This window comes from Chiloscyllium punctatum, chromosome 26, assembly GCF_047496795.1.
Source record: "Chiloscyllium punctatum isolate Juve2018m chromosome 26, sChiPun1.3, whole genome shotgun sequence".
NCBI lineage: Eukaryota > Metazoa > Chordata > Chondrichthyes > Orectolobiformes > Hemiscylliidae > Chiloscyllium > Chiloscyllium punctatum.
Genome location: NC_092764.1, coordinates 30,371,442 through 30,515,620, shown reverse-complemented (window position 1 = coordinate 30,515,620; position 144,179 = coordinate 30,371,442). Strand labels below are relative to the sequence as shown.

Sequence of the window (144,179 nt, the reverse complement as noted above, 5' to 3'; positions counted from 1 at the left end):
TGTGCATTGCACAGTTTTGCAATCCATGAAGTACTCACCCTTGACCCAGGAGAGAAAACAGCATAGCAAATGAACAAAATAAATGAACATCACTTGGAGCCTGATGCAGATATGCCTCTTGAGAATGTGGGGCAGATCAAGAATCTGTCACTGCCAGGGAAGCAAAGGATCACCTGGTTATGACCATTTTTGTTCGTTAAATCTATCAGACTGTTGTATCTCCCACCCTCCCAGAAAGATAAGGAAAGTTGATAAATATATAAGCAAATTACTATTATTTACAAAAAGAACAGTTTTCACAGGTTATAGTGTGATCTTTTGATGAATTTGAAGTGTTTATTTGTAATTATTTGATGGTATTGTAGCTGAATAAAAATATTTATTAGACTGTAGCAAATAATGACATATCTTTGTACTAACATTTCAATTGTCATGACGTAAAGAAAGCGCTGCAAAATTATTTTAAACCAACAGCAGATAACGTATAAAAGCAAACGGAAGTGATGTGACACAGTGCAGAGCAAGATTTTGAAGTATTCCTTAATAACTAGTGCCTTCAAGAAAGTGAACAATGGAACTAAAAATTACTGCACTGTATGTGCAGTGAAAGATGCATTTCAACATCAAAGACAATATGAAAATAAGTACAATATCCCCCATGTAACAATAACTATGCAGGGGATCTGTTGCAGGAGGATTATGATGGGGGAATGTTATTACTGATATGGCTCCTCATTCCTTCCTTGTCTTCCCCTTCTTTGTGAGGAGCTGTCCTCAACCTTGAATGCAAGCTTGGCACCAGACATCCCTGCTCTGTGCTGCAGCTGGTCAATGACTGCAAGAGGTTGTTCTGACCAACTGCTGCAATCCCAGCAGGAATCTATTTCTGGACTTAGTACAAAAGCTGCCTCGGAAGTGCAGTTTTGCTCCACAAACTGGCTCAGAAACTGATACTGCTGCCTATTACTTTGTTCAAATAATCCTGCCAGAATTTGGATGGACTGCATCAGATCCATTCACATCATTAACAAATTTCAGAAATGAGGCTGAAAGGTCCACAGCTTTTTCCACATTCTATAAGTGTGACACATGAGGAATTAGAATTCCTACAGTGTGGAAACAGGCCCTTTATCCCACACTGCCCCTCCAAAGAGTATCCCACCTTAAGCCATTACCCCACATTTTCCCTGACTAATGCACCTAACCTAGACATCACTGAATACTGTGGACAATTTAGCATGACCAATTCACCCAACCTGTGCGTCTTTGGACTGTGGGAGGAAACTGGAACACCTGGAGGAAGCCCATGCAGACACAAGGAGAATGTGCAAACTTCACATGGACAGTCACCCGAAGCTAGAATTGAACCCAGATCCCTGGCGCTATGAGGCAGCAGTGCTAACCACTGAGTCACTGTGCCACCCATCCTATGCTGCATCATCCTGAAGACCCTCATTATTGGCTCTCGCGGAGATGTTGACATTGTGCTGCCTAGTGTCATAAAAATCGATGTTTCGGACAAAAGCCCTTGATAAGGAATCCTGAAACGTCGATTTTCCTGCTCCTCGGATGCTGCCTGATCTGCTGTGCTTTTCCAGCACCACTCTAATCCAGAATCTGGTTTTCAGCATCTGCAGTCATTGTTTTTACCTGCCTAGTGTCATAGACAGTCTCGTCTCCCTGATTCAAGAGGATCTTCCATTGCAGCAATTTCAGCATCACATGCTGCACAGTCCTGAAGAAATCAATGTCTGTACCATTGTCAGAGGCAGGTCTACTGGCCTCTGAGCACTCCTCCCTCTTGCACTGCAGGCAGAACATCATTTTGCTGTGATGTGCTCACCTCTGACTTGGCCATGCACTTCCAGATCATTCAGAAACTGTAGGCAATGCAGATACATTATCAGTTGAGGTTCCTGTTCAGAGATGTTATTATACACCTCTAGTGCAGGTGGGACTTATAGAGTCATAGAGACGTATAGCACAGAAACAGACCCTTCGGTCCAATTCATCTATGCCAAGCAAATATCCTTAAGTAATCTAGTCCCATTGCCAGCATTTGGCCCATATTCCTCTAAATCATTCCTATTCATATACCCTTCCAAATGGGTATATTGTTATTGTAACATAACTTCCACTGGCCGATCATTCTATATACGCACCACACTCTGCTTGGAGATGTTGCCCCTCAGGTTCCTTTTAAATCTTTCTCCTCTCACCTTAAACCTGGACTCCCCAACCCAGGGAAAGACCTTGGCTGTTCACCTTGTCTTTGCGCCTCATGATTTTATAAACCTCGAAAAGGTCACCTCTCAGCCTCTGGTGCTCCAAGGAAAATAGCCTTTTTGTTTAGCATAAACCCTCCAACCCTGGCAACATCCTTGTAAATCTTTTCTGAACCCTTTTAAGTTTCACAACATCCTTCCGATAACAGTGACACCAGAATTGCATGCAGTATTCCAATCCTCCCAATCCAGGACTAGGGACACTCCCATTAACTTTCCTTGTTGATCTGGAATTTAGGCTCCCAAAATTGTATTTTACTTTAATTCTACCTGGCTAAAAATAAATAAACTTTGGCAAAGACTTTGTATTATGATCTCTTGTCCTGTATATCTTCCATATTCTGCAATGGAAGATGTGTCGTGAACTTTTTCACCAGATCATTATTTTCTTTTAAATGCATGCAAAGAACAAATTAAATTAGAAGATAATCATTTAAAAACCTTACCCTTTACAAATTAATGTGAAGAGCCAATTAAGTTAGCAATAATATTGTGACATTTGTCTTTAATTATTATGATATGCATACCTTGTCATTAAAATCACTAAGCTCAAAAAAGTGACATTTAATAGTTGAACTTTAACTATTCTCAGATTAGTTATATTTAATCTTTGGAATGAATATTTAAGGTAAACTATCTTCTTACCTCAGTATCTCTGTCATTCAAATCAGATTATTTACCTAGAGTAGAAATGCTGCCCTCATCTTCCAATGACATCATTTGTTGCTAGTGTCTTCTGTTTGTAGGCTACGAGAGAAAACCTGAGATGTCACGCAATAAAAGTCCTAGGGACCAGAAGAAATGTTCTGCAGGTAAGTTCATAATTTTTTTAAATCATTCACCTGCTTCTGATGTCACATCAGAAAAGTTGGGGCAAAATGCTTCATTTTCAAATTTTCTGAGAGAGTTGCTAAATTGAAAACTTTGAAGAAATTGATTTTCAAAAAATTCAGAAGTGCATTCTATTAGAATGACAACACCCTTTCAAGGATAATAATCCCTCATTATCTCACCATTTTAAAATATTCTGTATTTTTGTTTTTCCCACCAAAGTAGATAATCTCACATTTTGTTGTTATACACTATCTGCCAAAGTTTTGCCTGTTCACTTAATTCATGTTGTTCTGGAGAGATTATGTTTGTAGCCTCCTTAAAAACTCACACTCCTACTAAGTTTTGTCTCATCTTCAAACTTGGAAATATCACATTTAATCCCCACATCAAAGTTATTGATACAAATAATGAAAAGCAGGGATGCCCATGCACCAATCCCTACAGTACTCCAGTTTACACTCAGAATAGGAACAAATGGATTCTTTTCAATCTTCTGCAAGCAATCAGCTCTCAATCCATACTGGCATATTAACACTAATGCAAGTGCTGCAGTTATGTTTGCTAACCTTGTATGTGAATTCTCATCAAAATCTAAGCACTTTATAACACATTCATTGACTTTCCCCCTTATCTATTCAGCTAGTTCCATCCCCAACAATTCCCAACAGATTTGTTTAGTATGATTTCACTTTCCATAACTCCATGTTGATAATTTCCAATTTTAACATTATTTTCTAAGAATTCTATTGCATCCTTTATTATTAAGTTTAGCATTTTTCCAATGGCTGTCATCCAGTTAAAAGCTCTGCAGCTCCCCATGTACTTTTGTCCTCCCTTCTTATGAACTGTTTACACTTGCCACTTTCTAATAAGACCATAAGAGCAGAAATTAGGTGGGTCTGCTCCGCCATTCAGTCATGGCTGATTAATTTCTCAACCTCATTCTCCAACTTTCTCCCCATAACGCTTGATACTCAAGAATCTATCTGCAAGAAACGCTCCAAAGTCTATGGAATTTTGAAAGATGACCACTAATCAGCACCAAGCATACACATGACCACTGGATGCTTCCCCTTTTCAGAGAGTCTAGAACCAGAAGGCATAGTTTCAGAATAAAGGGATTCCATTTTAAGATGAGATGAGAAAGAATTTCTCCTCTGAGGATTAAGAATCTTTGGAACACCTTGCCACTGAGAGCAAAATCCTTGTGTATATTTACAGCTGAGAGATTTTTAATCAAGAATTATGGGGAAAATGCAGGAAATGGGATGTTGGATTAGCCAGAATCCCTACACTGTGGAAACAGGCCACTTAGCCCATCAAGTCTGCACCAACCTTCTGAAGGGTACCCCCACCCAGAAGCTCACCCTATCACCATAACCCCACATTTCCCATGGCTAATCCACCTCACCTATACATCCCTGCACACTATTGAGCAATTTAGCGTGGCCAATCCACCTAACCTGCACACCATGGACTGTGGAAGAAAACCAGAGCAGCCTGCAGATAACCCAGCAGATATGAAGAATGTGCAAACTCCACACAGACTGTCACCCAAGGCTGGAATCAAACCCAGGTCCCTGGTGCTGTCAGGTAGCTGTGCTATCAACAAGCTGTTTGTTTGTTTCACATCGCCAGTATCCGCAGTTCTTTATTGTATTTCAGAATTCCAATACATTCCTGACTTGTGCCTTGTAGATTGTGGAAAGGCATTGAGAAAATAGAAGGTGAGTAACCTGCTACAAAATTCCGAGTCTCTGACTGCTGTCGTAGCTATAGTATTTGTATGACTGATCTAGTTCAGTGTCTGGTCAATGGTAACCTGCAAGATGTTAACTGCAGGAGATGCAGTGATGGTACAGCTATTATATGCCAAATGGGAATCATTAATTCTCATGTTGAAAATGGTCATTGCCTGACTCTTGTGTGGCATGAATGCTACTTGTCATTTATCACTCCAAGCTGGATATTGTCCATCTTGCTGTTTTTGTTATCTCCCTTAGCTCTTGCCCAGGCATCTGTTTCTCCCCTTTAGAATTTTTTCTGTGATACAAGTTCTGTTTAAATCCAATTTGTTGCTCGTAGAAGCATCAATAAGTTTTATCTTGCAAGTGCTACTTCAAGCATTTAACTGCTTCATAATTGCAATTCATAGAAGATTTAAAGGAATAATGCTTAAGGTATCAGACAAAATGTCCAGATTGAAAACAGCAGTATGACATGCAAAGAAACAAAAAGTCATTTTCTGCAAATTTTTGATTACTCATAATTACTTGTGAATTGTAAGCCAAAAGGAATTGGTATACTCTGAATTCTGAGTGCATACATTGTAGAAACGCTGGTGCCAAGTGACTACTACACCATCATAAATCAAGAACACAATTTGCCCATTGTGTGGGTAGATATGATTCAGCAAGTACATGTGACTGGGTGTGTACAGAGATGTGGGAAAAGCGAGTGAATAATTAGTATTCAAAATGTAAATAGCTTAACATATTCAAATACCTCATGAGCCTGCTCCAGTTAGATCTGAAGCAATTTGACAAATACAGTATAGCCAATAGAAAGGATAATGTCAAGATTTCTGTTGCTGTTCAATTTTGATAGTCAACAAGGATGATGGATATGAAAAACAGAAGTAATACTGTAAAGGCATTGGTGTGGTATAAGATTTTCTTCCAAAAATAGATTAAACCTCATTTTTGGACAAAGTAGAGAAAGATTTAATTTCATTGTGTTGTGCCAATATGAGAGTCTATTCAATTCCCATTGGCTGCCCAAGCTCTTCCTGATGAAGAGCATATGTTCTAAACAGCAATTCTCCTGCTCCTTGAATGCTGCCTGACCGGCTATCCTTTTCCAGCACACACTCTTCGACTCTTCTCTCCAGCATCTGTTATCCTCACTTTCTCCCAGTTGATTATAACTTGACTGTGAAGTCTCTTCCAAGGATTTCTACCTTGAAGAGGTTCAACTCCTCTCTCTACAAGGATCTCAGTGAATCTTTCTCTCAGTGCATCACCACCAGCACCACCACCAGCAGCACCACCAACAATCCCTTTGTAGTATCCATACTGTTTCAGGTTTCTTGCCTGGAACCAGCCAGATTAACAAATTCAACTCCATGTCAGGCAAAGAATCTGCCCACTTTATCATCCCAAACTCACATATTTTCCTGCTACTGAGTGGAAATTGTAAAATGGGGCTTATAGCAGGTGTTGGGGCAGAGTTGGAGGGTCAATGGTCATGTGGCCGGGTCAGTAAATTTTTGAGTGGGTCAAATAATACAGTGGAGGGTCAATCACAGGAAAGAAACCAAGTTAGCTTCAGGACTAGTTAAGGAAACGTATTGCTGCTCCCACTAATCCACAAGCAGTGATGGAAAAGCACTTACCTCTCGACACAATCAATCATTCTCATCTTCATTTGATGCCAGGTATCCCGTTGTATTTAAAATGAAGTTACAATGTGAGACACATAGCCTTATGAAAGCAGATTGGTCATCTGAACCTGCCCCAGCTCCACTACAATCAGGATTGAATGGATTAAAGTTGAGGCTATAATTGAAGTTTGAAACCTTACTTTTTATAATCCCACTAGCATTGGGATGTTAAGAAAAATCAATGTTTCAGTGTCATATCTGAGGAAAAGGTAAAAAGAAGCAAATGGAGACAAAGGATTGATAGGAATTGTACTGCAATCCAAAATATCTGCAGTTCTGCCCACTTCTGCAGTTCCTCAAGTGATCTTTTTATCAATCCACCTAATCATAAATTGGGTCAGAAGAATCAATTTTCACGACAGTGGTCTCATGGTTATCACTTCAGGAGTGAACTCTGAGCAGTGCACCTCCTATTTCTGGGGATTTTATAGGGTTACAGTCGATCATAGGTAATGAAAATAGATTGCTGGGACACATCATGGATTGTGGACACATCGGGGATTGAAGCCAGGATTGCATCAGCACCCTTTGTAAAGAGCCATAGAAGTAATTTCAGTTTTCTTTGGGGTGGGTACAACTCTTCTCCAACCACCACCACCTCTGCTCCCCACCACGCCCCCAACTCACTCTCATGTACACCTCTTCCCCATCTTGAACCCTTTTCTTAGAATTTTTAACCACTTATGGAAGGTGAAGAGCATGAAAGATTTGTTGAGCACACCACTAACTCAAACTCCACTAACCTCACAAGTCTTGCTAAACACAGGGGTGGACATTGAAGGCAGGTACATCTCCACCCAGGTAATAGGAAATGTCATCCTGTCGATTCCCATGCCTTGTAAAGTCAAATTTATGTCAGCAGCAAATTATCACAGTAAGCCAAATTTTAAGGAGTAGCTTAAAGGAAAGATAAGGATGAGAGAGGCGTACAGAAGTCTTTCTGAATCTTCGGACTTTTTCGATAGCTGAAGACATGATCACCGATGATAGAACAACTGAAGTTGGGGATGCTTAAGAGAACAGAATTAAATGAGTACAGATATTTTGGAGGATTATGATGGTGGGGGAGATTACAGAGGTGGGGAGCAGCAAAGCCATGTAATGTCTACATCCCTTGTAGGAGCAAAGAAAAGCCAATATAGATCTGCAAATATAGGGGTAATAGATGAATGTTAAGAACTAGGCAGCAGAGTTTTGGTTTATCACAAGTTTACAGGGGGTAAAAATACCAACCAAAAGTGTGCTCAAAAGTCATGTTCTCATGATAATAAAGACAAAACAGTTTCAGCAACATATGAGCTGAGGTTGGATGAATTCAAGTAATGTTATGGAGTCGAAAACAGACAATCTTAAGCTCATCCCAGGGTTAAATGGTCTGTTGCCAAGGAAAGATAGGGCTGGTAGTTGTGGAATGGAGTTTGGACTGTTGGCAAAACAACTATAGCTTCAGCCTTTCCAAACCATAGCTGGAAAAAAAAATTATCCTATTGGGCACTGGATCAATAGTCTGACAATTTAGAGGGAGTGAAGGAATTGTGAGAGATGATGGTGAGGTAGAGCTGAGTGCTGTCAGTGTACGTGTGAAAACTAACATCATGCTTTTGAATGAGTTTGCTGAGGCACAGCATATAAATGCAAACATACAGGTCCTTGTGGCTCGGTGGGGGGGGTGGGGGGGGGGGGGGGGGGGGGGAGGTAACAGTGAAATTACAAGTGATTAACTGGCAAATCATAGATAAGAATGGAACTAGGTGAGTGGACTCCCACTTTGTTGGATGACAGAAGAGAGAATTGTAACATTGTACGGTCAACCATTTGAAACCCTACAGATTGAGAAAGACAAGAGGGAAAGTCTTCTTTTGTCATTTGTGACTGAGAGTCATTTAATACTGAGAAATGGGATGATTGGAGTGACTCAAGCATGAAGCCTGATGAAAGATGACAAAAAATTTCAGTGATCACAAAGGTTCTGGAGGGGAATGGGAGATAGAAGGTGGGATGATAGTTGCCAAGGTTGGGTGAGTTCAAGGAATTTGTTTGAGGAGGCTGTGATAATGGTTGATTTAAATGCGATACCATGTTCAAATTACAGCTCAAATTGAGAAACTATGCAGTATTTCTAGATCCTCCTCCTAATTACAAATGCTTCAATATCATAAAACTACCCTCAAAGCTGATGCTTCATTGTGCCTGATATTAACAGAACTATCCTCTTTTTTAAACAAAAGCTCGCGTTTGCGAAGCCCCGCACTGCAACACCGACCTGACAGAGCTAGAACCTGTCTCATTGACTTTACAGTGAATAAAAACACAGTAAAGGGGTTAAAAACCCCAAAAAATTGATTCACCTTTGTGCTTGCAGCTGGAAAATGCTGAGAAAAGGAGGAAGCTCACCCGGGGCCAGGGCCACGATCAAACCTACTGAGACAGCGGGCTGAGGAGCTGGCCAAATCTCACGAGGTCCTGGGGAAGCAGATCGAGGAAAAAAAATCGAAGAGAAACTGGCTCCTGTATGTGCTACGCTGCAAGACCTTGGAAAAAGGACTGATGAGCTTGAGCACTGGGGTGCAGGGGTAGATGCAGAGACTGATTCCTCCAAGGACTGGATTGAAGCCCTGGAAACACAGAGCCGTGGTCTATTGGAACTGGTAGACAATCTCTGGCAGAAGAAAGAACTGCACATTGTTGGCATACCGGAAGGGATGGAAGGTGAGTAGCCAGTGGAGTTCTTCGAAATTGTCAACTTCCTTAATTTGGAGGTTGAGAAGGGAAGGATAACTGTTGAAAGAGCCCACCAGATCGTGACACAAAAGCCAGATGCAGATCAGCGCCCACGCCCTGTCCTGGTGAGATTTCATCATTATAAAGACAAGCAGAAAGTCATGGAAGCCTTCAGATCCTAAGGGACGGATCAGAGGTATGTGGTAGCTCCACGGTCATGTTTTTTCAAGACTTCTCAGCGGCAGTGGTCCAGAAAAGGAAGTCCTACGATGGCATCAAGAGGATATTGAGAGAGCTTGGGATCCAGTATTCTCTAAGATACCCAGCGGTGCTTTGGATCAATCATAATGGATCCATGCATTTGTTTGACTCATCAGTGCAAGCAAAAAAACTTTGTGGACATGTTGACTTAAGTCGAACAGCCAAATAGGTGGAGAGGACAGAGCTGTTCAGGTTTGTTTTTCTTAAAAAGCACATGGTGCGGTCTCCTTTCTGGTAATAAGTTACGTGAAATGATGTCCGGGTGGGTAGAGTTTTTTTGTCATAGATTCATAGAGTCATAGAGATGTACGGCAGGGAAACAGACCCTTCAGTCCAACCCGTCCATGCGGACCAGATATCCCAACCCAATCTAGTTACACTTGCCAGCACTCAGCCCATATCCCTCCATTTGTCTTTAATCTTTAAGTTATGTTAAGGGATGGGTGACATACTTATTTTTAGATTACTTGTCTATAGTACTGACCTTGCTGTTGGTGATTTTTTTTCTGTACTGGGTGGTTGGTGTATGTGGCATGAACCTGACTGGTAGGAGTTGAGAGGGCGGTTGGGATGGTTAGTAGGGTTGTGGGATGTGTAGGTACTCTCTGTGAATGGGGGCGGTGGGAGGGGGTAAATTCCTCCAATCAGTGCCTTTGGTGGTTTTTTGTTTTTCTGTTTTTGCTATATATAGTTTTTGTAGGTTTTGTAGATTTGTTGTAGTTTTGACTCTATGACTCTATGACTCAGCAATCTGTAGTTTGGGTTCTTCCTGTTGGGAGTCTGAATGGTGCTATAGAAGGTCATGGCTAAGGATGCGTTTAAGTGGTGCACCTGGAATATTAAGGGGAATCATTTGCCTGTCAAGAGGAAGAAGGTACTTTCCAGCCTTAAAAAGGAGAGGGTGGAGCTTGCCTTATTACAAGAAACACGCTTGGATGATGCAGAGTATTTGAAGCTGCAACAGAATGGGAATGACCAGGTTTACTTTTCACCATTCAATACAAGGAGTAGAGGAATGGACATTTTAGTTAGAAAGACTCTCCCATTTAAGTTATTAGAGTGCACGAAAGACACACACAGGAGATTTGTTATTCTTAAAGCTTTGATACATGGGGAAGAATATAGGATCTTAATTGTTTACTGTCCCCTGGCCCATCCCCTTAAATTCTTGACAGATGCACTTTCTAGACTGATTAGTCTTGCATCTCCACATATTATCGTAGGAGGGGATTTCAGTTGTCTCATAGACCCTACAGTACACAGTTTGTCCAAAGGATATCTTCTGTGCAATCTAAATAGTTAACTGATGTGTGTGCTGGATTGAGGTTGGTGGATGTTTGGAGGCACCTTCACCCTACTGGCAGAGACTTCACGTTCTTTTTGAACTCACATAAATGCCATACCAGCGTTGATCTTTTACTGATCCCCGCAGCACATCTGGGCTCGGTGGTGTCACGTACAATTGGCGATATCACTATTTCCAATATGTTTAATGGTTAAGAGTAAGGATACTATGGTAGGCTCGAGGCACTGGTGATTGGAACCCTTCATCCTCAAGAATAGCAAGTTTATTGAATTCTTTTCTACTGAGTTCAGGCCCTTATTAGATATTAATTCTGGCTCAGCCAGTAGCCCATCCATTCTCTGGGAAACAGATAAATCCTATGCTAGGGGATTGGTTACCTCCTATTCAGCCAATAAGAAGTGGCAGACAGGTGAGCAGCAACGCTTGCTCGAGATGATCTGAAAGTAGTGGAAAAGGCAATCTTTGACAGGCCCTTGCTGGTTAAACTGCAGAGGATCACAGCACTTTGGTCTACGCTGAACTCCATGCTCACACGGACAGCCATGAGGGGGCTTACATTTGCAAGTCAAAAGCTGTTGAGCTTGAGGATAAGCTGGACAAATATCTTGTGTACCTTGCAAGGAGAAGAAGTGCCCCCAAGCCACTACCTCGATCAAAGAAGACACTGGAAATTTAATCTACAATCCTAAAAGAATTAATGCAGCATTCTGGAAATTTTACTCTGAATTATATCAATCTGAAAGCTGTGAGAGTGGACGGGTTAGGATGGAGTCTATTTTTAAGAATTTGGACCTTCCAGGAGTGACTCCTGAACAAGAGCCTCTTCTCAATGCCCCCATTGTCAGAGCAAGAGGTGCAGGAGATTGTGAGGCAGCTCCAGAGTGGAAAGGTGCCTGGTCCTGACTGGCTCCCCAATGAGTTCTATAAGAATTTATAAGTATATTGTCAGGGCCAGTGCTTAGTATGTTTATTGACTCACATAGTCGTGGCGTCCTTCCACCATCTCTAAGAGAGGCGAACATCTCTCTCGTTCTTAAAAAAAGGGAAGACCTCGGGAGGACTGTGCTTCCTTTAGGTCCATTTCACTCCTGAATGCTGACTTCGAAATCCTATCTAAGATTCTGGCATTAAGGTTAGAAATTGTACTGCACCCCATCATTAAGGAGGACCAGATGTGGTTCATAAAAGGTCACAGGTCGACGGATAATGTCAGGAGATTACTTAACATGATCCAAATATGTCAACAGAAATTGGTACAGGGATTGGTGATCTCCTGGGATGCAGAAAAGGCATTTGACAGGGTCACGTGGCAATATCTTTTTCATACCTTGAAGTGGTTTGGCCTGGGAGAGACCTTCATCAGGTAGGTGGAGGTTTTCTATAATGATCCTCTTTCCGCAATCCTCGCCAATGGTGTACGGTCAAGTAATTTTAATATTTGTCGGGGCAGTCAACCGGGCAGTCTCTTCTCACCATTGCTTTTCATTTGTTGATTGAACCACTGGCAGAGGCAATTCGCAGGGATCCCAATATAACCACTCCTGAAGTGGGAACGAAGTCACATAAGATCGTACTATAAGCAGATGACATTCTTATCTTCTTATCAACCCCAGCAGTCTCAGTGCCACTCCTGATACAATGCATCCATTTATTTGGTGGCTTCTCGGGTTATAGGATCAATTTTGCAAAGTCAGAGGTCTCCTGAGAGTGCCTGGTCCTGAAGGTGGATCTCAGTTTCCCTTTAGTTGGTCACAGGAGGGCTTTCTCTATTTAGGAATATTTATTACTCCCATTTTTGATTGGCTATTTAAAGCCAATTTTGCCCATTTATTCAACAAAATGAAGTAGGACCTTTGTAGATGGGATGTGCTTCCAACCTCTTGGTTAGGTTGGATAGCTCTCATTAAAATGAGCATCCTACCCCACCTGTTGTATCCTATGCAAATGCTTCCTCTGCTTTTTACTAAGCAAATATTTAAACAACTGAACAACTGATTTAGTTCTTTTATCTGGTATCGCAAGTGACTCCTAATTAAATTGACTTATTTGCAGTTCCCTTACAGACTGGGAGGAGTGGGCCTCCCAGATAACAAAAAATATCAGTTAAACTCGTTGCTATCCTACATGAATGATTGGGCCCAGGGTGATCCTCACTCACTTTGGTTGGACATCGGAGCATCTCAGGCAGGATGCCTCCTTATTAACCTGCTGTTCTTGGACAAAATGAGAACAGTTAAGGATTATTGCGATAGCCCAACAGTCATCAATACTGTCAAGGTATGGAGGGCAATGTGTCAGGGTGAGGGCAATATTGCCAAAATATCATTTCTGACACCCATAATTGGGTTGCCAGGCTTTCAGCCAGGATGATGGACTCTGGGTTTAAACTATAGGCAGCTAGGGACGTGTCATGCCTGGGTGATTTATTCGAAGAGGACATATTGATGTCCTTTGACCAGTTGGCTCGGAAATATAAACTGCCCAGTAGGGAGCTGTTTCGTTTCTTTCAAATTAGAATTTCATACAAAAAGAAATTACACTTCTAACTGATCCTTATAGGTCTGACATGGAGAAGAGGGTGTTGAGTGCTGAGGGTACATTATGTTAGCAATGCTTATTATCCATTTGAAAAGGGTCCGTCAGACAAGACTAAACAGCTTTGTAAGATATGGGAGAGGGAGTTGGATGTTGAGATCTCTTCTGAAACATGGGAGGATATCTGGGAAAATGCAAGAAGGATCTCGATGTGCAACAGGACCCACGTCTTGCAACTGAAGATTCTCCATAGGATCCATTTGGCTGCAGACCACCTTGCTAAATTTAAAGTGGGAGCATTTCCGATGTTCCCTAAATGTAAAGTGAGCATGGGCATGCTTATTCATTGTCTTTCATCCTGCCACAGACGCAGATATACTGGAGCGTTGTGGTAGACAAAATAGAGAAGTCTTTGGGGACGGAGATTGTGATGGACCCGGTATCTCTTCTTCTTGGCTTTGTTAATTCACTTTCATTAGAAGCACACACAAAAAAAGGCTTTTCAGTATCCTCACTTCTTGTGCAAGAACGAACATTCTGTATGGGTAGGTATCGGAAAATCGCCCAGGGCTGGCGGGCTGGCATAAGCTAGTCATGGAGCACATCCCCATGGACTTTCCTATGAGTATGGTGCACATAAAACTGAGAATTTCTTTAAGGCATGGTGGCCCTTTTTAGCCTTCCTGGGTACAGATGTGTGTCCTCCATACTAATAAGAGCCATGGCAATTCTATGTAATGGATTTGGTATCCAGAGGGGAGGAACTACAAACATATGAATATGTATAAACTTCTGCACTTGATGATCAAGGGCTATTGCTTTGTTTCGCTGAGCTGTGTTATGGTTATTATTATTATTATTATTGTTAGTTTATTAAGATTTTCCTTTTTTAGTTTAGTTATTAGTTATTATTTATTTATGTAATTAGTGGGTTTGTTTTTTAACATTGTATTGAATTGTTTGGTTTTGTATTTGTTGAAATATTTAAAAGAAAAGAATTTCCTTTCTTTAATAAAAATATTTTCTTTAAAATAATGGATTGATTGTGAAAAACGTTGTAAGGCATCAATGCCAGATATTTATTTAGAACTGTATTTAATTTTCATCCTTTACCTTCCTAATGACAAAGGAAAACAACAAAATGACATTGAAATATACCAAGGAGGTAGGTCACTACTATTTTGAAATATGACAGAAGGGTGTGGTGGTGAATGTATATGATCAGGAACATTGGGATGGCCTCAGGAACCAGTAACACAAGGAAACAATACTGTGAGTAGTGTGCTATCACTCAGAAGTACTGTTTGGGGGGGAGAAAACATGTCTGGCAGAACTGGAGGTAGAATGTGATTCACTGGTAGATTTCTGGAAATTGTCAGCTGAGAAGAAATGGAAGGTGGTTGAAGTCTTGATAATTTGAGGAAGTTAGTCCTTGATCTGGCATCCCTCACTAGTGAATTTCTAAATGATGATGAACTTATGCTCGAAACATTGACTGTCCTGCTCTTCGGATGCTGCCTGACCGGCTGTGCTTTTCCGGTGTCACACCTTTTGACTATGATTGCATCATGTACTGTTTCTATTGCATGCTTATCACTGCATTTCTCTAGTTGGGCAGCAATCAGGAATTTGCACTGCAGGAGGTAATGTTTTAAGAGTTTCCTGATGATGTGTGTATTGCAATGAATTGCACATGCTCATCAAAAAACATCAAAGGGAACATTATTTATTATCACTCACCACATTAGAGTCCAAAATTTTTGAAAATGATATCAGGGATAGTATTTGAAAAAGGTCTTTTTGAATGATATACTATGAATTTTTCTTTCTTCAGTCATGAAATGTCACTAGTTTTGCCAGCATTTATTGGCCACGCCTAATTGCCCTTGATATGATCGGCTTACTAGGCCATTCAGGGGAATTTTACTAGTGTGGAGTTCAAAAAGCACATTGGATTTTCAAGATGCCATGATAAGTGATCTCACACAAAACCCGACATTGTAAAATGTAATTCAAAATATCTGCTTTAGTCACATAGTTGCCGCTAAAAACTGAAAACAACAGCTTTTTTGCAGATATGCTTTCTTGAGTAAAGATGAGCACTGAGGTTACCAATATATAACAAGAGGTAGGATAGTGAAAACAGTCTGCTATTCCATCTTGATGTGTTCTTATCCTTAGTAATACCATAGTTCTCCAATGCCTCTCCTTTGATATTGAGGTTAACAAAACTGCTTTACTTAATTCCATTCTTACCAACTGATTTTTGGAATTGCATTTTGATTTCTAGGAACTCCTTTTTTTGTAGTCCACATACAATATGTTTAATGGAAAATGTAGAGAGGAACACCTTTTTATAGTGTCATTACTTCAATCATTAGGTGATGCAGCCACTTAGTAACAATACCTTCTGTATTTGTGCCTTAAATGGAGCATTTCCATTCACATGGAAACAATTAAAACAATCCTCATCAATGATCAATGCTCCATTAAATTTAAAGCTAACACTTACAAGGAAGGCATTACTTTCTTGTGCACAATAGTTTTTAAATAGGCACACAACAGAAAAGGCTGAAGGTACTGGATACTGCATAGGCTCTGGACACCGACAACTTTCTGGCAATACTGAAGAGTTGTGCTCAGGAATTAGCCATGCTCCTAGCCAACACTGGGACTGCAAATCTGGCATTTAACTGAGTAGGTGGAAAATTGCCTCAGGTGGGTCCTGTGCACAAAAGTCAGGACAATTCAACCCAGCCAATTACTGCTTTGTCAGCCTTTTCGCAATCATTAACACAGGTATGGAAGGGGTTGATGACAGTGCCATACCCTGCTCACTAATGTTCAGTTTGGGCACTGCCAGAGAAATTTAGTTCCTGACTTCATTATCATCTTGGTCCAAACATGGAAGAAAAGAGTTGAATTCCAGAGGAGGTGAAAGGGACTGCCCTTGACATTGAGTTAGCATTTGACCAAGTGTGGTGTCACCATAGTCTTACTGGATCATCAGGGCTGCTCTCTTGTTAGAGAGAAGCAATTGGTGGTGATCTAACCTAAGGGCCACCAGACCTCAGACAAGGGAAGAAGTTGAGAAGGAGAGTCCTTCATGGTGATCTCAAACCGGTGATGGGAATTTGAGCCCAAGCTGTTGGTATCACATTGCTCTGCAAACCAACTGAGCTAATCCAATTTGACTAAGTATAGCATTAAGGAGCTTCAGCAAAACTGGATTGAATGGGATTCTGAGTAAATTTGCTGCTTGGAGTCAAATGTGGCATGAAGATAGATAGTTGTGGTCATTGGAGGTTAATCATCTCAGTCTTAGCACATCACTTCATGAGCTCCTTGGGCTAGTATCCTCAATCCAATCATCTTCAGTTACTTCATCAAAGTCAGTCCCTCAATCGTGAGGCCAGATGTATTGATGTTTGTGTAATGTCCCTCATCATTCATGATTCCTCAAATACTGTCCACATGCAATAATCCTGGACAACATACAGGCTTGGACTAAGAAGTGGCAAGTGTGATAAAGTGTATAATTTAGATATACTGATAGCATTTTTAGAGCTTGGATTTCAAAATAGTGGTAATTTGGTGTTGTTTACTTTTGCAAAGAGTTTTCTTAAAACAAAACAAGTTCAGGGAATCTCATCAGAACAGTGATCTAATCCAGTGTTTATCAGAGAGCAAGTGACTGTAAATCCTAGTGGTGTTAATGGAAATATGTTTTACTGTTGAGATTGTCATTGAATAAACAAATAAGGCCATTATCTTTGTTGTCAGTTGAGAAGAATCTAGGATGAGCAAGCTTTTGAAAAAAGGTCCATTCAAAGGTAAGCTTTTCAGTTTGTTTCAGAAAATACCATGGTTGACTTTACAAGTCAGCTTAATTGTCCACCTATTAATAGTTCAAGCGGTTCAGGGCCAGTTACCTCTATATAAGCATTTAGTGTGTGAAATTTCAAAACTACAAGAGTTTTTGGATCAAAACCTGTTGGTTATTAGAACTGAGAAAGTTTAACCATTCATGTTGGCAGATTTGGAAAGGGCTTGTTGAATTGTCTCCAAAGTCCATAGCCAGAAATAGAACTCTAAAGAGTTGAGATCGAAGTGTAACTTCTTTGGACCTGATTATATCTCTGTAATAGATAGTGTTGGGAAACAGGCAGAAATATTGTTTCATTCTGTGGTTTACAGAAGCAGAAGAATGCCAAAGGAATAAAGTAGAAAGGCTAGAACCAAATATCAAAGTAAAGAAAAATAACCTGTCCATTGTAATATGATTGGGCATACCAAACTAATGGTTGGAAGCTAAATGGGAGGCCAATTTCAATACAGGTAGTAGGAACTTCGAAGGAATCATTAGGAAACAAGTATCATGAAAGAAAAAAAAGCACTAACACTGTAAAGGTAGTACAAAGGAATATGTTTTCTTAAAATTTACTAAAAAGGGAGAGATAACTCAGGACAGATCAAGAAAATTCTTCTTGATGACTATTGGAATGCTTGGGTATTTTATCTCAAAAGGAGAGATATTTCATTATGTTTCAAATCAAGATGTAAACCAAGAAAAGTATTGAAAGACACCAGAGCAAGTTAGTCACTGATGCTGGCTAATTAAACCAGTTGTTTGCCACAAATGTTAATAAAGGAGAAAATATTAACCAGAGGTAAGCAAGGAAGTAGCAGAGTTGGATTAAAGAGTGATTTACTAAATGGAGAGGTTCTGTTGGAGTTGTGAAAAAATGTCTCTGTAGAGGAACTTGATTTTAACTTGGAAGTATCTGGCTGGTTCAAAATATTGTCCACTTTGAATGTGTGGAACAACAATTGCAGTAAACTGAGATGCTACAGGAGGAACATTATGATTGTGAATCCTGACCCTGTTGTGACTAGATCTAAGGCCCACCGAATTTGAATGAAAAGAAGAAATGTATGAAAAAATGACATAGAAATTCAGTCTTCAGGTACAATGATTGAAAATGTAAATAAAAATTATAGGATTAAAGAGAATGTGGCTAACGAGATTATTCCATCTTTAATAGTAATCCACAGGTGAATTCTGAATTGAGAGAACTATATCAAACAGCCCACTCAGAAATTGAGTCAGAACTGATACCTGAAGTATATTATTTGAAAGACACTGCTTGGTGCACCACAGTGAAGCAATCTGGGAATACTGTCCTGCAGTCAGTGAAGCCATCTGAGAAGAGCGTTCTGCAGTCCAAGATGAGTGTCCTACAGTCAGTATTGTGGTGAAGTAATCTGGAAAGAATGTCCTGTAGTCAGCATCACAGTATAGCAGACTGGAAAGAGTGTCTTTCAGTCAGTTCTTGTTGAATAAAAGCAAGAAGGACTTCACAGTAAGTCTATAAATTCATTTATTGGTATGAAACTGCTATTGGGCACTAACTGTAAGTTGCTTTAAATTAGAAAAATATATTATTAAGCAGCAGAAATAAGTGAACATTTGGAATAATATAATAAAATAATATAAGTAAGCTAAAGTATGGTAAGGGAAGGAGAGTATAGTTAACATAAGGTAAGTAATTTTAAGACTAAGACTGACTGTGACAGAGGAGCTCAGTCCCATGTGTTGCTTAGCTGTAGCATGTGGGAAATATTAAACATTCCTGGTGACCTGGATGATTACATCTACAGAGTGTAGTTGGACCGTTCCGTATCACCTGTCCTTCGTGGAGAAATTTATGAGGAAAAACACCTTTGACCACAAGTCCATCAGGAAGTGGTCAGCACGTAGCGTCCTTGAGACCCTTCGGGAAAAGGAGAGGGCGGATCCTGTCGAGCGGTTCCCTGAGCAGACTGTCAAAGCCATTTGGCAGAATGCCTCATCGCCAGAACTTTCCAACAAGCGCCAAGACGTGGCTTGGCTGGTGGTGAGAAGGGCTCTGCCTGTGAGATCCTTTATGCACGCCCGGACTCTCTGCCGCACCGCACGCTGCCCTCGAAGTGGCTGCGGGGGGGACGAGACTGTCACACACCTCCTTCTGGAATGTGCCTATGCAGAGGAAGTCTGGAGAGGAATGCAGTGGTGCTTGTCGAGGTTCATCCCGAGCAGCGCCGTGACGCGGGACTCCGTGCTCTACGGCCTGTTCCCCGGGACTCACACCGAGACGAACATTAACTGCGCCTGGAGGATCATCAACTCGGTGAAGAACGCTCTCTGGGCGGTCCGAAACCTGTTGATCTTCCAGCTGAAGGAGTTGACCCCGACCGAGTGTTGCAGACTGGCACATTCCAAGGTCCAAGACTACGTGCTGAGGGATGCGCTGAAGCTTGGGGCAGCTGCCGCCAAGGCGCGGTGGGGAAAGACCACCGTGTAAAATCGGCCTGCCTAAAGAAGAACAGGGGGCCCATGCGGACGTTTTTTTGGCTCTGCTGATGCCTCAGCCAAATATATGTATATGTACAAGATTGAAAAATGCACAGGATTGTAAACGCGAATGACAAGGATAAATGCGAATCTGTGTTTGTAAATATGGACATATGTATGGCATGATCAAATGTACAGACCATCAAATCATTCTATGAATAAAGTATATTTTTGAAATAAAAAAAATCTACAGAGTGTGACACCAGCTTGAGCATCAGGCTTTGCAATTTGAGCATCGGCTGAAAGCACAACAGTACATCCACAAAGCTGACAGCTACCTGGATAGCACAGTTTTAGATATGGTCACCCCACAGTTGAGGGAACCACAGTAGAGAGAGAAAGGGTAACCATCACTCAAAGGAAGGGAAGCAGGCAGATACTCAGGAAAGAGTGCATCTCACTCAAGAACAGATTTTTGTGTTGGAAAACAGTGAAGGTGACGGTTCCTGTGGGAGGTGCAGCCTGGCTGCATAATAGAGGGAACAGAAAGAGAGGGAGTGACATAATGGTGGGAACCTTAATTTGGGTACAAGATCTTAAGAAGCTAGATAGCAGATTGAAAAGCAGGGGCTCAAATGTTGCAACCTCTGGATGACTCACTGTGCCACATGTTAGGGAATATGGGAATAGGCAGCTAGAACTGATTAATGCATGGCTGAAGAGTTTGAACAGGTGAGAGGGCTTTACATTCCTTGAGCTTGGTTGCAATCTGGGGAAGCTGGGACCTATGTAAATCTCACAAGTTGCACACGAACCAGAGTAATTTCAACATCCTTGTGGGAAGATGTCCTCATGTGGTTGATGGGTGTTTAAACTAATTTAGCAGGGATTTGAGACACAGAGTGGAGATACAGTTGGGATAAGGCATAGGCAAGTATAGAAGAATCACCAAGTCAGTCTCGAGGCAGTGCAAATACAATCACCTTAAGGTACAAGGGATCATTTGAGGATGTTGCTTAACACATGAGAATATGATATCGTTGCTATTACAGACATGATTGAAGGAGGGGCAGAACTGGCAGCTCAACATTCCAAAATACCGAATCTTTCCATGAAATCGGGGGAGGTGTAAAAGAGATCATGGTGATGGAGACTCAGGATGGCAGTTATCTAACAGGTCTGCCTTACTGAGCTCTGCACCATAGCCCATGCAAAGTGGTGCTTTTACCCTCCACATCTCAGTTGTTTTGGAAAAAATTGATAGTTTTAAGCTACTAGAATCATTACATATCCTTTTCTGCGATCAGGGAAGATGACTAAAGGCAAAGGGCCGTGTGGATCACAACGAGCAGGGCATTCCCTTGCAGCAATGGACACACCTGTGGCTGCAGCGCGACCTCTGTGGAAATCCCATTGGACTTACCTGCATGAAACTCCAAGAAACGTTCGAGGCAGCAATGGAAGAGACCCACACCAGGCTGGAAATGGAATCAATCTCAATCAAGCTGCACAGGTATGAGCAGGAGATGCAGAGTCTCAGGAAGCACATGGAGGAGGTCAAGCGGTAGACTGTGGCATCAGAGACCAGGGCTGAATCCTTGGATAGGCAGAGCTAGGCCCTGAAGAAGCAGATGGATCAGGTCGATGACCTCAAAAGTCAAGGTCGAAGAGAAAAACATCTGTGTGATTGGGTTTCCGGAGCGAGAAGAAAGTGAACAGCCGGCCAGTTCTTTTGAACAATGGCTGCTGCACTTTCTGGGCTTGGAGGCCGGGGTGGGCCGGGTATGGATCAAGAGAGTTCGTCAGGTTGCGGTGTGCAGGTCCGGTTCAGACCAGCACCCCAGCCCAGTCCTAGTGTGATTCCAGTCCTATAGGGACAAAGAAAAGGTAATTAGAAGCTTCCACATCATTGATTTAAAAGGGATCCAAGATTATGCTTTTTCAAGACTTTTCTGCAGCCATGATCTGCAAGAAGAAGACCTTCGATGAGGTAAAGAAGAGATTAAGGGACATTCAATATTCTTTATGGTACCCGGCGATGCTCCGTTCTAGCCATGAAGGATCCATGCATGTATTTGACTCAGTGGAAAAAGCAAAGACCTTTTGAATACTTTAAAATAGACTGGTTCAAGTAACATGGACAATAACGGCTCTCATTTCTCTCATTTTGTCTCTTTTATAATTTTTGTCCCATCTTTTTTCCTTATTTCTCTTTATAATTATATTCTGGAAAGTGTTGTCAGAATTTCTTTGTTCTAATGTTAATTAAGGTCAATGCATGGATGGGACAGGTAGAATGCACACTTTGAATTCCTTTGTTTCTAATATTTATGTGCCTTTTATTCTTCAGCTAGTAGGAGCCATGGAGGTGTATGTGGGTAGTGTAAGTGCCCTTTCTGAGCAGGGGAGAAAATCTCCCATGATGTGTCTTTTGTACTGGTTTATTGAGGTGTAGTTTTTAAAAAATTTGTTTTGGTAGTTTTAGCATATGTTTTTTTTAGGCTCTATGAGTCTTTAATTTCTTGCACTCTGCATGTTGTAAGAAGGGTTTCCCTCTCGGGGAGTTCAAGGGCTGTTTTCGACAAGCTTGGCTAAATGTTCATTTAAATGGTGCACCTGGAATATTAAGGGGAGTCATTCACCGTTTAAGAAAAAAAAAGTAATTTCGAAAGTAGAGGGTTGATATCGCTCTGTTGCAAGAAGCTCCCCTTGATGATAAGGAGTATCTAAAGCTACAGTGGGGTTGGGGTGGTGGGGGAATGTTTAACCAGGTGTTCTTTTCATCTTTTAACACCAAAAGTAAGGGAGTCGCTATCTCGTTCAAAAGAATCTCCCATTCAAGTTATTAGATCAAATTAGGGATGAGTATGGGCGATTTGTGATCCTTATGGCTTTAATACATGGTGAGGAGTATGGCATTCTAAATGTTTAGTGCCTCCCTGGCATATTCCCTCAAATTCCTGACTGATGCGTTTTCTAGATTGATTACCCTTGGAACACGACACACTATTATAGGAGGAGATTTTAATCGCCTCATGGATCCCACAGTGGATAGGATGCCCAAGGGTCCCCCAGGAATCTCTCTTCAATCTAAAAAGTTAGTGGACTTATGCATGGAATTAGGACTGGTGGACATTTGCCAATTTTTTTTTCACCCAGCGGCTAGGGACATCACCTTTTTCTCTAATCCACACGAGTGTTATACAAGGATTGACATTTCTAGCTCCATCGGCTTTTTTGAATTCGGTGCTGTGCTGTAAAATTGTAAATATAGCCATTTCTGATCATGCAGCAGTGTATTTGGAGGTTAAGATTACGGGCAATGGAATAGGTTCGTGGCAATGGTGAATGGATTCTTTTATTCTCAAAAATAGCAAATTTATCGAGTTCTTTTTGAGTCAATTTAAAGCGTTTTTTGGCTATCAATTCGGGCACAGCCAGTAACCCATCTGTACTTTGGGAGACTGCTAGGGCCTATGTAAGGAGGATAATTATCTCTTATTCGGCCAGTCAGAAACGACAGAAGGGAGAGCAGTAGCGTCTGCTCAAGGCCTGGTTGAAGGCAGCCGAGATGGCATACTTTGATAGGCCACCAGTGATTAAACTACAGCAGATCACAGCTCTCCGGGCTGCTCTGAATTCTGTGCTCAGACAGACAGTGAAGAAAGAACTCTCTTTCACGAAACAAAGGCTTTTTGAGTATGGTGATAGGCCAGGTCAATGCCTGGCATACTTGGCGAGGAAAAAGAGCGCATCCCCCCCTTCCTACCCCCACCCAATCCGTCACATCAATCAGAGAGGACACTAGGATTCTTACTTGCGACTCCAAAAAGATTAATATGGCATTTTAGAAATTTTATTCTGAGTTGTATTTGTCAGAAAGCTGTGAGGACAGGTCAGTTAAGATGGAGTCCTTTTTTAAGAAGCTAGACTATCCAGGTGTGACTTTGGAACAGACATCTCTTTTGAATGTCCCCTTGACAGTGCAGGAGATGTAGGAGGTGGTAAGACAGCTCCAAAGTGGTAAGGCACCTAGCCCTGATGGTCTCCCGAGTGAATTTTATGATGAATTTGTGAATAGATTATCTGGGCCAATTTTGGACATGTACAATTGTTCGCACGGTCAGGACTGCCTCCCGCCCTCTCTGAGAGAGGCTAATATCTCCCTCATTTTTAAGAAAGGGAAGGACTGTGCCTTCAATAGGCCCATTTCGCTGTTAAATTTGAACTTTAAAATTTTATCCAAGAACCTCGCATTGAGTTTGAAGATGTGTGGCCCTTTATCATAAGGGTGGAACTGAGAGGTTTTATAAAGGGCCAAAGGTCTCTAATAATGTTAGAAGATTATTGAATATGGTCCAGGTGTGTCAGCTGAGATCGGTTCCAGGCTTGGTGATCTCCCTAGACGCACAGAAGGTATTTGACTGGGTGGAGTGACCATATCCTTTTTTATACTTTGGAGTGGTATGGTTTGGGTGAGGTCCCTACTAGATGGTTCTTTATAGCGATCCCACTGCAGCAGTTCTTATCAATGGTATATGGTATAGTAATTTTAGTATCAGAGGGGACAGTCAACAAGGTTGTCCCCTTTCACTGCTATTGTTTACGCTCAGTGATTGAGTCACCGGTGGACGCTATCTGAAGGGACCCCAACATGGTTGCCCTGGAGGTGGGGGCTAAGGCGCATACGAATACATTATACGCAGATGATGTTCTCGTCTTTTTATCAAATTCGGCAGTTTCTGTGCCCCATTTAATACAATGCATTCACTTATTTGGCTCTTTCTCAGGATATAAGATCAATTTTATAAAGTCAGAGGCTATGCCTGTGGGGGGATCTTGAGGGAATACCTGATATTGAAGGAGATATCTGATTTCCCTTCAAGTGGTCGCAGGAAGGTTTTCTTTACCGAGGTATTTTTGTCACTCCCACCTTTGACCAGTTATATAAAGCTAATTTTGCGCACTTGCTTCGAGTCATAGAGACGTACAGCATGGAAACAGACCCTTCGGTCCAACCCAACCATGCTGACCAGATATCCCAACCCAATCTAGTCCCACCTGCCAGCACCCGGCCCTTATCCCTCCAAACCCTTCCTATCCATATACCCATCCAGATGCATCTTAAACGTTGCAATTGTATTAGCCTCCATCACTTCCTCTGGCAGCTCATTCCATACACGTTACCATCCTCTGCGTGAAAAAGTTGCCCCTTATGTCTCTTTTATATCTTTCCTCTCTAACCTTAAACCTATGCCCTCTAGTTCTGGACTCCCCCACCCCAGGGAAAAGACCTTGTCTATTTACCCTATCCATGCTCCTCATGATTTTGTAAACCTCTAAGGTCACCCCTCAGCCTCCGACGTTCCAGGGAAAACATACCCAGCCTGTTCAGCCTCTCCCTGTAGCTCAGATCCTCCAACTCTGACAACATCCTTGTAAATCTTTTCTGAACCCTTTCAAGTTTCACAACATCTTTCCAATAGGAAGGAGACCAGAATTTCATGCAATATTCCAACAGTGGCCTACCCAATGTCCTGTACAGCCGGAACATGACCTCCCAACTCCTGTACTCAATACTCTGACCAATAAAGGAAAGCATACCAAACTCCATCTTCACTATCCTATCTACCTGTGACTCCACTTTCAAGGAGCTATGAACCTGCATTCCAAGGTCTCTTTGTTCAGCAACACTCCCTAGGACCTTACCATTAAGTGTATAAGTCCTGCTAAGATTTGCTTTCCCAAAATGTAGCACATCACATTTATCTGAATTAAACTCCATCTGCCACTTCTCAGCCCATTGGCCCATCTGGTCCAGATCCTGTTGTAATCTGAGGTAACCTTTTTTGCTGTCCACTACACCTCCAATTTTGGTGTCTTCTGCAAACTTTTTAACTGTACCTCTTATGCTCGCATCCAAATCATTTGTGTAAATGACAACAAGTAATGGACCCAGCACCGATCCTTGTGGCACTCCACTGGTCACAGGCCTCCAGTCTGAAAAACAATCCTCCACCACCACCCTCTGTCTTCTACCTTTGAGCCAGTTCTGTATCCAAATGGCTAGTTCTCCCTGTATTCCATGAGATCTAATCTTGCTAATCAGTCTCCCATGGGGCGCCTTACTGATATAGATCACATCTACTGCTCTGCCCTCAATCCTCTTTGTTACTTGCTCAAAAAACTGAATCAAGTTTGTGAGACATGATTTCCCACGCACAAAGCCATGTTGACTATCCATAAACAGTCCTTGCCTTTCCAAATACATGTATATCCTGCCCCTCAGGATTTCCTCCAACAACTTGCCCACCACCAACGTCAGGCTCACTGGTCTATAGTTCCCTGGCTTGTCCTTAGCACCCTTCTTAAACAGGGGCACCACATTAGCCAACCTTCAGTCTTCCGGCACCTCACCTGTGACTATTGATGATAAAAATATCTCAGCAAGAGACCCAGCAATCACTTCTCTAGCTTCCCACAGAGTCACCTGATCAGGTCCTGGGGATTTATCCACCTTTATGCATTTCAAGACATCCAGCACTTCCTCCTCTGTAATATAGACATTTTGCAAGATGTCACCATCTATTTCCCTACAGTCTATATCTTCCATATCCTTTTCCACAGTAAATACTGACGCAAAATACTCATTTAGTATCTCCCCCATTTTTTGCAGCTCCACACAAAGGCTGCCTTGCTGATCTTTGAGAGGCCCTGTTCTCTCCCTAGTTACCCTTTTGTCCTTAATGTGTTTGTAAAAACCCTTTGGATTTTCCTTAACCCTATTTGCCAACGCTATCTCATGTCCCCTTTTTGCCCTCCTGATTTCCCTCTTAAGTATACTCCTACTTCTTTTATACTTTTCTAAGGATTCACTTGATCTGTCCTGTCTATACCTTACATATGCTTCCTTCTTTTTCTTAACCAAACCCACAATTTCTTTAGTCATCCTGCATTCCCCATACCTAGCAGCACTTCCTTTCAGCCTAACAGAAATATACTTTCTCTGGATTCTCGTTAACCCATTTCTGAAGATGCCCTCAGCACAGCTGTAATGTTACCCCTTATCAAAAACACCACTCCCCCTCCTCTCTTGCCTCCCTTTCTATCCTTCCTGTAGCATTTGTATTCTGGAATATTAAGCTGCCAGTCCTGCCCATCTCTGAGCCATGTTTCCATAATAGCTATGATGTCCCAGTCCCATGTTCCTAACCATGCCCTGAGTTCATCTGCCTTCCCTGTTAGGCCCATTGCATTGAAATAAATGCAGTTTAATTTATTAGTCCTACCTTGTCCCTGCCTGCCCTGACTGTTTGACTCGCTTCTGTTCTCTACTGTACCAGTCTCAGATTGATCTCTTTCCTCACTTGTTTCCCTGGGCCTCACCCCCCCACCCCCCCCCCCACCTTACTAGTTTAAATCCTCCCGAACAGCTCTTGCAAATCTCCCTGCCAGTATATTAGTCCCCTTCCAATTCAGGTGCAATCCGTCCTTCTTGTACAGGTCACTTCTCCCTCAAAAGAGATTCCAACGATCCAGTAAAGTGGATCCTTCTCCCATACACCAGCTCATCAGCCATGCATTCATCTGCTCTATCCTCCTATTCCTTCCCTCACTAGCTCATAGCACTGGGAGTAATCCAGATATTACTACTCTCAAGGACCTCCTTTTCAAATTCCTGCCTAACCCTCTGTAATCTCCTTTCAGAATCTCAACCTTTTCCTCCCTATATCATTGGTTCCAATGTGGACAATGACCTCTTTCTGGCCCTTCTCCCCCTTGAGAACATTCTGCACCCTCTCTGAGACATACTTGATCCTGGCACCAGGGAAGCAACACCATTCTGATTTATCACTGCTGGCCACAGAAATGTCTGTCTATACCTCAGACTAGAGAATCCCCCAACACAATTGATCACTTGGAACCCGACGTACCCCTCGTTGCATTAGAGCCAGTCTCAATACCAGAAACTTGGCTGTTCGTGCTATGTTTCCCTGAGAATCCATCACCCCCTACATTTTCCAAAACAGCATACTTGTTTGAAATGGGTATAGCCACAGAAGACTCCTGTACTAGCTGCCTACCTCTCTTACTTTTCCTGGAGTTAACCCATCTATGTGACTGTATCTGAGACATTCCCCCCTTCCTATAAGTGCCATCCATCACATACTGTTACTACTGCAAATTCCTCATTGCTTCTGTCTCTCCAAACGATCCATTCGATCTGATAAGAGTCGCAACCAACAGCATTTATTGCAGATATAATCCTTAGTAACCCTTAAACTCTCTTTAAACTCCCACATCTGACAAGAAGAACATATCACTCTATTAAAGCCCATTTTTGCTCCTACACAATCTACAGACCCAGAAAATAACACCGTCTTATTCCTCTACAAAACACTGCCCCAGATTAAATTAATAGTTATGGTTTATATTTTAAGTTTAATCAAGAGACATATCTCAAAGAAACATATAATCAGGAAAGAACCACTCTACTCACTACTACAGACTTTCTGTAGGCCACACTTAAACTGTTCACTTATTTACTTCTGTGCTATGACCTCTCCCAGATCAGTTGTGGATTTCACTTTTTGTTAATTGTCCCAAATGCACTCCAATGTCCAGTGATACATGAATTCAAACAGCAAAGGCAGTGACTGTGCAGGCTCACTTTCTCACTCATTGTGCGAGGAAGAACATTTTGATGACTTGGGTGTCGGAGAGCCCCTCTGGCCTGCCAAAGTTGCGTAGATTAGTTATGGAACACATCCCTGTTGATTTCCTTACAAGTATGGACTTCCAGAAAGCAGAGGTTTTCTGTAAGACGCGGCAGCCCTTTCTGAACTATTGAGAAGCAGATTAGCCAGCCATATCAATTAGGACTTTTGTTTAGCCACGATGATTAGGTCTGACGAGCCGTGTGCCCCGAGAGGAAGAATTTAAATAAATACAGGTCGAAATACTAGTGTTCCCGAGGATGGGGAGCTTTGGGGTTGCACTGAGAGGTGTAATTTATTTAATTATTTATTGAGTTGTAGTAAATGTAGATTTGATTTGTTTTGTAGAGTAGATTAGTAGTTTATTGTAATTGTTGTTATACTCTCAGATTGTTATATATTGTGTAATTTTATAATTTTGTGAAGGAAAATAATTTTTTTCAATATTAATAGCTATTAAAAAAAGTGATGGTATTACAATATTGATCAAGGAGACAATTACTGCAGCAAGGAGGGATGACACTTTAGAAGGTTCCCCAAAAATGGGGCAATTACTGTACTTTGGGGGTGTATAGAGACCTCTAAATAAACAGAAGAGATAGAAACATGGATATCTTAGGCAATTCTCAGTAGTGAAAAAATAACAGTGATAATTGTATGATATTGCCTATATTAACTGGGATAGACAAAATGTGAAAAGCTTAGATTGAAATTCTTAACATATGACCAGGAGAGGTTTTCAAGCCAACATCTAGAAATTCCAACAAGAGAGGGGGCAGTCCTGAACCTAATTTTAGCCAACAAAGCTGGCCAAGTGGTAGATGTGGCAGTCGGGAAGCATTTGGTGATAGTGACTATAATTCAATTCATTAGGAAATAAGGTAATTATTAATAAAGATGGACCAAAAATAAAGGTTCTGGTGGTTTGGAGGATGGCCACATTTTATTAAATAAGACAGGATCTGGCCAAAGTGAATTGGGAGCAGTTACTTGCAAAGTCCACATCAGAATAGTGAGAGACATTCCAAACTGTAATAGTGAGAGTGCAAAGCTAACGTATTCCTGTAAAGCTGAAGGGTGGGCCAACCTTTGAATAGCTAGGGATGTACAGGACTGAACAAGAAAATGAAGGAAGCTTATGATAGCTGATAAAAGCACAAAACAGATGCCCTAGAGGAATATAGAAACTGCAGACAGTGTTCTTAAACAAATTAGAAGAGCAAAGAATGAACGTGCAAAAACACTGGTGGATAACAGTTAAGAAAATTCAAAGGTGATTTGTAAGTATATTAGGACAAGAGAATAACCAAAAAGAGATTAGGCCCATTAAAGACCAAAATGGTAAATTGTGTAAGGGGCCATAAAAACATAGTGAAGTTTTAAATGAGTATGTTGCATTTATATTCACTGTAGAGAAGGATGATGTAGATACATAAATCAGGGGAGGGGGCTGTGCTTTACTTGAATAAATTAGTATGTGAGGGAGGAGGTATTAGTGGTTTTAACAGGCTTGCAAGTGGATAAATCCCCAGGCCCAGATGAGAGGTATCCAAGGATGTTACTGGAGACAAAGGAGGAGATAGCAGGGGCTCTATTAATTTTCAGATCCTCTGTGGCCACATGAGGCATGTCAGAGGACTAGAGAACAGCTAATCTGAAGCCAGTATTCAAGAAGAGAGATAGATATGAAGCAGGAAACTACAGGCCAATGAGTCTAACATCTCTGGTAAGGGAACTAATGGAAAAATTTCTGAGGGACAGAATTAATTTCTATTTGGAAAGACAAAGATTAATCAAGGTTAGAGTTGAGAGTGTGGTGCTGGAAATGCAAAGCAGGTCAGACAGCATCTGAGAAGCAGAAGAATTGACATTTCAGGCATAAGCCCTTCATCTAGTATCTCCCTTCCCTTCCTGATGAAGGGCTTATGCCCCAAACGTCAATTCTCCTGATTCCCAGATGCTGCCTGACCTGCTGTGCTTTTACAGCATCATACTCTCAACTCTGATCTCCAGCATCTGCAGTCTTCACTTTCTCCTTATTAATCAAGGATAGTTCAGCATGGGGGAAGTCATGTCTAACAAATTTGATTGAATTATTGACTGATTGTGTAGGTGAGGGTAGACCATTTTATGTAGTCTTTGACATGTCCAAGGTATTTGACATGTCCAGGGTAATTTGGCAAATTAGATCCAAAATTAACTTAGTGCTAAGAAGCAGAGCATGATCTCTGAAGGGTGTTTTTATGACTGAAAGCTGCGTCCAGTGGAGTTCTTTGCCGTTTGTTGTGTATATTTGTGATCAAGACATGAATGTAGGAGGATCACTAAACTCACACATGACAAAAATTGGTGGTGGAGGAGAAAAGCCTTAGCCTATAGAACAATATAGATGAGCTGGTTAGATGGGCTAAACAGTGACAAATGGAATTTAATCCTGAAAAGTGTGATGTGATGTGATTTAAGAAGATCCACAAAGCAAGGAGGTACACATTGAATGGTAGGACCATTCGTGTGTGTCCATAGATTCCTGAAGACAGCAGGACAAGTGGATAAGATGGTTCAGAAGGCATATGGATTACTTGCTTTTATTAGTCAAGGCAATGAATACAAGAGGAGGAGATTATGATGCAGATGCATATAATACTAAACCACAGCCGGAGTACTGTGTGCAGTTCTGGTCACCACCCCACAGGAAGGATATGATTGCACGAGACAGGATGCAGAAGAGATTCATCAGGATGTTGCCTGTGCTGGAGCATTTCAGCCATGAAGAGAGACTAAATAGGCTGGGGTTGTTTTCCTTAAAGCAAAGAAGGCTGAGAGAGGAATCAGATTAAGATACAAAAAGCTCTGAGGGGCTTAGACTGGGGCAGATAGAGAGATGTTATCATTTATTAGTGGGTTAATATCCAGTGCACACAGTTTCAAGGCAAGAAGCAGGAGGTCTAGAGGAGATTTGAGGGAAAAATGTTTTCTCCCAGAGAATTGGGAGTATCTCGAATCGCTGCCTGAAAGAATTGTAAAAGCTTGAACCCTGAAGACAACTTAGATGAGCACTTGAAATGCCATAGGCTTCGGGCTAGGCTCAAAACTGGGATTAGAATAGATGCCTCTTTCCATGCTATGAAAATTCTACAACTCTGCGGACTATTAAGAAAGGAAAACCACATCAAATAGATTGTAATCCCATCTAGGTATTGTAACAAAATGTATTAGTGACCCACAGAATCCCAACGGTAGGTCACTAGATGTTAAGAAAACATAAGCTAAAATACTAATATATTTTTATTAGCCAGGATTACACAAAGATGTAATCAACTGTCACCATGAATGCCAGGAAATCCCATTCAACAATTAAACCTGTGCCCTTAACCCTGATAGCAGCTCTCAAAGAACCATTTAACAGCGTCTTCATTAGGTTGCATTGGGCTCCTGCCAGGAATAGGAGGAGGAATTGGCAATTCAGCCCTTCCCGGCCTGCTCCGCCACTCATAATGATCAGGACTCATCAACTCAATACCTTGTTTCTACTTTCTCTTCATATCCTTTAATTCCTTTAGCTCTAAGGACTATATCTACCTTCTTCTTGAAAACATCCAGTATTTTATCCTTTGCAGAGAATTCCACAGGACCAATGCTCTCTGAATGAAAAAAATTCTCCTCCTCCTACTCCCTATCCTCAGGCTGTCATCCCCTGGTTCAGGAGTCCCTGGTCAAAAGCAACATTTTTTCCTGCCATTACCATGCTTGATCCTGTTAGAATTTTCTGAGTTTCTTTGAGCTCCCCTCTCATTCTTCTAAACTCCAGTGAATATAATCCTAACTAATCTAGTTTCTCTTCATTTGTCAGTCCTGCCATCCCAGCAATCAGTCTGGTAAACCTTTGTTGCACTCCTTCCTTGGCAGAACATCCTTTTTCAGATAAGGAGATCAAAACTGCACACAGTACTTTAGGTATGGTTTCACCAAGGTCCTGTACAATTGCAGCAAAACATCCCTGCTCCTGTACTCAAATCCTTTCACTGTGAAGGCCAACATACCATTTTCTTTCTTCACCACCTGCTACACGTACATGCTTGCTTTCAGTGACTCGTGTATAAGAACACCCAAGTCTCAGTGCACCTCCCCCTTTTCCAATCTATCACTGTTCGGTTATGTTTACTTCCTAATTTTGCTACAAAATTGGATAACCGCACAGTTATCCACATTATTGTTCATTTGTCACACATTTGTCCATCCACTCAACTTGTCCGAAGCACTCTGAAGCATCTGTGCATCATCCTCAGATTAACCCTACCACCCAGCTTTGAATAGTATGCAGATTTGGAGTTATTACATTTAGTTCCCTCATCTGAATCATTAACATACACATTGCCATTATCTGGTATCCTAGCACTGATCTCTGCAGTATCCCACTAATCATTGGCAGCCACTTGGAAAATAACACATTTATTCCTACTCTGTCTCCTGCCTGCCAGCCAGTTCTCTCTCTATGTCAATACCCTACTCCAATCCTATGCCCTCTAACTTTACATGCTAATATTTTATGTCAGGCATTTTACAAAACCTTCTGGAATTTGAAGTAAACCACATTCACTGGCTCCACCTTATCAACTCCACTCATTACATCGTCGCACAATCCAATAGATTTGTCAAGTATGATAGCGTCTTCTAAACCCACAATCACTTCCAACTAGAAGGTCAAGGACAGTAGTTCATGGGAACACCACCACCATCTGCAAGTTCTCTCCAAGCCAGCCTGACTTGGAAGCATATCATCATTTTTTCACTGTCAACATTGTGGGGCTACCTACAGCACAGCGGTTCAAGAAGGTAGCTCACCACCTTTTCAAAATGCTGAATAAATGCTGGCCAGCCAAAAACACCCACATCCCACAAGTGAATGAAAAAAAAAATCCATGCTGACCCTGCCCAATCCTGTCAATGTTTTTCAAGTGCTCAACTGTTAAATCTTTCATAATGGAATCTATATTGGTCCCCACTACTAAAGTCACGTTAACCGGTCTACAATTCCGCATTTTCTCTCAACTTCCTTTTTTAAATAGTGGGGTTACATTAGCTACCCTTCGGTCTATATGAACTGTTTCACAGTCTAAAGAATCTTGGAGATGACCACTGATGATGCATTCACTATTTTTTGGTTCACTTCCTTTAGTATTCTGAAGTGTAGATTGTAGGGCTCTCGGTTTAATCCCACCAATTTCCCTAACACCACTTATTGATTTCCTTCTTTTCCTCCCTGTCACTAAACCTTATGTTCTCCAAAACATTTTGGGCGTTACTTGTCTTCTCCTTTTGTGAAGATAGTTAAGATATATATTTAGTTGTTCTGCTATCTCTTTGTTTCCCATCATAACTTGTCCTGTTTTTGATTGTAAGGGACTTGCATTTGTCTTCACTAGTCATTTATCTCTTCACATACCTGTAGAAGTTTTTAACAATCAGTTTGTGTGCTTCCTGCAAACTTACACTTGTACTCTGTTTCTCCCCTCTTAATTAATCCCTTTGTCCTCCTCTGCTGAATCCACACTGCTCCCAAGGTCAGGTTACTGTTGTTTTTAGCCGATTTGTATGCTTCTCCCTTGAATCTAATACTTTCCATAACTTCCTTTGTTAGCCATCGTCAGGTGGTTTCCCATTTTATCTTTGTGCCAGACAGAAATGAACCATGCACACTTTGAAAGTTTGCCATTGCCTATCTTGTAAATCATTAAATCCAGGAATCAATATTTTTTTCGTAATTATTAATGTTTCCCTATGCCTGAAGCAACACCTTTGAGGAAATTCCTTGCAAGTACAGTCGGAGAAAAATTATATCAACTTTTACTGGCATGATTTTTTTTTAAAGTACCGTTAATTCTGGGTTCAAATTTTATGTCTTAAATATTCATGGAAATGATTACTAGTTTGGGCAGAAAAAAAACTTGCATCTTCTGCTTAGATCCACAATCGCAAGGTGCATTAGAAAGATAGCATAAAGCTTTAAAGATTAAAACTGACTGTCATAAATGTCCTAAAGATTGTGTTAAAGGAATTTCCAGATATGAAGTGAGAGGTTTATACAAATTGATTGATAAGAAATTTATAAATCAATGCTCAGAGACTATGCTTTCTATCTGTGTTTTGCATTTGAGAGAAACTAATCAAGGTATGCAAATTGGCCAAAAAGCATTTGAACCTTGCTCAACAAACAATGAAAACTATGATAGATAAAAAGGTCAAGGTTTCAAATATCATTGTTACCTGTCTCTGGGGAACCATGAAAAGCAAGGTTCATTGGACCGTACAAATTAAAAAGAAATTCAACTATGCTAATTCTGTACTGAGTATTCCAGAGGAACAATCAGTGAGATTAAAGAGTTATTACCGTCGGGAGGAAAACCAGCAGAAAATTTTACTTACAGTAGTAAAAGAAATAGGGCGTGGAACATGAATAATTGAAGAAAGAATCAGAATTTGAAAATTCAGAAGCGGATCCTTCAGCCATCATTTTGGATAACACAGAAGAAGTCTTGGCTCCTTGAGGAACTCCAGCTCAGAATTGATGATCTGGAGTCTGAGCTTTGTGTATTGCAACACAACAGGAAGGAGAGAGTTACCAGGATGTATCAGGATGCAGACACACCCCCTTAGATTATCTACTTTGAATTTGGTCAGTGATCAGGAACAGAAGAGTGTATCTATAGCCAGGCAAGTACAGGGATCCAGAAAAATGGCACTGAAGCAGCCTTAGCCCTTGTACTTATCTAACAGGTTTGAGATTCTTGCTCCCTTTGTGGGCTATAGGGAGAATGAGCTGAAAATGTGTTGCTGGAAAAGCGCAGCAGGTCAGGCAGCATCCAAGGAACAGGAGAATCGACGTTTCGGGCATAAGCCCTTCTTCAGGAAGGACTTATGCCCGAAACGTCGATTCTCCTGTTCCTTGGATGCTGCCTGACCTGCTGCACTTTTCCAGCAACACATTTTCAGCTCTGATCTCCAGCATCTGCAGTCCTCACTTTCTCCTATAGGGAGAATGAGCAAACTGACCATAGCAGCATGGTACAGCAAACTATTCAAAAGTGAGGAGAAAACAGAAATGCAGTTGTAATCAGGGATAGTATAATTAACAGAATAAAAACTGTTCTCTGTGGTCAGGATTGACAGTCCCAAAGACTGTGTTACCTACCTGGTGCCCAGGTTCAGAATATCTGGGGAACTTGATTAGATTAGATTCCCTACAGTGTGAAAACAGGCCCTTCGGCCCAACAAGTCCACAGTGACCCTCCGAAGAGTAACCCACACAGACCTATTTCCCTCTGACTAATGCACCTAACACTATGGACAATTTAGTAGGGTCAATTAACCTGATCTGCACATCGTGGACTCTGGGAGGAAACCCACGCAGACATGGGGAGAACGTGCAAACTCCACACAGACAGTTGTCCAAGGCTGGAATCGAACCCGGGTCCCTGGCACTGTGAGGCAGCAGTGCTAACCACTGAGCCACCATACCGCCCCAAATTTGGAGTGGGAGGGGAAAGATCCAGTTTTTGTAGGTACCAGTGATACAGTTAGAAAGAGGAAAGAGGTTCTGTTGATGGAATATGAACAGCTAGGGGCTAAATTAAAAAATAGAACCACAAAGGCAATGATCTCTGGATTACTACCTGAGCATATGGTAACTGGCACAGGGTCAATCAGATTAAAGAGGTAAGTGCATGTCCCAAAGATTGGTGTGAGTCAAACAGGTTTGAATTATTGGGACATTGGCACCAGTACTGGGGAAGAAGAGAGCTGCTTCAATGGGACAAGCTCCACCTAAATCATGCTGGGATCAGAGTTCTGGTGATTCACATGACTAGGGCTGGATAAGACCATAAGACATAGGAGCGGAAGTAAGGCCATTCGGCTGGATAAGACCATAAGACATAGGAGCGGAAGTAAGGCCATTCGGCCCATCGAGTCCACTCCGCCATTCAATCATGGCTGATGGGCATTTAAACCCCACTTACCCGCATTCTCCCCGTAGCCCTTAATTCCTTGTGACTTCAAGAAATTATCAATTTCTGCCTTGAAGACATTTAGCGTCCCAGCCTCCACTGCACTCTGCGGCAATGAATTCCACAGGCCCACCACTCTCTGGTTGAAGAAATGTCTCCGCATTTCTGTTCTGAATTTACCCCCTCTAATTCTAAAGCTGTGTCCACGGGTCCTAGTTTCCTCACCTAACGGAAACAATTTCCTAGCGTCCACCCACTCCAAGCCATGTGTTGATGGATATTGAGTTTTAAACAAAATAATGGGGGATAGGTTCAACTATATGGAAAATAAGAAAATCAATGATAATAGAAGATAGGATAGCAGGTTAGTGATGGAGCTGATTGTAACCAAAATGTAAAAAGGGACAGAATATGTGAATGTCATATTTTACCAAGGAAGCATAAAAGAGTGGGAAAATTCAATAATAGAACAACAGTCATATTTAAATGCATAAATCATTCCAAAAAATTTAGACAAACTAATAGTGCAAATTGAGATAAATTGGAATTGCAAGGTGGTAAAGTATTTAGCACTCACAGCACCAGGGACTTGGGTTTGATTCTAGCCTTGGGTGATTGTGGAATTTGCATGTTTTCCCCGTGTTTGCATGGGTTTCCTCCCACAGTCCAAAAATGTGCAGATTTGGTGGGTTAATATGGTAAGTGTGGAGTTATGGGGTTAGGGTGAGATACTCTTTTTAGAAGGTTGGTACAGAGTCAATGAACCTAATAGCCTCTATCTGCGTTGTAGAAATTCCATGATCAGTGAAATCAAAATGCTGTCAAGCTATTATGGAAACATGGTCACAAGGAGGTATGACTCTAAAACATTCAAGGATATTTAACTTTTCAGAAAAATAAAAGAGATGGAAAAGGTGATGAGCTAACAATGTCAGTAAGAAATGAAATGATGACAGTTGTGAAAGACAATCTCGGCTCAAATGATGTAGAGTCCATTTGAGCACAGGTTAAAAAAAACAAGGAAATTAAGACATGGTAAGAGTAATGTTCAGAACCCAAACATCAACCTTTCTGTTGGAAAAGCTATCAATCAATAAATAGTAAGAACGCATTAAAAAGAAAACACAATAATTGACAGCGACTTTACTCTTCATGTTGATTGGGTTAATAAAATTGGAAAGAACATAAGAACATAAGAAATAGGAATGAGAGTAGGCCATCTAGCCTGTCAAGCCTGCTCCCCTATTCAATAAGATCATGGCTGACCTTTTTGTGGACTCAGCTACACTTACCTGCCTGCTCACCATAACTCTTAATTCCTTTACTGTTCAGAGGGTAGCTACAACAACAAATTCATACAGTGCATCCAGGATTGTTTCCTCGAGCAGTATGTCATGGAGGCAACCAGGGAACAAGCTACCTTGGATCTCATTATTGGTAATGAGGCAGGTTTAATAAAAGACGTCTGGGTAAAAGGTCCCTAGAGAGTCGTGATCATAACCTTGATAAAAATTAACATTCAGTTCAAGAGTGATGTGGATAATGAATTGGCTAATGAGTAGGAATCATCAAGTGGGGGATAAAGGGTTCTTTTTCAGGTTGACAACCTGGCACCAGTAGGGTTCCACAGGGATCAGTGCTGGGACCATGACTGTTTACAATATATATTGCGGATCAAGGAAGTGAATATATTGTAGCCAAATCTGCAGATGACACAAAAATATGTGGAAAGGCAAATTGTGAGAGGAATACAAATAGTTCACAGAGAAATATTGAGAAATTAAATAAGTTGAAAAAATGTTGTCAAATTAACTACAGTATGGGAAAACGTGAAAGGGAGAACAAAAAAAAATCTGAATTATTTAAATAGAGAGAAACTGCACAAGGCTGCCACACAAAGGTTTGGTGGTGGGGGGTGGGGGGGGGGGGGGCGGGGGGGTGGGTGGTGGGAGTGGGATAGGTACTTGTGCTCAAGACACAGAAAGCCAGCACACAAGTACAGCAGATAATCAGGAAGGCTAACGGAATGTTAGCTCTTATTTCAAAGGGGTATAGCATATGAATCGGGAAGGTGCTGGTGAGATCACAACTGGAGTACTGTGAGCAGTTTTGGTGCCCTTTTAAAAAATATCTTTTGTTTCATTGGAGGCAAATAAGAGAAGGTTCACAAGAATGATCCCTGGTATGGAGGGATTGTCAAAATAGGTAAGGACTCATCACTGAATCTAGAAAAAATGAGAGGTGATTTCATTGAACATACAGGACTCTTAGGGGGCTTGACAGGGTAAATGCTGAAAGATTGCATCCCCTTTTCAGAGAGTCTAGAACCAGAAGGCATAGTTTCAGAATAAAGGGATTCCATTTTAAGATGAGATGAGAAAGAATTTCTCTTCTGAGGATTAAGAATCTTTGGAACACCTTGCCACTGAGAGCAAAGTCCTTGTGTATATTTACAGCTGAGAGATTTTTAATCAAGAATTATGGGGAAAATGCAGGAAAAGGGATGTTGGATTAGCCAGAATCCCTACACTGTGGAAACAGGCCACTTAGCCCATCAAGTCTGCACCAACCTTCTGAAGGGTACCCCCACCCAGAAGCTCACCCTATCACCATAACCCCACATTTCCCATGGCTAATCCACCTCACCTATACATCCCTGCACACTATTGAGCAATTTAGCGTGGCCAATCCACCTAACCTGCACACCATGGACTGTGGAAGAAAACCAGAGCAGCCTGCAGATAACCCAGCAGATATGAAGAATGTGCAAACTCCACACAGACTGTCACCCAAGGCTGGAATCAAACCCAGGTCCCTGGTGCTGTCAGGTAGCCGTGCTATCAACAAGCTGTTTGTTTGTTTCAGATCTCCAGCATTCTTTACTTTATTTCAGAATTCTAATACATTCCTGACTTGTGCCTTGTAGGTTGTGGAAAGGCATTAAGAAGATAGAAGGTGAGTAACCTGCTACAAAATTCTGAGTTTCTGACTGCTGTCGTAGCTATAGTATTTGTATGACTGATCTAGTTCAGTGTCTGGTCAATGGTAACCTGCAAGATGTTAACTGCGGGAGATGCAGTGATGGTACAGCTATTATATGCCAAATGGGAATCGTTAATTCTCATGTTGAAAATGGTCATTGCCTGACTCTTGTGTGGCATGAATGCTACTTGTCATTTATCACTCCAAGCTGGATATTGTCCATCTTGCTGTTTTTGTTATCTCCCTTAGCTCTTGCCCAGGCATCTGTTTCTCCCCTTTAGAATTTTTTCTGTGATACAAGTTCTGTTTAAATCCAATTTGTTGCTAGTAGAAGCATCAATAAGTTTTATCTTGCAAGTGCTACTTCAAGCATTTAACTGCTTCATAATTGCAATTCATAGAAGATTTAAAGGAATAATGCTTAAGGTATCAGACAAAATGTCCAGATTGAAAACAGCAGTATGACATGCAAAGAGACAAAAAACTCATTTTCCCCATATTTTTAATAACTCATAATTACTTGTTAATTGTAAGCCAAAAAGAATTGGTATACTCTGAATTCTGAGTGCAAACATTGTAGAAACGCTGGTGCCAAGTGACTACAATACCATCATAAATCAAGAACACAACAATTTGCCCATTATGTGGGTGTATATGCTTCAGCAAGTACATGTGACTGGCTGTGTACAGAGATGTGGGAAAACCCAGTGAACAATTAGTGTTCAATGTAAATAGCTTAACAAATTAAATTCTCTCATGAACCTGCACCAATTAGATCTGAAGCAATTTGACTAGTACAGTTTAGCCAATGGAAAGGATAATATCAAGATTTCTGTTGCTATTCAATTTTGATAGTCAACAAGAATGATGGGTATGAAAAACAGAAATAACACTATAATCTATTGTTCTTCCAAAAATAGATTAACGCTCATTTTTGGACAAAGTAGAGAAAGATTTACTTTGATTGCGCTGTGTCAATATGAGAGTTTATTCAATTTCCATTGGCTATCCAAGGTAGAAATATGACCTGTTGTTCTGAGCTTGGTGCCTTATTGTGGTTACATTAAAAAGAATAATCAAACAATAAAGGTTTTTCTTCTGAATTGTTGCCAGTTGTCTTGTAATGCTTCTGATGTTTCTGCACACACTTTACTTGAAAATAAAACCCTTTATAACTGTAAAGTTTAAAGTAAAATATATAACTAACTGACATTTTTCAGTTGGATGTACACAATGGGAAAGCACTGGTGCATTTCTCACAATGTTCTGCCCATTCATTTTATGCATAAAATATTCTGGTGAATGTTCCACTGATTTCCACGTGTCCGCTTTTGCCAGAAATACAGTTTATCTCATTATCTAGAACAATCCATGCAACACCAATGGGATCGTCTTTCTTCTTTACTTCCTGGCCCCTATCACCCAAAATTAAAATGAATAATTTGTCCTCATTAAACTAAAATAAAACATATTAAAAAGAATTTATCACAGATGCACTGACCTTCCAGGAATTAAATAGTCCCACTGCAAAATTAACTGCTAAGTATGGCATTAATTACATCTTTTAATGTACATATCTTCTAACTTAGTGCTAAATATGAAACCAATTTAATTTATCACAAAAGATAAAATATCATGGAAAGATCTGGCATATTTTTGATGCCAGTGGCAATGTTGCAATGACAGCTCAAAAGTTTTTGTGTAAAGATTCAGCAATCCTTGTGCACTTCATACAAGATTCAGAAGGGTGTTTTAAATCAAAGACAGCAGACATTCACAATATAAAGTAAGTTCTTTGATGTCCAAAAATCATCCATGATTTAAGATGGGTCTTCAGCAGAACTCAACCAGCTGAATTTGTATTCTCTCAGTGGTAAGACAAGATCCAGAGATGATAGTTTCTGTTCACGTTCAGACTGGACTAATCGATATCCAAGAATATTCATGGCTCCCTGACAGATATCCTGTACTTTTAAAACCTTTTCAAATGGCACCTCAGTCCTCCATGCCTGTGATATGCTTTTAGCATTCCGAGATGTTATTTTGAATGCTGATCCAGCTCCTTCTCCATGTGTGATGTTATATATCCAAGATCTAAGTTTTGGAGTAAAAGTTAAACCCGTAAATTTATACATTGTTGATATCTCATTTAGTGGATCTCTTACTAGATCTTCATACCTCACCATCATGTAGCGTTGTTTTAGAAAGTCTGGAGCTTGCTTGGTTGCTGCCTCATGAATCTGTATGTGACTTCTGCAAACTTCTTTCATGACTTCATAATTTGATGCTTCAGCTTTGTCTTTTTCAATGGGTTTACCATTAGCACCCATAACAATTCCATTGTCTCGCATTAGTGCAGGTAATGATTTACCACGAGATTTCATGACAGCCCTAGGGTCTCTAACAAGGTGGATGATTTTGAGGTTCAGTGAGGGATCGGCGAGAAGAGGAAACAGTGGCATTAACTCAAAAAATCTCACTTCTTTGACAACAATATAATTGTACGTTTTGCATGCTTCTTCCATTTTAAAAAATTTGGACATATTGCAATGTTTCTTACATGTTTCATCATTGCTGAGATCTGTTCTTTTATAATAGTCACATGTAGGGGGTGAGCAGAGAGCTCTGCTGACTTCCCACTGGAACAAATCAGACACGCGTCTGTTTTCACCCATGTAGGCATTAAATACTGACATATCACACAAGAATGTAGATCGTATAAGGTCTCGAACAGCCATTTGCAAGACCTTTGCATTATTTTGATACATATTTACCCACACGTGCCAGGCAGGCTCCATTAAGTAAAAAACATCAGGGTGCTGACTAAATACTTGCCCCACAAAGGAAGAACCTGACCTCCAGGAAGAAAGAATGAGAATGTGAACCTTGTTATTCTGGTTATCAGACACAGATATTTGAACTTTTTGTCTGGAGTAGATGACGATTAAAGCAAATGTCTGAATAGCCACAAATACAGCAATGCTTGTAGTTACAAACGTTAGCCTCACCATAGCGATGGTTGCTAATGTGGTACTGATCTGTAAAATAGAAGAACATATTTAAGGTTTCATAAAACCTATACAATCACAAATCCACGCAATTATAAAATGATTGATAAGATAGGAAAGCAAGGTTCACAAAGTACGAAGATCAAAACGCCATCTTCAGAGTTTTATTTCCTTGGTTGAGGCAATACTTATTGGATTTAATCCCACAGGACATTCAAATAGGGGAACCATGTGGAGGCTGCACTTAAGCAGAAATGACAAGATCAAGATTTTCCATCTATTAATGTTCCAACATTTGCAGCAGGTATGAGGTTTCTTACAGGTAATAGCACCTACAAAACAATTATTATTGATTACAGATGTGGTTTTTGCAGGTGCTGAATTTACAGACCAGATTGGAATTGGTGAGGGATGGGAATTGTGAAATTTAACTCTGCAATATCCATACCGTTTCAGGTTTCTTGCCTGGAACCAGCCAGATTAACAAATCCAACTCCCTGTCAGGCAAAGAATCCCCACTTTATCATCCCAACCTCACATATTTTCCTACAACTGAGTGGAAATTGTAAAATGGGGCTTGTAGCGAGTGTCAGGGGCAGAGTTGGAGGGTCAGTAAATTTTTGAGCGGAGGGTGGAGTGGAGGGTGTCAATCACAGGAAAAAAAACCAAGTTAGCTTCAGGACTAGTTAAGGAAACATATTGCTGCTCCCACTGATCCATAAGCAGTGATGGAAAAGCACTTACCCCTCAACACAATCAATCATTCTCATCTCCATTTGATGCTAGGTATCCCGTTGTATTTAAAGTGAAGTTACAATATATGAGGCACACAGCCTTATGAAAGCAGATTGGTCATCTGAACCTGTCCCAGCACCAATAAAATCAGGATTGAATGGATTAAAGTTGAGGCTATAATTGAAGTTTGAAACTTTATTTTTTTATATCCCACAAACTTTGGGATGTTAAGAAAAGTCAGTGTTTCAGTGTCATAGCTGAGGGAAAGGTAAAAAAAAAGCAAATGGAGACAAAGGTTTGATAGGAATTGTCCTGCAGTCCAAAATATCTGCAGTTCTGCCCACTTTTGCAGTTTCTCAAGTGATCTTTTTATCAATTCACCTAATCATAAATTGGGTCAGAAGAATCAATTTTCACGTCAGTGGTCTCATGGTTATCACTTCTGGAGTGAACTCTAGGGTTACAGTCTATCATAGGTAATGAAAATAGATTGCTCAGACACATCATGGATTGTGGACACATCGGGGATTGAAGCCAGGATTGCATCAGCACCCTTAAAAAAAAGCCATGGAAGCAAGTTCAATTTTCTTTAGGGTGGGTACAACTCTTCTCCAACCTCTTCCCTACCCTGAAGCTTTCTCTTAGAATTTTTATCCACTTATGGAAGGTGAAGAGCATGAAAGATTTGTTGAGTACACCACTAACACAAACTCCACTGACCTCACAAGTCTTGCTAAACACAGGGGTGAACATTGAAGGCAGATACATCTCCACCCAGGTAATAGGAAATGTCATCCTGTCGATCCTCATGCTGTAAGAACTTATAGCCTTGAAGAAGCTAGTTTACTTCAGCAGCAAAATATCACAGTAGGCAACATTTTTCTGAAGATTCTTGCCATCACCTTGCATGCAGGGAATTTTTTTATTCACTCGTGAGACATGGGCATCACTGGCTAGCCTGCATTTATTCCCATCCTTACTTGCTCATGAGAAGGTGATGGTGAGCTGCCTTCTTGAACCACTTTAAAAATCACATGACACCAGGTAATAGTCCAACAGGTTTATTTGGAAGCACTAAGGTTTTGGAGCGCTGTTCCTTTGTCAGGTAAGACTGGAATACATAGAGACTCTGACCTCACACCTTTAATGCACTGTTTGAGCTGAGATGTCATCTTTCTAAAATAAAGCCTTACATTATCTTAGGAATGTGACTTCAAAGAAGTTCTGGGATTTACATATTAATGAATTAAAAAACTAAAGCCCATTCTAAAAGATGGAAAACTTAACAGCAACTGAGGTTTGTTCAATATATCGCATCAATGTATGACACTATGATCTTTTGCTGTAAATTCTGTGTCCTATAGTCATACTCCATTAACTACCTGATAAAGGAGCAGCACTCTGAAAGCTAATAAACCTGTTGAACTATAACCTGGTGTCATGTGAATTTTAACAAATCCTCTTGCAAGGATGCCTGCCTTGAAGAAGTTTTCCTCCTCTCTCTACAAGGAGGAAAACTTCTTCAAGGCAGGCATCCTTGCAAGAGGAATCTCAGGGAGTCCCTCTCCCACTGCAACTCCCAGGTCATTTCCTCTGCTCTGAAGCTCTTCACCCATTGTACTCTATGCTACTCTCTCCCCACCCCCACCCTCCTCTAGCTTATCTTTCCATGCTTCAGGCTCACTGCCTTTATTCCTGATGAAGTGCTTTTGCTCGAAACGTTGATTTTGCTGCTCGTTGGATGCTGCCTGAACTGCTGTGCTCTTCCAGCACCACTAATCCAGTATTTGATTTTCAGCATCTGCAGTCATTGTTTTTATCTTGTTGATTTTAACCCTACTGCGAATCCTCTTGCAAGGATGCCTGCCTTGAAGAAGTTTTCCTCCTCTCTCTACAAGAATCTCAGGGAGTCCCTCTCCCACTGCAACTCCCAGGTCATTTCCTCTGCTCTGAAGCTCTTCACCCATTGTACTCTATGCTACTCTCTCCCCACCCCCACCCTCCTCTAGCTTATCTTTCCATGCTTCAGGCTCACTGCCTTTATTCCTGATGAAGGGCTTTTGCCCGAAACGTTGATTTCGCTGCTCGTTGGATGCTGCCTGAACTGCTGTGCTCTTCCAGCACCACTAATCCAGTATATGTCCACCCCAGTCAAACACTGGCACCTCCACTTCTTGAACCATTGCAGTCCATATACTTTTGTAGAGAATTCCAGGATTTTGACCCAGCGACACTAAAAAGGTATGGCAATAATTCTAAGTCACAATTGTGTGTGTCATGGAGAACTTTTAGTTAGTGGTATTCCTGTGTATCTGTTGCCCTTGTCCTTCTGGATGGAAGTGATTGTGGGTTTGGAAGATGCTGCCTAAGAATCTTTGTGAATTTTTGCAATGCATCTTGTAGACAGTACACACTGTTGCATAAGACTTGTGCCTTGTAGATGATGGATAGTCTTTGAGGAGTCTGGAGGTGAGTTACTCACCACCGTATTCCTTGCCTGTGATCTGCTTTCATAGCCACTTTATTTATATGATGAGTCCAGTTTGGTTTCTGGTCAATGGTAACCCCCAGGATGTTGACAGTGGGGGATTCAGTGATGGTATTTTTAATGAATGTCAAGGGGCAATGATTAGATCTCTTATTGGAGATGGTCATTGCCTGGCATTTGTGTGGCATGAATGTTACTTGCCACTTGTCATCCCAAACCTGGATAATATCCATGTCTTATTGTTTTTGGACATGGACAATTTCAGGATCCGAGGAGTCACAAATAGTGCTGAACTTTGTGCAATATTGTGTTCTTCACTCAGAAACAGTGTAAACTACTGTTAATGACTTTCTATCCTTTAATATTAATGAATGAAAATTTATAGGAAGTGCCTCCACTATTGGCAAACTAGCCATTCATAGTTCAATCAATAGGGATTGGTTTCAGGAACATTTTGTTAATTTCACATATAGTAATGATTCAGTTCTTGTAAATATGTACACCTGCCCATTCATCATAGAGTTATAGAGTCATACAGATGTACAGCATAGAAACAGACCCTTCAGTCGAACCCGTCCATGCCAACCAGATATCCCAACCCAATCTAGTCACACCTGCCAGCACCCAGCCCATATCCCTCCACACCCATCCTATTCATATACCCATCCAAATGCCTCTTAAATGTTGCAATTGTACCAGCCCGCACCATTTCCTCTGGCAGCACATTCCATACACGTACTACCCTCTGCGTGAAAATGTTGCCCCTTAGGTATCTTTTATATCTTTCCCCTCTCACCCTAAACCTATGCCCCCTAGTTCTGGACTCCCCAATCTCAGGGAAAAGACTTTGTCTATTTATCATACCCATGCCCCTCATAATTTTGTAAACCTCTATAAGGTCACCCCTCAACCTCCGACACTCCAGGGAAAACAGCCCCAGCCTGTTCAGCCTCTCCCTGTAGCTCAGATCCTCCAACTCTGACAACATCCTTGTAAATCTTTTCTGAACCCTTTCAAGTTTCACAACATCTTTCCGATAGGAAGGAGACCAGAATTGCATGCAATATTCCAACAGTGGCCTAACCAGTCTCCTGTACAGCCACAACATGACCTCCCAACTCCTGTACTCAATACTCTGACCAATAAAGGAAAGCATATCAAACGCTACCTTCACTATCCTATCTACCTGCGACTCCACTTTCAAGGAGCTCTGAACCTGCACTCCAAGGTCTCTTTGTTCAGCAACACTCCCTAGGACCTGACCATTAAGTGCATAAGTCCTGCAAAGATTTGCTTTCCCAAAATGCAGCACCTCGCATTTATCTGAATTAAACTCCATCTGACACTTTTCAGCCCATTGAGCCATCTGGTCCAGATCCTGTTGTAATCTGAGGTAACCCTCTTCGCTGTCCACTACACCTCCAATTTTGGTGTCATCTGCAAACTTACTAACTATACCTCTTATGCTCGCATCCAAATCATTTATGTAAATGACAAAAAGTAGAGGACCCAGCACCGATCCTTGTGGCACTCCACTGGTCACAGGCCTCCAGTCTGAAAAACAACCCTCCACCACCACCCTCTGTCTTCTACCTTTGAGCCAGTTCTGTATCCAAATGGCTAGTTCTCCCTGTATTCCATGAGATCTAACCTTGCTAATCAGTCTCCCATGGGGAACCTTGTCGAACGCCTTACTGAAGTCCATGTAGATCACATCTACTGCTCTGCCCTCTTCAATCTTCTTTGTTACTTCTTCAAAAAACTCAATCAAGTTTGTGAGACATGATTTCCTGCGCACAAAGCCATGTTGACTATCCTGAATCAGTCCTTGCCTTTCCAAATACATGTGCATCCTGTCCCTCAGGATTCCCTCCAACAACTTGCCCACCACCGAGGTCAGGCTCATTGGTCTATAGTTTCCTGGCTTGTCTTTACTGCCTTTCTTAAACAGTGGCACCACGTTTGCCAACCTCCAGTCTTCCGGCACCTCACCTGCGACTATCAATGATACAAATATCTCAGCACGAGGCCCAGCAATCACTTCTCTCGCTTCCCACAGAATTCTTGGGTACACATTCTCCCCGTGTCTGTGTGGGTTTCCTGCGGGTGCTCCGGTTTCCTCTCACACTCCAAAGATGTGCAGGTCAGGTGAATTGGCCATGCTAAATTGCCCGTAGTGTTAGGTAAGAGGTAGATGTAGGGGTATGGGTGGGTTGCGCTTCGGCGGGGCGGTGTGGACCTGTTGGGCCGAAGGGCCTGTTTCCACACTGTAAGTAATCTAATCTAAAAAAACCTGATCAGGTCCTGGGGATTTATTCACTCTACTAGAATGTTTTTTAAATCTCTCGACAATTTAAAATATTTTACTGTTTCAACAACATGATTTTTATCCTCTGAATGAAACAGTCATGTGATGATCAGAGATTGAAAGAATGACTTTTCTAATCTTTTGAAATAATTGGTTGCAAAATACTGAGATAGAAAGAGATTGATACTAATTGCAGTTCTAAAATGTCAAGGGCTCTGTAAATTCCAGAATTAGAACTTTAAAGTCAATTTACAGGAGTGTTATGAAACATAATGAGATATCAAGCCATGGAATGTGGTTTTAAGGAGTGGCTTAAAGGAAAGATAAGGGTGAGAGAGGCATACAGAAGTCTTTCTGAATCTTCGAACTTCGATAGCTGAAGACATGATCACCAATGACAGAACAACTGAAATTGGGGATGTTTAAGAGAACAGAATTAAATGAGTACAGATATCTCAGAGGATTATGATGGTGGGGGAGATTACAGACGTGGGGAGCAGCAAAGCCATGTAATGTCTACATCCCTTGTAGGAGCAAAGAAAAGCCAATGTAGATCTGCAAATATAGGGGTAATAGATGAATGTTAAGAACTAGGCAGAGTTTTGGTTTATCTCAAGTTTACAGAGGGTAGAAATACCAACCAAAAGTGTACTCAATAGTCATATTCTCATGATATTAAAGACAAAACAGTTTCAGCAGCATATGAGCTGAGGTTGGATGAATTCAAGTAATGTTATGGAGTTGAAAACAGACAATCTTAAGCTCATCTCAGGGTTAAATGGTCGGTTGCCAAGAAAAGATAGGGTTGGTAGTTGTGGAATGGAGTTTGGACTGATGGCAAAATAACTATAGCTTCAGCCTTTCCAATATATAATTGGAAAGAAATTTATCCTATTGGGCATTAGTCTGACAATTTAGTGAGAGCAAAGGAATTGTGAGAGATGATGGTGAGGTAGAGCTGAGTGCTGTCAGTGTACGTGTGAAAACTAACATCATGCTTTTGAATGAGTTTGCCGAGGCACAGCATATAAATGCAAACATACAGGTCCTTGTGGCTCGGTGGGGGGAGGTAACAGTGAAATTACAAGTGATTAACTGGCAAATCATAGATAAGAATGGAACTAGGTGAGTGGACTTCCACTTTGTTGGATGACAGAAGAGAGAATTGTAAAATTGTATGATCAACCATTTGAAAGCCTACAGATTGAGAAAGACCAGAGGGATAGTCACCATTTGTGATTTTGAGAGTCATTTAATACTGAGAAATGGGATGATTGGAGTGACTCAAGAATGAAGCCTGATGAAAGATGACATGGCATTTTAGTGATCACAAAGGCTCTGGAGGGGAATGGGATAGAAGGTGGGGTATAGTTCCCAAGATTGGGTGAGTTCAAGGAATTTGAGGAGGCTGCGTTAATGGTTGATTTAAATGTGAGACCATGCTCAAATTACAGTTCAAATTGAGATACTATGCTGTATTTCTCAGTCCTCCTCCTAATTACAATGCTCCAAAATCATAAAGCTACCCTTAAAGCTGATTCTTCATTGTGCCTGATATTAACAATCCTTTTTGTTTAAAAAAAATTGATTGATTGTGAGAAACGTTGTAAGACATCAATACCAGATATTCATTTAGAACTGAACTTAATTTTTATCCTTTACCTTCCTAATGACAAAGGAAAACAATAAAATGACATTAAAATATACCAAGGAGGTAGGTCACTACTATTTTGAAATATGACAAAAAGGGTGTGGTGGTGGTAAATGTATATGATCAGGAACATTGGGATGGCCTCAGGCACCAGTAGCACAAGGAAACAATACTGTGAGTAGTGTGCTACCGCTCAGAAGTACTGTTTGGGGGGAGAAAAAAAAAATCTGGCAGAACTGCAGGTAGAATGTGATTCACTGGTAGATTTCTGGAAATTGTCAGCTGAGAAGAATTGGAAGGTGGCTGAAGTCTTGATAATTTGAGGAAGTTAGTCCTTGATCTGGCAGCCCTCACTAGTGAATTTCTAAGTGCTATTTGCAGATATTAAATTAAATATTTCATGATTTATTGCTACAATTGTAAATAATATATACAGATGATGTCCTTAATATACATATGTATCACTCAGCTGCATAAACAGATATGCGGAATTCACATTGTGTCACTACTTAGCTTCTCAAGGTCTGTAAGTAAACACAGGGCTGCTTTAAAATATGTCTTCTTATACTTTAAAATGACAAAATTCAATCAGAGATCATTGCGTCTCTTGATAACTCAATAGATAGGGCTGAGCCTGCAACAAGCTCTGTGTATGAATAGACTGTCTTACTGTCAATCAAACTCCTTTAGAAGTTAATTCAAAAAGCCTGGTTAGTGAATTAACATATAGAAAAGTTTCACACAAGTAATCAGTGCCTAACTCATCGACTTGAAGCCAGATAAAGAAATCCTTACAAATTGTACATTTACATAAGAGGACATTTGATTTTGTTTTTCTTCTTTCAATGCAATTTCAAAATCAAAATTTGTAGTTAATGATCAGTCTTCAACATTGAGTTTAACTTGTACTCAAATTTATCATTTAGGTTCTATTCAAATAATTTTCCAAGAAACACAACCTGAAACACTAATTCTGAAAGACATCATTTAATTCTTTTCATTGAGAATAATAATTAACATTTTATTTGGACTATGAAGATAAATGAAAGATTGTCACAGGTGTGTAGTTCTGTCATATCTAACATAGATAATGCACCTCTTTCTCATACACACACAGCCGCAATACAACTTTTATTGGACAAAGCTCTGAAATATTTAGCCAATTTTCTCTTGTCATGTTGAGAAAAATGAGATGATTTCAAGTGATTCGATGGGACTGATATATATTGCAAAATTGGGCACACTGCATATATTGCGCTGCATATTATTTTCCAGTTGATAAGGACAGCTATGGACCAGAATTTTGGAAGAAACTGAGTAGAAATTTTAATGAGGCAATAAGAATCACTAATGACAACTCAATGCATACATACAATTATATAATCCAGCAACATATCTCAATAATATATCAGTTACTGAGTAAGGGAGGAGGGTTTGAATCTTTTTATGTCATTCACAGGGTAAGGAATTTAGAACAAATAAGTTTTAGAATTAACATTGAAACTTCTGTTAGACACTAAAGCAAGTATAGATTTAATAAAAGATTTTTATCATTAAAATTTTCATAAGTGTTTATCTCACTTTTCATTAGAGCTTGTAAAATGTTAATATTTTAACATAAGTTTATTTTATTCAATCTTGCAATATAGGTTATTTCTTTATAATGGAAGTGGCTGAAAAGAGAATTAATGAAGGATTAAAAAGCTATAATAGATAAAATGGATAGGAAGGATCTGCTTTCCTTAAGAGAGCTCAATAGCCAGAATACATCAATTTAAAGGATTTGGCAGCAGGATAGGAGAGGGATATGGACGTCAAGAAATAATTCCACACAGAGATTGTTTGTTTGAGTCTGGAACACTTGAATATGCATTTGAAGTACTGTAACCTCCAAGGTTAGAGATCAATATCAAAAATCAATTAGACCGAATCATTCAGGTCAAATCTTGAACTGAATGGTCTCTCTCTCTCTTTCTCTCTCTGTACCATACATTTTCCACTTCTACGGGTGTATGACATGGAAAATAGGAAGGTAATGAAAGACCTGTGAAGTGCTGCAGTCCTTGTCATGATAATTTTCTCACAATGTCATTTGGTAGGGAATTCCAGGATATTTTCCAAAAGCAATGAAGGACAGATAAATATTTCCAAGTCAGGATGGTGTTGGACTTGAAGATAAATTTGCAGGTGATGCTGTTCTTCCATGTGGTGGGGATCGCAGGGAGGGAGGTACTTTTGAAGTAATTATAATAAGCTACAGCAATGAAGGTAATGCTCTCCATAATTACTGAGTGTCATCTTAGGAGGGATAGGTTGAATCCACAAAGGGCACGACTTGAATAAACAGCTTGATCTTGGATGCAATCTAGATTTTGAATGTTGATTTGGCTGCAGCTATACAATCTTGTGGCAGGTACTCCATCTGATTCAGCAATACTATTGTTTAGTAGGGGAGGATTTGAGCAGTTTTCAGGAAGGTCATTTAACAAGAATAACCAGCTTTTGTCCTGCTCTTACCGCCAATGGTTTTATATGGTTCACTCATTTAAGCTTTTGGTCAGTGGTACCTGAACTGTAAGATGTTGATGATGGGAGATTAGGTGATGGTATATATTGTTGTGTTTTATAATCACAGGAGGTTGTTCAATTATAGCATACAAAAACATGCAAAAGTTAAATTCCTGCTAACTTTTCTATATTTTATCTTTGTTAATTCCAAAGTGACACTAGTTGTTTATCACTAATACTTTGATTATGATTGCATCATGGAGAATGTGAGGATGACAGATGCTGGAGATCAGAGTCAAAAGGTGTGGTGCTGGAATAGCACAGCCAGTCAGGCAGCATCCAAGGAGCAGGAAATCAAAGTTTCAAGCATAAGCTCTCCATCATTCCTGTTGAAAAGCTTATGGTCGAAACGTCGACTCTCCTGCTCCTCGGATGTTGCCTGACCGGCTGTGCTTTTCCAGTGCCACAATTTTTGACTATGATTACATCATGTAGAGTTTCTACTGCATGCTTATCACCGCATTTCTGCTAAGCCCTAGCTGGGCAGCTATCAGGTTTGTGCACTGCTGGAGATAATATTTTAAGAGTTTCCTCATAATTTGTGTATTATAATGAATTATAGAGTCATAGAGATATACAGCACACAAACAGACCCTTCGGTTCAACTTGTCCATGCCAACTAGATATCCTAACCCAATCTAGTGCCATTTGCCAGCACTTGGCCCATATCCCTCTAAACTCCTCCCATTCATATACCTGCACAAGCTCATCAAAAAAAGGAAACATTATTTATTTTCACTCATCATATTAGAGTCCAATCTCTTAAAAAATTGTATCATAGATAGCATTGGAAAAAGGCCTTTTTGAACATTACACCATTAATTTTTTTTCTTACTTTGTTCATTAGTTCACTAGTTTTACCAGCATTTATTGGCCCTGCCTAATTGCTCTTGATATGATTGGCTTACTAGGCCATTCAGGGGCTTTGACTCGGGTGGAGTACAAAAAGCACACTGGATTTTCAAGATGCTATGATAAGAGATCTCACACAAAATACAACACTGCAAAATGCAATTCAAAGTATCTGCTTTAGTTACATACTTGCTAAAAGCTAAAAACAACTTTTTTGCAGACTGCTTTCTGTAGTAAAGTTGGGCACTGTGGGGTTACCAATATATAGCAAGAGGTAAGATAGTGAAAACAGTCTGCTATTCCATCTTGATGTGTTCTTATTCTTAATAATACCACAGTTCTCCAATGCCTCTCCTTTGATACTGAGGTTAGCAAGACTGCCCTTATTTAATTCCATTCTTACCAATTGCATGCACAGCCCATCTTAAAATGGGTTATTTCCTCATTATTGTGGCTGATGTATGCCAAAGATCAATCGTCACCACTCATCTACAACCTGCTTTCAAAGATACATGGTCAGTTTCTGTATGTGTACTGATAATATTGACCCCACCCAATTATCATCATTCTTGAACCTTCCACTGCCTCTGTGTTGGCAGACTGTTTGTTTGGTATCCAGTTCTCGAATTCTCCTAAGTTAAAATCAAAAAGACTAAATGGTGTCATTCGGCCAATGTCAAATTCCTTTCCCTTTCCATTGATTCCACCTTGCTCCCTGACCACTATCCCAGGTTGACATGTTTGCAACTTTGAAGCTCTATCCAACCCATACTTAGGTTTCTGACCTCATAGGGTCCCTTTGCCACAAAGATAGCTTACCTCCAATCCTACAAGATTGTAAACCTGCATATCCATTGTTGAAATTGTGACCCTTGTTTTGTCACATCCAGATTCAACTACTTCAGGCTTTCCAGGTCAGCCTTTAATTCAGTATCTCCTGTTGACCTCACCTCAACCCAAAACTCTGCCTTAATGTTAGAATTCTCATCTTAATGCCTTATTCATTCCATGGTCTCTCTCAGCCTTCACTTCACTTTAATTCATTTTGCAGTTCTTTAACTCTGGTTTCTTATGTACAATTAAATCCCTTTTCCCCACCACAGACAATCATGAATGACAAAAAAAAATCAAAAGAACTGCAGATGCTGAAAATAAAAAAAACAAAAACCCTTCTTCAGAACCAAGGGTCACTGGTTCCAAAATGTTAAATCTGCTTTCCCTCCACAAATGCTACCAGATCTGCAGGGTTTTTCCAGCAATTTGTTTTTGTTTGAATTGTGCTTGCTTTTGTCTGGCTTCTTGCTCTTAGATTCTGCACCTTGTACTCCTCTGCCTCACCAGGACCCCCATCTATTTAAGACCTTCCTTAAGCCTATTTTCTGCTGATCTTTGCAAGTCTTTTTCTTGGCATAATCTCTTTTGATTGGCACTACTTCAACGAAACTCTGTAGCAGATATTTATATTTTTACAGAACAATACAAGTGCAAGTCATTAATCAAGAAACACCGAAATTTAACATGTGTAACATACACAAAGTCACTTCATGTCAGATGCACCCAACCATCCATCAGTAACAGGAGAATTAAAGTTACTTTGAGAGAAAACTCAGAATTTATTGACCTGATGTAAATGCTCATGTCAGAATTTGTGTTACTTAAATGTTTGTAATTTTATTTTCACCCCTTAATGTTATTTTTATGAAACATTCAGTAAAATTAAGTAATTGATTATTTTACTGTCATTTTTTAAAGAAATTAGGTAATTCTGGAAACCTCTTCATTAATTTTATCAGTTTCGATCACATCTTACCTCATGAAATATGTTATCTGATGGGTTTAGATTCCTCAATCTTAATTAACCATAACATCCATATGATGTGTTTCTAAACATAATTGAATATTTAACTTAAACCATTAATTGCTACTGGAATTCAAAGTTAATTTCAAACTTTTCTTTTCTCCAATCCATTATAAATATATGAATATGAAACAATCTGACTTCCCCCTCCTCACTTTTTCCTAAAAGCATACTCTCATGGTGCCATATGTCCTGATACTTCATCCAACTGTTCATTAGATAGGAGTATGAGGATGCAGAGGTTACGATGCAGTTATACAAAACCCCAACTGGACCCTACTTGGAATACTGTGAGCAGATCTGGGTCTCACACCTGAGGAAGGACATACTGGCCTTGAAGGGAGTATACTGTCGGTTAACGAGAATGATACCTAGATTTCAGGAGTTACGTTATGAGGATGTATACAAATTAGGCCTGTCTTCACCACAAACTAGAAGGTTAAGAGGTGATCTAATCAAAGTTTTCAAAATATTAACAGGAAAAGAGAGCATAGGTAAAGATAAACTATTTCCATTGGTTGGGGACTATAGCACTTGGGGGCATAGTTCTTAGATTTAGGACCAGATTGTTCAGGAGAGATGTTAGGACGTATTTCCACACACAAAGGGGGTAGATGTTTGGAATATTCTTCCACAAATGACAGTGGCTGCTAGATCAGTTGTAATTTTAAATCTAAGATAGTTTTTTTTGACAAATAAGGTTTCAAGGTCCATGGTTCTCATTATTCAGATTTAATTTTAACTATGAGGGTTGTTTGTTTCCTCAGTCATCAAGGTGGACATAGCCAAGCCCAGTTCCATTTTCACCTAACATTTAACTGTGCATTTTGAAAACACAAGTCAAGCTTCACATGAATCCTGATGACATCCCGCTCTCTGTCACCACCATTGTCTTCCTTGATCCTTTACCATCTCTGATTTTCCACACAAAGATGAGTAAGAATTTTCTTCAAATAAATATTGGGACAACTAAAGCCATTGCCTTTTGTCTTTGCCACAAACTTCATTCCCTAGCCGTTGCCTTCATGTCTCTCACTCATAACTGAGGCTGAAACAGCTTATTCATAATCTTGATGTTACATTTCCTTAAAAATAAGACAGATTGTCACCAAGGCTACCTGCTTCCACTTACATCAGACCACACATCTCTGTTTAGTGTCACACTGTATTTGATAACACTCCTGAGAAAGATTGGGAGGTTCTTTTCCTACTTCAAAAGTGCTATCTAAATTCCAAGACACTGAACCCAAGATTAGAACAAGGAGCTCAGGCTGATTTTAACAATCCCAAGGTGAAAAGTGCATAATCAGTTGTATTTGCGGTATCAAGTGTCAACATACAATCAACAAATTTAAGGGGAATTTTTAATTATTCCAAGGAATTTCCAGCCCATCTGGATAAGTTGTATATTAACTGAACTATTCGGAACTCAGTGTGGCTTCAAACAATTTGTGACAATAACATTGAATATTGATTGTTATCTTTTTCTCCCTGACATTGCATTATCAATGGGCATGAAAACTTGGGTCAGAAACCTGCACAAGAAAACCAGAGAGAAGACTTTGGGCTTCTGTTTATGGAAGAATATTTGGGAATGCCTGTAGTGTCAAATCTCTTTCAGTTCATGAGCAGTTAAGATGCTCATCTCCTTCACATTTGACTCCCATTTTAATGACTGGATGTAGGCTGCAACAATAAATTGAGGCTACAATTAGATCAGTCATAACCTTATTGAGTAGCAGTGTAGGCTAGGAACAGCTTGTACTCTAGTTTCAATGTTCAGAAATCAAAATGCCTGAGTTTACCCTGTTCACCAGGATACTCACCTCAGTCAAAGTTTCTTAATTCAAAAGATATGATAATTATTTTCTTCATCTTTGAATTTTCATTCAGTTGTATTACTTGTTACTTTAATCGGATAATTTATATTTTACGGAACAAAACATGACCTTGAATTATTGGGGGCAGATCATACTCTGCAGATAAAACATTCACACAGAGAATGTGACTGCATGAAGTTGAATTCCATTTCACTGCACACAAATATAAAAGGAGGGATACGCTATCTGTCCATAAATTTTTACCATCTCAGAAATAAAAATTAATTTGTTAAAATGCTAGTAATCATTTCTCATAGCTTATCTTGTTTTCACAAACGGAGACTCTAAGAGGGCTCTGCCCACCACAATTCGTGTACAGTAATTTGGAGAAGCGATCATGTACAAAGTTTTTGCCTGATCCAAGTTCATTTTCTGAGCTCACCGTTGACTAAGTGTCAGCTCCGAGTTCGAAATGATGACGTACCCAAAAGGTGAACACTAGCGGATGTGGGGACATTGTCTCCAAATTATTCCAAACATTGTAGGAATGATCGATCTACCACCAACTGGAGACACTACACCTACCCACTGAACTGACACTATCAAATGGATCATTCTAAAATGTTCCATTTCCCTCTTCAGCTGCCAGCCTCCCCGCCATCACTCGGCTTGGTTTCAAATAGCAGGAAACACGTTTCGAAAGCCCAGCTGCTTCCATCAGAAATATTCCCAAATCCACAGTTTGACTGAACAAGCACAGGCTAGTCCAGCACAGGAACAGGCCCATCGGCCCACCACGGCAGTGCCGACCGTGATGCCCCTCTAAAAGAATCCTATTTTCTTGCACAGGGTCTACAGCCCCCCCTCTCCATAGCGCTGAAAAAGACTCCAAATGTGAACTGTTTCCTCACCACACACGCCTGCTAGAGTTGCTGGGTTTCTGAAGCTACTGTCTGTTTTTATAAGTCTCCCTGTCCGTTTGACGGTCTGAATGCCTGTTAATAAAGCCCGGTTGAAATAATAGATGTTTCATTAAAACATTTTTGAATGAAATCCTGCCGCATTTCTGGCTGCTGAAGGAAGACAGACAAACAAACATAACCACCACCCCCCCCCACCCCCAACCACACCGAGACCTCCATCTACGGGCTGGAAATATCATTCCGATCAAATGCAGTCTGAAGACGTCAAGATTCACCGAATCAGAGAAAATAAAAGTGATTTAATCCTTTTTAAAATAAAAATTGACGATGTTTCACTGTACTCGCCTGTCAGTTCTGCAATCCTGAATTCAAGCCGGTCTAGCCAAGGTGTAAGTCCTCTTGAATAATAGGGCTCTTTATTTCCAAAGTGTTGGTTGTGGACTGTTTGAGCCAGTCTCCGGAATCCTTTGAGCTCTATCTACAGTCTTCCCCGCTGTGGACTGTCTGAGCGAGTTAATGGTGATCAACTCTCTCTTCTCTTCTGTCTGGAGTACCTCCCACCTCACTCCTCCCACACTGAGCTTCCCCACACACACACACACACACACACAGAGCAGGGATGGGGCTTACTCAGACCTTGCCAGCTGCAAAGCGAGAAGTAGCAGGCACACCCGTGAGCGACAGTTACAGAAACGTAATTTTGCAAAAACCAAACCCTCTTCAGTAAAAGTTTGTTCAGTCTGGCTGCAAATTCGGGGGTGGCTGAAAAAACTGTGAACTGCAGTGTGAACTGCACTCACTAGTAACGAGATCAAGTAGCGAAGGGGGCGGAAGGTTGCTCGTGGTTCCTTGTAAGGAGCCATCGTACGTGCAAACGTGGACATTTTCCCTTCACTAGATGTGAACTTGCTGAAAAGCCTATAACTGTCCTGAATGGAGAGATGACAGGATTTAGTAGTCACTCTTCAACACCCTGAGGTGTCCGCTCTGGCAGGGTTGGTTCCCATTCACTTGTCCGTGCTCACTAACCTCGGACCGTTTCCTTTTTTTAACCTTTCGTGTCCAACAGCTACCCAATGCTTAACTGCTGCTTCACCGCCCCTGGATTCACACCTGGATTCAACCCCAGCCCCTGGGTTCCTGCCTGTCAGGAGCTTTCCAGATTTTTCCCGTGTCTGCGCGGGTTTCCTCCCACATTCCAAAGATATACCGGTGGACTGGCCATGCTAAATTGCCCATATTTTCAGAGTCCGCCGTGGTAAATGTAGGGGTGGGTGGCTCTGGGTGGGATGCTCTTTGGAGGATTGGTGTAGACTCGATGGATTGAATGGCCTGTTTCTACACTGTAGGGATTCTGTAACTTTAAGCATTAGGTATATAGCCTCTGTTTTATTTCAGGATAATCTAGCAGAAAAATCCATCCACGTTTCAGAATGGGAAGCAAAATAGTTTGCCAGATTTCAGCATTGTTGCATTTTTTTTCACCGACATTGAGTTATGTTAAAATAGCGCAGTGGGGGACAGTGAGGTCTGGGAGGAGCAGGAAGATCACAGTTTCGGGAAGGAGCCCTTCATCAGGAATCCTGCCTGACCTGTTGTGCTTTTCCCCTAACAGTCCCGACTCTTAATATAGCGCTGTGTCTATGGTTCTTTTGTGCAAGGGGCGGAGTTGTCAGCTTTATAGACTGCAGCTCCCTAAAAGAAGTTGTCGCATTGCACTTGGTGTGATGGAGCGTAGAGCACTGTTGAATCTAAATCCACCCTTCAGGCAGTGTCTTATTTTCTAGATCATGCCTGTTACTGGAAAAGCAGATCAGGCGGCACTGTTGCCTCATAGCCCAGAGATCCGGGTTCAATTCCCGCCTCAGGCGACTGTCTGTGTGGAATTTGTATATTCTCCTGTGTCTGTGTGGGTTTGCTCCCACAGACCAAAAATGTGCAGGTTAGGTAAATTGCCCGTAGTGTCAGGTGAAGGGGTAAATGTGTGGACTTGTTGGGCTGAAAGGTCAGTTTCCATGCTGTAAGTAATCTAATCATATTACTTAAGCACATCTTTAGATTGTTTGCATGTATTTAGGTTTGAAATATTTAGGTTTGAGACAAGATCAAAGTTAGTTTATTGCAGAATTATTATTAAAAATCACTAAGTAAAAGTGAGGTACAATAACTATAATGTAAAACTATAATGTAAAATGTTTAAAGTTATTAGCAATTTTGACAAGGTAAAGAAGGGTATTCTGTTTCCACTATTTGGTATGTCAGTAACTAGGGGTCACAATTTCAAGTGTGGGATATAGGTAAAGCAGTGTTACTTCTGCAATCATATTTACTTATGCAAGGTAAATGAACTCACACCAGTGTATAATTGTTTCAGCCAAGAGCTGAGTCAACAAGAATGAAAACGATGTGAAGGAAATATATAATTGTTTTTGTATTAACTAAAATGTGCATGCAAGAATGAAATGTGCCTGCAAGCAATAGTAGATGTTATAGACAAATAGATAAAGTGCTGTGAGGGGAGGGGGGTTAAGCTAGATATGCCTGCACAAACAGTAGTTATAAGCACCTGTTTCCCGCTTCTGCAAAACCAAGAACAAACCAAGGTCATAAGACCATGACAAGTGAGGGAAATATAGATGGTAGTGAAGAAGGATATACCTAACAATGGCCCACAGCAGGATGTGGTCAAACGGCCTTGTGAAGCCAGAAATAAGCATTTTGTCACAGACAAGGCTGGATAAGGCAAGAGATATGGAACTGTAAAACCTGCGCCCACACCTCCTCCCTCACCTCTATCCAAGGCCCTAAAGGAGCCTTCCACAACCAACAAAGTTTTGCTTGCACATCCACTAATATCATTTATTGTATCCGTTGCTCCCGATGCGGTCTCCTCTACATTGGGAGACTGGGTGCCTCCTAGCAGAGCGCTTTAGGGAACATCTCCGGGACACCCGCACCAATCAACCACACCGCCCCGTGGCCCAACATTTCAACTCCCCCTCCCACTCTGCCGAGGACATGGAGGTCCTGGGCCTCCTTCACCGCCTCTCCCTCACCACCAGACGCCTGGAGGAAGAACACCTCATCTTCCACCTCAGAACACTTCAACCCCAGAGCATCAATGTGGACTTCAACAGTTTCCTCATTTCCCCTTCCCCCACCTCACCGTAGTTCCAAACTTCCAGCTCAGCACTGTCCCCATGACTTGTCCGGACTTGTCCTACCTGCCTATCTCCTTTTCCACCTATCCACTCCACCATCTCCTCCCTGACCTATCACCTTCATCCCCTCCCCCACTCACCCATTGTCCTCTATGCTACTTTCTCCCCACCCCCACCCTCCTCTAGCTTATCTCTCCATGCTTCAGACTCACTGCCTTTATTTCTGATGAAGGGCTTTTGCCCGAAACGTCAATTCCGCTGCTCCTTGGATGCTGCCTGAACTGCTGTGCTCTTCCAGCACCACTAATCCAGAATCTGGTTTCCAGCATCTGCAGTCATTGTTTATAACTAAGGCAAGAGATAAACAAGAGTAATGGGCACCGGTCTTAGAGAGGTCGGAGATGTAAATAGGGGAGGAGCAATGGGATGGAAGAATAGGAACCAAATTACATAAATGTTGTGTACTAGTTGAATTTAGTGTGTGTGTGTGTCCCTGCCTTGTGGACAGTGGACACCACACCCTCTTGCAAGAGTAAAATAAATGACACTACTGATTCAGATCTTGTCTTGGACTGAAATTATTGAAGTGAGTGAGCTTCATTTCTCACAATTGGGGGCCGTCCAGGATATTCTTCCATCACTGAGGGGGGTTGGGGAGGCGGTGGCTGGCCCTTTCACTGGGAAGACGTGTCCCTTTCACAATTGAGGAGCGGTCTTGTGTCCCAGTTTGGTCCGCTCCCTTGGGTGACTGGTACGAATCCCACAAGAGAGACATCTGAATCAGACAGTGAAAGGAGGTTGATAGGAAATACAGCAAAAAGAGGCCAGGCAACTCTATGCACAGACCAAGGTAAGAAAATTGACTTTTAAGTACTGCCTTGGTGGCCGGGATTGAGTTTTAGTAGTTAATAAGGGACTAACGAAGGAACTCAATATGGGCTGTGCCGTGGGTACAATGGAAGCAATGGAAATGGAGGCGGGGTCCCTTACAACATATCTTCAGAAAGTCCTTTGGGCAGGATATTGTGGAATTGGAAAAGAAATACTTATACAAGGGAAAAAGATTATTAAATATTGTTGCTTTGTATGGACTAAGGAATCCATTCTTAATCCCGCCGTCTTCTGGCCAAAGTACGGGTCGGATGAAGACTGGGTTTATAACTATTTGAATTTATATGTCAATGAAAAACAGCCTTACAGTCAGGAGAAATCAGATTATGCTTCAAGTCGGAAGGGCTAGTGGCTGAAGGGCTACTGAGGGTACACTTTGTAACTAAATCATGGCCAGACATCCAGAAACATATTCAAAAGATAGAGGGCTGAAGCGAGGAGCACCCAGAGGTGTTGTTGCGGGAAGCTCAGAAAGTGTCTGTGAGATATGATGTGTGAGAGAGAGAGAGAACGAAGAGGGCTGTACAGCTGGTAGAAAGTTTCACCCTTTATGATTTGGTTTGAATGCACATTTGTTTGTCGGTGATTGAATGTTTGTGCTTTATTCCCTGGAGCTTGAGTTCCAGGATTGTTTTGACTGTGTTTTTTATTATGGAAACTTAACATGATTTATTTTAAGGTTAAGGATTCTATAGTGATTATGAAATAAACAATGATGATTCCTGTTGTTTTTACAGGTCATGACTGCCTTACTGAGAAAAAGTGAGGACTGCAGATGCTGGAGATCAGAGCTGAAAATGTGTTGCTGGAAAAGATCAGCAGGTCAGGCAGCATCCAAGGAGCAGGAGAATCGACGTTTCGGGCATGAGCCCTTCTTCAGGAATGAGTGCCTTACTAACAGTTTCTAACTAATCTCTTTTATCCTTACATAAAAGCGATTTATGGAGGACAGTTGAAGTTTCAGTTCAACATTAGATTGTAGTAAAAAAAATCCTATGGTTAATATCTGTGACCTTGGATTCGGCCACTATTCATGCATTAGAAGTTTTGTTTTAACTTGAATAGACAAATCCTTTTAAGGCAGCTCCAATTATTTCACAACCTGTAGTATTGTAATTGAGCAATGATTGGTCAGGGCTACTTAAGAAAACTAATTTTGGATTTAAATTAAGGAACTAAAACTGGGTAATTATAGTGGATTTCAAAGTTGGGAACTGTATGCATTTTACGTTTTAAATATTGAATACTGAATAACTGAGTTTATAATATATAAATATATATTTACAAGTTGGGAACAGGCTTTAAAGTTAGACAAGCATAAATTGATGAATTGGTATTTGAAGTTATGGGAAGCAAGAAATATTGCAATATTTCTTAAAAAAAAATTCCCAAGGTCTAACTAAAACATTGGGTGATGAAGAACTGCCATGAGGTGGCCCTAAGGCTGTTCAGTTGGTTAAATCGGGTCAGCGATTGATCTGGCAACGTAACATGAGAAGTCGAAACAAAAGGCAAAAATAATGATAAGCCACGGTTGATGAGATAATAAAGGAAAGGACAAAACTAAAAGGAGAAAGAAACTGGAATGGTCAGGGAGGAGATGTTAAGGGGTCTGGTGGAAAGGAACAAGGATCGAAGTGGAAATCCCCACAGGCAGGATGTTATTACTGTGAAAGAACGGGTCACTTTAAGAGAGAGTGTCCAGATTTGAAAAAGGAAGTGAAGACAGTACCGTTTGTGAATCTTGATGAAAAATAGGGGTGTCAGGGGTTCCTGCCCCCGGGGACCCACCAGGAACCTTTGATAAATTTAAAGGTGGGACTTTATAAAGAGGACATAGTTTTCCTAGTCGATACAGGGGCAGCAAGGTCATCCTTAAAATTTAAGCCCAAGGCAGTGGGAATGAAAGAGTCAATTGGATTATGGTGACAGTTTTGTGATGAGAGGCATGAAGAATCAGTTTTGCGCTCATTGACAAGATACTGTCACCAAATTGGGGATTGAATTAACTGCAAATGGTGCTATGAAATGTGTTGAGGTTCTTAAAAATGAATGTGCTCGAGCAAAACAATTACAGAAACAGAATGAGAAAGCACAAGTGACTGGTAAACAAACAGAACTGCGCAATTACAGTTTTAAAAATGTTTTGGTCATTTGTTGCGTTTCCACCCTGAATGACAGATAATGATTTTTATATTTATATAATATACAAGTAATAATTAATATTTATAATAAATCAATTGTGCTAACCTGAATCAATATTAATTGGCAGGATCCCTTCACACAGTCTCAGTGATCTGTCATATTGATTCATGGTTAATTTAAAACATGACTGCATTAATTCATTGTTAATTAAAGAATGGAAAGCTACATTACTGGCTGATGAGGTAACGAAAGAAGCAGCCCTGAATCCACAGGAAGCGGTGGTTTATTCCCTAATACCTACTGTCCCAGGTCCCCGGGAAGCTCCTATCTCTGGCCACTGCCAATCCCAGAAACTAAAGATTTGTTCTTAAAGAAGTATATTCTGGACTTGTCCTCCTCTTTGTCTTTCCTCAGGAAACAGGGTTTATTGTCACAGACTCTGCCCCTTGAATTCGCTGTTCATCCGATTCAACCGGGAGATTGGGTCTTAGTAAAATCATGGACAGGGACTAAATTGTAACAGGACTGGGAAGGGCTGTACCAGGCTGTTTTGACCCCTGAAACAGCAATAAGAATGGCAGAAAAAGGCTGGACTCACTACACTCTGATCAAAGGGCCAGTGGAATCTCCAGTTGAGGAAGAAGTCTGGACAGCCGAATCAACGCAAGAACCACTGAAACTCAGGCTAAAGAGACTTTGAGTAACCAATTATACAGTGGCGACGCGAGTATGGGATTATTTCTATGGGATTATATATTAAGTCTTTTGGTGCTTCAACACGATTTTTAGAATGCTGGGGATGCTTAGGGTGATGATACAAGCTCTCTTAATATTGGGATTTTGTCAAACATTATTTCCATATGTGTTATTAACGGTTCCTGAGTCTGATAATCCGCAAGTAATAGATGTGATGCATGTAGTTTAGTAAATTGTGGGGATGTAGATAATCAGAGACAGTACAGCAGCTCAGAGATACATCTTAAGTCCTTTGGGGATGGTACCTGGTATAATGGTCTTGTCACAATACACCAGGCCCCCTTCTGACCAGCTCTCTATTGTCCTAATAAAGAGCATAACCCTATATACATAACGATAAAGAAAACCACATGGCACAAAGCAATTCTGGAGAGGGTGGGGGGGGGGCCACCTATGAGATACAGTTAAATGAAACATTTGGGATAGAAATGAAAGCAAATGGGAAGAATTTCTCGGGCTGTTGTTTTCAAATTAGCGTAGGAGAGGGAAACGGGCAGAACTACTGGATAATAAGGTACAACCTTTCACCCCTCCCAATGATCCTAAAGTAGTAAAAATTATAGAGGTAAAGAACGTGAAACAGACCATCGAAATAGAAACTGGATATGGGGATGCAAATACCTGGGTTGACTGGGTAAAGTATACTGTAAACAGTCTGAACAAGAGCAATTGCTATGCATGTGCCTCCGGTAGACCAGTGGCCCAGGTGGTTCCCTTTCCGCTCGGGTGGAAGCGAGACAGGAAGGGCATGGAATACATGATAGCCCTGTACCAGGATGAGGCTGCATGGAATGATAGGAACTGTGCCTCCCTATCTCTGATGTTCCCTCTCTTGGAGAAGAAAGACTTAAAAGCCCCCCCCTACGTTTTCAGCCGCAGTTGGAAATCACATGTCGTGTGTGTGTAGACGAGGTACAAGTCGGTCCAGAGATATGGGGGAGCTGAAATTATGTTATTAAGAATGTCACCAAAACGGACAAGGGAGGGAACTACCCAGCACTAAAGGTTCCCCGAGCGGATCTGTGGTGGGACTGTGGAGGCAAAATATTGAGACCCACCCTACCTCCGGATTGGAGAAGGATATGTGCAATTGTACAATTGGCAATTCCATTTACCCTGGGATTTGAGAAGGAAAAGATAGTAGAGAAAAATGGAAGGAGTAAGAGATCACTGTTCGACACTTCTTTCAATGATAGGATTTATCTCGATTCTGTAGGAGTCCCGGGGGGGTGGTGGAGTGGGGGGGGGGGAGAAGGTTGGGGGGGTACCTGATGAGTTCAAGGCTCGCAACCAGGTTGCAGCAGGCTTTGAGTCAGCTCTATTCTGGTGGGTAACAATTAATAAAAATGTAGATTGGATAAATTACATTTTCTATAATCAAAAGTGATTTATAAATTATACAAGAGATGTGGTTAAAGGAATATCACAACAGCTTGATGCAACAAGTAGGATGGCATGGGAAAATAGAATGGCCCTTGACATAATTCTAGTGGGAAAAGGGTGTGTGTGTGATGTTAGGAAGAAGCTGTTGTACCTTTATTCCTAATAGCACTGTGCCTGATGGTTCAATTAGTCGGGCCTTAAGGGGATTGACTACCTTAGCAGAGGAACTGGCTGAGAATTCAGGATGGCTTGAATCATGGTTTGGAAAATTGAAGGGGGTGGTGGTTTCCATCCTTACTTCCCTGAGAGTAGTAGCAAGGATATTGGTAGCCATTGGCTGTTGTATCATACCCTGTATACGAGGGCTCACCCAGAGACTGATTGTGACGACCTTAATGAAACAAATGCCCCTAAAGAGCAATCGGAGAGAAGGGGTCTAACTGTTAAACAATGAAGGAATAAGTGACCTCAGGGAGATTTCCAAAATAAACGAAATTTTGGGTAAGATGCTCGTCAATTTGGAAATGACATCAGAAAAATGCAGAAGGTAACAAATGATAATTAAAGAAAAAGGGGGAAATTGTGGGATATAGGTAACGTACTTTTACTTCTGTAATCATATTTACTTATGCAAGGTAAATGAACTCACACCAGTGTATAATTGTTTCAGCCAAGAGCTGAGTCAACAAGAATGAAAACGATGTGAAGGAAATACATAATTGTTTTTGAATTAGCTAAAATGTGCATGCAAGAATGAAATGTGCCTGCAAACAATGGTAGATGTTACAGACAAATAGATAAGGTGCTGTGAGGGGAGGGGGTTAAGCTGGATACGCCTGTACAAACAGTAGTTATAAGCACCTGTTTCCCGCTTCTGCAAAACCAAGAACAAACCACAATCAAGAAGTCATGAGATCATGAGGTCATAACAAGTGAGGGAAACAGATGGTAGTGAAGAAGGATATACCTAACAATGGACCACAACAGGATGTGGTCAAACGGCCTTGTGAGGTCAGATTTTTGTCACAGACAAGGCCGGATAAGGCAAGAGATAAACAAGAGTAATGGGCACCGGTCTTAGAGAGGTGGGAGATGTAAACAGGGGAGGAGCAATGGGATGAAAGAATAGGAACCAAATTACATAAATGTTGTGTACTAGTTGAATTCAGTGTGTGTGTGTCCCTGCCTTGTGGACAGTGGACACCACACCCTCTTGTAAGAGTAAATTAAATGACACGACTGATTCAGATCTTGTCTCGGACTGAAATTATTGAAGTGTATGAGCTTCGTTTCTCACACAAGTTTGTCAGAAAGAGAGCAAAAAATGAGATGTGGAAAAACTTTTTTATTCAGACAGTTCTTAGGTTTCAGAATGCACTGTCTGGGAGAATGGTGGAGGTGGATTCCGTAGGAGGTTTCAACAGAGAGCTGGACATATATTTGAAAGTGATGAAGTTAGAGGGCTACACAGATAAGGCTGGAGAATGGGTCTAGCTGGGTTGCTCTTTCGGGAGCTGGTACAAACATGACGGGTCAAATGTCTCCTTCTGTAGTAAAATGATTACACATAGATACAGATAAAAGATATTTATAAAGCTGAAAGTCAGTTCAATCCATTGTCATTGTAAGCAAGTTACTTGCTTGAAGATTTATCTTTCAAAGTGAAAATTTGTAAATTTGAAGTCAGAATTCAACCATGTGATGGCTTTTGCAGTTTTGTAGTTGAAGATTTCTTTCACATTTCTTCCAGGATGGGTTCTGGAAGGTTTTTTTTTTCATTTTAAAGACACTCGATTGCCTAATTCAAGACAGTTGTTCTTAGCCAGTTTGCCTTTCTCTTCTCTGGTGCTGTCTCATCTTAGTGCTATTGTTCTTGGTGCCACATTTTAAAATGATATGCCACAGACCATAAGATGTAGTAGAAGAACTAGGCTTTTTGGCCCATTAAATCTACTCTGCCATTTTATTATAGCTAATATATCTCTCAGCCTCATTCTCCTGCATTCTCCCTGTAACATTTGATCCCCTTACTAAATTGGAACTTACTTAGTTCTAACAGTTTGGATGGAGCAGTTTTTGTCAGACATGTGCAGGAAGGGTTCCTGATGCAATATGTAGATAGGCCGACTCAAGGGGAGGCCATATTGCATTTGATGCTTGGCAACGAACCATACCAGGTGTCAGATCTCTGGATGTGACACCATTTTGGTGATAGTGATCACAACTCTGTGACCTTTACTATACTCATGGAGAGGGATAGGAGCAGATGGTATGGGAAAGTATTTAATTGGGGAGGGGGAATTACAATATTATTAGGCAGGAACTAGGGCACCTAGATTGGGAACAGATGTTCTCAGGAAATGCAGAATGGAAATGTGGAGGTTGTTTAGGAATGACCTGCTGATAGTGCTGGACAGGTTTGTCCCATTGAAGCAAGGAAAGGATGGTAAGTTGAAAGAACCTTAGGTGACAAGGGATGTAGAACATCTAGTCAAGAGGAAGAAGGAAGCTTCCGTAACGTTGATGAGGCAAGGATAAGACAGGGCTTTAGAGGGTTACAGTGTAGCCAGAAAGGAACTGAAGAATGGATTTAGGAGGGCTAGAAGGGAGCATGAGAAAGCTTTAGAGGGCAAGAGGGTTTTCTAAGGCATTCTACACTTGTGTGAGGAACGAGAGGATGCCCAGAGTGAGGGTAGGGCTGATCAGGGTTAGTGGAGGGAATTTGCACCTGGAGTCGGGAGAAAGTACGGGAGGTCCTTAATGAAGACTTTGCTTCATTATTCACTACTGAGAGGAAATTTGACATTTCTGAGGACAGCGTGAAACAGGCTGATATGCTAAAACAGCTTGGTGTTGGGAAGGAGGATGTGCTGAAAATTTTGAAAAACGTAAGAATAGATAAATCCCCTGAGCCAGAAGTATATACTGTAGGTTACTACAGAAAGCGAGGGAAGAGATTGCTGCGCCTTTGGTGATGATCTTTAAGTCCTCGCTGTCCTTTGGAGTAGTGTCAGATAATTGGAGGCTAGCAAATGTTATTTCCTTGTTCAAGAAAGGGAAAAGGGATAATCCTGGGAATTACAGACCAGTCAGTCTTACGTCTGTGGTTAGCAAAGTATTGGAGAGGATTCTGAGAGACAGGATTTATGATTACTTGGAAAACCATAGTTTGATTAGAAATGGTCAACATAGCTTTGTGAGGGACAGGTCATGTCTCATGCACCTTATTGAATTCTTGGAGGACGTGACAAAACACGTTGATGAAGGTAGAGCAGTGGTTGTGGTGTATACTGATTTTAGCAAGGCATTTGAAAAGGTTCACCATGACAGGCTCATTCAGAAAGTAAGGAGGCATGTGATACAGGAAACCTGTCAGTCTAGATACAGAATTGACTGGCCCATAGAAGACAGAGGGTGGTAGTAGACGAAAACTATTCAGCCTGGAGTTCAGTGACCAGTGTTGTTCTGCAGGGATCAGTTTTGGGACCTCTGCCCTTTGTTATTTTATAAATGACTTGGATGAGGAAGTGGAAGGATGGGTTAGTAAGTTTGCCAATGACACAAAGGTTGATGGAGCTATGTATAGTGTGGAGGGCTGTTGTAGGTTGCAACAGTACATTGACAGGATGCAGAACTGGGCTGAGAAATGGCAGATGGAGTTCAACCTGAAAAAGTATGAAGTCATTCACTTTGGAAAATTTAATTTGAATGCAGAATACAGAGTTAAAGGCAGGATTTGTGGTAGTGTGGAGGAACAGAGGGATCTTGAGGTTCATGTCCATAGATCCCTCAAAGTTTCCACCCAGGTTGATAAGGTTGTTAAGAAGGCATGTGGTGTGTTAGCTTTCATTAGCAGGGGGATTGAGTTTAAGAACCATGAGGTTATACTGCAGCTCTATAGAGTCCTGGTTAGACCATAGTTCTAGTCACTTCATTATAGGAACGATGTGGAATGTTTGGAGAGGGTGAAAAAGAGATTTACCAGAATGCTGCCTGGACTGGAGGGCATGCCTTATGAAGAAAGGTTGAGAGATCCAGGGCTTTTCTCATTGGAGCGAAGAAAGCTGAGAGGTGACTTGAAGGAGATGTACTTGATGTTGAGGGGCATACATAGAGTGGATAGCCAGAGACTTTTTCCCATGGCAGAAATGTCTATCACAAGGAGGCATAATTTTAAGGTAAGTGGAGGAACGTTTAGAGATAGGTTCTTTACTCAGAGAGTGGTGAGTGAGTGGAATGCACTGCCAGCAGTGGTAGTAGAATCAGAAACATTAGGGCCATGTAAGCAACTCTTGGATAGGCACATGGAAGTTAGTACAGTGAAGGGTATATAGGTTAGTCTGATCTTAGAGGTAGGAGAAAAGGCTGACACAACATCGAGGGCCGAAGGGAATGTGCTGTACTGTTCTATGTTCTATGAAAATGAATAACCTCTATCTCTCTCTTAAAGACACTCAATGACTTGGCCTCCACAGCCTTTTGCAGCAATAAATTCCACCGATTCTCACCCCCTGGCTGAAGAAATTCCTCCTCATCTCAGTTTTACAGGGCCATCCCTTGACAATGAGGTTATGTTCGAACTAGATCGGGTTGGGATATCTGGTTGGCATCTGGTTCCATGCTATACATCTCTATGACTCTATGACTCTATGTTCATGTGCCCTCGTCTCTCCCACTCGTAAAACATTGTCTCCATGTTCACTCTGTCCAGACCTCTCAGTATTCTGTAAGTTTCAATCAGATCCTCCTTCATCCTTCTAAACTCCATTGAGTACCTTAAACTCCATCTGCCACTCTCTGGCTCATTGGCTCAGCTGATCTAGATCTTGTACTTTTAGATAACCTTCTTCACTGTCCTCAATACCACCCATTTTGATGTCATCCGCAAACCTCGATATTCTCATCCAAATCATTTGCATAAATAACAAACACGGTGGACCAGCACCGATCTTTGTGGCACACTTCAGGTCGCAGGCTCCAATCTGAACAACAACCTTCTACTATCACTCACTGTCTTTTGCTGTCAAGCCAATTTTGGATCCAATTAGCTGTCTCCCTGTATTCCATGTGATCTAATTTTACTAATCTGTCTCCCTGTATTCCACGTGATCTAACCATACAAACCTGTCTACTGTGCGGAACTGTGTTGAAGGCCTTATTAAAGTTCATATAGACAATATCTATCTATCTTCTTGTCACCTCTTCAATAAACTCAGTGAAGTGAGTGAGACACGATTTCACATGCACAAAGCCATGTTGACTATCCCAAAATCAGTTCTCGCCTCTCCAAATTCATGTCAATCCTGTACCTCAGAATCTCCTCCAACAGCTAACCAATTGGTTGGCAGTGAATTAATAAGGATCAGCTAAGTGACTGTTGGCAGCTTTTATGTGTCTTGTTTTAAAATCAAATGATCCCTCTAAAATATAGAATACTTTAATTGCATGAAAATGACAGTCATGGCTCAGTAGATGGTCATCAGAAAGTTGTAGGTGTAAGTTCCTCTTCAAGTAACAAAAACAGAAATTGCTGAAGAAAGTTACCAGGTCTGTCAGCATCCATGGAGAGAAATCAGAGTTAATGTTTTGGGTCCTTCTTCAAAACATTACAGTCGAGGTTGATACCTCAGCACAATAATGAGGGAGAGAGGCAGACAGAGTCCTCTCTTCCAGATCAGATAGTATATGACAGCCCAGTCGGTTTTATCACAAGGGGTAATAAATGGAAGGCAATACTGAACTTAAGAGCAGGGAAATCATTCGAGTTATTCATCCTGTCCTGGTCAATATTTATCCATCAACCAAAACTACAAGCAAAGATAAACTGTCCAGTTACTACAACTTTGAAATTTATGGCAGCTTTCAGTGTGCAAAATTGACTATATGTTTCATCTATTTTAACAGTGACTAGCTCCGGAAATAATGTGGAGGTGTCAGTGTTGGACTGGGGTGGACAAACTTAAAAATTACACAACAGCAGATTATAGTCCACCAGGTTTATTTAGAAGTACAAGCTTTCAGAGCGCTGCTCCTTCGTCAGGTAACTCATGCAGAAGGATTATAAAACACAGAAGTTATAGCAAAAGATCATAGTGTCATGCAACTGATGGGATATATTGAACATACCTAGATTGCTGTTAAGTCTTTTGTCCTTTAGAATGTGTTGCAGGTATCAATTCATTAATATGTAAATTCCAGAACTTCTTTCAAGTCACATCCACAAGATAGTTTAAGGTTTTTTTTAAAAAAGTGACATCTAACTCAGACAATGCATAAAAGGTGTGAGGTTAGAGAGTATCTGTATTCCAATCTTGAGTCAAACTGGTTCTATTTCCAAAGTAGAAGTTTATAACATGTCACATGGATTGACAACCTGCAGATTGTGCAGTTTTTGAACAAAATAGAGTGTATCTGCATGCCAACCCGAAAAAATATTAATGTTTGTGTTTGGCAAGTGAGTCTTTTCAGCTAGCCCAGCCTCATGTTCCTGTTCCCCTACTGCTACTTTCGTTTTTGCAAAAATATATTTTATTCATAAAATATCTATAAGTACATTTCAAAACATTTCAAATCAGATGTTACAGAAAATATGATAAAATATCACTTGTCTCATGTGAGAACCTTCCACTCATTGCTGCATTTAAATTGAAAATCACGTGACAGTAACCACATATTGTTACAAGCATGTAGCATGATGGAACGTATAAGTTACCAATCCCTCAGTATGTTGTCGTTGAAAGGCCTTCCTACACTGCACCTTTGCTGCAATTACAGCAAGCTTTAGCGCGTACCTCAGCATGTATCCCTGGACTTTGAAATCAACGTTCCTGCTCATTTTCTTTCTGGCAGGGTGGGCCTCTGAGGTCTGTGCGGAGCAGCAACTTCCGGAACCAGAGGTCAATGCTGCAATCAGCGTTCTGACACCAATTGCTTTACATGGAATATGCTAGTCTGCAACACTATCAAGACAAGTCTTTGCAATTGAATACCACTGTTACTGCCCTGCTAATCCTCCACATAAGATGAAATTTTTTTGGTGTTCATGCTAGACAGAGATTTTTAATGCATTCATGGGATGTGAGCATCAGGGTTATACAGCAGCATTTATTCCTTAGCCCTAAATGAATGAAAAAGTGATACTGATTACTACAAGTCTTCGCTTCTTTTGTGTCACTAGCAGCTGTAACTCATATTTGTACACAGTGGAGATGGATAAAGAAGATTTATAATGATGATACCAGAACTAAGAGGTTATGAATATCAGAGCACAGTGAACAAGGTGAGAAGAGGCTGAGAGTTGAGCTGAGGGGTTTTGATGAGTAGGTGTGGAGAAAATATTTTGACATCCAACGATGTTTAGGTTAGGTGGATTGGCTATGCTAAATTACCCATAGTTTTGAGAAATGTGCAGGCTAGGTGGATTAGCTATGGGAAACGTAAGGGTTACAGGGATAGAGTAGGAAGTGGGTCTAGATGGGATACTGTTCAGAAGGTCTGGACAGTGTGGACTCAATGGGCTGAATGGCTGCTTCCACACTGTAGGGATTTATTTTATGATTCTATGTCTAGTAGCGACTCTGAAACTAGGGACAATAAAAGTAAAATAGTGACTAGCAAGAAATGAAACTGACCATGGGTTTGGGAGAGATTTTCACAAATTCTGACGTTTCCACTCTGGATTGAGCTCCTCATAGCTGTTTATTGTCTGTAATTGCACAGATTCACTACCCATTGAGAGAAGAATTTTCTCCTTGCTCTGAGATTGTGCTGACTGGTTCTGGACTGTCCCACAAGAGTGATTGTAATGAGGTCAGCCAGGTGGACCTCATAGAATATGAGTTCTCTGATTGAGTACTGTTAATCTGGTCCAATCAGGAAGTCCTGGATGAGAGATAATAACAAGATTGTTGCACTTCAGTCCCACGCTCCTGATCTTCGGGCACCCGGTACGGAGGAGGGAGGGCAGGTCCGAGGACCTCCTCGTGGGTCTGCTCCTGGGCCTGGCCAAACTGGCCATCAACAGGTCCAGGCAGCGGGCCGTGGAGGGGGTCGTTAGGGCCGACTGCCTGCCTCTCTTCCGGGGTTACGTTAGAGCCCGGGTGTCCTTGGAGAAGGAGCACGCGGTGTCCACCGACACCCTGGAGTCGTTCAGGGAGAGGTGGGCGCCGCAGGGAGTGGAGTGCGTCATTTCTCCCTCCAACTCTATTTTGATTTAGTCCCTACCCTCCCCTTCACTGTTTTGCTCACACAGCATTGCCCTGTGGTTTGAAGGGCAGTGCTTGTCACTGGCCACTCGGGTGTCTTTCCTATCTTCCTGGTGGTGGAGATTGAATAAAGATTCGTGCACTTTGTGTCTTTTCACTGTGTCTCACACCTGCACACACACACCATGGGTGCTGGGGAATAAAAATAAGCACTACCGCACTTAGGCGGTAGTGTGGGGGTTAAAAAAAAAAAAAAAAAAAAAAAAATAAAAAAAAAAAAAAAATAAAAAGGGGCCGTTGGCCCGGGTGTCCTTGGAGAAGGAGCACGCGGTGTCCACCGACACCCTGGAGTTGTGACTGGCCACTTGAAAAAAAAAATAACAAGATTGTTGCACTTCAGTCCCACGCTCCTGATCTTCGGGCACCCGGTACGGAGGAGGGAGGGCAGGTCCGAGGACCTCCTCGTGGGTCTGCTCCTGGGCCTGGCCAAACTGGCCATCAACAGGTCCAGGCAGCGGGCCGTGGAGGGGGTCGTTAGGGCCGACTGCCTGCCTCTCTTCCGGGGTTACGTTAGAGCCCGGGTGTCCTTGGAGAAGGAGCACGCGGTGTCCACCGACACCCTGGAGTCGTTCAGGGAGAGGTGGGCGCCGCAGGGAGTGGAGTGCGTCATTTCTCCCTCCAACTCTATTTTGATTTAGTCCCTACCCTCCCCTTCACTGTTTTGCTCACACAGCATTGCCCTGTGGTTTGAAGGGCAGTGCTTGTCACTGGCCACTCGGGTGTCTTTCCTATCTTCCTGGTGGTGGAGATTGAATAAAGATTCGTGCACTTTGTGTCTTTTCACTGTGTCTCACACCTGCACACACACACCATGGGTGCTGGGGAATAAAAATAAGCACTACCGCACTTAGGCGGTAGTGTGGGGGTTAAAAATAAAAGAAGAAAAAGAAAAAAAAGAAAAAGAAAAAAAAAAAAAAAAAAAATTAACAGGAGATTTACGAAAAAAAAAAAAAAAAAAAAAAAATAACAAGATTGTTGCACTTCAGTCCCACGCTCCTGGTCTTCGGGCACCCGGTACGGAGGAGGGAGGGCAGGTCCGAGGACCTCCTCGTGGGTCTGCTCCTGGGCCTGGCCAAACTGGCCATCAACAGGTCCAGGCAGCGGGCCATGGAGGGGGTCGTTAGGGCCGACTGCCTGCCCCTCTTCCGGGGTTACATTAGAGCCCGGGTGTCCTTGGAGAAGGAGCACGCGGTGTCCACCGACACCCTGGAGTCGTTCAGGGAGAGGTGGGCGCCGCAGGGAGTGGAGTGTATTATTTCCCCGTCCAACTCTATTTTGATTTAGTCCCTACCCTCCCCTCCACTGTTTTGCTCACACAGCATTGCCCTTTGATGTGAAGGGCAGTGCTTGTCACTGGCCACTTGGGTGTTTTTCATATCTTCCTGGTGGTGGAAATTGAATAAAGATTCGTACACTTTGTGTCTTTTCACTGTGTCTCACACCTGCGCACACACACCATGGAAAAAAAAAGTTAAGAATGAATATAAACAGGGGATCACACAGCATTGCCCTTTGATGTGAAGGGCAGTGCTTGTCACTGGCCACTCGGGTGTCTTTCCTATCTTCCTGGTGGTGGAAATTGAATAAAGATTCGTGCACTTTGTGTCTTTTCACTGTGTCTCACACCTGCACACACACACACTATAGGTGCTGGGGAATAAAAATAAGCACTACCGCACTTAGGCGGTAGTGTGGGGGTTAAATATAAAAAAAAAATAAAAAATAAAAAATAACAAGATTGTTGCACTTCAGTCCCACGCTCCTGGTCTTCGGGCACCCGGTACGGAGGAGGGAGGGCAGGTCCGAGGACCTCCTCGTGAGTCTGCTCCTGGGCCTGGCCAAACTGGCCATCAACAGGTCCAGGCAGCGGGCCGTGGAGGGGGTCGTTAGGGCCGACTGCCTGCCCCTCTTCCGGGGTTACGTTAGAGCCCGGGTGTCCTTGGAGAAGGAGCACGCGGTGTCCACCGACACCCTGGAGTCGTTCAGGGAGAGGTGGGCGCCGCAGGGAGTGGAGTGCATCATTTCTCCCTCCAACCCTATTTTGATTTGATCCCTACCCTCCCCTTCACTGTTTTGCTCACACAGCATTGCCCTGTGGTTTGAAGGGCAGTGCTTGTCACTGGCCACTCGGGTGTCTTTCCTATCTTCCTGGTGGTGGAAATTGAATAAAGATTCGTGCACTTTGTGTCTTTTCACTGTGTCTCACACCTGCACACACACACACTATGGGTGCTGGGGAATAAAAATAAGCACTACCGCACTTAGGCGGTAGTGTGGGGGTTAAATTAAAAAAAATATACAATAACAAGATTGTCTACAGCTGTAAATGTTAACTGTTTTTTGTAAACTATGTTTTGTAATTGCTTAATAAAATATTTTTTTAAATTAAAATAAATAAAATAAAAATAATAACAAGATTGTCAAAGTTGGCTCTGAGGAAGCCAGACCAGCGTCAAGTGTTATGCATGTGTAAATAAAGAGTGACTTGGTGATAGGATACTGGTCTTCGTGGAGTTATTTCAGGTGACACCTACACAATCTAAGATTCTGACCCACTGTTAGTGCAGGAATAGTGATACACTTTTAATTCAGGATGGTGCATGACGTAGAGGAGAACCTGTAAAAAAAAAGAAAAAAACCCAAGATTGTCAGACAGCCTGATCACTCTGAGAGCTGGCTCTGAGGGAGGTGGATTAGTGTCAAGGACTGTCCATCTGTGTCAGGGCACTGACTCCTATCTAACTGGTTACAGTCAGTGTGTACTGCTGGTTTCTGTTTTTTTGTGGGGGGGAGCCTGATTCCTAAACTGGCGGAACCATATAAACAGTTTGTCAACTGGTATTTCTTTTTTATTATTGAGGACTGATTTTTAAACTGTCTGATCTACACAGTCAATGTGTTTCAGGTGTAACTCAGTTCTCATTAGGGGATTGTTAGTTCACTGGCTGGTTACAGCCTGTGTTACTCTTTACTCTTTTACTTTGAGAAGAGGACAATATTGATTCTATGGCAGGGCTTAGCCCTTGGTCTCTAGTTTACTTTGTTTTTCTGTATGTGTCTTCACTTTTTTTTGGTGTTTTGGACTGAGCCCTTGTGAGAAAATACATCTCACCAGATGAGCTGTTCCTTGAGGAAGGCCTGGCCCTGTGATTGCGCCTCTGTAAAGACTGACCACCTGTGTGTGTAATGGGAGGTGAGCACTTGCTGTATTCTGGAGTTTGGGAGAAGACCCTGCCTTCGGGAGTGGACCAAACCCCTGTGAGTTAACTGCACCTTTACAATGTACTGTGTTCCTGTGAGTGAGCCTGGTTCTCTATGGATGGGAGAAAGTGTGGACTGCAGTTCTGGAGCCCAGAGTTCAAAAGTGTGGTGCTGGAAAAGCGCAGCAGGCCAGGCAGCATCCAAGGAGCAGGAGAATCGACATTTCGAACATAAGCCCTTCTTCAGGAATGAGGCTGGTGTGCCAAGCAGGCTGAGATAAAAGGTAGTGGGGGGAGGGGGGAATTTGGGGGAGGGGCACTGGGAATACAATAGGTAGAAGGAGGTGAGGGTGAGGGTGATAGGCCGGAGAGGGGGTGGGGGTGGAGAGTTCGGGAAGAGGATTGCAGGTCAAGAGGGCGGTGCTGAATCCGGGGGTTGGGACTGAGATAAGGTGGAGGGTGGGGAAATGACAAAGCTGGAGAAATCTACATTCCTCCCGTGTGGTTGGAGGGTTCCTAGGCGGAAGATGAGGCGCACTTCTTCCAGGCGTCATGTGGCCAGGGTCTGGCGATAGAGGAGGCCAAGGACCTGCATGTCCTTGGCGGAGTGGGAGGGGGAGTTAAAGTGTTCAGCCACGGGGTGGTTGGGTTAGTTGGTGCGGGTGTCCCAGAGGTATTCCCTGAAATGTTCCGCAAGTAGGCGGCCTGTCACCCCAATGTAGAGGAGACCACATCGGGTGCAGCAGATACAGTAAATGATGTGTGTGGAGGTGCAGGTGAATTTGCGACGGATATGGAAGGATCCATTGGGGCCTTGGAGGGAGGTGAGAGGGGAGGAGTGGGCACAAGTTTTGCACTTCTTGTGGTTGCAGTGGAAGGTGCTGGGAGTGGAGGTTGGGTTGGTGGGGGTGTGGACCTGATGAGGGCGTCATGGAGGGAGTGGTCTCTCCAGAACGCTGATAGGTGTGGGGAGGGAAATATATCCCTGGTGGTGGAGTCTGTTTGGAGGTGGCGGAAATGACAAAGGATGATACGATGTATCCGGAGGTTGGTGGGGTGGAAGGTGAGGACCAATTGGGTTCTGTCCTGGTGGCAATTGGAGGGGCGGGGCTCAAAGGCGGAGGTGCGGGAAGTGGAGGAGATGCAGTGGAGAGCATCGTCAACCACGTTGGAGGGGAAATTGCGGTCTTTGAAGAAGGAGGCCCATTTGGGCTGTTCGGTAGTGGAATTGGTCCTCTTGGGAGCAGATGCGGCGGAGGTGAAGGAATTGGGAATATGGGATGGCGTTTTTACAGGGGGCAGGGTGGGAGGAGGTGTAATCTAGGTATAGCTGTGGGAGTCGGTCAGTTTGCAGTAAATGTCTGTGTTGCGTCGGTCACCCAAGATAGAAATAGAGAGGTCTAGGAAGGGGAGGGAGGAGTCTGAGATGGTCCAGGTAAATTTGAGGTCGGGATGGAAGGTGTTAGTAAAGTGGATGAACTGTTCAACCTCCTCATGGGAGCACGAGGTAGCGCCAATACAATCATCGATGTAGCAGAGGAAAAGGTGGGGGGGTGGTGCCAGTGTAGCTGCGGAAGATGGACTGTTCCACATATCCTACGAAGAGACCGGCATAGCTGGGGCCCATGCGGGTGCCCATGGCTACTCCTTTGGTTTGGAGGAAGTGGGAGGATTGGAAGAAGAAGTTGTTAAGAGTGAGGACCAGTTCAGTCAGTCGAAGGAGGGTGTCAATGGAAGGGTACTGGTTGGGTCGGCGGGAGAGGAAGAAGTGGAGGGCTTGGAGGCCTTCGTGATGGGGGATGGAGGTGTATAGGGACTAGATGTCCATGGTGAAGATAAGGTGTTGGGGGCCGGGGAAGCAAAAATCATGGAGGAGGTGAGGGCGAATGTAGGTGGGGAGTTCTTGGACTAAGGGGGACAGGACCGTCTCGAGGTATGCAGAGATGAGTTCGGTGGGGCAGGAACAGGCTGAGACAATGGGTCGGCTGGGGCAGTCAGGTTTGTGGACTTTGGGCAGGAGGTAGAAACAGGCGGTGGGGGGTTGTGGGACTATGAGGTTGGAGGCAGTGGATGGGAGATCCCCTGAGGTGATGAGGTTATGGATGGTCTGGAAGATGATGGTTTGGTGGTGAGAGGTGGGGTCATGGTCAAGGGGGCAGTAGGAGGAGGTGTCCGCGAGCTGGTGTCTAGCTTCAGCGGTGTAAAGATCGGTGCGCCAAACTACCACCGTGCCTCTCTTTTCTGCCGGTGTGATAGTGAGGTTGGGGTTGGAGCGGAGGGAGTGGAGGGATGTGCGTTGCGAGGGTGAGAGGTTGGAGTGGGTGAGAGGGGTGGACAGGTTGAGGCAGTTAATGTCGCTGCAGCAGTTGGCTATGAAGAGATAGAGGGCGGGTAAGAGGCCAGCACGGGGTGTCCAGGTGGATGGGGTGTGTTGGAGGCGGGAGAAGGGTTCGTCAGAGGGTGGGCGAGAGTCCTGGTTGAAGAAGTAGGCGCGGAGGCAAAAGCGGCGGAAGAGATGTTCGATGTCTCGCCGCGTGTCGAACTCATTGATCCGGGTGCGTAGGGGAATGAAGGTGAGGCCTCTGCTGAGGACTGATCATTCATTCTCAGGGAGGGGGAGTTCGAGAGGGATGGTGAAAATACGGCAGTGCTGGGAGCTAGGACCTGGTGTGTGGCTGGAGCTGGGAGTGGGGGCAGGGTTAGGCGTGGGGGCGGAGATCGGCGTGGGGGCGGAGATCGGCGTGGGGGTGGAGATTGGTGTGGGGGCGGAGATTGGTGTAAGGGCGGGGTTAGGCGTGAGGGCGGAGATTAACATGGGTCGGAGATCGACGTGGGAGGGCGGAAATCGACGTGGGGGGCGGAGATCGATGTGGGAGTGGCGTAGCGTGCGGTGTGGTCCTTGAGCAGATGAGTGATGTCACTGGGGGCAGAGGTTGCTGTGGTGATGGCAGCTCCAGGGGCGAAAGTGGCTGCGGCGACAGCAACCTTGGGAGCGGAAGTGGCTGTGGCGACGACAGCTCCGGGGGTGGAAAGGGCTGCGCCAATGGCAACTCCGGGGGCAGAAGTGGCTATGGCGATGACAGCTCCAGGGGCGGAGGTGGCTGCACCAACGGCAACTCTGGGAGCGGAAGTGGCTGTGGCGACGGCAACTCTGATGGCGGAAGTGGTGCGCCGGGCAGAAACGGCGCTGGTCCCAGTGGCCATGGATCCCGCAGCGGCCGCGTATCTGTCGGCAATGGTCTTCTTGGCGATCGTGGAGGCAGTTGTCTGGGCGGCGATCGCGGAGGATGCATGGTCGGTGGTGGCTGTTGTCCGTGCGGTGGTGGGGGTGGAAGTGATGTCACCGTTCGCCGCAGCGGTGGTAGCTGCAGCAGCCGCGTGGGCAATGGCACCCGAGCGGTTCCGGAAGTCACGAGAAGGTTCAGGAACGGTCAAGGAATCCGGAGTGTGGGGGTGAGTACATGAAAGTTTTTTGTACTTACTTTCTTTGATGTTCGATATGGCTAGGAAAAAACATTTGTTCAGTGTATGAATTCTTCAGAGGATGAAGAACAGCAAAGGTCCTTTGCAGGTCTGGGACAGTGTTGTCCTGAGCTGGGGTAGGGCTGACTGCAGGGAGTGTAGGTAGCGGTGCATGGCTGTGAGCGTGGAGCGGACAATCCGGAGGGAGGTCTGTTGCTGGAGGCTTCGGATTTGTTGCAGGTACTGGTTGTCCTGGTTGGGTCCAAATTGTGTTGGTCTGAATGTAGTCCGGAGTCTATGCGGGGTCAGTCGGTTCCGTAGGCAGGTGCTGAGGAAGGAGATGTGGCTGTGGTAGCGAGTTTGTTTCAGGACGTGGCTGAAGAGCTTCAGGGCAGAGGAGATGACCTGGGGGGTGCAGTGAGAGAGGGACTCACTGAGATCCTTGTAGAGGGAGGAGGAGAGCTTCTTCAAGGTAGGCATACTTGCAAGAGGATTCGCAGTAGATTAAGATCAACTAGGATCTCAGCCCGTTTGGCACACCAGCCTCATTCCTGAAGAAGGGCTTATGCCCGAAACATCGATTCTCCTGCTCCTCGGTTGCTGCCTGGCCTGCTGCGCTTTTCCAGCACCACACTTCTCAACTCTCTATGGATGGGCCAGGCCTCTATGGAGACTGAACACCTGTGTGCTGTGGGGGGTGCATTTGCTGCCTTCAGGATTGGGCTCTGCCCTCTGTTGTGGACTCTGTTTTTAGCAATGGACTCTGCTGTATGGAGTTTACCCATTTCTGACAATGCACTTTGTATACTGGAGTGGACTCTGTTCATGGGAATAGACTCTACATTTTAAGAGAACTGTTTATGGTAATGGACTCTGTGTACCAGAAAGGACTCTGTTGGTAATTGACTGTCTTGTTGCTTGTTGGGTTATCACCTGCACTGCCTTGTGTCCCTGAGTCTGGCAGGCCTTACCTATGCTCTGGGAGGCTCATAGGTTGTCCTGAAAGCTGTCAGCTGGAGAGTGGGTAGGCCATCCTGTGAACCTGAAGGTCGGTAGGTTGCCCTGGAGGGTGGGTAGGCCACCCTGATGCCAGTCGCCCCAAGGAGCCAGAAGGTGGGTAGACCGTTCTGAGCGCTGTCGTCCCGAGAAAGGGTAATCAGGACGAGTGGTCCTAGAGGTGGTCAGGAGGTATCAGAGCAGCCAAGAGCCAGGAGGTGTGTAAGGGCAGGCCGAGATCCGGAAGTCTTGTGGGCTGTCCTGCATGCTGTTGTCCCAGAGAAGGGGACGGGCTGTCCGAGAGGTGGCCGGAAGATGTGTCAGGGCAGTCCACAGGCCAGATGGCGCATCAAGGTGGGCAAGAGCCCGATGATATGTAGGGGCAGACCGAGAACCAGACGGCTGGTAGGCCGTCGTTAGTGCTATTACCCCAGGCAGGTACCAGGGTGGGCTGTCCTGGAGGTGGCCGGACGGTTTGTCAGGGTGGACAGAGAGTCAGAAGGGGCGTAAGGGTGGGCTGCCTTAGAGTGGCCGGATGGTGTGTTGCTTGGCGTCTGTATTTTATGTACTGATTTTATGCAATTGGACTGTCTTTTAGGTACAAATGTCACTGTCACTGTTCTGTAATGATTGAAATTGGGATTTGAGGTTTCTGCTCATTTCCCTGAAAACTGGTTGATTGGTTGGGTTTGGGGCCTGGCTTTGCCATTCCTCTCCGTTGTAAAATTGCTGTTTTTGTATACAGCTGTTAATGTTAATTGTTTTGTAAACTCTGTATTGTTGAATAAAATTCTAACCAGGAGATTGAGTCTCCTCAGTGTAGAGGGAAAAAAACAAGATTGTCAGACATCCTGTTCACTCTGAGAGCTGGCTCTGAGGGTACTGGATCAGTGGTGAAGGACTCTCCCTTTCTCATGGAGGGGACTGACTCTGAGCTGGCTGCCCACATCCAGTGTGTACTGATGCTGTTGGTTTCTGTTTTGGGGGGGAAGAGACCTGATTCCTGAACTGGCTAAACCATACAGCCAGTTTGTTAACTGGTATTTCCTTTTATTGAGAACTGACTTCTAAACTGGCTGATTTTAAACAGTCAATGTGTTTCAGATGTATCTTAGTTCTCATTGGGGAACTGTTATTTCACTGGCTGGTTACAGCCTGTGTGTTACTCTTTTTTTCTCTTGTACTTTGAGAAAAGGACTGTTGATTTTTGTGGCAAGACTGAGCCCTTGCACTCTGGTTTTCTTTGTTTTTTAAATGTGTTTTCACTTTTTTGGCATTTGGACTGAACCGTTGTAAGACAATGCATCTTTCCAGATGAGCTGTTCCTGTAGGTAGGCCTGGCCTTTGTCGGTGTACTAAGCCTCTGTAAAGACTGAACACCTGTGTATGTGCTGGGTGCTGAGCATTTGCTGTGTCCTGGAGTTCGGGAGTCGACTCCAACTTCAGGAGCCGTCCAAACCCCTGCTTCACAATGTACTATGTTCCTGTGAGTGGGCCTGGTTTATCTGTATAGAGACTGAACAACTGTGTGTGCTGTGGGGTGTGCATTTGCTGCTTTCAGGAGTGGATTCTGCCTTTGGTTGTGGACTCTATCTCTGACAATGCATTTCTGCACACTGGAGTGCACTGTGTTCCTGGGAATGGACTCTGCGTTTTGAAAAAAACATCATGCTAATGGACTCTGTACCAGAAAGGACTCTAGTTATTGATAATTGACACTGTCTTGTTGCTTGTTGGGTTTATCACCTGCACTGTCTTGTATGTGCTGAGGTCTGGCAGGCCCCACAATGAGCTGGGAGGCTGATGTAGTCCCGAAAAGCTGTCATCCGAGAGAGCCGGTAGTCCGTCCTGTGAACCTGAAGGTGGGTAGGCCACCCCGATCCCAGTTGTCCTGAGAGCCGGAAGGTGGGTAGGCAGTCTTGAGCGCTGTCGTCCCAAGAAGGGGTAATCGGGACAGGCTGTTCTAGAGATGGTCGGAAGGTGTGTCAAAGCGGCCGAGAGCCAGAAGGTGTGTATGGGGCAGGCTGAGATCTGGAAGGCTTGTGGGCTGCCCCATGCTGTCACCCTAGACAGTACCAGAGCGGGCTGTCCTAGAGGTGGCAGGAAGGTGCGAAGGGTGGTTAGGGAAGCCAGAAGGTGGGTAGGCCGTCCTGATTGCTGTCGTCTAGAAGGGGGCGGGGTTGGGGAAATGGGATGGACTGTCCTAGAGGTGGCCAGAAGTTGTCAGAGTGGACTGAGAGCCTGAAGGGGCATGGGGTGGACCAACGGCCGCAAGGGGCGTAGGAGCGAGCTGCCTGAGAGTGGCCGGAAGATGGGAGGGACCGGTGGCTTGCTGAATTGCTGTAAGAGGGGGTCTCTATTCTATGCACTGTTTTAAATCTAATTGGAGTGTTTGTATGTATTTGTTACTATTACTGTTTTGTAATGAAAGTGGGATTGGAAGTTTGTCCTCATTTCCCTGAAAACTGGTTGAACAGTAGGGTTTGGGGCCTGGGTTCTTCTCCTCTCCCTTGTAAAATTATTGTTTCTCTGTATACTCTATTTTGTAAACAGTCTTGTTTAATAAAATAAAGATTGTCAGACATCCCGTTCACTCTGAGAGCTGGCTCTCAGGGTGCTGGATCAGTGTCAAAGACTCTCCATTTGTGTCAGGGAGGGGACTAACTCTGAGCTGGCTGGCCATATAGCCACTGTGTCCTGCTGCTGTTGGTTTCTGTTTGTTTTTGGAGGAATCCTGATTCTTGACCTGGCTGAATTATATAGTCAGTTTGTTAAATGGCATTTTTTTTGAGGACTGATCTCTAAACTGATTTAAACAGTCAAGTGTTACAGGTGTAATTCAGTCTCGTTAGGGAACTGTTGTTTCACTGGTTGGTTATACCCTGTGTGTTACTCTTTTCTCCTTTGAGAAAAGGACTATGTTGATTTTGTAGTAGGGCTTTGTCCTTGCACTCTGGTTTTCCTTTTGAATGTGTTTCACTTTTGGACTAAATCCCTGTGAGAAAATGCATCGTTCCAGATGAGCTGTTCTCATGGGTAGACCTGGCCTTTTGTCAGTGGACTAGGCCTCTGTAAAGACTGAACATCTGTGTATGTGCTGGGAGGTGAGCATTTGCTGCATCCTGGAGTGAACTAGCCTTTTGGAATGGACCAAATCCCTGTGAGTTAACTGTAACTTCACAATGTACTGTGTTCCTGTGAGTGGGTCTGGTTCTCTTTGGACAAACCAGGCCTCAATGGAGATTGAACACCTGTGTGTGTGCTGTGGGATCTGTATTTGCTGCCTTCAGGGGTGGACTCTGCATACTGGAGTGGACTCTGCCTTTGATTGTGGACTCTATTTCTGACAATGCATTCTGCATACCTGAGTGGACCCTGTTCCTGAGAATGGACTCTGTATTCTGAACAGAACTGTTTATGGTAATAGGCTCTGTGTACCAGAAAGGACTCTGTTTGTTGGTAATTGACTCTATCTTGTTGCTTGTTGGGTTTATCACCTGTGCTATCTTGTGTGTCTCTGGGTCTGGCAGGCCTCATTGTGAACTGGGAGGCTCATAGCTGTCACCCCAAGAGTTGGAGGGTGGCTAAGCCATCCTATGAACCAGAAGATGAGTAGGCTGTTCTGAGCACTGTCGTCCCGAGAAGGGGTAATCAGGACGGGCTGTCTTGAGATGGTCGGAAGGTGTATTGGAGTAGCCAAGAACCAGACGGCACATAGGAACAGGCTGAGACCCAGAAGGCTTGTCGGTTGCTCTGTGCGGCATCGTCCCAGGGAAGGGGACGGGCTATCCTAGAGGTGGCCAGAAGGTGTGTCAGGGCAGTCCACAGGCCGAATAGTGGGTGGGGTGGGCGAGAGCCAGATGGTACATAGGGGCAGACAGAGAACTGGAAGGCTGTCCTCAGCACTGTCACCCTGAGCAGGTAACAGGGCGGGCTGTCCTAGAGGTGGCCGAAAGGTGCAGAAGGGCAGTGAGGGAAGCCAGAAGGTGGGTAGGCCATCCTGATCGCTGTCGTCCGGGGTGGGGAAACAGAACGAGCTGTCCGAGAGGTGGCCAGAAGATGTGTCAAGATGGACCAAGAGCCGGAAGAGGCATAGGGGTGAGCTGCCTCTGAGTGGTCAGGAGGTGGGATGGACAGGTGGTTTGCTGGTTGCCAGGGGTGTCTGGGATATATGCTCTGTTTTATTGTTTGGTTTATCAGACTGTTTTTATGTGATTGTGTTTACTATTTTTTTTAAATGATAGGGTGGGATTTGAGGTTCGTCCTCTTTTCTTCTTTTCCCCTCTGTGAACTAGTTGTACGGTGAGGTTTGGGAGTCTGGCTTTGCCACTCCTTTCCCTGTAAATTGCTGTTTCTTAAACTGCTGTTCATTGTTAACTGGTTGTTTGTTTGTAATTTGTTCGGGTTAATAAAACTTAAAAAAACCAAAATTGTCAGACATCCTGTTTGCTCAGAGTGCTAGATTTGTGTCAAGGGACTGACTCCGAGCTGGCTGACCACAGCTAGTGTGTCCTGCTGCTGTTGGTTTCTGTGTTTTTTGGGGGAGATGTGATTCCTGGACAGGTTGAACTACAGTCAGTTTGTTAACTGGTATTCCTTTTTTTATTGTTGAGGACTGATTTCTAAACTGCCTGATTTACACCAGTCAATGTGTTCCAGGTATAATTCAGCCCTCATTAGGGAACTGTTGTTTCACCGGTTGGTTACAGCCTGTTTGTTACTCTTTTTTGTTTCACTTTTGAGAAAAGGACAATGCTGATTTTGTGGCAAGTCTTAGCCCTTACACTCTGGCTTTCTTTATTTTGAATGTGTCTTCACTTGGTGTTTTGGACTGACCCCTGTGAGAAAATGCACCTTTCCAGATGAGCTGTTCCTGTGTAAGTAGGCCTGGCTCTTTGTCAATGGACTAGGCTCCTGTAAAGACTGAACACTTGTGTGCTGGGAGGTGAGCATTTGCTACATCCTGGAGTTTGGGAGTGGACTCTGATTTCAGAAATGGATTCTGCCTTTGGGAGTGGACCAAACCCCTGTGAGTTAACTGCACCTTCACAATGCACTGTGTTCCTGTGAGTGGGCCTGGTTCTCTTCCTCTCTATTTTTTTTCTGTGTGTTTTCACTTTTTATGGTTTGGACTGAGCCCTTGTGAGAAAATGCACCTTTCCAGATGGACTGTTCCTCTGTGGATAGGCCTGGCCCTTTTTGGGTAGCATGGGCCTCTGTAAAGATTGAATACCTGTGTGTGTGCTGGGAGGCGAATATGTGCTGTATCCTAGAGTGGAATCTGCCTTTGGGAGTGGACCAAACTCCTATGAACTGTTTCTGTGAGGCCTGGTTCTCTGTGGGTAGACTAGGCCTTTGTAAAGACTGAACACCTGTGTGTGTGCTGGGAGGTGAGCATTTGCTGCCTGTTGGAGTGGACCACCCATGAGTTAACTGTACCTTTTACAATGAACTGTACTTCTGTGAGTGGGCCTGGTTCTCTTTGGATAGACCAGGCCTCTATGGAGATTGAACGTCTGTCTGTGTGTGCTGAGGGGTGTGGATTTGCAGCCTTCAGGAGTGGACTCTGCATACCAGAGTGGACTCTGCCTTTGTCTTTATTTCTGTCAATGCACTTTGCGTACTGGAGTGGATTCTGTTCCTGGGAATGGAATCTGCATTTTGAACAGAACTGTTTATGGTAACGAACTCTGTGTACCAGAAGGGGCTCTGTTTGTTGGTAATTGACTCTGTCTTGTTTATTGGGGTTATCACCTGCACTGTCTTTTGTGTCCCTGGTCTGGCAGGCCTCACTGTGAGCTGAAAGGCTCATAGGTTGTCCCAAAAGCTGTTATCCCGAGAGAGCCGGAAGATAGGAAGGCCACCCCGATGCCAATTGTTCCGAGAGCCAGAAAGTGGGTAGGCTGTTCTGAGCACTGTCATCCCAAGAAGGAGTAATCAGGACAGGCTGTCCTGGAGGTGGCCAGAAGGTGTGTCAGAGTAGCTGAGAGCCCAAAGGTGAATAGGGACAGGCCGAGATCCAGAAGACTTGTGGACTGTCCTGTGCACCGGTGTTCAAGGGAGGGGGACAGGCTGTCCTAGAGGTAACCGGAATGTGTGTCAGGGCAATCCACAGGTTGATGGCGCGTTGGGGTGTGTGAAAGCCACTTGTTGCATAGGGACAGACTGAGAGCTGGAAGGCGGGGCCATCCTCAGTGCTGTCACCTAGGAAGATACTGGGGTGGGCTGTCCTAGACGTGGAAGGTGCGAAGAGCAGTTGGGGAAGCCGGAAGATGGGTAGGCCGTCCTGATCGCTGTTGGGGTGGGGAAACGGGATGGCTCTGTCCTAGAGGTGGCTGGAAGATGTCAGGGCAGACTGAGCACCAGAAGGGGCATGGGGTTAACAGAGCCAGAAGGGGTGGGCTGCCTTTGAGTGGCCAGAAAGTGGGAGGGATGGGTGGTTTGCTTGGTTGCTGGGGAGTGTCAATGATGCATTCACAGTTTTATTGTTCAGTTTATCAGACTGTTTGCATTTGATTGTGGTTACTTTTTTTTTAAATGATAAGGTGGGATTTGAGGTTCATCCTTTTTTCCCTGTGAACTGGTTTGTATGGTGGGGTTTGGGGGTCTGGCTTTGCCACCCCTTTTCCCTGTAAATTGCTGTTTCTTATAAACTGCTGTTCATTGTTAACTTGTTTGTAACTTGTGCTGGTTAATAAAATTTTAAAAAAAACAAGATTGTCAGACATCCTATTTATTCTGAGAGCTGGATCAGTATCAAGGACTCACTACATATACATAAACGGTGACTTGGTAACAGGATACCAGCCTTTGTGGAGTTATTTCACTGTTTACCCTGACAAGCCCCCTAAGAATCTTGCATGTTGAGATAGGGTTGTCTGTCATTCTAAACTGCAATATGGACTCCATCTACTCAACCTCTCCTCATAACAGGATCCCTGAAAATATAGGATCAGCCTAGTGAACTTTCTTTGGACTGCCTCAAGTCTCAACATATCTTTCATTAGATAAGGGGACCAACACCGGTCACAGTATTCTAAATGTGATCTAGTTAGTACCTTGTGTAATTTTAGCATGCCTTCCCTATTTTTATACTCCATTCCTTTTGAGATACAGTCTATTTGCCAGCCTAGTTATCTGCTAAATTTGTATACTAGCTTTTTTTTTGCGATTCATACACAAGGAACCTCAAATAGTTTGCAGAAAGTTGCAGCACAAACCTTTCTCCATTTAAATAATATTCACTCCAATATATTTCCTGCTTAAGTTCACAATCTTGCAGTTTCCCACCTTAGTCAAAATCTTGCCAGATGGAATAATGATTTAACATGCCTACATCCCTCTATCGACCTTTGTCGTCCTCACCATCTATTTTGCCTTTCCATCTATTTTTATGTCATTGTAAATTTGGTAAACTACATTCTTTTCCATCATCCAAACCATTAATATGCATTGTAAATACCTGTGGCATTTGGCTAGTTACAGCTTGCCACCCTGAAAATGTCCCCTTTACCCCATCTGTCTGCCTTCTATTAGTTAATCATTTTTTAAATCCATTCTGATATGCTACCCTCATACCACGAGCTCCTATTTTATGCATCTTAAAATGCAGTACCTTACCAAATGCCAATTTTAAAAAGCCAAATGTATTACATCTACTGGTTCCCTTTATCCTGCTTGTTACCTCCTCAAAGAACTCTAATGAATGTCAGGTATGATTTTCCCTTCATGAAATTATGCTGACTGTTGTCTAAATGCTCTGCTATTATACACTTTATAATAGGCTCTAACTTCTCCTCGAAAACAAAGTGTTACATTAGCAGACTTCCATCCTCTGGGATTTCCATGATCTAAGGATTCTTAGAATATTGCTATTAGTGGATCCATTATCCTGTAGCTACTAGCTTTAATCTCCTAGGGTGCAATCCATCAGGCCGAGAGGACCTATCAGCCATTAGCCCTATTAGTTTCCATAGTACTTTTTCCCTTGTGATAGTTATTATGTTTATTATTTTTACAATGCTATTTGGATATTTTACCATGAAGATTGAAGCAAAGTATTTATTCGATGCCCTGTATTTCCTCATTTAAAAAAGCTCTTACTGTCAGCTTTGATATTTTAGATTAGATTCCCTCCAGTGTGGAAACAGGCCCTTCGGCCCGACCAGTCCACACCGACCCTCCGAAGAGTAACCCATCCAGACCCATTTCCCTCTGACTAATGCACCTAACACTATGGGCAATTTAGCATGGCCAATCCACCTGACCTGCACATCTTTGGACTGTGGGAGGAAACCCACGCAGACACAGGGAGAATGTGCAAACTCCACACAGACGGTCACCCAAGGCTGGAATCGAACCTGGGACCCTGGTGCTGTGAGGCAGCAGTGCTAACCACTGAGCCACAATGCCACCCCCTTTCTTGCTAGTTTACCTACCTAGCATTCCCTGCTACCGCTATTCTGTCTGATTTAAAAGATGAATTTCTACCATCAAGCCTAACACAAGGAAAGGCACAAGATACTGCACTTTGAGAGCTTGGATCTTTGAAGAATGTAGAAGTTAACAGCCAAGTGTACCTTGTCTTCCATACCAACTGTGACTACTTCTATCAACATACCAAGTCTTGGCATGCATATGTTTTGCTATGCTTGGCCATAAATTTCCAGAGATGATATTGGCTATAAAATATGCAAATCAGAATGTTTCAACTGCAAGGCTCTGATGTCTAGATGTATGAGTGAAGGTTGTAATATTGTTTTGCGTGCATGCAAGAAGATGCTTGATTGTCATAGAAAATTTGATAGCAACATTATTATGTCCATAATCATTAGACTGGGTTTATTTGCCTTCATAATCTTACAAAGCCTTCCTCATTTAATCCAGTATATACTTGGTATAGCACTGCTTTGGCACTTTCAGTCATCTTTCATCATATAGACTGCTGTGAAGTTAACTCCTTTCACAATGCCCAAAAAAAACTGCCTTCTTTGGTACACTTCTTATAAAAAAGCACTTCAAATCCAGCAAAGTAACAGTACCAATGCAAAAAGTTCTTCTTGAATCTTCAGACCACCATCACTTTCATAGCAGTAATGTAGAACAAATGAGGTGCTTCTTTCTCAATGGTGGAATTAACAACTGCTGTGCTGAATATTCCATTTCAGCCATCACTGAAGTCTAATTTGAACAGGAAGTTTGGGTTATATGAAGTTGTATCAACATTTGAAAAACAGATCAGGGACATTGCCATTGGAATCACAATTTCCAAGTTCCACTCCAATTCCGAGACCAATTTGTAGTTGTATATGTCACTGCTTCTCCATCCATTTCTGGGAAGATACCCCGTAATTCCTTACCTAACATAGTTGTGGGAGTACCAGGAACTGTGGTAGTTCAAGGGTGGTAATTCATCATCATCATTTCAGAGTATCTGTGGATATTCAATAAAATGCAGCCATGCTAGCAATGCCCACAACCAAAGATGAAAAAAATAATGTTTAAAGACTCTGCAAAGCTAATCCACATTGCAAGTTATTCTGATAATCACTTTGCTAAGACCAGGAATTCAGCCTTTCATCCAATTTATAAGCACACAAAGTTTCTTTCCAGTTGATGTTAAAATAAAATCCATTTTTTAGCAAGTTGGGTTTTGCTATGTACAACAATGTGAATAGTATGAAGCAGAATAAAAGCTCATAAAATCAAACATCTAATTTTTAAAAATGGGGCTTTGAAGTTTTACTGTGAGCTGCAAATGTTGAAGATTCATCTATTTGCTTGAATTTCTTTTTTTCTTCTTTGGAATAATTTACAGCATAATTTCATGAGTAGAATTAAACTAAAATAGTTGTCCCTTTGCCTGGATGCATTACTTAATGCCGTGCATTGTAAAGCCAATGTGTTGTTGTTTTTGTGTCTTTTTTATTGCAGTCCACAGTTTGTTTTAGAAGAACTATTTATAAAAGCAGAAATACCAAGACAGCCGTTTAACTTCACATTAGGAAATTGATAATAGAAGATCATTACAGAAGATGTTATTTATAAAGTCCCTGACATTAAAGCATATAAATTCAAATACTACATCTCCCCCAAGTCTTTGTTGTTACTTTTTACATTCATATTTCTTTATTATCCATTTCCCCCAAGACTTTGACAGCACAAATTTAGTCTGAGAGGATGATTCTCAACTCTCTCTGATTGTGTTCTTGTCAGGCATGGATAATAAGTGTCTCTCTGAACTCTTTCGTCTGGAGTTGGATAGTCTATGTTAAGATTCATGTTGACAGACCTGAGTTTCTCCAGCCTTTTCCTTTCTTGTCTCAGATTTCAAGCATCGGCAGTTTTTGAGATTTATAGCATCTGGTTCTTTATTAATAATCTGACCCAACATAGAGTTCTTCCAAAAATATTGTTAGTATCTCAGCTGATGGCAATTCAGAACTAATCAGATCCCAGATTGATACCTGGCTTGATAGACCAGAAGTTTAATTTTTATTTTTGTTTACTATGGAGATATGTCATTAAATCATAAGATTACTGTCAAAGTGCTTCTAACAAAACATCATAGATACTTTATTATACAAAAGGGTAATCAAACTATTTAATAACACAAGAACTATTTAAAACAGTCTCCTTACAATATCAGAAAGAAAATTACAACAATCACGCCTCAATCATAACCTTACAGACACCAAATTCTTGATGAATGACCACTCCGTCTCCACAATAAAGCTCTTTGTTCAGCCAACCCAGCAGTAATGAGTTTCTCTTAAGCAAATTTCTGCATTCATTTGATGCTGTTTGCTTCAGTTAATGTCTTTTACCATTATCTTTAAACATGCTGCTAACTCAGCTCGTGTTGCTATTTAAATTGGTTTCTTTAAAATCCTCTTAAACAGCCTTGAAGAATGTTTTCCTCTCTGATACATCATGGCTTCTGTTTCTGGAGTCCTTCAAAATGAACAAAGATTTTTCCTCTGTCCTGACTGATGGTAATAGCACCACTTCTCCCATCTGAATGAACTTACTTCTGGGGCCTTTTCTCTCTCCCTCCTTCTTTCTGTCTGGGTTGTAAAACCCAAGTCAGCAAAACCCAACAATTATCTTCCTAGTGGTTTGCTGTTCATTTATTTAATATCACACAACTTCTTGGAAATGCTTTCTTTTTAAGCTCACTGTTTACAATGGCTGTCTGGCTTTCAAAATAGACCATCAGATTTTTGAAAAACTAAAAAAAATCTATTTTCCTTCACTTTAGAAGTGAACTTCCAATGTAATAATAGTGTCATGAACCTTCGTCATTGTATGAGTGATCATCATCTTTGATGAAAGGAGATCACTCCAGTTTCCATGTAAAATACCTTCTGAAATATCCTCTCCATTGGTCCTTTAATCAGACATTTTATCCTTTCATGAGCCTGGTGGAGTAGGTAGATTCTTGTTAAACAAAAAGGAAATCAAAGGTTATTGGGAGTAAGCGTAAATGTGAAATTTAAAACACAAATACGACATAGCTGATGTGTGAAGAGAGGTTATACAGTTTAGGCCTATACTCTCTGAAATTTGGAAGAATGAGGGGAGATCAAACTGAGGTATGCAAGATGATTCAAAGGGTATGGATAAAATAGATGGAGCAGATGCTTCCTCTTGTAGGGCATTCTAGGACAAAAAGTCTTAGAATAAGGGGTAGAAAATTTAAAACCGGATGAGGAGAAACTACTTCTCCCAAAGGGTTGTGAATCTGTGGAATTCACCACCCCAACGTGTAGTGGATGCTGAGACAGTGAGTGAATTTAAGGAGGAGTTTTTAAATTGGTAATGGGTTAAAAGGTTATGGGGAGAAGACAGGAAAATGGGGCTGAAAAGAACATTGGCCATGATCAAATGGTGGAGCTGACTCAATGGGCTGAATGGCCTAATGCTGCTTCTATATCTAATGAACTATGGACCTGTAGTGTCCCTAACCTTGAATCAGGAGGCCCTTGTTAAAGTCCCACCTGCTCCAGAGTATGTAATAACATGCCTGAACAGACTGATTAGAAAAATAGATCAACTTAAAAAAAATCTGTTCTGATCATATTGGATAGTGGACCAAATTGGACCTCTGCTCCATTATTATGTATATATTTTCACATGTTCCTAGTGGGTTAACTACAGTAGATGTAGGTTTGCTGTTTTTGACAGGACTGCTCTTGTTCTAGTACTCTGATAATCATGCCTCCCCTATATTGGGGAGACAGGCCGCCTACTTGCGGAACGTTTCAGAGAACACCTCTGGGACACCCGGACCAACCAACCCAACCACCCTGTGGCTCAACACTTCAACTCTCCCTCCCACTCCACCAAGCAGGTCCTTGGACAACTCCATCGCCAGACCATAGCAACACGACAGCTGGAGGAAGAGCACCTCATCTTCCGCCTAGGAACCCTCCAACCACAAGGGATGAACTCAGATTTCTCCAGTTTCCAGTTTCCTCATTTCCCCTCCCCCCCCACCTTGTCTCAGTCCCAACCCTCGAACTTAGCACCACCCTCCTAAGCTGCAATCTTCTTCCTGACCTCTCCGCCCCCGCCCACTCCCCCACTCCGGCCTATCACCCTCACCTTAACCTCCTTCCACCTATCACATTTCCAACACCCCTCCTCCCTACCTTTTATCTTAGCCTGCTTGGCACACCCTCCTCATTCCTGATGAAGGGCTCATGCCCAAAACGTCGATTCTCCTGCTCCTTGGACGCTGCCTGACCTGCTGCGCTTTTTCAGCAACACATTTTCAACTCTAATCATGCATTCTATTCCAGGATTGTAATTTTTTGGGATATGATGGGAAGTTGTGGTTGGAGCTTTCTGTCCATGAAAACTTCTGATGTGCCAACCCACATTACAGTGGAATGACCTGCAGGTTAGGAATATAGTAAGAAATTCCTTAATCTTGTTCAACTCCTTGCCTTGATTGTTTATGTGCCCTTTTGCCCTCACCATTGAATTGATGATACTGTGCAGAATGCATGAGATGCGCAAGCCTGAAGTTATCAATAAAGTATGTGAAGCAGTCATTGGCAAATTGTGGACTACTGTTGGAGATAATTTGGTCAGGTGTTCTATGGCTTGCAGAGATTTAAAACTCAAATGACTGTTTCAGTGGTCATAATGTATATACCTGTAGAAGTAATTGTTAACGATGAAGCAGCCTCCTGTCTGTTAAAACACAAATTGCTAACTTGGTCAGACAACAAGGGATGCTGGGTATATTGGCCAAGTAAAATGTTGAAGTCACAAAACCTAGATGCCAGACTTCGTGCAAACATGGCACTCAGGTGCTAATGATATTAGCATAATGTAAAAAGCAAAGTTAGCCTGGAAAGACACATCCCAAAAAGCTTATCTCCCAGAGAGCCTAGACAGTAAGGCACCGGGTCCTTCTGTGCAAAGAAGCAAATAGTAGCAAGCCATCCAAATGTTTGACAATCTTTCAAGCTATTAAGTGAGTTTCCCTTATTGGCCAGATTAATAGAAATTTGCAGAAAACCGTTTAAAAAGATGTTAAAACACGGTTCCCCTGCAGACCAGTCGCTTAGACGTTTCTGAAGAGCCCAGCATGGCTAAGGCAGAGACCCACTAAGTGTCCAGAGAGAGAGAAAAAGACAGAAAGCAGTTTCACAGTCCCACAGATAGAGAGAAGGGTTGCACAAATCTACAAAGACTGAGGAAGTATTGTAAGCTTAAGAGGCTGAATAGGATTAGATATAGTATTGTTTAGTCATAAAGTTATTAAAATTACAATAAAGTTGGGACTGTTTTGCATTGGTAGTGACTTGTGTTTGTAATGATTTGACTGCTGCAGTATTGTGGGATACCTGGGCAAATTCATTGATAATGTTCTGGTTGGAGCTGTCTCTTTTTTTTGAGGAACTAGACAACAATGATAAGGAAGAATTTTAGACTGAACATAATATTTGAGGATGCATATAGTTCCCACGATTTGGAGATGCCGGTGTTGGACTGGTGTGTACAAAGTTAAAAATCTCACAACACCAGGTTATAGTCCAACAGGTTTAATTGGAAGCACACTAGCTTTCAGAGCGACGCTCCTTCTATCACCTGATGAAGGAGCAGTGCTCTGAAAGCTAGTGTGCTTCCAATTAAACCTGTTGGACTATAACCTGGTGTTGTGTGATTTTTAATTATATAGTTCCCACAGTTGAGATGGGAATTCAGTTGCAATAAGAAGTTCCCATTATTTTGTTCTGTATAATGCAAACACCCAATACTGAGAAAGCGGAAGGGTGTTCTGAAACTTCAAAGGATTTAGAAAAGATTTACAAGGATGTTGTTAGGGTTGCAGTATTTGAGCTATAGAGAGAGGCTGAACAGGTTGGGGCTGTTTTCCCTGGAGTCACAGAGTCATTGAGATGCACAGCATGGAAACAGACCCTTCGGTCCAACCTGTCCACGCCAACCAGATATCCCAACCCAATCTAGTCCCACCTGCCAACACCCATCCCATATTCCTCCAAACCCTTCCTGTTCAAATACCCATCCAAATGCCTCTTAAATGTTGCAATTGTATCAGCCTCCACCACATCCTCTAGCAATTCATTCCATACACGTACCACCCTCTGCGTGAAATAGTTGCCCCTTAGGTCTCTTTTATATCTTTCCCCTCCCAACCTAAACCTATGCCCTCTCGTTCTGGACTTCCCGACCCCATTTACCCTATCCATGCCCCTCATGATTTTGTAAACCTCTATAAGGTCACCCCTCAACTTCCAACACTCCAGGGAAAACAGCCCCATCCTGTTCAGCCTCGCTCTATAGCTCAAATCCTCCAACCCTGCAACGTCCTTGTAAATCTTTTCTGAACCCTTTCAAGTTTCACAACATCTTTCCGATAGGAAGGAGACCAGAATTGCACGCAATATTCCAACAGTGGCCTAACCAATGTCCTGCACAACCGCAACATGACCTCCTAACTCCTGTACTCAATACTCTGACCAATAAAGGAAAGCATACCAAACTCCTTCTTCACTATCCTATCTACCTGTGACTCCACTTTCAAGGAGCTATGAACCTGCATTCCAAGGTCTCTTTGTTCAGCAACACTCCCTAGGACCTTATCATTAAGTGTATAAGTCCTGCTAAAATTTGCTTTCCCAAAATGCAGCACCTCGCATTTATCTGAATTAAATGGCCGGAGGCTCAGGGTGACCTTATAAAGGAATATAAAATCATGAGACAATGGATAGGATAAATAGACAAGGTCTTTCCCCTTGGGTGGGTGAGTCCAGAACTAGAGGGCATAGGTTTAAGATGAGAGGGGAAAGATATAAAAGGGACATAAGGGGAAGCTTTTTCATGCAGAGAGTGGTACGTGTATGGAATGAGCTGCCAGAGGAAGTGGTGGAGGCTGGTACAATTATAGCATTTAAAAAGCATCTGGATAGGTATATGAGTAAGGGTTTCAAAGAATATGGAGAAAGTGAGGATTGCAGATGCTGCAACCGGAGTATAGATGTGGTGCTGAAAAAGCACAGGAGGAAGCAAGCAACATCTGAGCAGCAGGATCATCACATTTCAGACAAAAGCCCTTCATCAGGAATGAGGCCGTGAGCTGATGGGGTAGTGAGAAAAATGGGAGGGGGTGGGTCTGGGGGGGAAAGGTAGCTGAGAGTGCAATAGGTGGATGGAGCTGGGAGTAATGCTGATAAGTCGAAGAGGAGGATGGAGCAACTAGGTGGGAGGGAAGATGGTGTGTTCTGTGGTGGAACTGTTCCCTCCATAATTTCTCCTTTTGAATTCTCCCACTTCCTCCAGATGAAAGAGGTAGCCATGAGCACCTGCATGGGCCCCAGCTACGCCTGTCTCTTTGTCGGTTATATGGAACAGTCCATCTTCTGCAGTTACACCGGTGCCGCTCTCCACCTTTTCTCCTAGTACATTGATGTCTTTATCAGCACCACTCATGCTCCCACAAGGAGGTTGAACAGTTCATCAACTTCACCAACTCATTCCACCTGGGCCTTAAGTTTACTTGGATCATCTCAGACACCTTCCTCCCTTTCCTGGACCTCTCCATCACCATGAATGGTGACCAACTCAACATTGACATCTTCTACAAACCCACTGACTCCTACAGCTACCTGGACTACACCTTCTCCCAACCTGCCTCTTCCAAAAATGCTATCCCTTATTCCCAATACCACCTCCTCTGCCGCATTCGCTCTCAGGAGGACCAGTTCCACCAAAGAATACACCAGATGGCTTCCTCCTTAAAAGACTGCAATTTCCCCTCCCATGTGGTGGATGATGCCCTCCAGCATATCTCATCCACTTCCCGCACCTCTGCCCTCGAACCTCACTCCTCCAACTGCAACAAGGATAGACCCGCCCCCCCCCACCCAGTCCTCCCCTTCCACCCCACCAACCAACATTGCATCATCTTCCGCCATTTCTGCCACCTACAAATGGACCCCACCACTAGAGATATATTTCCCTCACCACCCCTATCCGCTTTCCGTAAACTATTCCCTCCGCGAATCCCTCGTCAGGTCCATGCACCCCCCCCCATGCACCTACCCTCACCTCCCAGCACCTTCCCCTGCCACCGCAGGAATTGTGAAACCTGCATCGAGACCTGCCCACTCATCTCTGTCCAAGGCCCCAAAGGAGCCTTCCACATCCATCAGCGTTTTACCTGCACTCCCACACATTTACTGTATCTGTTGCTCCCGATGCAGTCTGCTCTACACTGGGGTGACTGGACGCCTACTTGCAGAGCGCTTTAGAGAACATCTCCGGGACACCCGCACCAACCAACCAACCCCACCACCCCGTGGCTGACCACTTCAACACTTTCTCCCACTTTGCCAAGGACATGCAGGTCCTGGGCCTTCTCTATCACCACTCCCTTATTACCTGATGCCTGGAGGAAGAATGCTTCATCTTCTGCCTTGGGACCCTCAAATCCAGGGCATCAATGTGGACTTCACCAGTTTCCTCAATTTCCCTGAACCCCACCTAATCCCAGTTCCAACCTTCCAATCTGGCGCTGCCCTTGTGACCTGTCCATCTTTCCTCCCACATATTTGCTCCACCCTCTTCTCTGACCTATCACCATTACCCCCACCTCCATCTACCTATCGCACTCTCAGCTACCTTCCCCAGCCCCACCAACCTCCCATTTATCTCACTACCCCCTTGACTCACAGCCTCAAACCTGATGAAGGGCTTTTGCCCAAAATGTCGATTCTCCTGCTCCTCAGATGCTGCCTGACCTGCTATCCTTTCCAACACCGCACCCTCGAGTTTGGGGGATACGGGCCAACTGCTGGCAAATGGGACTAGATTAGATTAGGATATCTGGTCGGCTCGGATGAGTTGGACTGAAGGGTCTGTTTCTGTGCTGTACGTGTCTATGATTCTATGACTCTCTAAATCATTTTTTCTATACATCTCAATATTCCCGACCACCATACAGAAGACTGAGCCTGGGCTCTCACATTTTATCTGGCCCTTGTATATTCTTTCCAAGATCTGGTCAGAGTAAGGCTAAAATTAACAGCCTCTCATCATAAACCAGCAAACCATCCAGAATAGTCCAAAATAGTGAAGTGCTTCCTTTGTTAAAAGGAAGGTTCCATGACACTTTCAAATGACCAACCTCGAGTGCAGTTTGACAAAAAGCATTCCTCATCATGTATCCACATGTGACAAAATTCTTGCAGCTTTTTACTGGCCATTGTGCCTTAACAAGCTGTAATGTGATTCAACTTCACTAATGAGGTTGGCAGGCTGTTGTATAGGCTGATTAATGGTAGGTCTGGACAATTGTCTGCAATTGTTTGCAGTTTGCCTTGGGCATTTGCCACTTCATAGGTCAAGTGCATTAATTTGCACAGGAATCATTGGATTCTCAGGGGCATTCTGGTGAGCTTTTTTTAATTGAATAAGGAAACTGTGGGTGTGAACTGTCTTTATGATGAGCTTTGAGCTGATGATATAATATCAGAACTCCTTGAAATCCTACATGAATGCAAGAACCTTTTTCGCTGTAACCACATACCTCCTGTCAGTGTTGGACTTGCCCGAGGTATATAGTAAATTGGCCTGCAATCCATCTGGCTGCTCTTGAAAAACAACCCCCTCTTTAGTCCTGCAGATGATGTGTCAGAAACAATTATTATCAGAACTGACAGGTCTTAACAAACTTAGATGTCCAGTGAAAGAAATATTCCCTTGATTCTTTGATTTTCCTGAGATACATCCCAATATCATGCTTGAGCTTTCATACCTGTCATAGAGTCACAGAGATGTACAGCATGGAAAAAAACACTTTGGTCAAACCCGTCCATGCTGACCAGATATCCCAATCTAGTCCCACCTGCCAGCACCTGGCCCATACCCCTCCAAACCCTCCCTATTTGTATACCCATCCATTTGCCTTTTAAATGTTGCAATCATACCAGCCTCCACCACATCCTCTGGCAGCTCATTCCATACACATATCACCCTCTGCGTGAAAGTGTTGCCTCTCAGGTCTCTTTTATATCTTTTCCCCTCTTACCTTAAACCAATGCCCTCTAGTTCTGGACTCCCCCACCCCAGGGAAGAGATTTTGTTTATTTATCCTATCCATGTCTCTCATGATTTTATAAAACTCTATAAGGTCACCCGCAGCCTCCAACGCTCCAGGGAAAACAGCGCCAGCCTATTCAACCTCTCCCTATAACTCAAATCCACCAACCCTGGCAACATCCTTGTAAATCTTTTCTGAATCCTTTCAAGTTTCACAACATCCTTCTGATAGGAAGGAGACCAGATTTGCACGTAATATTCCAAAAGTGTCCTAACCAATGTCCTGTACAACCGCAACATGACCTCCCAACTCCTGTACTCAATATTCTGACCAATAAAGGAAATCATACCAAACGCCTTCTTCACTATCCTATGTACCTGTGACTCCACTTTCAAGGAGCTATGAACCTGCACTCCAAGGTCTCTTTGTTCAGCAACACTCCCTAGGACCTTACCATTAAGTGTATAAGTCCTGCTGAGATTTGCTTTCCCAAATGCAGCACCTTGCATTTATCTGAATTAAACTCCATCTGCCACTTCTCAGCCCATTGGCCCATCTGATCAAGATCCCGTTGTAATCTGAGGTAACCCTCTTCGCTGTCCACTACACCTCCAATTTTGGTGTCGTCTGCAAACTTACTAACTCTTCTTTCTATGTCTTCAGGTTGACTAACAAACACAAAGTTAAGCATGATTTTTGCCAGCCAATTAACATTCGTAAGGAAGCATGGAAGATCCAGAATGGAAATAGGATTGGGGAATTCATTAATACTCTTATTTTCAGAGGCTCTCCATTATGCCATTGTTACTAACAATGTGCTTCAGGAAACAAATCTGATATTTTCAAGATTTACACAGTATGGCTGCCTTCTAGATGTTTTAAAACTATTTTAACCATCAGGTTATATTCTGAAAGCTGGTCATCATGCTCTACAATGTCATCCATTTGACATATTATTCCTTAAAAGCTCTGCAAATTTTAAATAGGATTCTTGAAAAATTGCTGGTGTGGTTGTTACACCAAATGGTAGAGTAATGAAATATTAGCAGTTTTGACATATCAGCCAAAGGAACATGCCAAAAACAGCTGTTGGCTTTAATTTTGTAAATGTGATATCTTTCGATAATACCCACTGATGTCATCAAATGAATTTCCCTAGCTACAGTCTTATTAAGTTGATCTTCAGTCTAAGTAAATGCAAAGAGTTTATGACCGTTTAAGAGTTTTAGTATTTAAGAACTGTTACCATTCCAGAACATCACTCTGTAGCTCTCTCTTACGAGAGATCATTTGCATCAATAAAAGCATGTACTAGTTCACCTGGTTTCTGGACCCTTTTGTTGCATTTGGCTCTTTCCAGAATTTTGTTGCTTCCTATAATGAGGCAACCAGAACCGAACACAATATTTCAAGTATGGTCTAACCAGGGCTTTATAGAACTGCAGCATAACCTCACGGCTCTTAAACTCAATCCCCACCATATGCCGCCTTAACAGCCCTATCAACTTGGGTAGCAACTTTAAGGGATCTATGGACATGGACCCCAAGCTCCCTCTGTTCCTCCACACTACCAAGAATCCTGCCTTTAACCCTGTAATCTGCATTCAAATTCGACCTTCCAAAATGAATCACTTCACACTTTTCCAGGTTGAACTCCATCCACCACTTCTCAGCCCAGCTCTACATCCTGTCAGTGTCCCATTGCAACCCACAACAACCCTCCACACTATCCATGACTCCATCAACCTTTGTGTCATGAGCAAACTTACCAACAACCCTTTCACCTTCTCATCCAAGCCATTTATAAAAACCATAAAGAGCAGTGGTTCCAGAACAGATCCCTCCGGAACACTACTGGTCACCGAGCTCCAGGCTGAATATTTTCCATCAAATACCACCCTATGTCTTCTATGGGCCAGCCAATTTTGTATCCAGACAGCCAAATTTCCTGGTATCCAATGCCTCCTCACTTACTGAATGAGCCTACCATGGGGAACCTTATCAAATGCCTTGCTAAAATCCGTATATACCATATCCACTGCTCTAGCTTCATCAATGTGTTTTGTCATCTTCAATGAATTCAATAAGACTTGTGAGCATAACCTGCTCCTCACGACGTTTTGCTATCTCTCATAAAACTATGATTTTCTAAATGATCATAAATCCTGTCTCTCAGAATCCTCTCTAATGATTTGCCCACCACCGATGTAACACTGACTGGTTTGTAATTCCCAGGGTTATCTCTATTCCCTTTCTGTAACAAGGGAATAATATTTGCCACCCTCCAATCATCTGATACTCCTATATTACAATAACATCATATGCGACTGTTCCTACAGAGTGAACTAATGTGTTGGCCTACTTGGCTTCAGACCTAGTGTCCAATCCTGAAGCAATTCAAAATCTCAAAAATCTTTTGCTGCAAAGTGCTCCATTTTATTTGGTGTTGCCCTTCCATGTACCCAAAAGGTGTAGACAGTGTACATTTAGGGTCCATGATTTTTCTAAGCTTTTATGTGGTTTACATGAAGTTTTAAAATCTCCTTGCAGTATTTGAAACTTGCAGAGCTGCTCACGCATAGTCACTGTTTCCCCTGGGAATCTCTCAGCTGGATTTGTTATTTATTTCCTGGATGATGCAATGTTATTGAAAACTACTTTACAATAAATTACTTTAATAATCTTTATACTTCCTTCCCCTAGAGTATTGAATATTTGTATGCCTGATGAAGGAGTGGTGCTCTGAAAGCTAGGGCTTCCAAATAAATCTGTTGGACAAAACTTGGTGTAGTGTGATTTTTATTTTTTACAATAAAACACCTATAGAAGACTTGGGGATTCCACTTTGTTAGCCTGCAGTCCTTTCTCATAATTACTCAGTAGAGAAGCACAATGATTTTTTTCACCTTCCCTCTGAAGCTTCTTTATTCTTGTATTTAGCTGTATTTTCCACCTAATAAGCATATTTTTTCTTCTTTATTTTAATTTCGACCTCCTTTGTCATCCAGACAATCTACAACAACCCTCCACACTATCCACAACTCCATCAATCTTTGTGTCATCAGCAAACTTACCAACCACCCTTTCACTTCCTCATCCAAGTCATTTATAAAAATCACAAAGAGCAGCGGCCCCAGAACAGATCCCTACGGAACACCACTGGTCACCGAGCTCTGGATTTGTTGGTCTTAGCGTTTCTTTTTGAGGGACTATAACTTGACTGTATCTGAATCATAAGTTCTTTGAATGTAGCCCCTTGCTCAGTTATAGTTCTTCCCCCTCAGCTTTCATTTGAGAATGAGAGATTCTCAGCACAAGAAGGACCTCATGAAATGAAGGCCATGTTTCATCAATTGGGTTGAAACTTATTTTAAAAATAAATAGGTTGGTATACATAGCCTGATTCAAACTGTATATCTTGAATTTCAAAAGTTCTTTGGCAAGTTACAACATAATAGACACTGATAAGAATCCTGTGGTAACATCTTCTTAAAAGTTGGTCACTGCATTTCACTGTTCAACCATATGACCTAATTTCCCAGTGCCCTTCAGCCAGCTCCATTTTTGTACTGTTATAGTTACCTTTATTCAGGCTTAAAACACTCCTCTCAGAATCAATCTTGTCCTCTTCAAACAGAATGTGAAATTCTACCACATTACAATAACTGTCACCTACATGTTCTTTTACCATGAGGTTACTGATTAATCGTATTTCATTGCTCATAACTAAGTCTGGGATAAGCAATCTCCAGTTGGCTGTAGAAAGTAATGCTCTGTGGATACCCTGTATGAATTAATTTTCCAACAACTTTGTAAAGCTGGTTAGCCCAATCTGCAATTGATTAAAAGTTACTCATCATTATTGAGATACATTTCTACTACACCCATTCATTTCTTCTTGCAGTCTCTGTTCTACAGTGTAACTACTAATTGAGGGTCTCTAAATTACACCCAAATGTGACCTCTCACTTTTTTTTTATTTCTACATGAACTGATCTTAAATCTTGCTCTTTCAAATAAACATCAGCTCTTTTTATTGTACAAATTGCATCTTTAATTGAGAGATACCTCACCATCTTCTCCTAAGTTCCATTTTTAAGATGTCAAACACTCATTATTATTTGTGTTAGCCTCGGTCACCTTACGACCATTTTTCTGTAAAGGCTATCAGGTTATGCTTATGTATCTTTATCTGTGCAAATAACTTATCCGTTTTATTATGAGTGCTGACTGCGTTCAGATATAGAACCTTGAATTCTGTCTTTTGACCATTTCAGCAATCTCTGGTTATATGCGCTGGTACATTATCATGTTTATAATCACTGTCTCTTCCTGACTCACCCTCATTATCATCACCCAATGACTGCCCCATTCTATTCTCGTTTCCCTTTTATTTATCAGATCTACTCTTACATAGTCCCTCCCCCCATTATTTAGTTTATATCTCTCTCTACTGCCCGAGTTATATAATTCACAAGAACACTAGTCCTAGCAGAGTTTCAATGAAGCCTGCCTTAATAGAAAAGCACCCACTTGCTCCAATTCTGATGCAAGTACACTATGAATCATACCTGTTTTTGACCCAACCATTCATCTCTCTAATCTTAATTTTATTTACTCTACACTAGTATGCTCATGGTTTAGGTAACAATCCAAAATTCTTACCTGTGAAGGTTTACTGTTTGATTTTGAACCCAGCTGTCATTTTCTGTACCTAGATTGGACTAGGAAAGAAGTTCTACGTTGTTGATACTTATGTAGACAGTGTTATGGACTAAGCCAGACCACTCAAAACACTCTTAAGCAGGCAGCTCAGACCATAACTTTGCAATTTGTTTCAGTAAGTGTACAGTGAAAATTAATTAGCTAGGTTGACTACTAGATTTTAAAACAGACAAAAATTTATTCACAAAATTACACAATGAAACACAAAGAACAGAATAAAGAACGCCTACAGTACTCAGTCTATCCAATTAGATTTAATTATGCTGTTCTGAATAGACACAGCAGTCCCAATAAGCAAGCTTTCCTTACAAGCCAGTATAAATAAAACATATGCTTACAGTTGAAGTTGAAGGGGAGAAAGAGAGTTTCCACACAGCTCCCTGTTGAACTCCTCACCAGGTCCGACTGATCTAAATTGCTCAGCTCAGCTAGAGCTGACCACGCCCTTTTCTTTATACAGATCACTTCCAAAACATTAGAACAAGTCAACATGGATTTTGTAAGGGGAGGTCGTGCCTGACAAACCTGTTGGAATTCTTTGAAGAGGTGACAAGTAGGTTAGACCAGGGAAACCCAGTGGATGTGGTCTACCTAGACTTCCAAAAGGTCTTTGATAAGGTGCCACACTGGAGGCTGCTGCGCAAGGTGAGGGCCCATGGTGTTCGAGGTGAGCTACTGGTATGGATTGAAGATTGGCTGTCTGACAGAAGGCAGAGAGTTGGGTTGGGATAAAAGGTTCTTTTTCGGAATGGCAGCCGGTGACAAGAGGTGTCCCGCAGGGTTCAGTGTTGGGGCCGTAGCTGTTCACATTCTATATTAATGATCTGGATGAAGGGACTGGGGGCATTCTAGCGAAGTTTGCCGATGATACAAAGTTAGGTGGACAGGCAGGTAGTACTGAGGAAGTGGGGAGGCTGCAGAAGGATCTAGACAGTTTGGAAGAGTGGTCCAGGAAATGGCTGATGGAATTCAATGTGAGCAAATGTGAGGTCTTGCACTTTGGAAAAAAGAATACAAGCATGGACTACTTTCTAAACGGTGAGAAAATTCGTAAAGCCAAAGTACAAAGGGATCTGGGAGTGCTAGTTGAGGATTCTCTAAAGGTAAACATGCAGGTTGAGTCCGTGATTAAGAAAGCGAATGCAATGTTGTCACTTATCTCAAGAGGGTTGGAATATAAAAGCACCGTTGTGCTACTGAGACTTTATAAAGCTCTGGTTAGGCCCCATTTGGAGTACTGTGTCCAGTTTTGGTCCCCACACCTCAGGAAGGATATATTGGCACTGGAGCGTGTCCAGCGGAGATTCACACGGATAATCCCTGGAATGGTAGGTGTAACATATGAGGAACGGCTGAGGATCCTGGGATTGTATTCATTGGAGTTTAGAAGATTAAGGGGAAATCTAATAGAAACGTACAAGATAATACATGGCTTGGAGAGGATGGACGCTCGGAAATTGTTTCCGTTAGGCGAGGAGACGAGGATCCGTGGACACAGCCTTAGAATTAGAGGGGGTAAATTCAGAACAGAAATGCGGAGACATTTCTTCAGCCAAAGAGTGGTGGGCCTGTGGAATTCATTGCCGCAGAGTGCAGTGGAGGCCGGGACGCTAAATGTCTTCAAGGCAGAGATTGATAAATTCTCGATGTCACAAGGAATTAAGGGCTACGGGGAGAATGCAGGTAAGTGGAGTTGAAATGCCCATCAGCCATGATTGAATGGTGGAGTGGACTCGATGGGCCGAATGGCCTTACTTCTGCTCCTATGTCTTATGGTCTTATGACCACTTTGGCCTGAAGTCTCATCTGTTTACATATAAACAAAAGGCCTCTCAAAATCCTTTTCATCTCTGCACTAAACCAGACTGATCGGAGCCCGGCCCAGTTTATTACCCCTCTGAAAAAAATCAAGGACAAAGTATCCTTGAGCCAAGGAACAGATTTTAGAAAAAAAAACGACTAGCTTTGTGACAACATGATAACAGGATCATCCCCCTTCCCAGTAAGCAATTGGCCCAAACCCTGCGCAAGGCAAGTAACACAGTCTTCTGAACATACATTTTCTGCAGCAGAGTACTGGATCTATCACCTTAACTATACTACTACAATTACATCTGAAAATGTGTTGCTGGAAAAGCAGGTCAGGCAGCATCCAAGGAGCAAGAGAATCGACGTTTCGGGCATAAGCCCTTCTTCAGGAATGAGAAAGGTGTGCCAAGCAGGCTAGGATAAAAGGTAGGGAGGAGGGCCTTGGGGGAGGGGCATTGGGAATGCGATAGGTGGAAGGAGGTTAAGGTGAGGGTGATAGGCCGGAGAGGGGTTGAGGGCGGAGAGGTCGGGAAGAAGATTGCAGGTCAAGAAGGCGATGCTGAGTCCAGGGGTTGGGACTGAGATAAGGTGGGGGGAGGGGAAATGAGGAAGCTGGAGAAATCTGCATTCATCCCTTGTGGTTGGAGGGTTCCTAGGCAGAAGATGAAGCGCTCTTCCTCCAGGCGTCGTGTTGCCATGATCTGGCTATAGAGGCCAAGGACCTGCATGTCCTTGGTGGAGTGGGAGGGGGAGTTAAAGTGTTCAGCCACAGGGCGGTTGGGTTGGTTGGTGCGGGTGTCCCAGAGGTGTTCTCTGAAACGTTCCGCAAGTAGGCGGCCTGTCTCCCCAATGTAGAGGAGGCCACATCGGGTGCAGCGGATGCAGCAAATGATATGTGTGGAGGTGCAGGTGAATTTGTAATGGATATGGAAGGATCCCTTGGGGCCTTGGACGGAAGTGAGGGGGGAGGTATGGGCGAAAGTTTTGCATTTCTTGTAGTTGCAAGGGAAAGTGCCAGGAGTGGAGGTTGGGTTGGTGGGGGTGTGTGGACCTGGCGAGGGAGTTGCGGAGGGAGTGGTCTTTCCAGAATGCTGATAGGGGAGGGGAGGGAATATATCCTTGGTGGTGGGGTCTGTTTGGAGGTGGCAGAAATGACGAAGGATGATACGATATATCTCGAGGTTGGTGGGGTGGTAGGTGAGGACCAGTGGGGTTCTGTCCTGATGGCGATTGGAGGGGCGGGGTTCAAGGGCGGAGGAGATGAGGTGGAGAGCATCGTCAACCATGTCTGAGGGGAAATTGTGGTCTTTGAAGAAGGAGGCCATCTGTATTGTTTGGTATTGGAATTGGTCCTCCTGGGAGCAGATGCAGTGAAGGTGAAGGAATTGGGAATATGGGATGGCGTTTTTACAGGGGGCAGGGTGGGAGGAGGTGTAGTCTAGTTAGCTGTGGCAGTCGGTCGGTTTATAGTAAATGTCTGTGTTGAGTCGGTCGCCCGAGATAGAAATGGAAAGGTCTAGGAAGGGGAGGGAGGAGTCTGAGATGGTTCAGGTAAATTTGAGGTCGGGGTGGAAGGTGTTAGTAAAGTGGTTGAACTGTTCAATCTCCTTGTGGGCGCACGAGGTAGCGCCGATATAGTCAATGATGTAGCAGAGGAAAAGGTGGGGGGTGGTGCCAGTGTAGCTGCGGAAGATGGACTGTTCCACATATCCTACAAAGAGGCAGCATAGCTGGGGCCCATGCGGGTGCCCATGGCTACTCCTTTGGTTTGGAGGAAGTGGGAGGATTGGAAAGAGAAGTTGTTCAGAGTGAGGACCAGTTCAGTCAGTCGACGGAGGGTGTCAGTGGAAGGTTACTGGTTGGGTCGGCGGGAAAGGAAGAAGCGGAGGGCTTGGAGGCCTTCGTGATGGGAGATGGAAGTGTATAGGGACTGGATGTCCATGGTGAAGATAAGGCATTGGGGGCTGGGGAAATGAAAATCATGGAGGAGGTGGAGGGCGTGGGTGGTGTCCCAAACGTAGATAACGTAGATTGGGAGTTCTTGGACTAAGGAGGACAGAACCGTGTTGAGGTGTGCAGAGATGAGTTCGGTGGGGCAGGAGCAGGCTGAGACAATGGGTTGGCTGGGGCAGTCAGGTCTATGGATTTTGGGTAGGAGGTAGAAACAGGCGGTGCAGGGGTGTGGGACTATGAGGTTGGAGGCGGTGGATGGGCGATCCCCTGAGGTGATGAAGTTATGGATGGTCTGGGAGATGATGGTTTGGTGGTGGGAGGTGGGGTCATGGTCAAGGGGGCAGTAGGACGAGGTGTCCGCGAGCTGGCGTTTAGCCTCAGCAATGTAAAGATCAGTGTGCCAATCGCATTCCTATTAACCTCTCCTGCTTGAATGGATTCCTGTAAAATGGTGCCATGGTCAGTTAACTCCTATAGAGTCGAGATTGTGGTGCCTGATGAAGGGCTTTCGCCCAAAAGGTCAATTCTCCTGCTCCTCCGATGCTGACTGACCTGCTGTGCCTTTCAAGCACCATACTCTTAACTCTAATCTCCAGCATCTGCAGTCTTCACTTTTGCCTACTTAACTCATACCCTTCAGCCCCCTCTTTAAGAACCTCAAACCTTTCAGACAATTGCAAGGGCTACTTCCTCCATCTTGTATTTGCATCACTCACAATCACACTGCCTGTTCCTCATCACAGACTGAATTAGGGGTCCTTATAACTTTCACCATTCTCAATGTATTGCAGTGCCAGCAGCTCTAAAGGAGAGGCACATGGTTTTCAGTTTCTAGTACATTTAAAAGGTTTTTTTTATTTATTCAAGAACTTATTCAATACTTAATCCAAAAAATCATTTGGAACAGTGAGCTTTTTTAGAATGCACTTATTGGACATGTGCGTAGTTGGCTAACCAGCATTTATTACCTGTCCCAAGTTGCCCTTGAGGCGGTAGTGAACTGCAAGTAGATCCCAAAAGCTGCTAGACAAGGAATTACAGGATTTTGACCCAATGACAGTGAAGGAATGGCGATATTTTTCCAAGTTTGGATTGTGAGCAGTCTGGTATCCCATGTATCTGCTGCCTTTGTTCTTCTAAATGGTAGTAGTTGTGAGTTTGGAAATCTTTCCATAGATGCTGCTGAGGATCTAAAATTTGAACTGAAGTTATTATTAGAAGCAACAAGTATATGTAGATTTTTACGAACCACAAATGGCTTTTCAATTTAAAAGAATATAAGAAAATGGCTGAGAATAGTGATTGAACCCTGTAAACTTGTACTGCTGATTTGCAGAATTAAGCTGAAACCCAAAAATAAGAGGACAATAGAGTTTTCATAAAATGAATACTGACACATTAATTGACCATTAATCAAACTAACCTTGAACTCCTACCATGGCATGATGATTTACGTAAATAAGAACACTTTCCCAGGAAATATAATTGGATTAACTTGCTTTAAATCATGTCACCTTATTATATGTGATTGGTCTTTCCTTGTAATTAAGGCTGTACTACCTCTTTAAAAAAAACACATAAATAATGTATAATTTTTTAATGTAATTGTGCAACTTCACCATGGAACACAGAAGCTTTAACCTTTGTGTTGCTAGTCAGAATTGCAACAAGGGTACCTTAATTCAATAAACTAATGACCCTTGCTTTTGTACAGACTGCATTTTGTTGAATCTTTTGACCGATCTCGAACCAAGAGGCCCCTCTTGAGGGGTCATAAATCTTCACTGCCAGACCAAATATTGTACCTGAGGTTTAAGGTTCATAGAGTCATAGAATCAGAGAGATGTACAGCATGGAAACAGACCCTTTGGTCCAACCCGTCCATGCCGACCAGATATCCCAACCCAATCTAGTCCCACCTGCCAGCACCCGGCCCATATCCCTCCAAACCCTTCCTATTCATATACCCACCCAAATGCCTCTTAAATGTTGCAATTGTACCGGCTTCCACCACATCCTCTGGCAGCTCATTCCATACACATACCACCCTCTGTGTGAAAACTTTGTCCCTTAGGTCTCTTTTATATCTTTCCCCTCTCACCCTAAACCTATGCCCTCTAGTTCTGGACTCCCAACCCCAGGGAAAAGATTTTGCCTATTTATCCTATCCATGCCCCTCATGATTTTGTAAACCTCTATATGGTCACCCCTCAGCCTCTGACCCTCCAGGGAAAACAGCCCCAGCCTGTTCTGCCTCTCCCTATAGCTCAAATCCTCCAGCTCTGGCAACATCCTTGTAAATCTTTTCTGAACCCTTTCAAGTTTCACAACATATTTCCGATAGGAAGGCGACCAGAATTGCATGCAATATTCCAATAGTGGCCTAACCAATGTCCTGTACAGCTGCAACATGACCTCTCAACTCCTGTACTCAATACTTTGACCAATAAAGGAAAGCATACCAAATGCAGCCTTCACTATCCTATCTACCTGCAACTCCACTTTCAAGGAGCTATGAACCTGCACTCCAAGGTCTCTTTGTTCAGCAACACTTCCTGGGACCTTAAAATTGAAGGATTTACAATTTATCGAAAAGACAGGGAGGTGGCCAGAGGGGGCGGGGTGGCCTTGTTAGTTAAGAACAAAATTAAACTGAACGACATAGGGTCGGATGATGCGGAGTCTGTGTGGGTGGAATTGAGGAACCACAAAGCCAAAAAAAATCATAATGGGAGTTATGTACAGACCTCCTAACAGTGGTCAGGACCAGGAGCGCAACATGTACCGGGAAATAGAAAAGGCATGTCAGAAAGGCAAGGTCATGATGATCATGGGGGACTTCAATATGCAGGTGGACTGGGTAAATAATGTAGCCAGTGGATCCAAAGAAAAGGAATTCATGGAATGCTTACAGGATGGCTTTTTGGAACAGCTTGTCATGGAGCCCACAAGGGAGCAGGGTATTCTGGACCTAGTGCTATGTAAGAACCAGACTTTAGAAAAGATCTTAAAGTAAGGGAACACTTAGTAAGCAGCGATCATAATATGGTAGAGTTCAGTCTGCAGTTTGAAAGAGAGAAGGCAAAATTGGATGTAATGGTGTTACAGTTAAATAAAGGTAATTACGAGGGCATGACAGAGGAACTGATGAAAATCGACTGGAAGCAGAGCCTAGCGGGAAAGACAGTAGAGCAAAAATGGCAGGAGTTTGTAGGTATAATTGAGGACACTGTACAGAGGTTCATCCCCAAGAAAAGAAAGATTATCTGGGGAGGGATTAGATAGCCATGGCTGACAAAGGAAGTCAGGAAATGTATCAAAGAAAAAGAGAGATCCTATAAAGTGGCCAAGAGCACTGGGAAATCAGAAGATTGGGAAGGCTACAAAAACAAACAGTGGATGACAAAGAGAGAAATAAGGAAGGAGAGGATCAAATATGAAGGTAGGCTTGCCAGTAATATTAGAAATGATAGTAAAAGTTTCTTTCAATACACAAGAAACAAACGACAGGCAAAAGTAGACATTGGGCCACTTCAAACTGATGCTGGAAGCCTAGTGATGGGAGATAAGGAAATGGCTAGAGAACTTAATAAGTACTTTGTGTCAGTCTTCACAGTGGAAGACATGAGTAATATCCCAACAATTAAAGGGAGTCGGGGGGCTGAGTTGAGTATGGTTGCCATTACAAAAGAGAGAGCGCTAGAAAAGCTAAAAGGTCTTAAAATTGACAAATCTCCTGGCCCCGATGGGCTACATCCTAGAATTCTGAGGGAGGTGGCTGAGGAAATAGCGGAGGCGTTGGTTGAGATCTTTCAAAAGTCACTGGAGTCAGAGAAAGTCCCAGATGATTGGAAGATCGCTGTTGTAACCCCCTTGTTCAAGAAAGGATCAAGACAAAAAATGGAAAATTATAGGCCAATTAGCCTAACCTCAGTTGTTGGTAAAATTCTAGAATCCATCGTTAAGGATGAGGTTTCTAAATTCTTGGAAGAGCAGGGTCGGATTAGAACAAGTCAACATGTATTTAGTAAGGGGAGGTCATGCCTGACAAACCTGTTAGAATTCTTTGAAGAGGTGACAAGTAGGTTAGACCAGGGAAACCCAGTGGATGTGGTCTATCTAGACTTCCAAAAGGCCTTTGATAAGGTGCCACACGGGAGGCTGCTGAGTAAGGTGTGGGCCCATGGTGTTCGAGGTGAGCTACTGGTATGGATTGAGGATTGGCTTACTGACAGAAGGCAGAGAGTTGGGATAAGAGGTTCTTTTTTGGAATGGCAGCCGGTGATAAGCGGTGTCCCGCAGGGTTCAGTGTTGGGGCCGCAGCTGTTCACGTTATATGTTAATGATCTGGATGAAGGGACTGGGGGCATTCTAGCGAAGCTTGCCGGTGACACGAAGTTAGGTGGACAGGCAGGTAGTACTGAGGAAGTGGGGAGGCTGCAGAAGGATCTAGACAGTTTGGAAGAGTGGTCCAGGAAATGGCTGATGAAATTCAACGTGAGGTCATGCACTTTGGAAAAAAGAATACAAGCATGGATTACTTTCTAAACGGTGAGAAAATTCATAAAGCCATAGTACAAAGGGATCTGGGAGTGCTAGTCGAGGATTCTCTAAAGGTAAACATGCAGGTTGAATCTGTGATAAGAAAGCGAATGCAATGTTGTCTTTTATCTCAGGAGGGTTGGAATATAAAAGCAGTGATATGCTACTGAGACTTTATAAAGCTCTGGTTAGGCCCCATTTGGAGTACTGTGTCCAGTTTTGGGCCCCACACCTCAGGAGGGACATACTGGCACTGGAGCATGTCCAGCAGAGATTCACATGGATGATCCTTGGAATGGTAGGTCTAAAATACGAGGAACGGCTGAGGATCCTGGGATCGTATTCATTGGAGTTTAGAAAGTTAAGGGGAGATCTAATAGAAACTTACAATACATGGCTTGGAAAGGGTGGACGCTAAGAAATTGTTTCCGTTAGGCGAGGGGACTAGGACCCATGGGCACAGCCTTAGAATTAGAGGGGGTAAATTCAGAACAGAAATGCGGAGACATTTCTTCAGCCAGAGAGTGGTGGGCCTGTGGAATTCATTGCCACGGAGTGCAGTGTAGGCCGGGACGCTAAATGGCTTCAAGGCCGAGATTGATGAATTCTTGATGTCACAAGGAATTAAGGGTTACGGGGAGAATGCTGGTAAGTGGAGTTGAAATACCCATCAGCCATGATTAAATGGCGGAGTGGACTCGATGGGCCGAATGACCTTACTTCCACTCCTATGTCTCATGGTCGTTTGGTCTTTCCATTAAGTGTATAAGTCCTGCTAAGATTTGCTTTCCCAAAATGCAGCACCCTGCATTTATCTGAATTAAACTCTATCTGCCACTTCTCAGCCCAATGGCCCATCTGGTCCAGATCCTGTTGAAACCTGAGGTAACCCTCCTCACTGCCCACTACACCTCCAATTTTGGTATCATCTGTAGACTTACTAACTGTACCTCTTATGCTCGCATCTAAATCATTTATGTAAATGACAAAAAAGTAGAGGACCCAGCACCAATCCTTGTGGCACTCCACTGGTCACAGGCCTCCAGTCTGAAAAACAACCCTCCACCACCACCCTCTGTCTTCTACCTTTGAGCCAGTTCGGTATCCAAATGGCTAATTCTCCCTGTATTCCATGAGATCTAACCTTGCTAATCAGTCTCCCATGGGGAACCTTGTCGAACACCTTACTGAAGTCCATATAGATCACATCTACTGCTCTGCCCTCTTCAATCTTCTTTGTTACTTCTTCAAAAAACTCAATCAATTCTAGAGATTTGTGCCATAAAGCTATGTGATGACACAACTAGGTAAATATTTTCAGTTCATCATGTATCTGCTATAGTTATCTCCAAACTGCTCTGTGTTTCAGCCTTGAAGTTGACTTTCTAAACTAGCCAGCTGATTTTGCTAAAGAAATTATTTGATTGTGAATGAAGTGCGCAGTATTTCCTGCCAACATTTTCAGGTTTCACATTTCATTGGTTAGATTGACAGTATCTCCAGTGTCAAAGTAGATAGTTTGGCTATTCCTGTTTGCTATATCATGGAACTAGAACTTTAAGGAGCTGCTCTGAGAGGGTCTTGCAACAGACATCAATGTTAGGGTGTATTCATTTATTGTATTTAGGCTTAGTGGCTTCAAGGAACAAGCCTCTGAAAATAAGAACAGCACGATCACAGTTAGATAATTTCCTACAAGCTGTTTATGATAAAATCTCACCAATTTTTTTTATATGCCGCTTTTAAAAATGTTCTTTTATGTGCTGTCTTTACATTATCCTGTTCAACATACAATCTTAGCCTCTTGTGTAGTGTTCAGTGCCTGACCATAACAGTAACCAAATTACAGAAATATCACTTAGAGTTCATCAAGCCAGACTTTACTTTGGTATCTGACTTATAGAGTTGTAGAGTCATAGAGATGTACAGCACAGAAACAGACCCTTCAGTCCAACTCGTCCATGCCGACCAGATATCCCAACCCAATCTGGTCCCACCTGCCAGCACCCAGCCCATATCCCTCCAAAGCCCTCTTGTTCATATACCCATCCAGATGCCTTTTAAATGTTACAATTGTTCCAGCCTCCACCACTTCCTCTGGCACCTCAGTCCATACACGTACCACCCTCTGCGTGAAAAAGTTGTCCCTTAGATCTCTTTCATATCTTTCCGTTCTCACCCTAAACCTATGCCTTCTAGTTCTGAACACCTAACTCCAGGGAAAGGACCTTGTCTATTTACCCTATTCATTCCCCTCATAATTTTACAAACCTCTATAAAGTTACCTCTCAGCCTCCGACGTTCCAGGGAACAGCCCCAGCCTATTCTACCTCTGCCTATAGCTCAAATCCTCCAACCCTGTCAACATCCTTGTAAATCTTTTCTGAACCCTTTCAAGTTTCACAACATCTTTCCAATAGGGAGGAGACCAGAACTGCATGCAATATTCCAACAGTGGCCTAACCAATGTCCTGTACAGCCACAACATGACGTCCCAACTCCTGTACTCAATACTCTGACCAATAAAGGAAAGCATACCAAAAACCTTCCATCAGCTGGAATCATAACATCAGTTTCACAGGACCATCAGCAGTATGGTATAGTGGGTGAAGTTCAAGGCCATTTTAGCACTCCACGCGAAGAGGGGGAAGAATCGGAAGAAAAGTCTAGTGAAAGTATAGTGTAACAGGTAAAGAGCTTAAGGCTAACTGAGGCACTGGATGTGGAGAGAGAAAAACGACGTGCAATGCTGATAAAGCAGGCCTTCAGGAAATGTGGCAAGTTGATTTAAAAAAAATCAGTCCTCCACGATGAGGAAGACATTGCTGCAATTTAGAGGTCTTCTTCATTTAGAGGCCCCCAATGCCTCATCTTCACCATGGACATCTAGTCCCTGTATACATTCATCTGCCATGACAAAGGCCTCAAAGCCCTCCATTTCTTCCTCTCCCATTGACCCAACCAGTACCCTACCACAGACACACTCATTCAATTGGCTGAGCTGGTCCTCACCCTCAAAGACTTCTCCTTTGAATCGTCCCACTTCCTTCAGACCAAATGGGTAGCCATGGGCAGCCGCATGGGTCCCAGCTATACCTGTCTCTTCGTCGGGTACATGGAACAATCCATCTTCCGCAGTTTCACCATCACCATTCCCCATCTTTTCCTCTGCTACATCAATTACTGTATTGGCGCCAGTTTGTGCTCCCACAAGGAGGTCCTCAAATTCACCTGGACCATCGCAGATACCTCCCTCCCCTTCCTGGACTTCTCTATTTCCATTTCCAGTGGTTGACGCAACACAGCCAGCTATTTCAAACCTACTGACTTCCACAGCTACCTGGACTACACCACCTCCCAATCCCCCCATCCTGTAAAACCACTATCTCTTATGCCCAATTTCTTCACTTCCACTGTATCTGCTCCCACAAGGATCAATTCCACTCCAAAACATCCCAGATGGCTCCTACTTCAAGGACTGCAATTTCCCCTCCAACGTGGTCAACAATGCCCTCCAGAGTACCTTCTTCACTTTCCGTACTTCTGCCTTTGAACCCCATCCCTTCAACCGCAACAAGGATCAAACCCCCCCCACCGATCCTTCCACGCCACCAATCTCCGGATACAACACATAATCCTCCACCATTTCTGCCGTCTATAGTCAGACCCCACCACTAGAGATATATTTCCCTCCCCACCCCTTTCAGCATTCCGCAGAGACTATTCCCTCTGTGACTCCCCTGTTAGGTCCACACATTCCCCCCCCCCCCCCCCCCCAATAAACCCACCTTCCACTCCCAGCACCTTTTCTTGCCACTGCAAGAGGTGTAAAACCTGCAACTACCCCTTCCCCTTTACCTTCATCCAAGGCCCCAAAGGATTCTTCCACATCTGGCAGAGATTTTATTGCACATCCAAACTCCTTTTCTACTATATCTGTTGCTCTTGATGTGGTCTCCTCTACATTGTGGAGACAAGATGCTAACTCTCAGAATGTTTCAGAGAACATCTCTGGGACACATGCACCAAACAACCCCACCACCCTGTGGCCAACCACTTCAACTCCACTTCCCACTCTACCAAGGACTTGCATGTCCTTGGTGGCCTCCACTGCCAAATCCTAGTTACCCAATGACTGGAAGAAGAATGCCTCATCTTCTGCCTTTGGGCCTTCCAACCACACTGTATCAACATTGACTTCGCCAGTTTCCTCATCTCCCCTCCCCCCACCTCATCCCAGATGCAACCCTTCAATTTGGGACCGCCTTCTTGATCTGTCCTGCCTGTCCATCTTCCTTCCCACGTATTCACTCCACCCCCCCCCAGCCCTGTTCCAACCTATCACCATCAGCCCCCACCTTCATCTACCTATCACATTCCATGCTACTTTCCGCCCCACCCCAGCCAAGCCCCCTCCCATTTATCTCTCAGCCCCCTTAGGCCCTACTAATTTCTTGACAAAGAGCTTATGCTTGAAACATCAACTCTCCTGCTCCTCAGATGCTTCCTGACCAGTTGTGCTTTTCCAGCTCCACCTTTTTGACTCTGATCTCCAGCATCTGCAGTCCTCACTTTCTGCCTGTCCACCTGTGACTCCACTTTCAGAGAACTGTGAACCTGAACTCCAAGGTCCCTCTGTTCCACTACACTCCTTCAGGCCCTACCATTCACCATGAAACTCCTACCTTGATGTGACTTTCCAAAATGCAAGACTTCACACTTATCTATATTAAACACCATTTGCCATTTCTCGGCCCACTTCCCCGCTGATCAAGGTCCTGGTGCAATTTTTGATAACTTTCCTTACTATCCACAATACTACCTAATTTAATGTCACCTGCAAACTTACTGCCCCGTGACCGAACGCTTTAACTCCCCCTCCCACTTCACCAATGACATGTAGGTCCTTGGCCTCCCCATCACCAAACCCTACCCACCCGATGCCTGGAGGAAGAACGCCTCATCTTCCGCCTTGGGACCCTTCAACCACACGGGATCAATGTGGATTTCACCAGTTTCCTCATTTCCCCTTCTCCCCTTATCCCAGTCCCAAGCCTCCAACTCAGCACTGCCCTCTTGACCTGTCCATCTTCCTTCCCACCTATCCAATCCATCCTCCTCTCTGACCTATCACTATCCCCCACCTCTCCCACAAACCTTCATCTACCTATCACATTCCCAGCTACCTGACCTCCACCTACACCCCTTCCCATTTATCTCTCAGCCCCCTGGTCAACAAGCCTCATTCCTGATGAAGGGCTTATGCCCGGAACTTCAATTCTCCTGCTCCACACACTCACACTCTCAACCTACTGATCATGCTTTGTATATTCTCATCCAAATCACTGATATAGATAACAAACAGCAATGAGCCCAGCACCATCCCCTGTGGCATTTCACTAGTCACAGGTCCGACAAGCATTCTTCCACTATTACCCTCTGCTTCCTACCATCAAGCCAGTTGTGCATTCAATTTGTCAGATCCCCCTGGATTCCATGTGATCTAGCCTTTCAGAGTAACCTACCATGTGGAAGCTTATTAAAGACCTTCCTGAAATTTATGTCGACTACATCCATCGGCCTGCCCTCGTCAACCTTCCTGGTCACTTCATCAAAGCACTCTAACAAATTTGTGAGGCATGATCTCTCATGCACAAAGCAGTGCTGACTGCTCCTAATCAAACCCTGTCTTTCCAAATGCATGTATATCTTGTGTCTCAGAATCTTCTCAAGTAACTTACCCACCACAGATGTTAGGCTTATTGGTCTATAATTTCCAGGTTTTGTTTTGCAGCCCTCAAGACCTGATATTCTACATCCCAGCGTGTTGAAGAATGTGGCTATAGACATAGTTGATACATTGATATTCGTCTTCCAAAATTCCATGATTTCAATGTTTGCTCTAGGTTGGAAGCTTGTCATTGACACCCATTATTGAAGAAAGAAGCAAGGGGAATAAACAAGGAACAATAGACCCTACAAGCCTTATATCAATCGTAAGGAAAATATTAGAATGTATAATAAAAAAAGTGACACTCAAATGAAAATTGAGCATAGTCAATATAGATTTGTGAGTGCAAAACCTTCTTAGAGGTTTTTGAGGATGTGATTAATAAAATTGAGAAAGAAAGCTGATGAATCTAATGTATTTGGACCCTCAAAACCTTTAATCAGTGCCTTTATTGCAAGAAGATTTGAGTACAACTGTAATGAAGTAATCATGATGACTGCATCTTGGAGTAGTGTGTACAATTTTAGTCTCCTTACTTCAGGAAGGATGTAGTCATATAGGAAGTGCAACAAATATTCATCAAACCTTTTCCTGCAACTATCCAATGAAGAGACATTAGGTAAACTGGGCCTGTATTCTCTGGAGTTTCAAAGAATGAGAAGTGAACTTATTGAAACCTACAAAATATGGGGGCGGATAGAATACAAGGGGTGCAATTTAAACGTAAGAAGGTGCCTTTTATGATGAGGTGAGAAGATTTTTGTTACTCAGATAGTGGTAAATATTTGGAATTGTCTACCCCAGAGGTCTGTGGAAGCTCAATGTTTGAGTATATTTAAAGTAGAAGTTGAATATTTTTTGATAATCAATGGTATACAGGGTTATAGGGATAATGTGGGTAAAAGACATTGAGGTGTTTGATTAGTCATGGTGCATTTAGATTCAAGAGTGACCACCAAAAGATATTTATAAATACGCATGGATGAAACAGTTGCAAGGAGAAGGGGAAGAGCTGAGGAGCAGGACTAACTGAATTGATTTATGAAAGAGCTATCACAGTCTTGATTTTTATCAGAAAAAAACAGAGTTTCATGTTTCAAGATATGTTATCTTTATCTTCTTTACAGAAATGTTTTATGGTTGACATGCAAAGCAAAAGGAAAGTTGTACTTCAGAAAAGAATTATCACAGATTACAAACGTTGATAAAAGCCAGATGTAGCAGCTTTTGGAATGTTATAACTCACACAGTAAATTTAGCTCCTCCTGATTGGTGGAAGATGAGCAAAGAATGCTAAAGTAGAATGTTTCAAGTTCTCTCAACTCTCATTTTAATATTATTAGTTTTAGCAATGGATGGGAGCCTCATTGATAAATAATAATTCGAGTCCAAATGCTAATGTGAGGGACTGATGCCATTTTAATCTGCTTCTGAGTATGTCACTTGCTGCGTTATGAACTTTGGGCGAGAACAGTTAAGAAAGCAGCAAAATCACCACAATTAATTGAAGAAACTTAGGAGGAAGAATAAATGTGCAAAGTGTTTCTTAAATAGTGTGAGATTGGACAGTATAGATGTACAAAGGGACTTGGGTGTTCTCGTCAATAAGTCACTGATGGCTTACCTGCTGGTACAATGAACTATTAGGAAGCTAAATTGGCTAAGGAAACACAGGGGTAATCTACCTGACCCCACAAACAATTAATTCCCAGTCCTCTCTTCCCTAGCTGCGATTTCCTTGAACTTCTATGTTAGGAATGTAGAGCCAGGTGTCATCTGTTAAATAGTGATACGTAAACACAATGGAATGAAAATTAAGTTCAGAAAATGATAGCAATATGCGAAGTGATTGGCAGTATCTCTGGAGAAAGAAAAGAGTTAATGTTTCAGGTCAATGACCTTTTATCAAAACTGATTGGAAGAGAAACAGAATGCAATGTGAATTTTGTAAGAATGACAAACAATACAGAAGGTACAGGAAAAATAACTTTTTACACTGAGAAAAAGCGATCTCATATTCCCTTAAGGTTTAAGTTGTGAGTTCGCAATAAGCATTTGCAATCCATTATTCACTAAACTTGCCTCAGAAGTGTCATTGCAGAATTGAATGGATTTTGGTTGCTGCAAGAGACTCAACAGCTGTGAAAATAAGAGAATAATTTAAAATCTTAAGCCTTGATTAAAAATATCTAAAAACTTCAATAAACACCTGGATTTGTCATTATGACTTCAAATATTCTAGTATCTCCTATTTTGGACACGAAGGGAGTTTTTTGTGACTGAATAGATCAAGTGAGTGATTTTTGAGAAGATTTGTAGCTCAGGTTGAGGTTCTGGATATAAGTTTGCTCGCTGAACTGGAAGGTTCGTTTTCGGACATTTCGTCACCATACTAGGTAATATCATCAATGAGTCTCCGGTGAAGCACTGGTGGTATGGCCCACTCTTTATTTGTGTGTTTAGCATTCCTTGGGTCAGTGATGTCATTTCCTGTGGTGATGTCATTTCCTGTTCTTTTTCTCAGTGGGGGGTGGTAAATGGGATCCAAGTCAATATGTTTGTTGATAGAGGTCCGGTTGGAATGCCATGCTTCTAGACGCATGAAAGGACAATTTACAGGAGACTGAGCAGAAAAAATCAAGACCAAAATAATGCTGTAAATAATGTGGAGAGTGCCACATAAAAGAAAAGAAGAATGTCCATGATGGTGAAAGCATTGTTCTAACTACAAGAAATTAAACTTTATTGCACACATGTGTTTTGCTGGAAAAAAGGACTGAAACTCAAAAATCACGGACTGAAACTCTGTTAAAGGTGCTTCTCAAAGTGATATTCAAAAATTCTCACTCTACCCTCTGGAACATATTGGCACCATCAAGTCTCAAGGTAAAACAGGCTGGTGACTGATGGAATCATAACTGCAATCTGAGTATCAAATTACTGTGAAGTACCAGCTAGACAGTGGTGCTACATGCAACATCATGAGCTTTGTTGACCTATGTAAAATTACTCTAGATGGTGACCTAATAATGTAGCTGTTGAAGGTGATATTGTGATTCCACAATGGAATCTTGCTCACCCAAAGGAAACAAAGATTAAGATGTCACCTTGATGAAAAAAAGGTTTATCAGTCATGTATGAGAAGTATATTTCTGGATTATGTGTGTTGAGTGACTGGCAAATAATAAACATAGAACATAGAACATAGAACAATACAGCGCAGTACAGGCCCTTCGGCCCTCGATGTTGCGCCGATCAAAGCCCACCTAACCTACACTAACCCACTATCCTCCATATACCTATCCAATGCCCGCTTAAATAGTTTGCATTTTTTTAAATATGAGATTGTTTGAATAAATACATTATACACAGTTGCTCATGTTATTATAAGTAATTAGAGGTATTGGATAGTAGCATTTTACCTATAGAATAAAATTCAGTGAAGAAATCTAGTGGGATTAGAGAGTTTGCGTAACAGGGAGAGGCTGAATAGGCTTAGGCTTTTTTCCCTGAAGCGTTGGAGAGCTTTATAAAATCATGAAGGGCATGGATAGGGTGAATAGCCAAGGTCTTTTTTCTAGGATACAGTAGTCTAAAACTAGACAACATAGGTTGAAGGTGAGAGGGGAAAGATTTAAAAAGAACCTAAGGGGCAACATTATCACGCAGAAGGTGATGAATGTATGGAATGACCTCCCAGAGGAAGTGGTGGAGGCTGGTACAATTTCAGCATTTAGAAGACATCTGGAAATTTATATGAATAGGAAGGATTTAGAGGGACATGGGTCAATTGTTGACAAATAGGACTAGGTGAGATTGGGATATTTGGTTGGTATGGGCAACTTGGATTAGAGGGTCTGTTTCCATGCTGTGTGACTCTGTGAGTGATCCATATAGTGTCCCACAGCACTGTCCATCTATATAATTCTGCATAGCACCATTAAAAACTGGTTTATGCAAACACATTTCTTCTGCAATATGCATTTCACAAGCATTTCTGAACTGCTTGTCGCAAAATTTCTGAATTGCTAATGGTGCAACAAGTACTCGTTTGTACAGGAATAGGAAGATAAAACAGTCTAAGCATGACTGTAGGAGGGAGTTGTCAGAATCTGAAGGCAAAGGGACTAGTTCCAGGGCAGAAAGAATCTGTTCGAGCTGGATTTCTCCACCAATGCTTTGTGGGAATGTTAATGAGTACTCTGGGGAGTGTTTAAACTAACGTGGCAGGGAGTGGGCACCAAAATGAAACTAGAGTGGAGAAACCTGGCACACACAACAGGTACAAATAGTATAAAGATTGTTCAGGAACAGAAGGAATTGGACAGGAAATGTGAAGCAGTCAATTATGTGTTTGGTGATTCACGTGGTACATAAGGTGGGTGAACTACTAGAGTTGCCATATGTGATTATGATATAGTGCTAATAAGAGAGATCTTGCTTAAGGAAGGGAGGATTAACATTCCTGGCCAGAAGGAATTTAAGAGAGATAAGTGAGAGAGTGGTGCTGGCAATTTTAGTGGAAGAAATTAGAGCACAGAAAAGGGATGATGTAATTGCAAACAGTCAAAGTCAGAATCTATTTAGTTGGAACTGAGGATGAAAGAGCAACTATTGACTAATGGATGTATACCACTCTTTCAAATTGTGGAAAAGAGGCAGGCGAGAAAATTTGCAAACAAATTATGAAAAGACACACGATAGACTGGTACGCCTCACATCAGTGGTGGGTAAGTTGTTGCAGGGTGTCCTGAGGGATAGCATTTACATGTGTTTGGAAAAGCAAGGACAGATTAGGGATAGTCAACATGGCTTTGTGTGTGGGAAATCGTGTCTCACTAACTTGATTGAGGTTTTTGAAGAGTGACAAAGCAGATTGATGAAGGCAGAGTGATGGACATGTCTAGATGGACTTATGTAAGGTGTTTTTCAAGATTCTGCATGCTAGATTGGTTAGCAAGGTTAAGTCACATGGAATACAGGAAGAACTAGCCATTTGGATACAAAGTTGGCTCAAAGGTAGGAGACGGTGATGGGAGAGGGTTGCTTTTCAAACTGGAGGCCTGTGACCATCAGTGTGTCACAAGAGTCAGTGCTGGGTCCACTGCTTTTGGTTATTTACATAAATGACTTGGATGTGAATATAGGAGATATAAAGTCAGAGAGATGTACAGCATGGAGACAGACCCTTCGGTCCAACCTGTCCATGCCGACCAGATATCCCAACCCAATCTAGTCACACCTGCCAGCACCCGGCCCATATCCCTCCAAACCTTTCCTATTCATATACCCATCCAAATGCCTCTTAAATGTTGCAATTGTACCAGCTTCCACCACATCCTCTGGCAGCTCATTCCATACATGTACCACCCTCTGCGTGAAAACGTTGTCCCTTAGGTCTCTTTTATATCTTTCCCCTCTCACCCTAAACCTATGCCCTCTAGTTCTGGACTCCCCAACCCCAGGGAAAAGACTTTGCCTATTTATCCTATCCATGCCCCTCATGATTTTGTAAACCTCTATAAGGTCACCCCTCAGCCTCTGACCCTCCAGGGAAAATAGCCCCAGTCTGTTCAGCCTCTCCCTATAGCTCAAATCCTCCAGCTCTGGCAACATCCTTGTAAATCTTTTCTGAACCCTTTTAAGTTTTGCAACATATTTCCAATAGGAAGGAGACCAGAATTGCATGCAATATTCCAACAGTAGCCTAACCAATGTCCTGTACAGCCGCAACATGACCTCCCAACTCCTGTACTCAATAATCTGACCAATAAAGGAAAGCATACCAAACGCCTTCTTCACTATCTTATCTACCTGCGACTCCACTTTCAAGGAGCTATGAACCTGCACTCCAAGGTCTCTTTGTTCAGCAACACTCCCTAGGACCTTACCATTAAGTGTATAAGTCCTGCTAAGATTTGCTTTCCCAAAACGCAGCACCTCGCATTTATCTGAATTAAACTCCATCTGCCACTTCACAGCCCATTGGCCCATCTGGTCCAGATTCTGTTGTAATCTGAGGTAACCCTCTTTGCTGTCCACTACACCTCCAATTTTGGTGTCATCTGCAAACTTACTAACTGTACCTTTTATGCTCGCATCCAAATCATTTATATGAATGACAAAAAGTAGAGAACCCAGCACCGATCCTTGTGGCACTCCACTGGTCGCAGGCCTCCAGTCTGAAAAATAACCGCCCACCACCACCCTCTGTCTTCTACCTTTGAGCCAGTTCTGTATCCAAATGGCTAGTTCTCCCTGTATTCTATGAGATCTAACCTTGCTAATCAGTCTCCCATTAGATTAGATGTTTAGATGTTTAGATTACTTACAGTGTGGAAACAGGCCCTTCGGCCCAACAAGTCCACACCGCCCCGCCGAAGGGTAACCCACCCATACCCCTACATCTACATTTACCCCTTACCTAACACTATGGGCAATTTAGCATGACCAATTCACCTGGCCTGCACATCTTTGGACTGTGGGAGGAAACCGGAGCACCCGGAGGAAACCCACGCAGACACGGGGAGAACGTGCAAACTCCACACAGTCAGTCGCCTGAGGCGGGGAACCTTGTCGAACACCTTACTGAAGTCCATATAGATCAAATCTACTGCTCTGCCCTCTTCAATCTTCTTTGTTACTACTTCAAAAAAACTCAATCAGATTTGTCCGACATGATTTCCCACGCACAAAGCATGTTGACTATCCCTAATCTGTCCTTGCCTTTCCGAATACATGTACATCCTATCCCTCAGGATTCCCTCCAACAACTTGCCCACCAGTCAGGCTAACCAGTCTATAGTTCCCTGGCTTGTCTTTATCACCCTTCTTAAACAGTGGCACCACGTTAGCCAACCTCCAGTCTTCCGGCACCTCACCTGTGACTATCGATGATACAAATATCTCAGCAAGAGGCCCAGCAATCACTTCTTTAGCTTCCCACAGATTTCTTGGGTACACCTGATCCGGTCCTGGGGATTTATCCACATTTAACTGTTCCAACACATTCAGCACTTCCTCCTCTGGACATTTTGCAAGATGTCACCATCTATTTCCCTACAGTCTATATCTTCCATATCCTTTTCCACAGTAAATACTGATGCAAAATATTCATTTAGTATCATCCCCATTTTCTGTGACTCCACACAAAGGCTGTCTTGCTGATCTTTGAGGGGCCCTATTCTCTCCCTAGTTACCCTTTTGTCCTTAATGTGTTTGTAAAAACCCTTTGGATTCTCCTTAATTCTATTTGCCAAAGCTATCTCATGTCCCAGTTTTGCCCTCCTGATTTCCCTCTTAAGTATACCCTTACTTCCTTTATACTCTTCTAAGGATTCACTCGATCCATCCTGTCTATACCTGACATATGCTTCCTTCTTTTTCTTAACCAAACCCTCAATTTCTTTAGTTATCCAGCATTCCCTAAACCTACCAGCCTTTCCTTTCACCCTGACAGGAATATACTTTCTCTGGATTCTTGTTATCTCATTTCTGAAGGCTTCCCATTTTCTAGCTGTCCCTTTTACCTATGAACATCTACCTCCAATCAGCTTTTGAAAGTTCTTGCCTAATACCGTCAAAATTGGCCTTTCTCCAAATTAGAACTATCTTTTTCCATCATTATTTTAAATCTAATAGAATTATGGTCACTGGCCCCAAAGTGCTCCCCCACTGACACCTCAGTCACCTGCCCTGCCTTATTTCCCAAGAGTAGGATAGGTTTTGCACCTTCTCTAGTAGGTACATCCACATACTGAATCAGAAAATTGTCTTGTACACAGTTAAGAAATTCATCTCCATCTAAACCTTTAACACTATGGCAGTCCCAGTCGATGTTTGGAGAGTTAAAATCCCCTACCATAACTACCCTATTATTCTTACAGATAGCTGAGATCTCCTTACAAGTTTGTTTCTCAATTTCCCAGTTTGTTTCTCAACTTCCCTATGGCTGGTAAGTTTGCAGAAGACACCAAAGTTAGTGGTGCATTGAACAGCAAAGAAGGTTACCTCAGCGTACAACACGATCTTGATCAGATGGGCCAATGGGCTGAAGAATGGCAGATGGAGTTTAATTTTGATAAATGTGAGGTGCTGCATTTTGGCAGGACAAATCAGGGCAGGCCTTATACACTTTATGGTAAGGTCCTGGGGAGTGTTGCCAAACAAAGAGATCTTGGGATGTAGGTTCACAGCTCGTTGAAAGCAGAGTCACAGATAGGTGAGATAGTGAAGAAGACATTTGGTATGCTTTCCTTTATTGGTCAGTGCATCGGGTATAAGAATTGGGGGAACATATTGCAGCTGTACAGGGCATTGGTTAGGCCACTTTGGAATACTGCATTCATTTCTGGTGTCCCTGCCATGGTAAAGATGTTGTAAAACTTAAAAGGGTTCAGAAAAGATTTACAAGGATGTTGCCAGGGTTAGTGGGTTTGAGCTGTAGGGAGAGGCTGAATAGGCTCAAGCTATTTTCCCAGGAGCATTGGAGGCTTTGGGGTGACCATATAGAGGTTTATATAATCATTCAGGGCATGGATAGGGTAAATAGACAAAGGTGAGTAAGTCCAAAACTAGAAGGTATACGTTTAAGGTGAGAGGTGAAAGATTTAAAAGGGACCTCAACTTTTCCACGCAGAGGGTGGTACATGTACGGAATAAGCTGCCAGACGAAGTAGTGGATGCTAGTACAATTGCAACATTTAAAGGGCATCTAGATGGGTATATGAATAGGAAGCATTTAGAGGGATATGGGCCAAATGCTGGGATTAGATTATTTTAGGATATCTGGTTGATATGGACTCTATCTACAGAATTGTGATCATATGGGATTTAATTTCTTATAATCAACTTAGGTAGGAATGACATAAAGAACAAAAAAAGGAGGGTTTCCTGGAGTGTGTACAAGAGACCTTTTTAAATTAACATGCTGCCACCTGATAAAGGAAGGGATGTAGCAAGCATTCAGGTCAGTAAAATCAACAGACTTTTGTTAACATTATACTCTAAACAAGAAAGGGTGGGAGGACACTCCTTTGAAGCTCACTCATTTGGGTTCATGTTCTGTCTTGCTGTTTTTCACTGACATAACTGGTGTGATAGGTTCTAAGTTCCAAAGAAACTCAGCAAAATCCACCTCACTCCCAGTTTTTTTTCTGTACCATTAACATTTAACCACTTTCATTTTCATCCTTACTTCTAATTCCATCCTTTAATGTCTCTTCTGACTAAGCCATCAGTCTCAAACCATATTCTCAACTCTTCTCCTCATCTCTATAAGATGATTTTATTTTAATAATGGATAATGATGCATGACACAGTATCAGTGATCTTATTTGCATTACAGTGAAATGTAGCAGTCATCTGCCTTTGTATTTTTACTGGAATAGATCCTTGTCAATGAAGATGACTATTGGATAATTAAAGAATCTCATGCTTCAGCCACAATTTGAAAGACAAAAGAACAAATATTTGTTATAACCAGATGCTAGGCAAGTTTCCCCAATTCATTACAGTTCCAGACTTGGGGGACCCCAAACTATTAAGCTCCAAGCTGGGGAAGCTCCTGTTCTTTACTAACCCACTCCAATCATCTGATTACAATCAGGGTAATTTAAAAAGGATTTCTTCCTTTGGGGATACCTTTCTTGCACATCCAAATGAACTCGTGTTTTAAAAAGAAACAAATTAACTAGGCTTTCTTGTCCACAGTGAGTTTTACCAAACATGAGAAGTTTAGTAACACAACACACCATACACACAAAATCAAAATCAGAGGTCAGTCTAAAAGGATGAGAGTAGGAAAAGAAGATGTACACATCGGTCTCTGGTTTATGCACAAACAGCAGTGGTTAGCACTGCTGCCTCGCAGCGCCAGAGACCCGGGTTCAATTCCCGCCTCAAGCGGCTGACTGTGTGGAGTTTGCACGTTCTCCCCGTGTCTGCGTGGGTTTCCTCCGGGTGCTCCGGTTTCCTCCCACAGTCCAAAGATGTGCAGGTCAGGTGAATTGGCCATGCTAAATTGCCCATAGTGTTAGGTAAGGGGTAAATGTAGGGGTATGGGTGGGTTACGCTTCGGCGGGTCTGTGTGGACTTGTTGGGCCGAAGGGCCTGTTTCCACACTGTAAGTAATCTAATCTAATCTAATCTACTGAGCAGAGTTGAACATTGCTAGCATAACAGAGGAGATTACAGTTAGTGCTGACGTTGACAGCTTCACAAATCTTAGATTTTAAAATTGATTGAGACTGTAGTTTACAGAACTACAGCCTTTCAGTTGAAATGCAGGAAAGTGATCATGAGAGATGTCAGTTCAACGGTGACTGTTTTGAATGGCACAGCAAGACTGAAGGTGCGGAATGGCTAGCTCCTGCTCCTATTTTACAACCTGCAGTTGTAATATCTCTATAGCAGTCCTCTATCAAAAATGCATTTTTGGAGTTAAACCCTAAAAACATTCACATTCCTTTGAGATTCTCATCCATGGTCAGAAAATACTGCAACTAAAAAAAAACTCAGTTTCCTTGGCGTTAATCATGATGCCAACAAGCCAGAATTTGTCTTGTGGGTCAGTGTAATCATAACAGCCAGAATCCTGTCATTGGTCTGTTAAAGCTGGGTTCCAGAAATTCTTCACCATTCTGCACTCCCTGGATACTGGATAAGTATTGTTATCTGTTCCTAATATGCTGTGTTTGTGATCCTGTTCTGACATTGCTCTTTCCTGACAAACATGGCTTGGTTCCTTTAATAGCAACAACTGTGCTGTCTTTCTTCATGCATTTTCTCTTGTCAGACCTTCTGTGTGTCTTTTCATTTCTCATCTCCATGTGTATCTGCATTCTTCCCTCATTTGAAAGGTAAAGTCACTGTAGTCCCACTCTCCCACGAGAGAGAGAGAGAGAGAGAGAGACAGCTGATGGTTGTTTACCCTGAGGGTCACCATACCTCAGCTGATAGTAGCGATTGAGAAGGAGAGTCCACCATGGTAACCCTCAGCAATTTTTGTAATGGTATCTACTATGTTGGTATCATTCTGCATCACAAACCAGCTGTCCAACATCTGAGTTAACTGACCCTCTACTTACACTTACACATTGGACTAATTTTCAAGTTTGCCTCATTCTATACTGGTGCAGAGCTTGTTTTTCCCTCACTTTTATGCTCTGAGTATCCTGTAGATTTCTCTGGAGACCATCACCCTTCTGCAGCCTTTCCCACACAGCCCTTGTCTGGCCAACTTGTCCCAGTGCTCTGCTGCACTGCAGGCCTTTCCCATTGGTGCACAGAATTTGGAGGTCTCTCCCTCCTGGTGGGTTGTTCCCTGAGAATGGCTGCCTGACTGCCTGGGCACATTTCTCTATGCACCTATTACAAAGTTGCCCTTTTCTCTCTTTCATATAAGGAGCTTCTCTCCAAGTTTCTTGTCGGCCTTTCTCAGAAAATTCTTTTCATGTCCTGCTGCAGACTATTAGATGTGTTCCCATGTTCCTCATCAGGTGTGTTTCCGATTTTAATCCCCCACAGCATTCTGGACCATTGCCTGGATGTCCTGAGCCTGTGAACTACTGTCATATATGTAGTAAGTTCAGGTCTGAACTCAGGTAAATAAACATGAGTAGGTTTTGTTGAACACAACACTGTACATTTGAGAGAAGGAGAGAACATATGTGACACTCTATATTCTCAGATGCAGGTTAATCTTGGCCTGACACTACTAATGACATCATTTCTAATTATCATGGTATTCTATTGAACTACAGAAGGAAGCAATACTAAATCTACAAAATGTGGTGGAGCAACTGGAGCATTTTTCAGTGATGCCTCAATTGGCAAATAATGATCGCAACAACATCAGAGTCAGAATAATTAAGCAAGGGGCAAAACACAATTCAGCATAAAGTTACTTAACTCGAGGAGGGATAAATTCAATGACTGGAAAAGGACTCGAGTTGAGTCAGACTGGAATTTAAACTGGTCGGCAGGACAGTAATTGAATAGTGCAATGTCTGGTGAATGTGTGATTACAGACTGACAGCACTGTGATTGGCTCTTCAATGCCCTTGTAAATGTAGTGGCAAGCCACTCATTTCAGGGGCAATTAGGGGTGGGCAACAAATGCTGCCATTACCCAGTGACATCCACATCTCAGGAAAGAGCTTTTTTAAAAGTTCATAAAGGGGAATTTCGATTGTGAGTAAATGAGTCAGAAACATAATAAACGGCGACAAAAAGACCTCAGCGGGAACATTAGGTGGAGAAGGTTTGGGAGCACAAGCTGGTAAGCACCTTACTGTGAGAGCTCTGCAGCTGGCAGAGGGAGAAACAGCCCAAGTTCCTGGCACTCGGAGGCCTGTCTCCGTGCTCCGTCTCAGGACAGGGTGTACCAGGATTTGATGTCTGTGCTGAGAGCCTGCTGCAACATCTGGAAGCAAGATGTATAAAACATATGGGTTCTGCTGGCACTATTTCTTCTCTTGGTCCCAACATCTCTATTCATTCCCTGGCCTCTGTGCAAAAGTACTGGCACGGGCGAGCAATGTCTGAGGTGTGGAAGTGTACAGCAAACAGGCGGCAATGTATTAGGATGGCCAAGGATTAGAGAGCCGACAGGTCTGTGTCCAATACACTGTTCTATGTGTAATGTTGTTGCCGTTCATGATCCAGCAGCTCCTTCTCTCATTGTTTTTACCTAAGTATTAGAATCTATGACTGCAGATGCTGGAAACCAGATTCTGGATTAGTGGTGCTGGAAGAGCACAGCAGTTCAGGCAGCATCCGAAGAGCAGTAAAATTGACGTTTCGGGCAAAAGCCCTTCATCAGGAATACAGGCAGAGAGCCTGAAGCGTGGAGAGATAAGTGAGAGGAGGGTGGGGGTGGGGAGAAAGTAGCATAGAGTACAATAGGTGATTGGGGGAGGGGATGAAGGTGATAGGTCGGGGGGGGGTGGAGTGGATAGGTGGAAAAGAAGATAGACAGGTAGGACAAGTCATGGGGACAGTGCTGAGCTGTAAGTTTGGAACTGGTGTGAGGTGGGGGAAGGGGAAACGAGGAAACTGTTGAAGTCCACATTGATGCCCTGGGGTTGAAGTGTTCCGAGGCGGAAGATGAGGCGTTCTTCCTCCAGGCGTCTGTTGGTGATGGAGCGGCGGTGAAGGAGGCCCAGGACCTCCATGTCCTCAGCAGAGTGGGAGGGGGAGTTGAAATGTTTTACTGCTCCTCGGATGCTGCCTGAACTGCTGTGCTCTTCCAGCACCACTAATCCAGATTCTAACACTTAGTCCACCCTCTGGGCATTTTCATTTCCATTGTGTATGCTTGATTTTCAGCTCACTGGAAGGCAACAGCGAGCTCACTTTGGGCAGTGGTTTCCTGCCTCCACTCAACATATCTCTGAACATCCAGATTCCCTTCCTGATAGCTATATTTGTAATCTCCATAGGCTTTGCAGCTTCCTCCATCTCCAACCAACCCTGCACCTGCCCACATTTGCTCCGCAACCACTGGTATATGAGGTGACCATGTCAGATGTGGTCATTCACTGTCCAACACTTGAAGCCATGGTGCCTCTGACCATGGGTGAACCCCATTCCTGGCCATGCATTACCATATCCACTTACAAACACAGTTGATTCTTTGTCCACAGGTGCTGCCAGACCTGTTGCGTTTCTCAAGCATTCTATTTGTTTATTTCAGATTTCCAACATCTATGATATTATGCTTTTATTTTTTACAAATGTAGTTGCCCCATTCACAGTTGTGATTCCCTTTTACCCCATGTTGCAATCAGACAAATACATTCCTTCATCTCCTTCTCATGGAAAAAGGCCCCTTTTCCTAGTTTTTTTGCATGGACCTGATGGACAGACCATGGTTCACCCTCTGGTCCATAGTCCATGTCAAGAATTCACAGTGACATGTTTCCCCACAGCAGATGATCAGATAGGAAGCCACATATTAATGAGGTGAGATACTTATAAGGCCATTATTGAGCAATAATGCCCCTTAATGACCAACCTGTCACTCCCTGGGTGGTTTTCTACAAATGCCTTCGAAGGGGCGGGCATGATTATCATTTAAAAATGAGACATATTGATAATAGTAGAGGGATAAGTTGCAAAGGGAAAAATTCTACCCTAGGCCTTTATAAAATGTTAGTTAGGCCAAAACTAGAGCACTTCATTGAATGTGAGGAAAAATCTTTCAGAAGGATGCAAAGGCATCAAAGTGAGGGGGTGCTGTAAATATTTGCTTGAATGGTATGAGGGAGACGGGTGGTTGCAAAGCAACACTTATTGTCCAATCCCAGAAGATTTTAGAGCAATAACAACCAACTAGACAGAGTATGGCTGGATTCACGTATAAACCAGATCAAGAAGTTAGTGTTCTTTTTATAGCAAGCCAACAGCTGTCTTGGTCAGTTTCTAGTGGCAGCCCACATATTATTACTGAACTTAATTTTCAGCTTGTGATGGTGGAATATGAATCTCTGGATGCTGGTCCAATCACTGTATTCTTGAGATGTGGGTGCCACTGGCTAGGCCAGCATTTATTGCCCACCCCTAATTATCCTGCAGAAAGTAGTGCTTTCTTGATTGCTACTGTCTTTGAGGTGTAAATATAGCCACATAAAGTATCCTTCAATGTTCAAACTGTATTGTGGAAGATATTTTGTGGAATTTGCTTTGAAGTTCTCTTGGTCTCACTGAAGCAATTTAACCAGTTAAATATGGAGTTCACCAACCAAAATCTATTTGGCACATCTTCAAAATAATTGTGGAAATGCATGTGACAGCACAGATAAAAGACAAAAAGTACCTGGACTTGTCTTTTATCTGGGGAATAAAAATCTGGGAAGTTCTCCCATTTTCCCCCTATGGCTTTGGTGTAATTTGACAGAAACCTATGCAGTCATAGATAATGATTCTGTCTTTCCACTGATCTGTCAAAGTCACGGTAGGATAAGGAAAACTTACATAGAAATTACTAATGACAAAATTTATTTGGATCAGTGAATAATCTTATACAGTCATAGCATCATAGAGACATTCAGCTTCAAGAATCATGCTGTGGAGGTGTAGGTGTTGACTGGGGTGGACAACGTTAAAAGTTCACACAACACCAGAGTATAGTCCAACAGGTTTATTTGGAAGTACAAGCTTTCAGAGCACTGCACCTTCGTCAGGTAGCTAGTGGAGCAGGATCTTAGGACACAGAATTTATAGTAAAAGATCATAGTGTCATACAACTGATGGGATATATTGAATAAACCTAGATTGCAATTAAGTCTTTCATCCTTTAGAATGGATTTGCAGGTTTTTATTCATCTCGGGAATGTGACTTGATAGAAGTTCTGGGGTTTACATATTAATGAATCAAAACCTGCAAGTCATTCTAAAAGATAAAAGATTTAACAGCAATCTAGGTTTGTTTGTGTCATATATCAGTTGTATGACACTATGCTCTTTTGCTATAAATTCTGTGTCCTATGATCCTACTGCACTAGCTACCTGATGAAGGAGCTGCGCTCCGAAAGCTTATACTTCCAAGGAAACCTGTTGGACTAGTACCTGGTTTGTGTGATTTTTTAAACTCAAGGATCAGTTCTTGTTCCATTGTTGTTCATTATTTATAGCAAGGAATTTGATGAGAACATTGAGGTTATGGCTAGTAAGTTTGCAAATGACACCAGAATTGGAGGTAAAGTCAATTGTGAAGATTATCTAAGAGTTCTTGATCAAATGGGACAGTGGGCTGAGAAGTAGCAGATGAAGTTTAATTTAGGTAAATGAGAGGTGTTGTATTTTTGTAAAACAAACCAAAGCAGAACCTGTACAGTTAAGGGGAGGGCTCTAGAGAGTGTTGTTGAACAGAGACCTCAGAGTGCAGGTACATATGTCCTTGAAAGTGGTGATGCAGGTTGACGGGATGGTGAAGAAGCCATTTTGTTTGCATATATTCATTGGTTGGGGCATTGAGTATAGGACTTGGGACATCATGTTGCATCTATACAAATCATTGGTGAGGCCATTTTTAGAACACTGTGTGCAATTCTGGTCATGCTGATATAAGAAAGCTGTTGTTAAACTAGAAAGGGTACAGAAAAAAATTACAAGGATGTTGGGATATGCTGGGATATCTTTTCCTGCAGCATTGGAGACTGAAGGATGACCTTATCGAGGTTTATGAAATAATGAGGGGCATAGGTAAGGTAAAAAGCCAAGGTCTTTTTCCAAGGGTAGAGAAGGCATAGATTTAAGGTGAGAGGGTAAATATTTAAAAGGGACCTGAGGGGCAACCTTTTCACACAGTGGAAAGTATGTGTGTGTGGAATGAGCTACTAGTGGAATTGGTAGAGATGGGTACAATTACGACACTTAAAAGATATTTGGGCAGGTACATGAATAGGAAAGATTTAGAGAGATATGGACCAAATGCAGGCAAATGGGACTAGTTCAGTCGAGGATGCCTGGACAAGTTGGGCCAAAGAGTCTGTTTCTGTGCTGTATGACACTATAACTTAATCCAATGTCTATCTCTCTCCATAATGGTAGATATTATGTCCTTAAGTGCAGAAAACTTGGGTGCAAAATGGCAAGAGCATAGTTCTCCTTGATTATTAGGAGGTATTACCAGACTTAAACTAGAAATACTGTACAGCTTATCAGCTTAAGACCTTTGGGAGTGTCCTGTTACAATTTCAGAAACTTATCTTGAGATGGGAAAATCAGTATTTATTATCCATCCCTAGTTGCTCTTGAGAAGATGGTGTTTGCCATTTTAAACAAAGAGGATCTTGTCTGGTGCCGAGCAGGACAAATGCCATCTCCAGTACAGGTCTAATCATCCTGGCTTCTCCAAATCATATCAGTTATTATATTATCTATAACAGCTTGGAATTCATGGGGACCTGCCAGATGGCATTAGGTTACAAGCTCAATTCCAGTGTCTGAAAGCTGTGTGGCTATTTTGTTATCCAATTAAACATCAAGTGACCTCATTTTTATCCTTTTAACTTTGCTTCCCAACTTAGACTGATTAAAGGCAATAGTCATTCCATAGTTTTCATGTAATAAGAAAACACAGAATTTAATCCTCACAATTACCAAATGCTCCCATTGTGGCTCAGTGGTTAGCACTGCTGCCTCACAGCGTCAGGGGCCTGGGTTTGATTCCAACCTCGGGTGACTGGCTGTGTGGAGTTTGCACATTCTCCCCGTGTCTGCATGGGTTTCCTCCGGGTGCCCTGGTTTCTTCCCACAGCCCAAAGATGTGCAGGTGAATTGACCATGCTTAATTGCCCATAGTGTTAGGTGCATTAGTCAGGAGTAAATGTAAGGGAATGGATCTGGGTACTTTCCAGAGGGCAGGTGTGAACTTGTTGAGCCAAAGAGCCTGTTTCCACACTGTAGGGAATCTAATCTAATCTAATCATCTACCGTCATAGGCAGCCCAGCTCACTACAGAATGTGGAAGTGCAACTATTTCTCTTGAACACAGTACAGGTACACACCAGAGTCCGCTGAACCAGTTAAGACAGGGAATTGTGGAATTAATTGCTTGTCCTCTGCAAACAAAGCAAATTGGCCACCAAAATCCTCTGAACCCATTCTCCAGCAGATAATTTCTCAAGCTTCACATCTGGTATTTGGACCTTCAGTGTGGAGGCAGACATGTATAGAATATTTTATAACAAGCCAGGCAAACTTAATATTGCACATTTGATGCATCAGGCATTTTTTTTAACCAAAGGAATGTATCTTGCTATTACAAGCAGGCCGAAAGAATCCTGTTTATTGCATATCTATTAGGTTAGACTTATGAAAAAGCATTATTTGAAATTATGGTTTACAGTCATTTCTTATTCCTGCTTTGGGAATTTTTAGCTTGGAAAATGCCCCACTTCAAATCTATCTGGGTTCATTAGACTATAAATGGGTGGAAAGTATCTTTTACAGAAGAGAAAGTAGTAGTACCAGTACTATCATCAACGCGTAGTAACAGGATACTAGAATTAAACATTGACAAGAAATGAGAGCAAATCATGTTTATCTTGCTTCAGAACACTCAGGGGAAAATAATTTACTTTGATATATAGTATTTCTGTTTGCATGCTGACATGGAAGACGTTTGAACATTTCTTACAGCAGCTTTGTGTAAATTGAAGCATTGTATTAACTTAGTAAATACTTTTTTCAGTTCTTTGGGAGCAGAGCTCAGTGAAATGTTGGTTTTTCAGTACTATATCAACACAAACAACAGTAAGCAAATAGGATTTCTGGAGGGTCTGAATCACAAAAAACAGAATATTGTTTTATTTATAACTAATGAAAACTTTAGAAAGAAATCTTACCTGTAAAATCTTCCTGATCTCAGTAAAAGTTTGCAGGCTGAGTAAATCTGTTTCCTTTAGGAACCCAGCAGAGTATAATTGAAACAATGAGCAGCTTTCAGACGTGGCTGTGCTACTCATGAGTCAGGGAAGTTGGGGGACGGACATGGAGTCTGAAAGGTTTTCAATTACCAGATGAGAGAAAAACACTGCAAAACATTGTTTAGGAAAGGCACAGCTCATATTGGGATTTGGTTAACATATTTATATTTGAAACTTCCATGTAATCCAAATATCAAAATGTTGAAGGAAAATCTCTATATTTTCTTTGTAGCTTCACTTCTTAAAGTAAAAATTGGAGTTGCAGATCATTTCTGCTTTTTTTCAAATTTTGTCATAATTATTTTAAGAGTGACAGTGCTCAGGAAAGAAGACTGTTCCTTTCACTTTTGAAATCTGTTGCAAACAAAAAACTCTTCCTACTTGAGGTGCACCATGAGTTAAGTACAAAAGGTGTTCTCTCAAATTTTGGCCAAAAACGTATCTTACCACCATAATCAAAGTAGCTTCCTCCTACATTGTGTCTGTGTCTTTTTGGTTTTCAGTTCCCATGCCAAATATCTTTACCAGTCATTGGAGTGAGATTCCCAATCACGTCCTCCCAACAGGAAGCAGTGCTCAAAGGATGCACCATTGTGATGTGACTGCAGCTCCTACACACTGACCCACAATTAAACTTAGCCCAGACTTACAAATTTGCTCCTTATTGTTTATTATTGCCAAGTCAAGGATAATATTATACTGTGAAAATAGATGATTAAGCCAAGACTCCCTGATGTAATTCCACACAGAATGCATACAACCAGTAAACCAAGAACCTTTCAATCTTCACTCAATTCAATGCCAGGTCTTTAGAGGAAACTCATTAATTTATTGAATAAAAAAAACAAGCTTCTTCCAAAATACTTTATAAAGTTTACTCTCGTTAATTCAAAAGCACCTTTTGTACAAAAAGTTAATTATCCAGAAACTTGTACTCAATTTTTTAAAAATATTAACATGATTAAAAATTTGAATAATAAAGTACATGCTGTATAATTTAGTAACCGCAACTTCAGTTAGGCAAATTCCTTGGAAGATTTAATGTATTCTTTTATTTCATATGGCAGGATCTCACAGGTACTTCCAAAGGATTGGAAATGCCATAGGCAATGACTATACCTTGTAGTATTGTTCCTTTCTGGCAACCTCATTCATATCCACAGAGTGGTTTAATTTGAATACTCTGGGGGTTCAGCAACTGATCTAATGCAGCAGAGGCACCCAATGCATGATGGAGATAGAAGTCAGAGCAGCACTAAAAGAAAGCCCAAACTGGCTGAAAAGCAATCGATTTCTCTTTTAAAATTGTTTGTTCATATCTTTTGGGTGTCAGTTTAATGATAAATCAAACCCCCTGTGATTAATGCTGTCCCATCTAAGCACAAAGAGATTTCTTTTTCCTCAAAATGGGTCCTATTGCCTCCTTGCAGCTAATCCATAGATTTATGAGGCCCAGCTGGTGCAAGCTGTGAGATGTCCCAGGATACCATGCAGAAATCTGCAAAAACACCTCCAAAGTTGATCCTCGACACAACAAAGTGGGAGAAAGTGAGGTCTGCAGATGCTGGAGATTAAAGTCGAGAGTGTGTTGCTGGAAAAGCACAGCAGGTCAGGCAGCAGCTGAGGAGCAGGAGAATCGAGGTTTCGGCCCATCATGATGGAATCCTGATGAAGGGCTCTGGCCTGAAACGTTGATTCTCCTGCTTCTCTGAGGCATGAGGCGGCACAGTGGCTCAGTGGTTAGCACTGTTTCCTCACAGCACCAGGGTCCCAGGTTCAATTCCAGCCTCGGATGACTGTCTGTGTGGAGTTTTGCACATTCTCCCCGTGTCTGTGTGGGTTTCCTCCAGGTGCTCCGGTTTCGTCCCACAGTCCAAAGATGTGCAGGTCAGGTGAATTGGCCATGCTAAATTGCCCATAGTGTTAGGTGCATTAGTCAGAGGGAAATGGGTCTGGGTGGGTTACTCTTCGGAAGGTTGGTGGGACTGGTAGGGCCAAAGGGCCTGTTTCCACACTGTAGGGAATCTAATCTAACAAAGGTGGGACCGAAGGAACCACTGAAGGTGAAAGATTGGAGGAGCAAGACAATTTGAATGTGCAGGAGCAGAGGTACAAAAGAATACTAGTCTTTGTCTTAAGAGGTTTGGAATTAGGAGTGAGGAGTCATGCTTTCCATCGTACAAAATCTGGGTCAGACACTATCTGGAATACTGCACCTCTTGAAAGAAATATTGGCCAATGATTTACCAGAATGAACCAGGATAGAAAGAGTTCAACAGGGAGGGTGAGATGAGTAAAAGCAGCTAATATTCTTTTGAATTTAAATGGTTTAGTAGGCAATCTGATCAAGGTATCTAAAAATAATCAAGGAATTTGATAGACTAGAGGAAGAAAAACTGGGTTGAATTTACCATCATAGTTCCTGCTGAAACAGCATTGGCAATCATTGAGTCAGGAACCCAACTCACTGCACAGTGCCCAGCAATTGCTCACCACTACAGTAAACCCAATCTAGATTTCTTGATTGATCAGGGAGGACAAAATGGGATGACACCTCCATTCTGTCAAAGGAAGGATTCTAATTAAATGGACCACAGTATGAGTTAGTAAAACTCAAATGTAGGCTTTTGCAACCATAGGAATGGAGAGAAGACCTGCGAAGGCTAATTCCTGGTCTTTCAGACTTACCTGGTGATTCTGCAGTAGAATGTGAGGAGCAACAGGAGTGTGCTCTCTCCAACCTGAGGACAGTGTGCCAAGGAGCCACGACACCAGAAGGACAAGACAACTGAATGGTATGACACTTTGAAATTCCACTCTCTGATTTGCCCAGAAATCTCCTACATGGCATTCCTCAATCAACACACCTTTCAGCTCCACCCGTTTCTCTTCCAGATAGTGCCTGATATATGGATACATATAATCAGAATATATTCAGGATACACAAAGGAAATAGAGGGCTTGGTGTCATAGTGTAATGATAACAACCTCTCTCTCAAAACAAAATAATTGATCATTGACTTCAGGAAGAAAGGAGGAGAACACATCCCTATCTATATCAACAGGGCTGAGGTTGAGAGGGTTGAGAGCGTCAAGTTCCTAGGAGTGACGATAACTGACAACCAGTCCTGGGACTTCCCACATAGATGTGATGGTCAAGAAGGCAAAACAAGCCTCATCTTCCTCAGGAAGCTTAGGAAATTCAGAATGCCATTAAGGACCCTCGCCAACTTTTCCAGATGCACCATAGAAAGCATCATGGCCTGCTCTGCCCAGGACCAGAAGAAACTACAGAACATTTTATGCACAGCACAGACCATTATGGAAGCCAATCTCCCATTCATGGACTCCATTTTACACGTCTCTTGGCTGAAGAAACATCAAAGATCCCTCCCACACCGGTAATGCTCTCCTACAACCTCTTCCATCAGGCAGAAGATACAGAAGCTTGAACACACATGCTCAAAAACAGCTTCTTCTCTGCTGTTCTTGATTGCTGAATAGACCCTCTAACTTCAAATAATGTTAAAGTTGTTCATGCTGATCTTGCTTTGCACACTTCCTGTGCAGTGTAACCTGTATGCCTCATCTGTCTCAGCACCCTATGATCTGTGTTTGCTATGACCTGTCTACTGTTAGCAAAATCAAAGCTTTTCACTGTACTTAGGTACACCTGACTATAATAAATCAAATCAAATTATGTAGTATCTGAAAAACTAACCCTCACCTTCAGCCTGCTTCTCACATCCATACCTCACAGTTATCCTCCTTCTATAGGGAAGGATATTGTTAAACCTAAAAGGGTCCAGAAAGGATTTACAAGGAAGATGCAAGATTGAAGGGTTTGAATTATAGGGAGAGATTAATTAGGCTGGAGTGTCAGACGCTGAGCAGCGACCTTACAAGAGGTTTATAAAGTCATGAGGGGCAGGGATAGGGTAAATAGCCAAGATCTTTTTCCCAAAATAGGAGAGTTGAAAATGAAAGGGCATAGGTTTAAAATGATTAGGGAAAGATTTAAAAAACACCTGAGAGGTAACCTTTTCACACAAAGGATGATGTGTGTATGGAACGGGTTGACAGAGGAAGTGGTGCAGGTGTGTACTATTACAACATTGAAAAGGCATCTGGATGAGTACATGAATAAGAAGGGTTCAGAAGAATATGGGCCAAATGCTGGCAAATGGGACTGGGTCAAATTGGGATGTGTGGTCAGTGCAGACAAGTTGGACCAATGGGTCAGTTTTCTCTGTTTTCTCTCTGTTTAACTCAAATCCACCAGTTTTGGTAGCATCCTTGTAAATTTTTTTACACCCTTTTCAATTTAATGACATCTTCTTATACACAGTGCTCCAAATGTAGCTTTGCCAATGTCTTGTACAGCTGCAACATGATGTCTCAATTCCTGTGCTCAATATTGTGACTGATGAAGCCAAGCATGCCAATATGACCCTGTCTACCTGTGACACCACTTTCAAGGAACTATGTGTATGTACCTCTACCTCTCTCTGATGGACAACACTCTTCAGGACTCTGCCATTAACTGTATAAGTCCCACCCTGGTTTGGCTTACCAAAATACAACACCTTGCATTTATTTAATTTAAACTCCATCTGCCCTTCCTCGGCCCCACTGGCCCAGTTGATCAAGATCCTGTTGTACTCTTAGATAACCATCTTGGTTGTCCATTGTACCACGAAATTTGGTGTCATCTACAAACTTAATAACCATGTCTTCTATATTCTCATGCAAATCAAAATTCCTTCACTATCACTCGCAGCACGGTGGCACAGTGGTTAGCACTGCTGCCTCACAGCGCCAGAGACCCGGGTTCAATTCCCGCCTCAGGCGACTGACTGTGTGGAGTTTGCACGTTCTCCCCGTGTCTGCGTGGGTTTCCTCCGGGTGCTCCGGTTTCCTCCCACAGTCCAAAGATGTGCAGGTCAGGTGAATTGGCCATGCTAAATTGCCCGTAGTGTTAGGTAAGGGGTAGATGTAGGGGTATGGGTGGGTTGCGCTTTGGCGGGGCGGTGTGGACTTGTTGGGCCGAAGGGCCTGTTTCCGAAGGGCCTGTTTCCACACTGTAAGTAATCTAAAAAAAAAGCACTGTGCGTGTCCCTACATCTGAAACTGTGAAGAAGTTCAGGCGACATCATCTCAAGGGCACTTATGGATTGCAAAGTAAATGCTTGCCCAGCCAGTGACTAAGTACAAATACAGAAAAGCTAAAACTTTGATTCCAGGTGTCACCTCAATACACCTCATCTGCCCTGGGGAAGGATGTATGGCTCCAGTGGAGGATAGAGCTGCTGCTGGAGGCATTAGCCTGCTATGACCTGCTGTTATCCCTCAGCAAAAGTGGAAGATGAGACTACATAAGCTCTTCCATCCTGTAGTGAAGGCAGTGGCAGAGAAAAGCAGCTGAAGGGGAGTGTAGTACAGGTTAAGCATCTTCCAAGAAGTTGGCAACCCTTTGTCAAGAGGTAAAAACATTTTGACAAAAGATGGCCATCAGTATCACTGAATTTTCCTGTTGTGCGTTCCTCAGTGACATGGGTAAGTTGCTGACATGTCAACAAACAAGTACCCTGGGAGGGAAACCTACGATTCAGTGTTAAGACCTATAAAAATACCTGACCAACCTTAACCACTTCTCAATGAATTACTTGATAGACCCAAAGGGGTTCTCAACTCTCTTGCAAGATCAAATGAGGCAAAGATATGTTGAGATCCTAATCCAACACCAATTTCACAGACTTCCTCACCCTGCTTGCTCCCAAAACTCACATTCAATTGATTGGAAAAACTTTAGCTACTGTTTCCAATTATGGGATAAACCATAAAAAAAAGCACAACTTAAAATTTGCATTAGGTCGATTTGGAATTAAATCAGGAGACATTTTTCAAACCAATGGTAATAGAAATGCAAATTCACTCTCCGAAAACACTATTGTTAGACTTTGGAGTTTCACAATTACAGTCACCTAATAGAGGCAGTCAATCATTTGTGAGCAATTTTCTGACGGTTTATTGAGTTTGTTAAGAAATAGATACGATGCACTATTTAATTAGACAAAGAAAGGAACCCCAATGACAGGTGAGAATATTTCTCCGATTCTGAAATTCTTCTTAGAATGGAGGAACATGGTTGGTGGTTTTGGAATCATGGTGTGTTTGTCCCTGATATATTGTGGTCATTAGTCTTTGTTCCTCCCTCTGGCTGGTCTTCTCCCAGGATGATGTTAGCTGTTTCTCCTGGATATCAGGCCCCTACTCGCACAATCCAACTCCATGCCATATACCACTGTTGAGAGACATTATTTTGCGGCTGGCAATCTATGTTGTGTCAATCTCCTGTCATCTGAACCCTCCTGGCCAATGACCACAGGCAGCTACTGATGACACAAGGCTGACTGTTGTTGCCTTGCCCATTTTTGCCTGAGGGTGAGCTTGCCATTATTTTTTGGAACAAAATATTCATATTTTGCCAAATAACACATGGATATTAGGGTACATCTA

At 42.6% G+C, this 144,179-nt stretch overlaps 1 protein-coding gene across 3 annotated transcripts; it reads right to left on the bottom strand.

The window, feature by feature from the left end:
- Positions 1-39,905: 39,905 nt before the first annotated feature.
- chst6 (carbohydrate sulfotransferase 6) lies at positions 39,906-137,714 on the bottom strand. Of its 3 annotated transcripts, none has more exons than XM_072596016.1 (2): positions 137,580-137,714; positions 39,906-42,458 (listed from the first exon to the last, which is right to left on the bottom strand). In XM_072596016.1, the coding sequence occupies exons 1-2, from the start codon at positions 137,697-137,699 to the stop codon at positions 41,241-41,243; spliced, it is 1,338 nt and encodes a 445-aa protein (XP_072452117.1). In that variant the 5' UTR covers positions 137,700-137,714; the 3' UTR covers positions 39,906-41,240. The 3 variants fall into 3 exon arrangements, 2 of the variants coding, with proteins under 2 accessions (XP_072452117.1, XP_072452118.1); XM_072596017.1 differs by lacking the exon at positions 137,580-137,714 and adding an exon at positions 57,977-58,173; XR_011964255.1 differs by lacking the exon at positions 39,906-42,458 and adding an exon at positions 90,715-91,322 and having other exon boundaries at positions 137,580-137,691.
- Positions 137,715-144,179: the final 6,465 nt, after the last annotated feature.

Coding starts and splice junctions, on each gene's coding strand:
- chst6 (XM_072596016.1), bottom strand. CDS start 137,699: ATGAGTAGCACAGCCACGTCTGAAAGCTGCTCATTGTTTCAATTATAC. Junction 42,459..137,579: donor AGATCAGGAAGATTTTACAG/GTAAGATTTCTT, acceptor TCTATTTTACAG/ATCAGTACCACATTAGCAAC.